General features: G+C 35.9%; 3 protein-coding genes and 3 long non-coding RNA genes across 7 annotated transcripts; 2 read left to right on the top strand and 4 right to left on the bottom strand.

Annotated features, from left to right (window-relative positions):
* Window positions 1-6,144: 6,144 nt before the first annotated feature.
* Window positions 6,145-7,496, bottom strand: LOC126696564 (uncharacterized). The gene is made up of 2 exons (XM_050393282.1): window positions 6,906-7,496; window positions 6,145-6,240 (listed from the first exon to the last, which is right to left on the bottom strand). Exons 1-2 carry the CDS (start codon window positions 7,494-7,496, stop codon window positions 6,145-6,147), a joined length of 687 nt encoding a protein of 228 aa, XP_050249239.1.
* A 2,218-nt stretch (window positions 7,497-9,714) lies between these two features.
* LOC126697412 (uncharacterized) lies at window positions 9,715-12,061 on the top strand. Its single transcript, XR_007646196.1, has 2 exons — window positions 9,715-10,902; window positions 11,710-12,061. It is a non-coding gene; the product is annotated as an uncharacterized LOC126697412 (long non-coding RNA).
* Window positions 12,062-23,196: 11,135 nt separating this feature from the next.
* Window positions 23,197-29,232, bottom strand: LOC126696563 (uncharacterized). Its single transcript, XM_050393281.1, has 5 exons — window positions 29,206-29,232; window positions 28,462-28,552; window positions 26,992-27,611; window positions 26,876-26,954; window positions 23,197-23,441 (listed from the first exon to the last, which is right to left on the bottom strand). The coding sequence occupies exons 1-5, from the start codon at window positions 29,230-29,232 to the stop codon at window positions 23,197-23,199; spliced, it is 1,062 nt and encodes a 353-aa protein (XP_050249238.1).
* Window positions 29,233-77,341: 48,109 nt separating this feature from the next.
* Window positions 77,342-115,304, bottom strand: LOC126697405 (uncharacterized). 2 transcript variants are annotated; one of them, XM_050394401.1, is made up of 3 exons: window positions 114,562-115,304; window positions 81,028-81,088; window positions 77,342-77,443 (listed from the first exon to the last, which is right to left on the bottom strand). In XM_050394401.1, the coding sequence occupies exons 1-3, from the start codon at window positions 115,140-115,142 to the stop codon at window positions 77,348-77,350; spliced, it is 738 nt and encodes a 245-aa protein (XP_050250358.1). In that variant the 5' UTR covers window positions 115,143-115,304; the 3' UTR covers window positions 77,342-77,347. The 2 variants fall into 2 exon arrangements, with proteins under 2 accessions (XP_050250358.1, XP_050250357.1); XM_050394400.1 differs by lacking the exons at window positions 77,342-77,443; window positions 81,028-81,088 and adding an exon at window positions 113,331-113,653 and having other exon boundaries at window positions 114,501-115,292.
* On the top strand, window positions 81,283-115,068 carry LOC126697415 (uncharacterized). The gene is made up of 3 exons (XR_007646199.1): window positions 81,283-81,385; window positions 82,490-82,599; window positions 114,933-115,068. It is a non-coding gene; the product is annotated as an uncharacterized LOC126697415 (long non-coding RNA).
* On the bottom strand, window positions 99,550-101,677 carry LOC126697414 (uncharacterized). The gene is made up of 2 exons (XR_007646198.1): window positions 101,549-101,677; window positions 99,550-100,956 (listed from the first exon to the last, which is right to left on the bottom strand). It is a non-coding gene; the product is annotated as an uncharacterized LOC126697414 (long non-coding RNA).
* Window positions 115,305-144,179: the final 28,875 nt, after the last annotated feature.

Genomic DNA, 144,179 nt, shown 5'->3' with positions numbered 1-144,179 from the left:
TAGAAACTTAGTAGCGTTACTGTTAGTGTATATTCAAATCAAATGTCTTGAACTCTCATTGTTAGTCCGATCTTAATATTTTTCTATTTTCTTTGTTTACTTGTTTTCCTTTCATTTGAACTTCTTTTTTTTAATTATAGAATAAATGGGTTATGTGATTCATGCCACTACTTACTCTTATTGGCTACTATCTAGGCAATAGGCTGCTAGTTTGCTATGCTTTGTGCTTTATGTACCTAGCACTCAAGGGCGTAGTTTAAATATTTTTTAGCGATTTAAAAAAAAAAAAAAAAAAGGGTCGAGTTACGGGTTAGCCGAGTCGGGTCACGGGTCAACTTGCTTTTGTTTCGAGTCAAAAAATTAGGGTTTGGGTTAGGTATTTTTTGGGTCAAGTCAAAAAACTCTAACCTATTTTGCCATGTCTCACACGCTAAAGGAAAAAGAAGAGAAGGTAGAAGCATTTTGGCCATTGGGCCTAAGAGCAATAACATCAGTTGTGTTGAATTTTTAACATTTAGAGCATTAACATCGAGTGTGCTATGTCAAATGCCAATTTCTCGCACCATAACTTCCCTTTTTCTATTTTAATATAACATTTAATATTATATAATACATCAAATGTTTTATTTTTCCATACATTACATTAAAATAATACATACAATTCATTAAAAATAATTTATAACACAAAACCCAATATCCCATGATACCACCCCACAGCATCCCACCACTACCCACAGCTCACCCCTACCAGGTCATAGCCAACCACCATCACCAAAACCCACAACCACCAGCCAAATTAAACCAACCATCACCACCAACCACCACTAACTACCTCAACCATAACTGCCAAAAGCAACCCACTACAATCCGCAACCACTGCAATCCACCAATATCAGATCGACCCAAACCACCAAAAAAGTAGAAGCCACAACTAGATTAAAATCAAAACAAGCTAGTAAGAGAGGCAGCGATTGGTGGTGGAGGTGTTTTTCAACGGTGGTGCTTGAGATCGGCGGTGTAGCTTCAAATCGGTGGTGTGGCTTTAAACATGGTTGAGATCAATGGTGCGACTTCAAAACATGGCTGAGATTGGTTCAAACCATGGCTTTGATCGATGAAGGAGGCAGAGAGAGGCAAGATGAGAGGGAAGAGAAAGAGGCAGAGTAGTAAAGAGGAGAGAGAGAGAGAGGGATTTAAAAAATAGTAAAAAATTTTACCATGTTGTAAAATATTTGAGATTTGACACCTTTTATAAAACAAGAACCAAATGCTAAAAATTTAGCATTTGGCACATATGATGCCAATACTCTTAAGCACACCACCAAAAAAAAAAAAAAAAAAATCACATTCATGATATGTGTCAATAACAAAAATAGCATTGTAGAGACCCATGAGTCATCGTTCAAAATTTTCTCTCTCTTGATGACGGTAGGGAACTTGGTGATTAATTAAGAGCAATGTTAGAGACAAAAAAATTTTCATAACGGTTATCATGATCCACCACATGGTGAATTATAAGTGGTGGAAGTATGAATTCACCATTTGACCTCCATTATTCATAGCTCGCCAAGTAGTGAGTTGTGATGAAATTTGTTAAATTTTTTGTGTTTCTTGTATTTTTCTTTAATTAATAATATTCAAACATTCTCTCACCTTAATATCTCCACCGAAACAACAAAAAAGAAAGCATAAAAAAGAATCAAAAAATAAGGAAAGAATAAATAAAAAAATATTTAATTAAAATGATAAAATAATAAAATATTTGATGTGTATTGTAAAATTGTGTGTTAAAATAAATAAAATAAAATAATGTTTTGTAATGTCAAAATAACTTTTTAATTTTTTTATTTTTTTATAACATGGCTCTGAGAAAAAGTTGAAGCAAATGGGAGCCATTCCGCCATTGCGAGAGAAACATACAGTGACACAAAGAGCTTCAGTGAATCACTCCAAAAAAATCCACCAATCAATCCCTCGTCAAGATAGTCATTTTGTTTGGATTAATGAAGTAATCTGACAGGGTTTTATGAAATAAGTGTTAATTATATGAGTAAAAATATCAAAATAAATACTGTACTTGAAAAGTTAGTGCCCAAAGTAGGGTTCTCTGTATATATATTCACAGTCGCATTGCTAAAACCTAAGCCGTCCCATCTAATCAACATAAAATCTTTACCTTTACTCCTCACAATCGGCGGCGTACGGCCAAGAATAATAGCGCCTAAAGGCAATTATGTTGTTTTGTTGTGGCCTACACAGTCATAGATCCTTGATGTAGATAGATAGATAACATTTGATTGAAAATCAAAAACCCTACCCGTCTTATTATGTCACGATCCACTGTATAAAGAAAGTGTACTGCTTTCTCTCTCATTTTCTTTGAATTGTGTGTGAATTATTGCTAGCTAGTAGCTATATCTCATATCTGCCGATTTGCTTTTGCATTTCTCGAATTTCGTTTTCCCTCAAAAGCCTTCCTCCATTCTTGTTTCATATTTCCCCAATGGGCCAAGACTGCGTTTGAATCGACTTCAAAGTGATTTCGGAAATGATTTTTCGGAAAATAGGTGTGTTTGGTTGGTCCGAAAAATTCTATTTTCCGAAAATTGAAATCCGTTGACTGAAAAAAAAAAGGCTTTGACCACGGAAATGAATTTCCGTTCCTATATTCACTTCAAATGAATTCCGAAAAAAGGGAGAGAGCGAGCGCGCGTGAGGAAGGCGAGCTCCAGTCCAGTCTGATGATTGCCGGTGAACCCAGTCGAGCTCCAGTCCGCGCCGCCGATTGCTAAGCATCGATCGCAATCTCGCCGCGTCGATCGCGATCGTGCCGTGCTTCGCGAGATCGCGATCTCGCCGCGTCGATCGCGATCGGCGCAGTGCTTCGCGAGATCGCGATCTCGCCGCGTCGATCGCGATCTCGGATCGCGATCGCGCCGTAGATCACGATCTCGCGAAGAAGGCTAGATCGCGATCGCGCCGTGGATCGCGATCTCGCGAAGAAGGCTAGATCGCGATTGACGATGCGATCGACGGTGCGGTCGTCGGACTGAATTTGTCGTCGTGGATGATTTTTTCCTGGGTTGTGGCTTGTGTTTTTCTGAATTTGTGTTTTCCTTCTTCTTTTCCAAACACCAGAAAATATTTTCCGGAAAATTTTTTGAAGTGCAACCAAACACCATGGAAACATTTTCCTTTTTCGGAAATTAGCATTTTCGGAAAATATGTATTTTCCGGAAAACGTTTTACAGCAACCAAACACAGCCCAAGTTACGCCCCCTAGAAACTTGTCATGCTTCCGTATGCAATTGAAACCAAAGGTTAAGTTCTGACTACCACCTTTTTTTTTTTTTCTTTTCATAACCTTATATGTTTTTTTAAAAAAAATAATATTTTTAACTCTATAACTTAAGAACTTAAACCTTCTTCTTCGGAATAAAAGTTTAAATAATATTATTTATAATTTTTTGAAATATATGTAGATATAAAAGTGTGTAATGTTATTTAAAAATTAAAAATAAATTGTTAAAATTATCTATCAAATAGGTCCTAAATTTTTTTAGTAATTAGGTGAGAAATTTGGGCTTTAAGGGCTGCTTGGTAAACAAGTTTAAACTACTGTTTTCAGTTTTTTAAAAATATTACACATTTTTTCATAAATTTTTTCACTCACATGTATTTTAAAAAAATACAAACAAGATTACTCAAACTCCTCTACCATATGGATCTAAAACTTCATAAATTAGAACTAAACCTTATCATTTTAAAAAGTCCAATTTAACCTCCTGACGTTTTTAAAAAAAAAAAAAATATATAAGTGATGTTAATTATGATACTATAAATTTGATATATAAATTTTATAGATTCACCAATAATTAAAAAAATTCGATCATATCCAACCATCACATACATCACATCAGTTTATTAACTTTAGGTGTCACACCTATAAAATCGAAAATAAGATCGATCTAATAAGTACAATTTTAGTCTAATTTATGTCCAATTTAGATCTTGGAACAAAGATCCAGCATCCATGGTCTTTAGAAATTGGAGCTAGAGATCTATCTTTCTGCCCTTTTTTTTTTTTTTTTTTTAATAAGAGTGAGAGGTCTAGTCTAATGCTATTGATGGTGTCTCTTACCTAATACGAAATCATGGGGTGCCCTTTTAGACTATCATGCTCATGGACATGGGAGTACGCGCGAGCTGCCTTCTTAGTATGCCAATGTTGGCTTTCCCGTGAAAGTATTTGAAATGAGTATTTCACAATTTAGATAAAATATTACCACAATTGAGTTGGTTTTGAGACTGTTTAGGGTTTTTGGGTAACTCGAGTCAATCAGTTCATTGATAACTTAGTGGAAAATCATCCTATCCACTTTAAATGGATCAATTTACATGATTTAAATTAAATATTACAATTGAGTTGGTTTGAGTTTACAACATCATCACTATTTACACAAATATTAATTGCAACACCTATCCACCTGAATTGGTTTGAGTTTACAACATCATCCTATCCACTTGGTCATTTACATTGCACATGATCCTTAAACATAAAGTCTTTTAATTTTTTTTTTGCTACCACGTACCCTTTTATATAGCAAATTTTTTCCCTAATAACTAACATCATTTTTTATCTATAAAAAACAGAAATTTATTTTTATATTTAAAACATTGATGATGTAGTAAAAACAAAGAGTAAAATCCAATATTACCCATTTATAACAAAAAATCTAAGATGAATAATAACATTATGAGAGAGAGAGTGAGATGGCTTAAGGTGTGACGAGAATCAAGATATATATTAATTTCATAACCACAGTAGTGATGCTTGCTCCACGTATACTTTCCTAATCTCTTTTTGGTTAGACAATAGAACATCGTGATCCATAATGTCTTTTGGTTAAAAACGAGAGTTTAACCCATAGTGTGTGTCTATTTATATTTATATATATATATTAATAGGTATAGTATATTTTAATATTTCACAAATTTAAAGGCATAATATATAAGGTTGACACTATAATTTGAGACCTATTGTACTAATTTTAATTGATCTACTTTCTGATATTTAAATATCATTAAATTTTTCTGAGAATATTATAGTTTAAGTGTTTTAACTAGTACTTTTTTACATTTTCAATAGAAATATCTAAAATACATATTTCTTCACTTCTACCGTTGTAATTGAGTTAACATGACGAAATTGAGTACTAAATAATAAATATACAATTTATCATTTAAGACTATGGATATATATCATGGAAATATATTCAAAATAAAGAAATTTTTTTTTTAGTAAATGAGAAAACTTTCAATTGAAATTTATATTTAATCTAATAGTAAAATTTCTTTAAAAATACATGGATTAATTTAAATGGATATTGGAATTAATTTTAAATAAAACGTGTTATAAGAAGTTTCAGGTTGACTAAAAAAAGTTACAGTATAAGTTGGTTATAAGTATTACATATTCAAATTATATATTACAAAGAAGTATAATAAATTATAATTGAGTCTTTTTTATAAATTTTTTTACAAGTGAGACTTATTTTTATGGAAAAACATGTGACAAAAAATTAGAGATAAAATGACACTTGATAAAAAATTTAAACATTTTAATTCTAAAAACACTTGATATCAAATAATAAAGAGTAGAATTACAAATCAAATAATAATAATAATAATAAGAGTAGAATTAGAAGAACACTTGGAACAAAATAATAGGAATATAATTATATAACTAAAATCTAATTTAATTTTTTAGTAAGTTACAACTTCAAAATATTTTAATTGCAAGGGGTTTTTTTCCCCTCCAGAGCCGATCTTATCGATAATTATAGTAGTATGTGTAAATTTTTTTTTTAAATGATATATTTTAGACACGATTTGAAGATGATGATCAAGATCATTCCCGAATGGCTTTCAAAACTGCATTTTTTCTTTCAAAGAAAAAATAGAGCAACATTTTTCATCAAAAGAAGTTGAGCATATAAATTGGCTAACAAACACAAGGGGGAAGAGAGAGGAGCAAGCACTTTGTCCATTACATTGCCAAACAAAATTCGACATTAAGATCATTTATGCAACAAAACAAAACTACAAAAATTTGGCAGTCCCACAGAATTCGGAAAATTGTATTTAATTCTCCATCTTGACTTCCTCCTCCAATATCGGGAGGAAAATATCGGTCAGAACACTATTCGAATGCAAAGAAGTCTTGAGCAATTTCAAACCCTAAAAATAAACCAGATGAACAAGCAAAATAGTTATTATGTATAGAGAAAAGTGACACTTTCACCAATAAGGGATTTCAGTCTGTTTGTTACGAGTGAGTGGATCAAGACGAAAGAGAGTATATACAACAATATGTTTTTAAGTAAGAATGGTAGGTTTTGAACAATTTTGCCCAAGAGTCATAGCAATATACAATATCAAAGCAACAAAAAATAAGAAATGACACACAAATCATGTGTAAGTAACAGGTAGAATTAATGATCTTTTGTTAATTAAGTTTTTCGACATCTTGAAATAATGATGCACATCAATACCAAATTTGTCTATTTCATTGATATTATTTTTTTTAGCAAATAATTTGAGATGCAAAATTGAACAAGAAAAACTCCATGCCTAATATTTTGACTGAGAAAAAATGTCAATGCTTATGCAGTTATGCCATAATTTTTTGTGATATATTAACTACTCCAAACTAGCTATGATTAAAAGACCACTAATATTGTGTCAAAAAAAAAGAAAAAAGACTACTTATATCACTGATAGTACCCTCATTCTCAGTTATAAAGAGCGTGTTATAATTTTCAACAATGGAAAGAACAAAAATTATTGCGTAAAAAGAATGGGTACTGTGATAAAAATTTAAGAAAAGAACGATTATAACATACCACATCCTTGCTCAAATTGACCACTTTTTCCTCAAGAGCCCCTATGTCCTTGATATTAAACTTGTTAAGAATAGTGCCGATAGACACAATCGAGGACAATGGTCTCACTTCTAGATCATCCATCACCATGTACGTAACCAACTCTTTCACGTACCCTCGCTGAACAGAGGAGGGTATTGATGATGTGTCAACAATTTCACCATAGGTGCTAATATAAGACCGGCACGAAGGACAGACTGCAATTTTATCATTAGACACGTACCTGTGACTTTCAATACAACACGTATATTTCCTTGGTGTTGATAATTCCACGTTTGGCAGTTGGAGAGAGTCTGAACAACCACCAGGGACGTAAACTTTGGGCTTCAGGAGAGTGTCTTTGATAAAATTTGGTTGAAGGTAAGCGTCACCAAAATTTGGAATGCTCTGGTAAATGTTTTGGAAGCTGCTTAATACTTCCTGATTAAGAAGTGGAACAAGAGTTCCGACCGGCAGGGCGAGAAAGTTAAAGAGGAAGTCGATGAATTCCTTGCCCGCTTCGGCGAAGAGAACTTTGTTACTTTTTTTGTCCATGAAAAGTTTCAGGCTCATGTTGGAGGATGCCACTGCTGTTTTAGGCTGATCAGTTTTTTTTTTTGGGAGATGAAAATACTTTCAAACTGTCTAGGCTGGCTGATTAGTTAATTAAAAAAATATGAAGTGAGCGCATTGGTAAGTGTTGGGTGCGTGGCACTTAATGGGTTCAGCCCACTTGCTTGCCACTCTTATCAAAAGCTCATTTATGAGCTTGTCTTCTCAAGCCCCATAAAATCAGCTTTTGGATTAATGCAAAGCTGATGCAAGGCGTGTCTAACACGCTGAAGAAAGAAAGAGAAGAAATAAGCAAAAGGTAAGGATCATTCGGTTAAGAGAAGCTAAAGAAAAGAAATTAGTTGAAGTAAAATCAAGATAAGTTGGCTTGACTTGATGTGAAAAGTGTGATGTGAAGGAAAGAAGTGAAGTCCAGTGTGAGGACTGGTGCAGTTCTGAAGAACGAACTGCTTGAGTGGGAGCAAGCAGAAGAAAAAGGGAAAAATAAAGAGAGTAAAAAATTTAAAAAAAAAGGTGAGAGATATACCGTGAGAAAGAGAATATTGAGTGAAAAGAAAAATAGATTTTTTTTTTGAGATTCTATGAGAATGTTTTAATATACATATTCACGTTCACTTTGCTAAAACCTAAGCTCATTTATGAGCTTGTCTTCCTCAAACCCCATAAAATCAGCTTTTGGATTAATGCAAAGCTGATGCGAGGCGTGTCTAACACGCTGAAGGAAGAAAGAAAAGAAATAAGCAAAAGGCAAGGATCATTCGGTTAAGGAAGAGCTAAAGAAAAGAAATTAGTTGAAGTAAAATCAAGATAAGTTGGCTTGACTTGATGTGAAAAGTGTGATGTGAAGGAAAGAAGTGAAGTCCAGTGTGAGAACTGGTGCAGTTCTGAAGAACTGCTTGAGTGGGAGCAAGCAGAAGAAAAAGAGAAAAATAAGGGGAGTAAAAAAAAGAAGAAAAAGTGAGAGTTATACCGTGAGAAAGAGAATATTGAGTGAAAAGCAAAATTTTTTTTTTTTTTGAGATTCTATGAGAATGTTTTAATATACATATTCACGTTCACTTTGCTAAAACCTAAGTCGTTTTATTTAGGGTTTATTTAGGCTACGTTTGGTTCAACGTAAAATATTTTGTAAATGTAAAATTTTTATTGGTGAAAATATTTTCAAGTATTTGGTGGTTTGTAAAAAATACTTTGAAAAATATTTTTAAGTGTTTTGTTGTAATCTTGAAAATACTATAGAAAACACATTTTTTACTTGATGCTCACATTTTCTCATTTCCCAAACAAATATATAATATCAAACCAAACCAAAAAATTCATCAAATCCGGTCAAATTGAAAGAAGAAGGAAGAGAGAGAGGCGAGTGGGTTCGATCTAGAGGTGACGGGTCGTTCATCGACGAGGGTCATGGTGGGTTCGATCTAGAGGTGACGGCGACGAGAAAATGGGTTCGATTTGGGTTTGACGGCGACGAGGGTCACGGTGGGTGGGTCTGAAGGATGCAACAGTGACGAGATCGGTGGGTGGGTCTAATACCGGCGACAAAATTGGTGGGTGGGTCTGATTCCGGTGACGAGATCGATTGTCTTCTTCACTTTCCCTTCTAGCTCTCTCTCTGTCTTCGGGTGTGTGCTCTCACACTCTCTCTCTTCGGGTGTGTTTTTCGGAAATGTTTTGAAGGTAAAATCAAAGTGTAAATGATTTTACGCTTCAAAGTGGCTTTTTTCCGGTCAAAGTGTATTTAATTTTCCGTTGACCGTATTTTCAATAGCTGCCAAACACATACAAGGGTGTAAAATAATTTCCTGAAAGTGTTTTCAGGCGAAACAAACGCAGTCTTAAAGAGCGTTTATTTGATTAAAAAATGAAAATAATATAATAAAATAACTTTTAAATTATAAATAATATTGTAGGGCCCAAAATTTACCTCAAAATTTGTATTTTTACAAATTTAATTAGGTCATAAACAGTATCACAAGACCTAATCAAAAATACAAAACGCTCCATAATCCTCAACCAAACGAGAAAGTATATGATGTTTCAGGAACTCCACCTCAGCATCTAGTTGGTGTTTCTAAGTCCAATAAGAAAATAACACCTGTCTAAAAATAACATGTCATCACACCCTACCTTATACACCTGAAAATACAAATATGCCCTTGAAAAATCTCAAACCCCCGCCTAAACACCCTTTTCCCGTTCAGCAAAATCAAAACTCTCTTTCTGCTCTCTGCTCTCTCTCACCACACCACCATCTACTCTCTTTCTCTCTCTCTCTCTTTCTTTCTCTGAAGTCTGAAGTTCCACAGCCACTGCTTAGCATCATCGCTGGAAAAAATTTCAAACACTCACCCTCTCTTGCTTTTCCCCTTTTTGCAAAATCAAAATTTTCATCTTTCTCCTTCCGTTTCTCTCTACACCACCACAACACACCAGCACCTCCATGGCTCTATCTTCTCTCTCTCAACTCCAAACCTTGACAGTCGCTGCCTAGCATCGCCGTCGGATATAGAGATACACTGTCGATCATCACCAGTTCTGACGAGACCGACGTTTGTCTCGTCGGAAAACGCCCAAAGCTGTCTCTTTCTCGTTGTTTCCAACCACCAACACCAGAAGTTTTCTCTGCTTCTAACACCAGACGTTGCATGAATGTTTTGTTCTCTCTCTTTTTGAATTTATTTTCTGAAATTTTATGTTTACATGTGTCTTGTTTTGTTTTGTTTTGTTTTTGTTTTTTTTTTTTTTTTTGTTTTTGGTTTTTTTTTTGTTTTTGGTTTTTTTTAAATGTTTTATAAATTGACATATACATTCATATCTAGAAAGGAAACTTCTACTGTTTGATAAAATGCTTCAGTGAAAATATTGATTAGATGATGCATTTATATGGGATTTATAAACAGAGGAATCAGAATAGCCAAAGTCTGGGAGACTAGCAATTCCGAATTAGCTAAGTTTAAGTTGTTTATGGATTAATAAAAACCATTTGTGATCAGTGTCTATCCATACCAATTTTACATGTACATTTCACTATCCATCTATCCACATATACACTCACATTTCACTAACAATACAAATCTGTCCTACAAGAATTCATAATTCTTATATTAGAAATTGTTATAAACAAGATTTTGGTGTGCATCCTGCATGCAAACTGTTAGACCAATAAATTCAATCACTACTTTCCAGAAAAGATACCTAATCTGACTTGAGTAATAAGCTCACCCAACTAGTGCAGTGACCTGCATTATTTGCTTTTTCATGGTTGGAATTTTCACAATTTGTTTCATTATTTGTAATAATTTTTTTTTCATGGTGTAGGGATGGATGTGATGCTTTTGTTCCGTTGTTTTTGCTGAAGGAATTGATTTTGATAAATAGTTTCTTCCTAAGAGTCTCCTCTAAGGTATTCAATCTATCTTTCTGTCCTTTTCCTAGTTTAAGTCTTTGGTTGAGTTATTATGAAAAATTATGATATTTTGATAATCGGTGTAAAGCTCACTTGAGTGTATGTTTGTTTATGGCTGAGGATTAGCGGCCCAGCGGGTGGCTGGCAGCAATTCTTTTTTATGACTTTATGGTAGTTAATGTTATGTTGTTTTATATATATTTGAGTCATCTTTTCATTATGTTCATTCAAATTTTTTTTTTCATAATTAGGTTCGACTAGTCATGGACTTTTCAAAAAATGCTTTTGTTGCAATTGGGGACAATGATAAGAGGGAAAATTTTGAAAATGTAACTTTGGGTGAATGTGATGAATTTAAAATTGGAATGCAAGTGAGGTTTGAAGAAGTATATTACCCTTATAAATTGTATGCTTTAAAAAGGGGATTTAGCATTTGAAAAGTGGTTAAACGAGAGAATAATGGTGTTATTAGGCAATGAGAATTTGTGTTCAAGCAAGGTTATAAAGTATCATAATTTAGATGTAAGAACGGGTTGTTGTGCTAGGATCCGGTTTGATGTAAAAGATATTTGAAGTATTTCACACTTTAATGACACACAATCCTGAATTTGCAACTCTGGAAGAAAGATGTAACTTGAGATTGGGAAGGAATGTGCTACTTGCTCATGGGAATATAATTAGCACAATGGTTAGCTCAAGTATAAAAGCAACAAAGTCTTACTTTTTATCAAAAGAACTTGGTGGTGCAAATAATGTTGGGTTCTCATTTTTTTTCCCCCTAATATTGTTCTCTCTATTTTTTAGGGCCTTGCATAAAATTCTGGACAAAAAGCTCTTTTGGATAGTATTTTGGACGTTATTCTGCACAGCTAATGGACAGCATTTTGGGATAGCATTTTCGACATTATTGCACAGTGGAGGAACATCTTAGATAGTATTTTTGACTTGCCAATTTTTTAGATAGAATAGCTGAAAATTTGGACAAGTGATTGCATAGCCAAACACTAATTATTGCTGTCATTTTGGAAAAATTTTGTAACTAATGAAATTACTCAAACATGATAGATTTTGTGTATGTTTGAGTAGCTTCTAGTTAAAGACTAATTATATGTAAATGATGAAAGTTTTTAATGCAATAGTACATCTTATTCTTTTATATTAGTTTCAATATGTGCATGGTAGTGGAATTGTAATGCTAGATTGTTGCAGGTGCTATATTGTTTAGTGCTATATTGGGATGAATGATAGCACTCATGAAGAGTTCCAATTAAGGGGATGATATAGTGAATGATAATATTTTCGTGCTAGAATATTTCTTTTTTGTTATTTTGATGATATAGTGAATGGCAAGTGCTAGACCTTTTTTGTTTTTTGTTTTTAGTTTTCTTACAAGTGATGAAGGGGATTTGTTTTTTTTTTTTTTTTTCTTTTCAAGGGAGAATTGTACAATGCTACAAGCTGCTCCACTTTTACTCAGGTCTTACAATAGTTGAGTTCACAAGTAAGAATAATTACCCCATTATTGGCAAGCCAAGAAACAAATGAATTACAACTTGGACGTGTGACCAAATCACCCATTATATATATAAATTTTTTTTTTACAATAAACCAAGCTTTATTATAAAGAACGAAATTGAAATTGTACAATCTATAGCATCCTTCATGATCACATATATCATACAATCAAGTAAGACCACAATTTACAAAACCATTCCAATTGTTAACAGAGCCCCACTTAGCAAGCTCATAAGCTACTTGATTTACATCTCTCCTAACCCAAATGAAACTTGGTCAATCTCATTTGCTAAGTCCAGCAAGTCTTCAAGTATAGTCCTTAGGCCATTGCTTATGTGTGGCTGCTCCAACACCACTATATGCTACTGAAATTTATTTTCTGACAGCCATTATAAACAAGCAAAATCTTAGACAATCTGCAAAACCAATTCAAGGTTGGTTAGTTGGTCACTTTACTCTTAATACTAAAGCAAATTAAATTAAAATTTAATGGAAAACACACACCCACAAACAATAGACAATATTGAATTTAGTTACTAGTTGACAGATTTTGCGCAGAACATGAAAGATGTGAGCACAAATGTCGATTTCTTCATCAGAGATTAGATCATGAAGAAACAAAGCACGTCCGAGATTCATATACCCAGTACTTGATAAAGGGTACAAATTGTGAAACATCACAATTGTAAGCACTCGCAGTTTCGGAGAAAGGGAGGAAACACTGATGGATTTGCCATTGGGTGAGAACTCCAAGTCTTGACCAAGACTTTGTTTGAGAAGCTCCTCATCAGGACATAGATCATCATAGACCGGTGAATGGCGAAAAATGGGTCTGTTGATGTGAAGAATTTCTGCCAGGTATGTAGGAGAGACAGAGAAGCTCTTTTGCCGAACCCAGCACTTAAGTTCATCTCCTTCCACAAGTGCGTTAGCATAAAATTCTTTAACCAACTCTTCATACACGATATCCGGATCAGAGAGAAGGTAATTCCAATCCTTGTGAGCAAAACATATCGGAATGTCAGTGTTGTGAAGTGATGGCAGATCCACAGCTCTCTCTAGTAACGGTGTGGCATGAAGAAAAAAATTCTCATATGACTGATAGGCTGAAAAGGATCTGAACTTATTGGGATCGAATCGCTGTGATGAAGAGCGAGTCACTTTCGGGAGAGGTGTGTCTTCATCAACATCAATTACGGGTTCCTTCCCTTTGGAAGAGCCTCCTTTCACAGCAGCCTTTTTGAATGGAGACATGACCAGTCTGTATTATAAATAAGGAAAATGACAGAACACAATCCAACAGACTATATCAGCAGTGGGTTAGTGAAAATGTAAGAACAATGATGAAACCCTAACAGCTGTATGAGTATGGTCCATGAGGGACATCAAAGGCCCAAATTAGAACTACACAGTATAGAGAGATCAAATATAACCACATAATCAACTGAAAAGGACCAAAACCAACACCACATCAACAAGGTACCACACAAGATCAAAATGAAACATGATAGCAATAGCAGATCAGACAAAAATTTGCTAACCCTAGCTAAGCACAAGATGAAGAACACAATCAACAAAATAAATTAGCTCAAAACCAGAATCACAGGCTACCATGGGCTAAGAAAGGACAACAATGACATCACAAAACCCATCACTAAACCCATCACAAAACCACAAGCAAAAATGAATAATCCAGAGGGAAAACCAATATATTAGGAAAATGAGAGTGCAAGACAGAGAACCATACCTGTTAGTCGACGATTTTTAGCTGAGAAGAAGCAAACAATGGAGATCGACAATGGAGGTACGGTGTGAAAGGGAAAGTGCAGAAGTAAAAGACAATGAACAGTCACAAAAATTCGAGGGAAAAACTGAAAAAGTTTAAAAACTGCTCCTGTTTCTGCAAAACACGCTATTTTCGCGACTGGATTAAGTCGCCACACAGTCGCCAGCTCAAGCCGCCAAAGCACTCAAGAAGCAAATTTTGAAAAAAATTTTCTAAGTGTTTTTCGCGACTGGAAGGTCTACTCGCGAGTGAGTCGCGAGCTGAGCCGCGAAAATCTCTGAGTGATCCTCGCGACTGGACCTTCCACTCGCGAACAAGTCGCCAAACATGACCAGCGAAGATGCGACTGAGGCTCGCGACTTGGCATACCCGCGGCTGAGCCGCCAAAACAGGGCAAAACTGTATTTTTGATATTTTCAGATTTTTCCAACAAAACACTTTCCAAAAACACCTAAAACACTCAAAAATCTTTTTGTGCTTGAATTAACAAAGATTGAGCATGTGAAAACACATTTTATGAAGTACAATCACACAAATGAATATGGCATTTATTGAACATAAACTTGTGTGTTGTGTGTGGATATCAACAATGAGATAGTCCTTTGTCTAATGTGAAGCTTCAATGATCAATTCAACCAAGGCATACACAATTAGCACTAGATCATGTGACCAATCTCAATTATAGAAATATGAATATATGACCTCCCACATAACTTGATAACATAACTTGGAGCTTTTCATTTGACTCCACTTTCTGCCATAACATTTGATCTTTTGAGGCAATCATCTCTCATTGTGAGAGGGATAGATAACATTTCTCTTTGAAGAACAGGCCTTTGGCCCTTTTTTTTTTTGAATGAAATTTCACTTTTTAAAATAAGGTCGCTTACCCTTTTTCCTAGTCAAATACTAGAATGTGCGACAGGCTTTTGCAGCTCAATATCTCTTTTCATTTGGAGATTTACATTTGGTGAGCTCTTTTTAGCAAAAAAAAATAAAAAGTGGGAAGAGATATAGACACAAGTCTATGCATGTTTCAAGATCAACATAACCATTCACTAATCATTCATGACAAGTTTGAAGATCTATTTACAACAATCACATAGATTTCCAGATTTTTCCCATAGTGATATGAGTGCATGAAAACAAGCAATGCTCGAAAATGCACAAAGCCATTAGCACAAAGGTACAAGGCAAAACGAGTTTTAAGACAAAAACTCAACAAAGTCAATCAAGCTTTTTGATTTTCAAATTCTTTATGTAATTTTTGGATTTTTGACTCAAGAAACAAAAAGAATGAATCAAACACAAACATAACCAACAGTAAACACAAAAGAACAAACAAACAAGAAACAAGTTGCAAAAAGAAATGTGTGCTCCAACACAGACAGATATAAAAGAAAATGAAGCACACAAGACACAAGAGAGTCAAGGAATTGTACCGACACCAATGGTCTTACGGAGTGATTCAAACCGTGGACCATCGAGAGGCTTGGTGAAGATATCCGCCTTTTGATTGTCGGTGTGTATGAATTCAAGACACACGACTCTTTCCTCTACCAAATCCCGAATGAAATGGTAACGTATCTCTATGTGTTTGGATTTTGAATGCTGAACAGGATTTTTGGAGAGATTGATGGCACTGGTGTTGTCACAGAAGACACACATCGTTTCTTGAGGAATTCCATAGTCATGAAGTAATTTCTTCATCCAAAGAAGCTGAGTGCAGCAACTTCCAGCAGCGATGTACTTTGCTTCTGCAGTAGATAGAGACACTGAATTCTGCTTCTTGCTCATCCACGAAACAAGATTGTTACCAAGATAAAAACAGCCGCCTGAAGTGCTTTTCCGATCGTCTACACTGCCAGCCCAGTCAGCATCCGAATACCCAGCAAGACACGCATTTGAGTCTTTTGAATACCACAGACCATAGTTTGCAGTACCATTCACATATCGAATGATTCGCTTAGCAGCAGTCAGATGAGATTCCTTCGGATTAGCTTGGTACCTGGCACAAACGCCCACACTGAAAGCAATGTCCGGTCTACTTGCTGTAAGGTAGAGCAAACTTCCTATGATGCTCCTATACAATGTAGGACTTACTTCAACTCCTGAGGAATCCACATTCAGTTTAGTGGAGGAGCTCATGGGAGTGGAAGCATGTTTTTTGGAGTCTAGGCCAAACTTCTTGACAATATTTCTGGCATACTTCTCTTGAGATACAAATATACCTTCCTTCTGTTGTTTGACTTGAAGACCCAAAAAGAATGTGAGCTCCCCCACCATGCTCATCTCAAACTCCTTCTTCATCTCCTCAGAAAATTCAGTAGCACGATCTTCGATAGTTGCTCCAAACACTATGTCATCAACATAGACTTGTGCCACAAGGAGATAATCTTCATCATTTTTGACAAATAGAGTTCGATCGGCGTACCCTCTCTTGAAACCTCTATCTAGAAGATAATGTGTAAGACGATCGTACCAGGCTCTAGGCGCTTGTTTTAAACCATACAGTGCTTTCTTCAATCTTAATACATGATCTGGAAAATGAGGATCCTCAAATCCTTTTAGTTGCTCAACAAAAACCTCTTCATTTAGATATCCATTCAGAAAAGCACACTTAACATCCATTTGATAAAGTTTGAACTTCAAAGTGCACGCAATGGACATGAGGATTCGAGTCTTGCCACCGGAGCAAATGATTCATCAAAATCCACCCCTTCTACTTGTGTGTATCCTTGAGCCACCAACCGAGACTTGTTTCGAATTATCTCTCCATCTTCATCAGTTTTGTTTTTAAAAATCCACTTTGTGCCTATAACATGAACGTTCTCAGGCCGTGGAGCAAGTTCCCACACGTCATTCCTCACAAACTGATTCAGCTCGTCATGCATTGACTCAACCCAATTCTCATCTTGAAGAGCCTCTTCAACCCTTTTTGGTTCAAACTGTGCAAGATAACAGTGATATGTTACATGATTGGCTAGCAGAACATTTCCTTTCCTGAGGCGAAGACCGTCATCAAGTGATCCTATGATATTACTTTCCGGATGATTCTTGATAATTCTTGAGGATGGCCTTTTTGAAGTGGAAACTTCATCACTACGAGAGATAGGAGGATGAACTTCTGGAGGAGTAAGAGGGCTTGAAGTTCTAGTCATCAATCTCGTTTCTCTTCTTTGGTTGATGGGAGTCGATTCTACTTCTGGTATAGGTTCTACACCTTCTATATCCAAAGCTTCTACCTCAACATCATGCTCTTCGGTGCTCGGCCCTTCTACATCATCAATCATTTCCACCTTAGGTAAGGCATCATCAATCTTGACATTTATGGATTCCATCACAGTCTTTGTTCTCTTGTTAAACACTCTATATGCTCGACTTGTAGTAGAATAGCCAAGAAAAATACCCTCATCACTTCTTGCATCAAACTTCCCAAGATTCTCTCGATCATTTAAGATATAACATTTACTTCCAAAAACCCGGAAATACTTCACTTTAGGCTTCTTCCCATTCCATATCTCATATGCAGTCTTCTTTGTACCAACTCGAAAGAAAATCCTATTGCCAATGTGACACGCGGTGTTGACAGCTTCTCCTCAAAATTTTTGAGGTATTTGCTTGTTAAGCAACATGACTCTTGCCATTTCCTGAATCACACGATTTTTCCTCTCTACCACTCCATTTTGTTGTGGAGTTTTGGGAACTGAAAACTCTCTTTTAATACCATTCTTCTCACAGAAGGACTCGAATCTTGCATTTTTAAATTCTCTCCCATGATCACTTCTAACTTTGGCTATTGGAGTCCCCTTTTCATTTTGTAGTTTCTTGCACAGAATCTCCAGCCTCTCACAAGCTTCTGATTTTTCTCTAAGGAATTCAACCCAAGTGTATCTTGAGTAGTCGTCCACAATGACCATAATGTATCTTTTTCCCCCTAGGCTTTCAGTTCTGGTGGGCCCCATCAGATCAACATGAAGTAACTCCAAACAACGAGAGGTGGCTATCACATTTACCTTGTGATGACTTGCCTTAGTTTGCTTCCCCATTTGACATGCTCCACACATGGTCTCCTTTACTTTTCCAAACTTAGGAAGTCCCTCGACAGCTTCAAGTTTGGAGATTTTTGCTACTTGTTTGAAGTTGGCATGCCCAAATCTGTGATGCCACAGCTCCAACATATCTACCCGAGCACTTCTACACGATATTGGTGCCGTGGGAACTATTCCATAACAATTATCCGTAGTCCGATTTCCTTCCAAAACCTGAATCCCCTCTTTATTGATGATCAAACATCCTTTCTTGGAGAATTGTACCAGGAAGTCGTCATCACAAATTTGAGTGATGCTCAGCAAATTCGCCTTCAGCCCTTTTATGAACAGCACATCTTTCAACAGAGGCAAACCGGGTATCTCGATGGTTCCTTTGCCTAGGACTTGAGCATGGCTTCCATCCCCAAAGGTCACATAGTCACCCACCTTTTCTTTGAGTGACTTAAACAGTGACTTATCCCCTGTCATATGGCGAGAACACCCACTATCAAGATACCACAAACATGCATTAAACACCTTTAATGAGGTATGCACAAATAGGTTCACATGTGACAGACACTCTTGACCTTCAAACACAAACTCATCATCAGGTTTCATGCTACTTTTAGATTGATTTTTCATTTTCAGATTCTCAATCATCTCACACAACATTCTATTCTTTCTTTTATATTTCTTAATCAATGATTTTGATTCAGATATGCTACTGTGTAAGACAAGATTCTGATTCTCAAGATATTTCAGCATGTGAACAAAAACTCTAGCATGTTTCTTAGTTATTAATAACTCTGCAAGATCATCAGTAAGACACCTTTCAGTCATATGCATAGAGACATTTTCACAAACACTTGAGCTACAATTCAGCATGGTATAAACAAAAACAACAACCACAACTCAGGGGTCTAGGATCACACAAATGGTAATGAAACCAAACAGCTGTGTACCCGCTCTGATACCAATTGATAGTTCAAAAACGTGTACAAGAACACTTTTGAACGTTTAGACCCCCAAAAACCAACTTAACCAACACAAGCAATATGTTAAACAACTAGTGTGCGGAAACTTAACATATGCTACAATATGAAATTGGTTAAACAACTATCTAAGCCATAACAAAATAAACCACAGCAGATAATGTAAAGGCATAGATAGAGAGGAAGGAAGATGCAAACACAGAGATAACACCCGGATGTGTTATCGAAGAGGAAACCGAAGACCTCGGCGAAAAACCTCTCCGCCGCCCTCCAAGCGGTAATCAATCCACTAGAAAATACAGTTGGGATACAAGGACAGCAATAGACCCTCCAAGCCTAATCTACCCAATGCACCTAAGCCCTCCAAGCTTCTTGCTCCAACGAGGTTGCGCCGAACCTTTTTCTTTTCTAGCTTTCCGGATTCCGTTACTACACCGTAGCATCAACCAATGAATATTGGCTCCTTCCTAACTGCTTCCCAGAACTCCAAACGTCTGTCTCACAGAGATGATAATGGTGAGAACCAGGTTTGGTATAATGCCTCTCAAGGATTTGACAATGGAGAGGAAGAGAGTGAGGGAATTTGATGAGACTCTAAGGTAGAGATTGTGGGTGAAACAATCTGGTTTTTCTTTAGGGTTTCTCTCTCAAAATTCTCTCTGGAAGCTCTCTTTCAATCGTGGGTTAAAAGGGTATTTATACTAGAGTGAAGAGGAATGCGAAACGTCAGGTTTTTCCAAAATAGGGATGGCTCGCGGCTTGACCTCGCGGCTTGACTAAGTCGCGAGTTCCAGTCGCGAGTTAACCGTATGGCCAGTTGTCCTGTTTTGTCCTGTAGTGCTCCAGCTAGCATGACTGTTCATCTTCCAGCATTCTTGGCACGTGTGCATCTTCTGGCGGGTTGAAGCCGCGAGTCCACCCGCGAGTCCCAGCCGCGACACTCTGTTTTCTTGCACACTCTTGAGCAATCTTCACACTATCTCACTCACTACCCTTACAACAATCCCACCTAAATACAGGGTTACTAAATGCTGAATTACAAGCAAATTTGGCACGGAATAAAGCCAATTAGATGGTTGAATAAATTCAACCTTACAGTAGATAACCATAAAGAGTACAATAGATCAACACCTTTCTGTGTTAGTATACAAAGTGTAATGAGTCTTACCATTTGGACCAACAAAGGCTGACTTCCCTCTTTAAGAATAATCATGCCAAAGGCACATGGTCATGGTAGCAAACAAAAAAATTTCAAACATTTTTCCTGTCCCTTCTTGTGTTCATTATACAAATTTCAATTCATACAGTGATCAACAAAAATTATGTATTTGACATGAGGACAACAAATACAATTATATATGTATAAATGTAAACCAAAGAAGCACAACAGACTTGAAGAGAAGATTGAGTGAATCTCATAGAGGTCTAATGTTAGAGATAGGGTGTTTAGGAGGCAACTCACACAATATGATTTAGTAACTGAAATAAGCAACATACAAAATAAAATCAGCAAGGTTCCATAACAGAAACTAGTGCCACATAGTGCTATAATGCAAACTAAAAGAAACAGAGTATATAAAGACAATGATAAAGATGACTGATGTTGAAATAATCCAAATGTATCTAATGAAATATACCAAATTCCTCTTTATTTATTGATAAGGCAATATAGACTATGTGCAAGTTACAAAGTACACTGCAAGCAAAATATACACATTATCTGCAAGGAACTATCGATATTAGTCTAGGCAGCTCAATCCCAAATAAGTTTATAAACATTGATAATAAAATAGGGATACAAACTAAACCAAAATACCAAACCACATCAGACCTGCCTCTTCACTAAACAAAAACACCCGTATCTTACACCATAACACCAAACCCCATCAGACCCATCTCTTTCCTAAACAAAAACACCCAAATCTCACACCACAACATACCTTACAAGGATCTATCTTTCAAGTGAGTCTTGGTTATAAAAAGTAGACCCCTTGTAAGGTGAGATTATGAAGCCAAATCAATCATCATAAAAAGATTGACCCTTATAATTTCGAGAAGAAGAAAAACATACAAATAATATGTGAAAAATACAGAAAATAAACAGAAAAGGAGAGACAAGAAAACCTTCTTGCGACTTTAGTTGTTGGAAGAGGGGAAAAAGCCTCCGTCGTCGAGGGTTGGAAGCAACGAGAAGGAGATACGATTTTGGGGTTTTCCGAAGAGACAAAGGTCAGTCTCGTTGGAATTGGTGAAGTTTGGTAGCCTAGCTCCGGCGGCGATGCTAAGTAGTGGTTGTGGAGCTTTGGAGTTGAGAGAAAGAAAGAAAGAGAGAGCAGTGAGCAGATGGTGGTACGGTGAGAGAGAGCAGAGATGGAGAGAGACTTTTGATTTTGCTAAAGGGGAAAAGGTGTTTAGGCGGGGTTTGAAAATTTTTAGAGGCATATTCGTCTTTTCAAGTGTAAAAGGTATTGTATGCTTACATGTTATTTTTAGACAAATGTCATTTTATTATTGGGCTTAGAAACACCAACCAGACGCTGATGTGGAGTTCCTTAAACATCATATTATACTTTCTCCAAGCAAACGCACGCCTAATCAACATAAAATCTTAACCTTTACTCCTTACAATCGGCAGTGTACGGCCAAGAATAAAAGTTCCTAAAGGCAATTATTTTGTGGCCTATAGACCCTTGGTATAGATAGATAGATAACATTTGATTGAAAATCAAAAACCCTACCCGTCTTATCATGTCACGGTCCACTGTATAAAGAAAGTGTACTGCTTTGTCTCTCATTTTCTTTGAATTGTGTGTGAATTATTGCTAGCTAGTAGCTATATCTTATGCCTATTTGCTTTTGCATTTCTCGAATTTCGTTTCCCCTAAAAAGCCTTCTTCCTTTCTTGTTTCATATTTCCACAATGGACCAAGTTACGCCACCTAGAAACTTGTCTTGCTTCTTTATGCAATAGGAACCAAGATTAAGTACTGGGTACCATCTTTCTTTTCATTTTTCTTTTCATAACCTTATATGTTTTTTTATAATAATATTTTTAACCCTATAATTTAAGAACTTAAATTTTTTTAATAATTAGGTGAGAAATTTTAAGTACTTAAAACTTCATAAATTAGGTGTGTATTTGGCAAAATTATTTTTGTTAATTTATTTTACTATTAAATTTATTTTTGTTACTATTTATGGATTCTATTACACTTTTTGATATTATTTATAGGTTTCACTATACTATTTCAGCTAATTTTTACTTTTGTCTACAGTATTTTTAACAAAAAATTTTTACCAACAAAATAAGCAAATACCAATCAGACCCTAAAACTAAACCTTATCATTTTAAAAAGTACAATTTAACCTCTTGACGTTTTTTTTATTTTTTTTATTTTTAAATTTATAAGTGATGTTAATTAAGATACTACAAATTTGATATATAAATTTTATAAATTCACCAATAATTAAAAAAAATTCGAACATATCCAACCATCACATACATCACATCAGATTAATAACTTTAGGTGTCACACCTATATATAAGATCGAAAATAAGATCTAACTACAATTTTAGTCTAATTTATGTTGAATTTAGAGTGTGTTTGGATAGTAATGAAAAATTAAAATTATTTTATTATTTAGTTTATTTTTACTATTATTTATGAATTTTATTGTACTTTTTGGTACTATTTATGAGTCTTGTTGTACTATTTCAACTGACTTTTACCTTTATCTATAGTACTTTACAAATAAATTTTCAATTTCAATAAAATAAGTGAAATCCAAACAGACTCTTAAATCTTGCAACAAAGATCGAGCATCCATGTTCTTTAGAAATTGGAGCTAGAGCTATCTTTCTTCCATGTTCATAGGGTGCCCTTCTAGACTATCATGCTCATGGAGTACGAGCTAATAAGATGTTGCCTTCTTAGTTCTTATATTAGATTATCATGGAAACTTAATCTTATTTTGCTGAGTCAGGTCCACGATGCACCTCGCTGAGAGTTTGAATGCTCTCATACAAATTGCCTAGGGAACCCACCATGCTATTCTTGGTCATTAGACGAATTATAGTTCCGACTGGCAGAGAAAGAAGGTTAAAAAGGAAATCAACAAAGTCCTTTCCAGCTTCTGCAAATAGGACTTTGTTTTCCTTTGTGTCAATTAGGAGCTTCAAGCTCACTTTGGAGGATGCCATTGCTAATAACACTGATTGAAATTAGTGGCTGTGCTTTTAAGAACATGTAGCTAGCTCTACATATGTTATGGCTGGAAAAAGAGTCGAAAATAGAGTATTGCTGCATGCATGCCAATGTTGGCTTTCCCGTGAAAGTATTTAATGTTTTTGCTTTTGGGGGCCAATTATGGCCATGCCTAACGGGAAAGAGTGACTGGAATTACTTAGCCAACCATTTTTTTGGAATAGTATACTACTAGCTGGAAGATGATTGTTGGTGACTCGGTGTCAGAATATTTAAGCTAACTACTCGAGATTCTAAAATTCAACCAATACACTGATAAGTGGAAAATGGTCATATCTATTTGAAATGAATATTTCACAATTTAGATAAAATATTACCACAATTGAGTTGGTTTTTACACTGTTTAGGGTTTTTAGGTAACTCGAGTCAATCAGTTCATTGATAACTTAGTGGAAAATCATCCTATCCACTTTAAATGGATCGATTTACATGATTTAAATTAAATATTACAATTGCGTTAGTTTGAGTTTAGAACATCATCACTACTTACACAAATATTAGTTGCTGCACCTATCCACTTGAATTGGTTTGAGTTTATGACATCAACCTATCCACTTGGTCATGTGCATTGCACTTGATCCTTGAACATATGTCCATTTTTTTTTATTTGTTGCTGCCACGTACCTTCTTATATAGCAAATTCTTTCCTTAGTAACTAACATTATTTTTTATCTATTAAAAAACAGAATTTTGTTTTTATATTTAAAACATTGATGACGTAGTAAAAAACAAAAGAGTAAAATCTAATATTACCCATGTATGGTCTCGATTCGGGGTCCAGGCCCAACAATTATGTGGTTCCGGCCCAATGAGCCTTAGACAATGAATTTATAGAGGGTGGGTTACAGAACTGGACCCTAACGAAGTGCGTGCTAATTAACTTTAGGCCATACAACAATCTAAAGTAGGAAAATCTCCTTCAGGTCCATTGAATATCCTGTCCGAGGAAACGTATGGGGAGTATCTCTGTCTTTAGTTCGGAGATATGTTTCTTCTCTTCTTCCTCTGTTCTAAGTTCTTCTTTTTTTCCAGTTCCCTTCTTCATGGGGACTCCCTTCTCTTATATAGCCCCCTTGAAGTCATCAGAACCTTATACCTGTTGATCATCTGGACCTTTATTTGAGTGCCCGTCCCATCGGATATTTCCCCCATCTTTCTGTGAGTTGTAGTAGCCAAGGTAACACTGTTCGCCAGTCCTTTCCATATTAATGCGGCCAGAAAAGTAGCTGCCATGCATTTAATGTGGCAGCTGTGGTCTCTCATTTGACATCCTATACTCTCTTCCCTCTCACAGGCTTGTGGGACTCATCCCTGCTACTAATACTCGTTGGAGTGATTCTTTATTGCTAGTAGTGTGTATGTTTGAGCCATATTTGGTACGTCCGAGGAGACATTTCTCCTCGGACTGCCTTTTAAACGAGTTTAGGTCCATAAGAATTAGGCCGGGAGCCCTTTTGGTGCCCACATCTTCTCCTCGGACGTGGTCGAATTTTATATAGGGCCCAAGACCCATTGTTTGATCTGGGGTCTTTACCCCTACAACCCATTTATAACAAAAAATTTAAGATGAATAATAACATTATGAGAGAGAGAGAGAGATGGCTTAAGGTGTAACAAGAATCAAGATATATATTAATTTCATAACCACACTAGTGATGCTTGCTCCACGTAAAAAAAATTTACCAGTATCCATAGACTTTCCTAATCTCTTTTGGTTAGACAATAGAACATCGACATCCATAATCTCTTTTGGTTAAAAACGAGAGTTTAACCCATAGTCTGTGTGTATATATATATATATTTGATAGGTATAGTATATTTTTAATATTTCACAAATTTAAAGGTATAATATATAAGGCTGACACAATATAATTTGAGACCTATTGTACTAATTTTAATTGATCTATTTTCTTATATTTAAATATCATTAATTTTTTTCTAAGAATATTATAGTTTAAGTGTTTAATTAGTAACATTTTCAACAGAAATATCTAAGATTCTAATATTCTCTCTTCTACTGTTGTAATTGAGTTAACATGACGAAATTGAGTACTAAATAATAAAATACAATTTATCATTGAAGACTATGCATATATATCATGGAAATATATTCAAAATGAAGATTTTTTTTTTTTTTTAAAGAAAATGAGAAACCTTTCAATTGAAATTTATATAAAACATAATAGTAAAATTTCATTAAAAAAAATGGATTAATTTAAATGGAAATTGGAATTAATTTATAAATGTTTTTGTAAGTGAGATTTATTTTTATGGAAAAACATGTGATAAAATATTAGAGATAAAATGACACTTGATACAAAATTTAAACATTTTTAATCTAAAAACACTTGATATCAAATACTAATAAGAGTAGAATTAGAAGAACACTTGGAACAAAATAATAGGAATATAATTATATAACTAAAATCTAATATAATTTTTTAGTTAGTTACAACTTAAAAATATTTTACTTGCAAGGGGTTTTTTTAACTTCCAGAGCCGATCTTATCGATAATTGTAGTAGTAAGTGTAAATTATTTTTTTTAAAATAATATATTTTAGACACGATTTGATTATGTTGATCAAGATCATTCCCGAATGGCTTTCAAAATTGCATTTTTTCTTTAGAAGAAAAAATAGAGCAACATTTTTCACCAAAAGAAGTTGAGCATATAAATTGGCTATAACAAACACAAGGTGGAGAGAGAGAAGCAAGAACATTGTCCATTACATTGCCAAACAAAATTCGACATTAAGATCATTTCTGCAACAAAACAAAACTACAAAAATTTGGCAATCCCACAGAATTCAGAAATTGATATTTAATTCTCCATCTTGACTTCCTTCTTCAACATCGGGAGGAAAACATCAGTCAGAACACTATTCGAATGCAAAGAAGTCTTGAGCAATTTCAAACCCTAAAAATAAACCAGATGAACAAGCAAAATAGTTATTATATAAAGTAAGAAAAGTGACACTTTCACAATAAGGGATTTCAGTCTGTTTGTTATGAGTGAGTGGATCAAGACGAAAGAGAGTATATACGGCAATATGTTTTTAAGTAAGAATGGTAGGTTTTGAACAATTTTGCCCAAAAGTCATAGCAATATACAATATCAAAGCAACAAAAAAGGAGAATTGACACACAAATCATGTGTACGTAACAGGTAGAATTAATGATCTTTTGTTAATTAAGTTTTTTGACATCTTGAAATAATGATGCACATCAATACCAAATTTGTCTATTCCATTGTTATTATTTTTTTTGGCAAATAATTTGAGATGCAAAATTGAACAAGAAAAACTCCATTCCTAATATTTTGACTGAGAAATAATGTCAATGCCCATGCCATAATTTTATTTTTATATCACTGTTAGTACCCTCATTCTCAATTATAAAGAGCGTGTTATAATTTTCAACAATGGAAAGAACATAATTATTACGTAAAAAGAATGGGGACTGATAAAAATTTAAGAAAAGAATGATTATAACATACCACATCCATGCTCAAATTGACAACGTTTTCCTCAAGAGACCCTATGTCCTTGACATTCAACTTGTTAAGCATAGTGCCGATAGACACAATCGAGGACAACGGTTTCACCTCTAGATCATCCATCACCATGTACGTAACCAACTCTTTCACGTACCCTCCCTCAACAGAGGAAGGTATTGATATGTCTACAATTTCACCATAGCAGCTCATTGAAGACCGGCACGAAGGACAGACTAAAATTTTATCGTTAGACACGTACTTGTGATTATTACAACACCCATAGTATTTCCTTGGTGTTGATAATTCCACGTTTGGCAATTGGAGAGAGTCTGAACAACCACGAGGGACATAAACTTTGGGCTTCAGGAGAGTGTCTTTGATAAAATTTGGTTGGAGGTAAGCATCACCAAAATTTGGAATGCTCTGGTAAATGTTTTGGAAGCTGCCCAATACTTCTCGATTAAGAAGTGGAACGAGAGTTCCGACCGGCAGGGTGAGAAAGTTAAAGAGGAAGTCGATGAATTCCTTGCCTGCTTCGGCGAAGAGAACTCGGTTACTCCTTTTGTCTATGAAGAGCTTCAAGCTCACTTTGGAAGGTGCCATAGCTGTTTGCGTTTTCACTGATTATGGAAATTTGATGTGGCTGTGTTGATAAGGGCAATGACACATCACACATGGGGAAGAGGAATGGTCAAAATAATGGAAAATTGGGTAAAGTTCATTGAGATGAATGTGTAGGAAGGCAGCAACTAGGGGTCCATGTCTTGTTCCCTTTTATTTTTGCTTGAATATAAGACACATAATATTTATTTGATCTTTAAATGTTACATGTCTTATATTTAAATCAAAATGTGAGGAAATTGAAAAATTCAATAAGAGAGGATTTTATTGCAATGCAATAGATGTAAGCTTTCTAATATGAACTATTGCTTTATTTTCCTTTTGACAAAGAGAAAAAAGTAATTCTGGTGCCATACCATTGGCCACAACTCGCCTAGCTATGTGGCGAGTTGTGGTTGGTGGAGGGTGATTGTGGGGACACCTCTTCACCAACCACAACTCGCCATATGGCGAGTTGTGGCCAGTGTTGTAACCAATGGTGTGGCATCAGAATTTTTCAAGAGAAAAAGAAGATTCCCTGATTGATTATCAACTAGAAATTAAAGAAAGGTTGCTTTTTCTTTACAAAAGTTAAAGAAATGAAGTTTTCAAAATATGAAAATCTTTTTCGTACATAATTGCTTTAGCAAACGAATCCTAGGAGAAGTTTTAAAGGAAAAAAAAGAAAAAGAAAAGCTAAGAGATAATTACAATTAGAACTTTTCATTAGTCCTCAATTCATGGCTGCATGTTGAGAGAGAGAGAGAGAGAGGGATTTAAGCTTGAAATGAAACCAGGGGAGGGCCGGACAGGAGATATTTCACACCAATGAAAGCATGACATGTGTTTAAAAAAAAAACTACGTATTACATTTTGTTGGTTGGGTCGATTTCGATGTATCAAAATCCCTGAATCCACCAATTGACTCAAACCCAAAAAAACCTGAAAATTTCACCCGATCCTGCTCAATTGATTAGGCCAAAATCGTTGATGGTCTTTCAGTTTGGGTAGAGTCATCCAGGTGGGTTTTTGGATAACCCTAGCGGTAACGTGCGTTTTAGTTTGTTAACATGGCTTAGGCTTTTCTATCAAATGTGATTAACAAAAGGTCCCAGTCGGGGCCAGATGGTATACCCCGGTCATTCTTCCAACAAATTTGGCCATGTACTGGGTCTAAAGATAAAACTTGAATTTGTGGAGACCTTTAGGAAGGCGTATAAGATACTAAAGTTGTTGTGTATTTTTTTTTTCTTTCGAGAAACTAGTATCTAGTGTTATAGTTGTTTTTTATTCAGTCTTTAATTACACACTAGTATTTAATGGTATATAATGTTTGTATAGATAATAGAATGTCAAGAAAGTATTTTAAGATATTTGACTAAAACATAATGTAATTCCACCTCCGTACTATACCATACCAAAATGTAGAAGATAGATTTAGGATTATCCTCATGTTATCACTAAATAAATTTAGTTGACTCCTATTTAATAGACAAGAGGAAGTCGATGAATATCATAAATTCATGAATATCATGAATTTCTTGTAGCCGATGAATATACTACAGCATAAAGCACTAGCTGACTCCTATTGTCTATAAACAGTTTCAGGCTTACCTTTGAAGTGGGCCAAGTGGCAGCCATCTTTTGTGATCGTCTGGAAATCATATATTTTAGCGGGACAATTGGAATGGATTCTCTATCTCAAGTGCCTTCTTTGGCTTGGTTTGTCATATTTTTATATGGAATTCAATCTGAGCAGTGCCTTAATTCCTTAGCTACCCTTTTCATTGGCACTCGTGATTCATGAACCTTGTGGCATTGGAGCGGTTAAATTAATCATTTACTGTTTACGCCAAGTTAATTTTAGTAAGCAAGAAATATAGAAATCATTCATTCTTCAACCTCTAGAATTGTCTCTGCTCCTCAATCATCTTCGACCTCTCTGTTTTTCTATCTTCTTTTAATCTTTATCCTCTTGTCTATTGAATGTCTTTGTATCATATATACATGGCAAAAATGTTTGCTGCCTTAATGGAAAATTCATTGTAATTATCTCTTAGCTTTTCTTTTTCTTCTTTTACCTTTATTTTAAAGCAATTATGTACGACATAAATTTTATATAGCTATTGTTGTAAAATCCTCTCCCACGATGAACCTTTCAATTTCTGGACATTTTTATTTTGATATAAGACTTGAATTTATATTTACGTTCAGTACATTTACAGATGGTACAAATTGAATTTGAATAATAAGAGGATAAAGATAACTAGATAAATGAAAATAAATTCTCCTAAGATTTTGCTCGAATTATCCTAATCTATCTCTTCTTTGATTTTGGAATTTGAGTATGAGTCAGTTGTGTTGGATTGTCTAGTCTATTATCCGTAACACTTTCAATGGAAAATAAATTCTCCTAAGATTTTGCTGGAATTATCTTAATCTAATTCTCCTAAAATTCTCCTAGTCAATTATCCGTAACACTTTCAATGGATTGTCTAGTTCGGTGGCTACTTGGCTTGGCTGTTATTAATAATTTTGTGAATCATTTCAGTATGTATTGACCATTGAGTCCATATCTTTATATATATATATATATATATATATATATATATATATATATATATATATATAAATTAGTTATGGGGAGATGGGAATTGAACCCTGAATATCTCAAAAAAAAAAACACAAAAAAAAAAATGTTAGTTGAGCTACAAAATTCATAATTATTTCTTTATTAGTATTCCAAGAAAATAGTGAAACCATTCCTAATACTACCTTCATCCCATATTATTGGTTTGCAGATTTGCATCGTAAAGTAACTCTTTTCACACAATATATATATATGATTTGCAATTTTTTACATCTTTGATTCCCATTACAGGTAAGGCCCCTTCGGTGACATTAGTTGTTTGTCAACTAAAACATGGACTGTTTAAAAATTGGTTGGATATAGATTTATTTTGAGGTATTAGAAAAAGTTTTTATAAGATCATACCATTTGTTAAAATTTTTTTGCCGTAAGTTGATGAAGTGAAGTGATAGACAATCACTTTCACATGAATTCAAAACTAAAAGTCAACCATTTTAAAGTTATGGTCTATGAAGCACAAGTGCGTTTACGAATTTGGGTGTGGGTGTGGGACTCGGCAATTTTTGAAAAAGTAGGATGTGGGTGCGGCGATTAAAAAATTATTAAAAATATTTTTATATAGTGAATTTAATATTTCTTATATAAAAAAATTCAAATAAAGGGTAGAGTTTATTATTAAAAAACAATTATTTATGATTTGTTTTTAATAAAATCAATATTTTTGGTAATTGTAAACAAAAACCACATTTCAAGAAGATTCCTTTACTCCTTTTCCAATTCCCAAGCCCACCCACGTGAAACAATTGACTTTACCACCTACTTAATTTATATTCTTTTGTTATATACCTTTATTCTTCTTCCTCACATGTTCTAACCATTTTTTTTTTCCCACAAGGCCACATGAAGCAGACGAATGGCACGAATCAAAAAAAAAAAAAAAGAAGGTGAATCGGCGTGTTGGACGCCATGTCGGGACAAGTCCGATGCGGGTGCGGTAACCCTGGAGCCGCACTCATGCTTTCTTGGTTATGGTAAGAGTTAAGCCATAAATTTCCTAAAGAAATCTGAAGAGAGTTGTTGGAGGGTTGGTCAAAATAATGGAACTTGGTTACTCCTTTTGTCTATGAAGAGCTTCAAGTTCACTTTGGAAGGTGCCATAGCTGTTTGCGTTTTCACTAATTATGAAAATTTGATGTGGCTGTGTTGATAAAGACAATGACACATCACACATGGGGAATGGGAATGGTCAAAATAATGGAAAATTGGGTAAAGTTCATTGAGATGAATGTGTAGGAAGGCAGCAACTAGTGGGTCTATGTCTTGTTCCCTTTTATTTTTACCTGAATGTAAGACACGTAATATTAATTTATTTGATTTTTAAATGTTACATGTCTTATATTTAAATCAAAATGCGTGGAAATTAGAAAATTCAATAAGAGAGAATTTTATTGCAATGCAATAGATGTAAGCTTTTTAATATAAACTATTGCTCTATTTTCCTTTGGACAAAGAGAAAAAGAAAATTCCCTGCTAGATCATCAACTAGAGATTAAAGAAAGGGTACGATGCTTATTGCTTTTTCTTTGCAAAAGTAAAAGAAATGAAGTTTTCAGAATATGAAAATCTTTTTCGTACATAATTGCTTTAGTAAACGAACCTTAGGAGAAGTTTTAAAGGAAATAAAAAGAAAAAGAAAAGTTAAGAGATAATTACAATTAAAACTTTGGCAAAAATGCAAAACTCACCCTCTAAGTTTCATCACTTTTCATTTCAGTCTTCTAAGTTTGAGTTTTATCATTTCAGTCCTCTAAGTTTCATTTATTCTCAATCAAGTCCTCCCTTAACAATTTGTTAAATGTTGCCGCTATCTACGTTAAAAACACCGTTTTGTCCTTTTTAAAAATTTTAATTTTAATTTATTATTTTAAGAAAATGTTAATTTAAAAAAAAAAAAAACCTAGAAAGTATACTAAGAAACGACGAACATCATTGAAGAACAAAATTGAATCCCTACCCCATACCCCAGCCCAATACTGAGAGATTGAGAAAGAGAACGAGAGATACCACAAAATCTCACCGGAATTGAAAATCATTAAACCCAGCTTTCAAAGAGATGAACTTAGCACCCAAAATTGAAAATCATGAAACCCATTTTCCAAAATGTAAATTAGTTGCTTTTAAAGAGCTGAACTAAACACCCCAAAATTGGGTTTTGAAAACAAAAGGCAAAGCAGTTCCAAATAACAAAGTGGGGAAAGAAAGAATAGTAAACCGTTACCGAATCTCTTGGTCCTCACGTTCCCACTCCTCGCTGCCGGCGCGTCGGTTTCCAAGGCCTAGGCTGGCATCGTGGGCACGGAGTTGTGGTGCGTGGCGAAGAACAACGCGGAGGATGTAGCGTTGCAGACGGCGCCGGACTGGGCTTGCGGGCCCTGCGCCGCTGACTGCAGCCCAATATAGCAAGGCAAGCCCTGTGCCGCCAACTGTAGCCCAATACAACAAGGTGGGCCCTGCGACGATGCTAGTGACATAGTGGTTACGGCGTTGTATGCGTTCAACGACTCTTCTTTGAACTCCAGTTAGTCCCAAAAACTCTCATTCTTTTTATTTTCTTTTCTTTTTTCTAATTGGGAATTTGAATGTTTGGAAGGTTATTAGATTTGATTTTTGTAAAACCTTTGTCTTTTTTTCTTTTTCTTTGTCCTGTTAACACCCAGAGATTCGGCAGCCGAGAACTCCATTGATGAATTCCAAGGAATCGGTGACGATCTTCGAGAGTGGTTTTTCATTCCGAGTAGAGTACAATGTAATATCCCTGTTTTTTAAGGGAGGGAGTTTATGATATCCGGAATTGAATTCCGGTGAGATTTTGTGGTATCTCCCGTTCTCTTTCTCAATCTCTTGGTATTAGGCTGGGGTATGGGATAGGGATTCAATTTTGTTCTACAATGATGTTCGTCATTTCTTAGTATAATTTTTGGGGTTTTTTTTTTTTTTTTTGAAATTAACGTTTTCTTAAAATAATAAATTAAAATTAAAATTTTAAAAATGACAAAACAGCGTTTTTAATGTAAATAACGGAAACATTTAACAGATTGTTAAGGGAGGACTTGATTGAGAATAAATGAAACTTAAAGGACTGAAATGACAAAACTCAAATTTAAAGGACTGAAATGAAAAGTGATGAAACTTAAAGGGTGGGATTTGCATTTTTGCCTAAAACTTTTTACTAGTCCTCAATTCATGGCTGTATGTTGAGAGAGAGAGAGAGAGAGAGAGAGAGAGAGAGAGAGAGAGAGAGAGAGAGAGAGAGAGAGAGAGGTTTGAAATGAAATGGGGGGGGGGGGGGGAGGGCCGGACAGGAGATATTTCACACCAATGAAAGCATGACATGAGTTAAAAAAAAAAAAAAACCTACTTATTACATTTTATTGGTTGGATCAATTTCGATGTATCTAAATCCCTGAACCCACCAACTGACTCAAACCCAAAAAAACCTGAAAACTTCATTTGATTCTACTCAAATGATTAGGCCAAAATTGTTGATGGCCTTTCAGTTTGGGTTAAGTCATCCAGGTGGGTTTTTGAATAACCCTAGCGGTAACATGTGTTTTAGTTTGTTAACATGGCTTAGGCTTTTCTATCAAATGTGATTAACAAAAGGTCCCAGGCGGGGCCAGATGGTATACCCCGGTTATTCTTCCAACAAATTTGGCCATGTACTGGGTCTAAAGATAAAACTTGAATTTGTGGAGACCTTAAGGCTCCATTTGGAAGTTTATAAGGGAATAGAATGATCATAAAAGAATGGAAATGAATGAAATGTATTTAAGTAAGGGAAAAGAATGGAATGGAATGTAATTAAATAACCTTGACTGGATGTTTTAAAATAAAGGAAGGGAAATGAATAAAAATGAATGGAATGTAAGTAATTTTGTTTGGGAGCAACATGGAGGGAATGGAATGGAATCATTTTATGACAATATTACTATTAGACCCATATTTTAAAATAAAGGGTTGAATATATAGGGGTATTTTGGGAGTTTTAGTAAAAAAAAAAATCATTAAATCTAATTCCATTCCCTCCCATTCGTCCCAATTTTGGGGGAATGGAAATTTGAGGTTTTAAGGGAATAGAGAAGAATGAGTGTTCCCTCCTACCCATTCCATTCCCTCTCACTTAAACTCTCAAATAAGGGAATGAGATTTCCATTTCCTCTATTAAAATTCTCAAATAAGGAAAGAGAAGAATATTCTAAAATTATTTTTTTTTTATTTCTAAAGTTGTGTATTTATTTTTTCTTTTGAGAAACTAGTATCTAGTGTTGTAGTTTTTTTATTTATTTTTTATTTTATTTTTTTTATTCAATCTTTAATTACACACTAGTATTTAATGGTATATAATGTTTGTATAGATAATAGAATGTCAAGAAAGTATTTTTAGATATTTGACTAAGATATAATTAATGTAATTCCACCACCGTACTATACCATACCAAAATGTAGAAGATAGATTTAGGATTATCCTCATGTTATCACTAAAAAAATTTAGTTGACTCCTATTTAATGGACAAGAGGAAGTCGATGAATATCATGAATTCCTTGTCAGCTTCAGCGTAAAGCACTAGCTGACTCCTATTGTCTATAAATAGTTTCAGGCTTACCTTTGAAGTGGGCCAAGTGGTAGCCATCTTTTGTGATCGTTTGGAGATCATATATTTTAGCGGGACAATTGGAATGGATTCTCTATCTCAAGTGTCTTCTTTGGCTTGGTTTGTCTCATTTTTGTATGGAATTTGTAAGGTTGAATTTTATCAACCATCTTGTTGGTTTTATTCCATTCCAAATTTGCTTGTATTTTAGCAATTAGTAACCCTGTATTTAGGTGGGAATCATGTAAGAGTAGTGTGTGAGAGAGTGTGAAAAAATACTCAAGATTGTGCAAAGAAGCAGGGACTCGCAACTGGATCTCGCGGGTAGTTCACAACTTGCAAGCCGCCAGAAGTTGCACATGTGCCAAGCATATAGAGAAGCTGAACCGTCATGTCAGTTGTAGCACTATAGGACAAAAAGTCCAGTCTGGCCATTCAGTTACCTCGCGGCTGGAACTCATGGCTCAGTCAAGTCGCGAGGCCAAGCCACCAGCCAGCTCTATTTTGAAAAACTGACTCTTCGCATTCCACTCTCACCCTAGTATATATACCCCTTATACTCACGAAATGTAGAGAGTTTCCAGAGAGAATTTTGTGAGAGAAACCCTAGAGAAAAATAAGATTGACTCATCCACAATCTTCACATTGAGACTCTTCAAATTCCTCTACTCTTCAAATTCCTCTACTCTTTTCCTTTTCATTGTTACATTCTTGAGAGGTTCTTAGCCAAATCATTTTCTCACCATACCCATATCTGTGAGAAGACTTTTTGGTGCTTTGGAAAGTAGTTAGGAAGGGACCAATTCACATTGGTTGATGCTATGGTCAGTAGCGGAATCTGGTAAGCTAAAGAAGAAATATGTTCGGCGTAACCTCGTTGGAGTAGGAGCTTGGAGGGCTCAGGTATACTGGGTAGATTAGGCTGGGAGGGTCTTCTGCTATTCATGTATCCCAACTACATTTTTTAGTGGATTATTTACCACTTGGAGGGCGGCGGAGAGGTTTTACGCCGAGGGTTTCGGTTTCCTCTTCGATAACACATCGCTGTATTGTCCTTGTGTTTGCATCTCTTTTCCCTTAATCTTTGCCATTTAATTTCTGCTGTGGATGTGATTTTATTTGGTCTAGATTGTTTATCAATTCTGTTATATGCTTATGTTCATATTCCGCATATCAATTGTTTGATAATAAGCTTGAATTGGTAATTTGTTAATTGGGGGTCTAAACGTTCATAGTGTTTTATACGCTATTTGAATATTCAATTGGTATTAGAGCGGGTGCACTTGTTGTGGTTTAAATATCTAAGTGTGATCATTGACTCCTAGTGTTTATTTGCCATAGATAGTGCTTTGTATGCCTCTATGCATGTTTTGGATGTTGATGATTGTAACATACCACGTGTTTGTGAAAATGCCTCTATGAGTGATACTTCTCATGATTGTGATGCTATGTTACATGAATCTTTGGGTGTTGTTGATATTCCAAATGACAAACTCTTGAAGAAAAAGGCTAAGAAATTTCAAAAGAATTTGAGCAAGTTATTTTGTGAAAATGATGATTTGATTGCTAAGCTCAATAAATCCAACAAATTTGTTGAGAAATATAAGAAACTTGGTGAAAATTCTCTTGAAAACTGAAAAAGTTTGAATGTTTGAATATGGACTTGGATGCTAAACTTGTTTTGTCTAACAAACTTGTTGATGAGCTAACATGTGAAAATAAATTTCTTAAGTCGCATGCCAAGTGTTTGATTGTTGAACCTATTGCTAAAAAGGATGATAATATATGTTGCAATCATGTTGTGGTACCCGATTTCGTGCATATTATGGGTTCTACCTCAAAGGACAAATTGGTATACATTCCTCCACATAAAAGAAATCAAAAGGTGGAGAGAAAGACTGTTAAGTCAAAGCCTTCATTTAGGTCTCAACTTAAGGTTTTGGATGGATCTAAGTTTGTTCCAACTTGTCACCATTATGGTGTGATTGGTCATATAAGACTTCAATGTCATAAGTTGAAGAGGGAATAAAACCATGTTGCTAGATCCCTTCCCAAAAAGCCTAGTGGACCTAAACACATTGTTTGTCACCATTGTGGTGCCTTTGGTAATCTAAGACCTCAATACTCTAAGTTTCATGTTTTTAAAAGAATCAAAAGAAAAGAGAAACTTGAGTTTCTTGGAAGCTATGCTAAAAAGGGTAAACCAGATTTGAGTAAAAATAGCATGTTGTTAAAGAAAGTATTTAATTCTCTTTACTCCTTATCTATGTGCATCTCCGGTTCTCATTCTTCCAACCCTCATCTCACTTCTCATAAGACAGTCATTCCAACTTGTCACCATTGTGGTGTGATTGGTCATATAAGACCTCAATGTCATAAGTTGAAGAGGGAACAAAACCATGTTGGTAGATCCCTTCCCAAAAAGCCTAGTGGACCTAAACACATTGTTTGTCATCGTTGTGGTGCTTTTGGTCATCTATGACCTCAACGCTCTAAGTTTCATGTTTTTAAAAGAATCAAAAGAAAAGAAAAACTTGAGCTTCTTGGAAGCTATGCTAAAAAGGATAAACTGGATTTGAGTGAAAATACCATGTTGTTAAAGAAAGTATTTAATGCTCTTAACTCCTTGTCTATGTGCATCTTCGATTCTCATTATTCCAACCCTCGTCTCACTTCTCATAAGACACTCATTCCAAACAATCGTTGTGTTTGGATGAGGAAGGGTTCCTATGGTTGAGCTTTTGCTTTTTTGGTCCTTGATCTAATTCTTTCGATTTTTGTAGGACCCTTCATGCATTAGATGCTTCATTGTCATGCATTTGTGCATCATGCATCTCTTTATATGCATTGTTTTAATTGTTTTTACATTTGATCTTTTTTTTTTTTTTTTTTAAAATTTTTTTTTTTAGTTTTGTGTGAGTAAAAATCCAAAACCACATAAAAAGTGAAAAATTAAAAAAGTTTGATCATATATGTTTGAGCACATATCACATGTGAGTTTTGCCTTGTACCTTCGTACAAATGGCTTTATGCATTTACGAGCTTAGCTTGTTCTTTATGCACTTATTTCTTTGTGGGAAAAATCTTGAAATCTATGTGTGATTGTTGTAAATCGATCTTCAAGCTTGTCATGAATGATTGGTTAATAGTCTTGATGGTTTTGATACTTGTATAGACTTGTGCCTATATATCTTCCCACACTTTTTATTGTTTTTGTTTAAAGAACTCAACAAATGTAAATCTCAAAATGAAAAGATATAATGAGCTGCAAAAGCCGTCGCACATACTAGTATTTGACTAGGAAAAAGGGAAAACGACTTGTATTGAAAATGTATGATGCCCAAAAGCCATTGTTCTTCAATTTGAAATATCAAAAATTTCAGGCATCAATCTCAAAATGAGATGTATTGATTCAAAATGATTAAATGTTATGAAATTGTAAAAAAGCCAAATGAAAAACTCCAAAGATATGTAATCATTTTCTTGTGGGAGGTCATATATGTTCATTTCTATAATTGAGATAGACCACTTGACTTAGTACTAGTTGTGTATGACTTGATTGAATTGATCATTGAAATTTCACTCTAGACTAAGGACTATTCCACATTTGATACACACACACAATACACATGCCTAATGTTTAATGAATGCCTTATTCATTTGTTCGATTGAATTTGTTTAAATGTGATGTGTGTGTGCTCAACTTTATATGGATCAATCAAAAAAGATTTTTTTTGATCATTTTATATTTTTTTGGAAGTGATTTTTATCACTCTTTGTGTTCATGTTTAGTGCTTACTTTGTTTTTCATAGTTTAAACATGTTCTGTGTTGAAAAATAGGTGTCAGAGTTTTTCGCAACTCATCTTGCGACTCACCAGTCGTGAGTTCATCTAGAAGCTTTCGCGACTCACTAGTGACTCGCGAAAATTTTTGTGACTACACTTCGCAACTTGCCCAGTCGCAAAACGCCTAGAAATTGCTTTTTAAAGAGCTTTTCGTGAGAAACCTGTTTTTAACCTCTCCCATCCTCTTTTAAACTCCTCTTTCAATATTTTTACATCAAAACTCAATCAATTTGAATGGTTTTTCATTCCATTAACATCTCTAAGGTAATTCTAAACTCTTTTATTTGATTTTGATCCTTAGATTATGTTTTGGAGAGTTTTTGTGCTCTTGGTTGGGATTTTCATCATAGGGGTTTGGAAAACTTATTTTTTGTCAAAATTTTTGTATAGGATTGATTTCTTTTGATGATTCGCTTTGGATGTTGGCCCATTGTAGGGAAAAGAACATGTATTAAGGGTGGATTTCATGTTGTTCATGCATTGTTTCACGTTGTTATTCATAGTGTGCATGCTAGGTGTTTGATAAAATGCTTCTTAGGCATTTTCTAGCTTGTTTAGACTCCGATGAGTACCAAATTTTGGGGTTTCTCATGTTTCCTCATTAGGAACATGTTTGGTTCATTGGTTGTGTATTTAACACACCTTGCTCCACATGTGCATTTTTCATGCATTGGTTATGCATTGCACATGGCCACCTCTTGCACACACATTTGCTACCCTTGTCATGTATTGGTTTATACCTTACTTCTTCATCATAACATGTCATGTTTACCTTATACTTTGTAGCATTTTGTTTTGTTTTAGGTTTGAGCTTCATTTTTTCATTCATCTTGCACCTCTCATACATCATTCTCCTTGTTCATACCTTTATCTCTTGTCATCGTTTCTCCTTGACCCTTTGTTTATTCCTAACAAAAAGGGGGAGAGTATACTCTAGAGAGTATACCGGAGAGTTTTGTCATTTCTATATGACTCTTGTGTACATCCTTAGGGGGTGAAATTCTATTTCTCATGCACATTTGTAAGGGGAGAGATATTTCATAGGGGAGATGCATTTACCAAGGGGGAGAAGACTTTGAGTTAATAAGAAAACTTTATTTTGTTTGTTTCTCTTTAAGTTTGTTTTCTTGTATTGCATCGTGTTTGTGTATTGGACATGCATACTTCCTTATGCTATTGTGCTTCATTGAATGCATGTTAGGATGATCAATTGCTTTGCTATGTGATCATTGTAGTCATTTCTATATGACTGTTTTGGTGTATGATCAAGTTGTTCACATGTTTCACATCATATTTACTTGATCGCAATTTACTTGTTACATTATACTTGTCCTTTGTTACTTGCTTTACCTTGAGGGTCTAATATGTTTTGTGCAAGTGTTTCAGGTTACAGGTATATGTGTTCCAAGTTCATCACAGCTCCTATGACTCATCAAAGGGGGAGTATTGATGTTGAAGAGCAGGAGCTGCCTATGTTTAATGTTTTGCTTATTGTTATCATATATCTTAGTTTATATTCAGTATTTTGGTTTGTACCCATGTTGCTTTTGTAAATTTTTAGGGTTTGTTTCCATGTGTTTTGTAGGCTTTTATGGTTTGTACTATGCTTATGCAGCCTTTTTGCTTTGAAGCCTAGTACTTCTAGCTAAATGTTATGCATTTTCGTTAAGTACGTACTCTCACTCTTGTGCCCTAGTAGGATCTTGTTCCTAGATGCATATACTTTCTGTATTGTGCATTGGTTGAGTGTTGGACATGCAAGTGATTTGCATTGAGCTTATTAGCTTGTATGTCCGGATGTTCATTTTAAGTGTGAATGAGCATTGTGGTCACTATTTTATAGTGATTACTTGTATGGTCAAGTCATGGTTTATTACTTTATTCCATTTTGCTTGATCGCATTGTGCTTGCCTCATATGCATTACAAGTTTTTCTACATACAATGATCATATTTTGTTGTTGTGTTTCAAGAGATACTTGGTCATATGATTCAAGAGCTACACAGATTCTAGAGTTATGTGTGAGTGAGTTTTGTTCAACTGTTCCCAACTCACATGTTAAGTCTAGAGTTTGTTTTAGGGTTTTGTCACGGAATAGCCAAAGGGGGAGATTGTAAGGTTGAATTTTATCAACCATCTTGTTGGCTTTATTCCGTACTAAATTTGGTTGTATTTTAGCAATTAGTAACCTTGTATTTAAGTGGAAATCATGTAAGGGTAGTGTGTGAAAGAGTATGATAAAATGCTCAAGATTGTGCAAAGAAGTAAGGACTCGTGATTGGATCGATCTTGCGAGTAGCTTGCGGCGTGCAAGCCGCCAGAAGTTGCACACGTGCCAAGCATGCAGAGAAACTAAACCGTCATGCCAGCTGTAGCACTACAGGACAAAAGTCCAATCTAACCATTCAGTTACCTCGCGGCTGGAACTCGCGGCTTAGTCAAGTCGCGAGGCCAAGCCGCTAGCCAACTCTGTTTTGAAAAACTGACTCTTCGCATTCCACTCTCACCTTAGTATATATACCCCTTATACCCACGAAATGTAGAGAGCTTCCAGAAAGAATTTTGAGAGAGAAACCCTAGAGAAAAACAAGATTGACTCATCCACAATCTTCACATAGAGACTCTTCAAATTTCTTTACTCTCTTCCTCTCCATTGTTACATCCTTGAGAGGTTCTTAGCCAAGTATTTTTCTCATCATACCCATATCTGTAAGAAGGCTTTTTGGTGTTTTGGAAAGCAGTTAGGAAGGGACCAATTCACATTGGTTGATGTTATGGTCAGTAGCGGAATCCGGTAAGCTAAAGAAGAAATAGGTTCGGCGTAACCTCGTTGGAGTAGGAGCTTGGAGGGCTTAGGTACATTGGGTAGATTAGGCTTGGAGGGTCTTCTGCTGTTCATATATCCCAACTACATTCTTTAGTGGATTATTTACCGCTTGGAGGGCAGTGGAGAGGTTTTATGCTGAGGGCTTCAGTTTCCTCTTCGATAACACATCGCTGTGTTGTCCTTGTGTTTGCATCTCTCTTTCCTTAATCTTTGCCATTTAATTTCTGCTGTGTATGTAATTTTATTTGGTCTAGATTGTTTATCAATTTTGTTTTATGCTTATGTTTATATTCCGCACATCAATTGTTTGATAATAAACTTGAATTGGTAATTTGTTAATTGGGGGTCTAAACGTTCATAGTGTTTTATATGCTATTTGAACATTCAAAATTCAATCTGGACAGTGCCTTAATTCTTTAGCTACCCTTTTCATTGGCACTCGTGATTCATGAACCTTGGGGAATTGGAACGGTTAAATGAATCATTTACTGTTTACGCCTAGTTAATTTTAGTAAGCAAGAAATATAGAAATCATTGATTCTTTAACCTCTAGAATTGTCTCTGCTCCTCAATCATCTTCGACCTCTCTGTTTTTCTATCTTCTTTTAATCTTTATCCTCTTGTATATTGAATGTCTTTGTATCATATATATATGGCAAAAATGTTTGCAACACCTCCCATATAAGTGCAAACCATACATCTTTGATACTCATTACCGACTGGAGAATCCTCTTCTGTGACGTACGAGTTGTTTGCTAACTCAAACATGGATATCTGTTTAAAAATGAGTTGGATATAGATTTATTCTTTTGCATTTAATCAAGTTCATCTAGGATTATCACACCGCATTTGTCATAACTGTTGCCATAATTTGATGAAGTTGTTGACTGTAAGCGGTGGACAATTACATTCACATGGTCTCTCATCACAATCAACCAATTCGAAGTTATAATAAAAGTTGTGACACAAAATGCAGATTCCTAAACTTTTTTCTTAATAAAACGAATATGAAAGAGAGTTGTTGAAAGAGGGGGAGGGGGGCCTTCAAGGAGGCGAATGAAGAGAAGGAAGAAGGGGGTGACCTTAGGATGGTCGTTGGTCACTTTGGGACCGATAGAGTAAGGCAAACAAAGTTGTGCCTTAAGGTCGTCAGGCACCCGCAAGCATCTCATTACACCGAGTAGTTGATAATTAACAGAAACTTACATATACTTATATAACATTTATGATGATACATAATGCTTCTTAACCAAGATTCCAATACAACACACACACACACAGAGCATATTGCCCTTTACATTGCCATGCACACCCGATTTGACAAACATTTAAAACACATATGCAACGAAAAAAAGAAGAAGAAAGAAATAAGAAAGAAAGATTAAAAAAAAAACATTTTGGCAAGGCATACAACTCTTGCACTTATATCTTTTCCTGGACTTCTGTTTCAACTTTCAACGTTGGGAGGAAGACATCAGTTAAAACACTCTTTGACTGTAGGGAAGCCTTGAGTAATTTCACTCCCTAGTAATAAACCACGGAAATTAATGAGCAAAAATTATTAATTACTCTTAAATTTGTGAAATACCAAATCTTTACTTGAAAGTTGAAATTGACACATTTCAAAGGTATGGAGAAGATCTTTGTTTCAAATTGACACTTTCACAATATGACATTTCTTTGTAACTTCTTTTCCCCCCTCTTTTAAGAGATGAACAAGTGACCTTAAGGGAAAGAGAGGGGATGCAATATTTTATTTCTCAATATAAAATTAGAGTTAAATGAAAGTATTTGAAATTTGAAGGGCAATTATTAGTTTACATGAATGGTAGAATGTAAAATATACATTTTAGATAAAAAATGTGGTAAATATTAGCACTTTCTCTCAAAGTGGCAAATTTTTTGCCTGCAATGTACACTTTACATGGTACTATTCATATAAATTAATAATTTTCTTTGAAAATATTGGCTACATATAGTTGTAGTAATCTACCGTACAAAGGGAAGATGAAATAAGAATTGACATACAACAAATCAATGTGCCAGCTGAAATAATTAACTTTTGATAATGAGAAAGTCTAGAATTAACTTTTTATAATACCTTCCTTTTGAGTTATGGTATAAGTCCATTTAAATCTTTTTTTTTAAAATAATTTCTATTTCATTTTATTTTAACCTATTGGCTAAAAAAAAAAAAAAAAAAATCTGAACCTATTGTTTGTTATCGTATGTTGACATCTAACTTGTGAAAATGTGACCGTAGGAGATTTCTCTGATAATTAAGTACTCCAGTTGACAGCGGACATCGTTGACGTATATGGCTGGAATATTAATGTGTACTCCCGAAGTATCATAAATGCGTACTCCCTTCTCTCACATGAATGGTGGATTCCATTAATTAAATTCATGGTGGGACTCACCATTTATATGAGAGGAGGGACTACGCATTTATAGTACTCCGGGAGTGCCTAATAATTTTCTGTACCATCCTATAAATTTTTTTCACCTTTAAAGAACAAACGTGTAAGGTTGAATTTATTCAACCATCTAATTGGCTTTATTCCGTGCCAAATTTGTTTGTATTTCAGCATTTAGTTACCCTGTATTTAGGTGGGTTTGTTGTAAGGGTAGTGAGTGAGATAGAGTGAAGTTTGCTCAAGAGTGTGCAAGAAAACAGAGACTCGCGGCTTGGCCTCGCGGGTGACTCGCTGTTGCAAGCCGCCAAACGCAGCACACATGCCAAGCATGCTGGAAGGTGAACAATCATGCTAGCTGGAGCACTACAGGACAAAACAGGACAACTGGCCAGACGGTTATCTCGCGACTGGATCTCACGACTTAGTCAAGCCGCGAGGTCAAGCTGCGACCACCCTTGTTTTGTAAATCCTAACGTTTCACATTCCTCTCCCACTTTAGTATAAATACCCCTTTTACCCACAAATGTAAGAGAGCTTCCAGAGAGAATTTTGAGAGAGAAACCCTAAAGAAAAACAAGATTGATTCACCCACAATCTATACATTAGAGTCTCTTCAAATTCCTCAACTCTCTTCCTCTTCATTGACAAATCCTTGAGAGGCATCTTACCAAACCCTGTTCTCACTATAATCATCACTGTGAGAGGGCTGTTTGGATTTCTGGGAAGCAGTTAGGAAGGAACCAATCTTCATTGGTTGATGCTACGGTCTAGTAGCGGAATCCGGGAAGCTAGAAAAGAAAAAGGTTCGGCGCAACCTCGTTGGAGCAAGAAGCTTGGAGGGCTTAGGTGCACTGGGTAGATTAGGCTTGGAGGGTCTATTGCTGTCCATGTATCCCAACTATATTTTCTAGTGGATTGTTTACCGCTTGGAGGGCGGCGGAGAGGTTTTACGCCGAGGGCTTCGGTTTCCTCTTCGATAACACATCGTGTGTTGTCTTTGTGTTTGCATCTTCCTTCCCTTCTATCTTTGCCTTTTTATTATCTACTGTGGGTTGTGATGATTAATTTGGCTTAGATAGTTTATCCAATTCTATATTGTAGCTTATGTTCATTTTCCACACAATAGTTGTTTGACATAATGCTTGAATTGGTTAAATTGTAATTTGGGGGTCTAAACGTTCAAGGGTGTTTATACACATATTTGAACTTTCAATTGGTATCAGAGCGGGTACACTCTTATTGGTTTCAATACCATTGTGTGATCCTTGACTACCTTTTGAGATGGATCGGTCTCAATCCCTAAATGCACCTCCATATTTTGATGGTAGTAATTATGCTTTTTGGAAGGTTCGCATGAGAGCTTTTCTGTGTTCTATTGATGAATCTGTTTGGGATGCTGTTGAGATTGGTTGGACCAGACCTGAGGCAGCCAAATCCACATGGGATAAGGCAACACTTGCTGCATCTAATGCTAACAGCAAAGCACTCAATGCTATTTTCTGTGGTGTGTCTCCAGATGAATTTCACAGGATTTCTCACATTACCGTTGCCAAAGAAGCATGGGAGATATTGGAAACCACCTATGAAGGCACGAAGAAAGTGAAAGACACCAAGTTGCAAATGCTGACCACTCGGTTTGAGGAGCTCAAAATGAGTGAGGATGAGTCTTTTGACTCTTTCTATGGGAAGCTAAATGAGGTGGTTGTCAGCAAGTTCAATTTGGGGGAGAAAACGGAGGATTCTAAAATTGTAAGGAAGATCCTTCGATCTTTGCCGGAAAGTTTTCGTGCTAAAGTGACAGCGATTGAAGAGAGCAAGGACCTTGATGACATCAAAGTCCAGGAGCTGGTTGGTTCTCTTCAGACTTATGAGATGTTGCTGCCCAATCAACGGAAGAGTAAATCTCTTGCTCTTAAGACCATTAATGAGAAGGTGGAAGATCAAGACTCATCGGGAGAAGATGTGGTTGACAAAGATGTTGCATACCTTGTCAAAAATTTCAGAAAATTCTTAAAATTCAAAAATAATGGCAAATTTGGTGATAAAGGAAAATTCCAAAGTTCAGGAAGGGAGAAAAAGGAATTCAAAAGGAAAGATGGAAAAGAATCCCAACCTACACAAGGTGTCACTTGTTTCGAATGTAACGGGCATGGACACTTTAAGAAGGAATGTCCGAATTATTTGAAATCGAAAGGCAAAGTGTATGCCACGACATTGAGTGACTCGGATTCATCTGACTTAGAATCTGAACAAAGCTGTGATGGAGAGGGGAACTACTCAGCTTTTATGACTATTGCACATGTTGAGTACTCAGACGAGTTGAATCTACTTGTACGAGACCTTGTAGAACATAGTGATGAAGAATCACTGGGAATTGTTGAAGAATCAGATGCTGAAGAAGATGAAAGCACAGCCAATCTTCAAGAGAATTATAACTTACTCCTGGAGAAGTCGGGTGAGTACACAAGGGTGGCCAAGGCTGCTGTGAGAAAAATGAAGAAGGCAGAGGAGGATTACAAAAGTCTCCTAATTCGATATAGGGAGGCCAAATGTGAGATAGAAATACTGAATGGTGAGCTGTTCGAAGCTTACACAAAAGTGAGATTTCTTGAGCAAGAGGTTGTGCAAGCAAATGCTAAAATAGAGAGGGTCACTACCAAGAAGCTAGATGATGTTATTTCATCTCAAAAGAGTTTTTCAGACAAATCCGGATTGGGATATACCGGAGGAAGTAGCTCATTTGGAAATGTCACTAAAGAAGTGAAGTTTGTAAAGGGTAAAGATCCAGTTGTAGTTGACCTTACTGCTGAGAAGCTCAAGATGGAGGAGAAGAAGAATGTGGAGAACCAACGGTTGTTGAATCCCCGCAATCAATCTGTGGGCCGGTCTGAATCTCGTGCCAAGTCACGCCCACGACCACAAAGAGGTCCTAGATCAACTTATGTGTGTCATCATTGCGGACTTCAAGGGCATACTCGACCAAATTGCCAAAAGCTGAGAGCAAAGAATAGTGCAACTCCTCAATGGTCACGAGGACCTAGAAATGATAGAAGAAATTGGGCAGGTGAACAATCTAGAGATCAGAATGGTGATCCCGGAATGATGAACGTGATGAAGATGATTGGTGCATTTACCAACTGCTTGGAAAGCTTCTCATGAAGGTTTGAAAGCCCTAACTCCAGTACCCAATCCTATAAGGAAATCACCCCAAATGCAAGTGACGTGTGGGTGAAAAAGGGTACTCATGCATAAGCATCACAACATGTCCATGCATTAATACTTCCTATGCTTTGTGACGATGTTTGTTTGTTTGCTTGGTGGTTTTGCTGTTGGTTGTTTGCTTGTCTACTTGTGCATACTGTTAATTTATTTCGTTTTTAATCAATTTTTTTGTGTGTCAAAAATCCAAAAATCGCATAAAAATTAGAAAATCAAAAAGTTTGATTGACATTGTTGAGTTTTTGTCTCAAAACCTGTTTTGCCTTGTACCTTTGTGCTAATGGCTTTGTGCATTTTCGAGCATTACTTGTTTCTTTGCACTCATATCACTGTGGGAGAAATCTTGAAATCTATGTGATTGTTGTAAATAAATCTTCAATCTTGTCATGAATGATTAGTGAATGGTTATGATGATCTTGAGACTTGCATAGACTTGTGTCTATATATCTTCCCACTCTTTATTTTTGTTTTTGCTAAGAAGAGCTCACCAAATGTAAATCTCCAAATGAAAAGAGATTTTGAGCTGCAAAAGCCTGTCGTACATTCTAGTATTCGACTAGGAAAAAGGGTAAGCGACTTTATATTAAAGAGAATGTTTATTCCAAAAAGCCAAAGGCTTGTTCATTAAAGTGAAATATCAAATATTACTCTCACAATGAGAGGTGATTGCCTCAAAAGATCAAAATGATCATATGTTATGATTGAAAGTGGAGTCAAATGTAAAGCTCCAAGATATGTTATCAAGTTTTGTGGGAGGTCATATATACATATTTCTATAATTGAGATGGATCACATGATTTAGTGCTAATCGTGTATGCCTTGGTTGAATTGATCATTGAAGCTTCACATTAGACTAAAGACTATCTCATTGTTGATATCCACACACAACACACAAGTTTATGTTCAATAAATGCCATATTCATTTGTGTGATTGTACTTGATGAAATGTGTTTTCACATGCTCAATCTTTGTTAATTCAAACACAAAAAGATTTTTGAGTGTTTTAGGTGTTTTTGGAAAGTATTTTGTTTAAAAAATCTCAAAATTTCAAAAATCCAGTTTTGCCTGTTTTGGTGGCTCAGTCGCGGGTAAGTCAAGTCGTGAGCCTCAGTCGCGTCTTCGTGGGTCATTTTTGGCGAATTGTTCGCGAGTGGAAGATCCAGTCGCGAGGGTTACTCAGAGATTTTCGCGGCTTAGCTAGCGACTCACTCGCGGGTAGACCTTCCAGTCACGAAAAACATTTAGAAAATTTTTTCAAACTTTTGTCTTTGAGTGTTTTAGCGGCTTGAATTGGCGACTTGTTGGCGACTCTCTTAAGTCGCGAAAAACGCGTGTTTGGCAAAAATAGGGGTAGTTTTTAAATCTTTTTCAATTTTTCCCTCGAACTTTTGTGACTGTTCATCTTCTCTCTCAACAGTCTCCTTCCCAAACACTCCGTGTACCCATTTTCAAACCTCATTGGTGTTTCATTTCTTATCCAAATCATCAAGAAAAGGTATGGGTCTTGTTTTTCCTCATCTCATTTTCCCTATTTCATGGATGTTTTTATTACCTTTTGGATTGATATTGTGTTCGTAACATTCCTCTCTTTGTGTGTTGGGTATGGCGTGTTATGTTTGTTGTTGATTTCATCTGTTTTCATGTTGAGTGGTCACATTGTGTTTTTTTTTCATTGTTCTGATATTTGCCTATTGTTGTCTCTGAAAATCTTTTGTTAAATGGGTTTGGTATTTATTTGACTTGCTCCTTTCACTTATTTGTGTGTTGGCGTTGGTTTACAGCTTTGGTTTACTGTGTTTTTATGTTATCATATCATGTGGATGTTGGCATCTTGATAGTATTCATTTAAAACAACTTCTTTTTCTGAATGTTGTGTCTCACAGCCCTGTGCTTTAATTTGGGTACGCTGATCCTTCATTTTGATATTTTTTCATGTTCATATCTTATGTGGTATGGTTTATGATATCTGTTCTTAATGTTCGTATGCTGTCTTTGTTTGCATATCATGGTCATGGTAAACTGTCTCATTGACAGTTATGTTTGAATTTGTCTCTCTTTGCCTCTTTGCGCTATCACCATTTTGCTGCACCTGTCATATTGTGCACCTTAGTATTGATGGATGTTTGGTTGGGTCTGCACTATCTTCAGTTTGTATTTATGTATTGAAATCTCTGTTTTTCACTTCTTTTTGCATCGAATCATGTTGATATTTATCTTGTGTGGTACTGTTGTTGGTTCTTTGCTGTGGGCCTATTCTCTTGCAGATGTCTCGTCGATCTTCCAGGGGTAAAGACATTGTTGCTGACGATCCAGCGACACCAGTTGCTAAAAGGACTCGACTATCATCACAGGCATCTCAAGACCCCAATGAGGAGAGGTTCAGAACTCCGCTTACCTCACACATCTACTCAAACATCTTTGACAAGTCAACTCCTATAATGGAACGGGTGGTGGAGTTTAACACCTTAGGGACCACTTTTATCCCTCGAATCTTTGAGCAACGAGATTGGGCAAACCTGTTTGGGAACTTTGATGATCCAATGGATGAACTGGTCAAAGAATGCTTCTCCAATGCAACTGATCTTGGAGCTGAACTTATTTTCTAGGTCAGCGGAAAAGAGTTTGGCATTTTCCCAAACTCCATCGCAGATCTTCTAGGCATCACTAGACCTCAGAATGTGGATCTAACTCCGTACGATGATCGAACTCCAGAGATTCAAGAAATTCTACAAATCCTAGGATCCGATCATGAAGTATCCAATACAGGAACATCCATCAGCACCGCAAAGTTTGCACCAGAACTGACCACACTGAAGTTGATCATGTTCACTAATCTCTACCCACTGTCCAACACTACATTCATCAATCTTGGGAGAGCTCTATTTCTTTGTGATCTTATTACAGGAGCCCCCATTGATATATGTGCTCTCATTTTATTACACCTTGAGGAAGACCGCGGTTCGAACTGCAGCTCGAGGAATTATTCCATTTTGTAGTCTCATCATGAAGCTCATTCTTCATGAAGGCATTGTTCCTCCTACAGATGGAAAAATGTTGACCCGTCAGTGTCCTATTTCCATGTTCACTCTTCAAGCTAGCAGAAGTCACTCCTCTAAATCACCAAGGAGTGCTCACATCTCTCCGGTTACTCCATCTGCCCCTGAGTCAGAGACACCTGCACATACCACATCTACTTCGCGTGCTGTTCCTGATGTTCCTCAAGCTAGTATTCCGCAAGCACAGATTGCTCTTCATACTGATAGAGTGGGCAGTTTACTTGAGCATATTCAGAAACGTATTGATGAGATTGTGACAATTCTCTACTCCACAAACAACCATGTTCAAATGCGTCTCGAGACTATGGAGAATCAGCTAGACACTATTCAACGAAAGTTGGACGATAGCCTTTAGCTATTCGTGCCAAAAAGGGGGAGAGCATTCAGTAAGGGGGAGAAAGTTCAAAGGGAAGTGTGCATAGTGATAGGGGGAGTACACACATACTTTTGTCATACTTTTGTTTTAAGTCTTATCCTCTAAACTTATAGGTTTATGTTTTTGGACTTTTAGTGTTTATATGGGTTTGATACACTGTGGTTTTGGTGTATTCTTGTTTCTATTCTCATAACTTACACTCTTGGTTTAATCTTTTATATATTTTGTTGATGTTATTCAGAATATATAGTGGTTTGTACCCATATGCTTTTGTAAGCTTTTTGGGTTAATGTTTTTATGCATATTTCTGTAGGCTTTATGGTTTGTACCTTGCTTAATGCAACCTTTTATGCTATGTTGATATCAGTACTTATATCTAAATGTCTTGCATTTTGATTTATGTACTGTCACTCTTGTGCCCTTGTAGGATTGTTCCTAGATGCATATACTTTGTGTATTATGCATTGGTTGAGTGTTGAGCATACAAACATCTTGCCTTGTGCTTGTTAGCTTGTATGTCCTTGTGTTCATTCCAAGTGTGAATGAGCATTGTGGTCACTACCTTGTAGTGATTACTTGGTTGATCAAGTCATGGTTTGTTTCTTAACTCCATCTTTGCTTGATCACATATTGCCTGTTTCATATGCATTTCATGATTTTCTGCTTACAATGATCATGGTGTATTGTTGTGTTTCAGGAGTATTATGTTCATATGATTCAAGTGCTTCACAGCTTTTAGAGTTAGGTGTGAGTGAGTTTTGTTCAACTGTTCCCAACTCACATGTTAAGTCTAGAGTCTGTTTTAGGGTTTTGTCACGGAATAGCCAAAGGGGGAGATTGTAAGGTTGAATTTATTCAACCATCTAATTGGCTTTATTCAGTGCCAAATTTGCTTGTATTTCAGCATTTAGTTACCCTGTATTTAGGTGGGTTTGTTGTAAGGGTAGTGAGTGAGATAGAGTGAAGTTTGCTCAAGAGTGTGCAAGAAAACAGAGACTCGCGGCTTGGCCTCGCGGGTGACTCGCGGCTGCAAGCCGCCAAACGTAGCACACGTGCCAAGCATGCCGGAAGGTGAACAGTCATGCTAGCTGGAGCACTACAGGACAAAACAGGACAACTGGCCATACGGTTATCTCACGACTGGATCTCGCGACTTAGTCAAGCCGCGAGGTCAAGCCGCGAGCCACCCCTGTTTTGTAAATCCTGACGTTTCACATTCCTCTCCCACTCCAGTATAAATACCTCTTTTACCCACAAATGTAAGAGAGCTTCCAGAGAGAATTTTGAGAGAGAAACCCTAAAGAAAAACAAGATTGATTCACCTACAATCTATACATTAGAGTCTCTTCAAATTCCTCAACTCTCTTCCTCTCCATTGACAAATCCTTGGGAGGCACCTTACCAAACCCTGTTCTCACCATAATCATCACTGTGAGAGGGCTGTTTGGATTTCTGGGAAGCAGTTAGGAAAGAATCAATCTTCATTGGTTGATGCTACGGTCTAGTAGCGGAATCCGGGAAGCTAGAAAAGAAAAAGGTTCGGCGCAACCTCGTTGGAGCAAGAAGCTTGGAGGGCTTAGGTGCACTGGGTAGATTAGGCTTGGAGGGTCTATTGCTGTCCATGTATCCCAACTATATTTTCTAGTGGATTGTTTACCGCTTGGAGGGCGGCGGAGAGGTTTTATGCCGAGGGTTTCGGTTTCCTCTTCGATAACACATCGCGTGTTGTCTTTGTATTTGCATCTTCCTTCCCTTCTATCTTTGCCTTTTTATTATCTGCTGTGGGTTGTGATGATTAATTTGGCTTAGATAGTTTATCCAATTCTATATTGTAGCTTATGTTCATTTTCCACACAATAGTTGTTTGACATAATGCTTGAATTGGTTAAGTTGTAATTTGGGGGTCTAAACGTTCAAGGGTGTTTATACACATATTTGAACTTTCAAAAAAAAAAAAAAAAAAAAACGAAACAGAGAAGTAACAGACTCATGCACACGCAGAAAGCAAAGAATAACTGACATACCTCATCCATGCCCAGTTCGACCACTTTCTCCTCAAGAGCCCCTATTTCCTTGACATCGAACTAGTTAAGCAGAGTGATACTAGAAATGGTGGACATCGGTTTTACCTCTAGATTATCCATCACCATGTATGTAACCACTCCTTTCACGTACCCTCCCTCACTGGACGAAGATCCCGTACTCACTGCGCTTGGTGGGTCTACGAAACGAATCTCGCGGGTCATAACATTCTGGCACGAAGGACAGATTGCGTTCTCATAATTAGCCACATAATCGTAACAGTATTCACATCTATAAAATTTCATGGATGTAGATGATGATGATTCAACGTTTGGCAATAGGAGAGGGACTCCAGTACCACCACCAGAGAAGTTAACTTTGGGCTTCAGGAGAGTCTCTTTGTTCAATTTTGGTTGAAGGTATGTAGTACTTAAAACTTTCAATGCTCTCGTAAATGCTCCCCAAGCTGCCCACCATTCCTTGCTTTTTGAGAAGCGGAATGAAAGTCCCAACCGGTAGGGCTAGAATGTGAAAGAGGAAGTCGATGAAATCCTTGCCCACTTCAGCAAAAAGCACTCTATGGCTTTCTGTGTCTATAAGAAGTTTTAACCTCACATTGGTTTCTTCCATGGACTCTGTCTAACCTTATTTTCTACGAAGATTTTTGGACAAACGATATGGCATCACTATGATGCAATGGACAACTTATGTACATGTTGCTTGGCGGACCATACCTAGAACTTAAGAAATCCTGAATAGTCCTATTGGTGAACCGCAGTTCAATGTCTGCCACGAAATGAGGACTTAATGGAAAGTTCATTGTAATTATCTCTTAGCTTTTCTTTTTCTTCTTTTACCTTTATTTTAAAACAATTATGTACGACATAAATTTTATGTCTGACACCTCAGTTCTTTCTTTTGTATCAGCACGTACCAATGTGAAACCTTCCTTTAGTCTCTACTCAATTCTAGTGGGGAAGCCTTTTCTTTTTTCTCTTTGTCAAAAGGCAAATAAAGCAATAATTCATATGAAAAAGCCTATATCTATTGTTGTAAAATCCTCTCCCACAATGAACCTTTCAATTTCTGCACATTTTTATTTTGATATAAGACTTTTGAATTTATATTTACGTTCAGTACATTTACAGATGGTACAAATTGAATTTGAATAATAAGAGGATAAAGATAACTAGATAAATGAAAATAAATTCTCCTAAGATTTTGCTGGAATTATCTTAATCTATCTCTTCTTTGATTTTGGAATTTGAGTATGAGTTAGTTGTGTTGGATTGTCTAGTCTATCGTCCGTAACACTTTCAATGGAAAATAATTTCTCCTAAGATTTTGCTGGAATTATCTTAATCTAATTCTCCTAGTCAATTATCCGTAACACTTTCAATGGATTGTCTAGTTCGGTGGCTACTTTCGTTTGGCTGTTATTAATAATTTAGTGAATCATTTCAGTATGTATTGACTAATGACTATTGATTCCGTATCTTTATATATGTATAATTAGTTATGGGAAGATGGGAATTGGACCTTGAATATCTCCAATAAAAACACAAAAAAATGTTAGTTAAGCTACAAAATTCCTAATTATTTATTTGTTAGTGTTCCAAGAAAATAGTGAAACCATTCCTAATACTACCTTCATCCCATATTATTGGTTTGTGGACTTGCATCGTAAAGTAACTCTTTTCACACCATATATATATCACTACAAGAAATCTGGGTTTAGGCGACGTTTGTAAAACGTCACTAAAAACCCAAAAAACGTCGCTATAGACACAAATGGTGTACAACGACGTTTTTGAGCGGTCACTATATGTCATTCTTTAGTGGCGTTCAAAAACTTTTAGTGACGTTTTATAAAATGTCACTAAATAATATAACATTTTCGTATTTAATGTAGGAAAATACATTTAGCAACGTTTATAAAACGCCGCAAATAATCACACCAATAGCAACGTTTCAAAAACGTCGCAAAAGCATTTGTCCTTTTACTTTTTAGTGACGTTTTTAAAACGTCGCAAAACTTGCTCATTATTTTTCTTTTATAATATTAAAAATCCTATGTAAACCTACTTAAAATTCAACAATAACTAACATAACCCTGCAATAAACTTGTAATAGGTCAAATATACCTCTCATCAATATTCCACAATATCAAATATCCACACGAACACATTAACCATAGATTCAATACATGTATCATCTTGAATTGAACAAAACACTTGTCTATCTACCAAAAAAAAAAAAAAAAAAACCACCTAAACTATGACAATATTGAACAAAGTACAATACTTTCAAAATAAATATGGTTGTAACAAAACACTTGTCTATCTATACCAAAAAATAAAAAAACCCACCCAAACTATGAAAATATTAAAAAAAAAGTACAACAGAAAAATTCAAAATCTACACTATAGAAAAATTGTAGAAAAAAAAAATACAAGATTTACAAATTTGTAAATAAACTTACATTGATTTAGCCTTTGGTGCTCAGGTCTTTTTGCTCAAAAATCCAAATATGAATTAGAGTTTTTTGTACAAAAATCCAACCAAAACAAGCAAACAACAAAAATTAGCACAAAAGTGCCATATCCCATTAAAGAAAAACTAAATCAAAGCAAATCCATAAGCCAAAACACAAAAACTCCATGACCCATTAAAAAAAAAATCAAATCAAAGAAAACCCATAAGCTAAAACATAAAAACTTACACTTTAAAGAAACTTAAACACCAAAAAAGAGGGAAAAGATATGGTGCTGGTAGTGGGTGGTGGCTAGAGAGGGAAGAGCTTGTAGATTGGTGGGTGGGCAATGGCTAGTGTGAAGAAGTGATAAGGGTGTGGGGGGGGGGGGGGGGGGGGAGAAAATATAGAAGGGGGAAGGGAAGTTTGTCTTAGAAAAAAAAAAAAAAAGAAAGATAAGAAAGAAAAAGGAATGAAAAAACGTGTAGGAAAAGGAGACGGAAAAAAAAAAAAAAAAGGTGGGAACTTTCTCACTCAGCCAAATTTTGAGTGGGAAAAGGACAAAAAGGAGTCCAAAAAAAAAAAAAAAAGGTGGGGACTTTCCTGCTCAGCGAAATTTTGAGTGGGAAAAGGACAAAAATTGTCTGGAAACATATAGCGACGTTTTAAAAACGTCGCTATATGTTTCCAAAAAAACGTCACTATATGTTTTCACAAAATTTTTAGACTATATGCTGGGTTGTTCTTTACTAACTATAGCGACGTTTTCTAAAAACGTCAGTATAAAGAAAAAATACGTCACTAAAACTATACTTTTTGCGTCGTTTTAAGAAACGCTACTATTGTTTTGGGTTACAACAACGTTTTTAATAAAACGTCGCGAAAGGCTCACTCTTTAGCAGCGTTTTTTAAAAACATCACAATATACTATTTATAGCGGCAAATTTAAAAACGTCGCCTAAACCCAAATTTTTTGTAGTGTATGATGTGTAATTCTTACATCTTTGATTCCCATTACCGACAGGTAAGGCCCCTTTAGTGACATAAGTTGTTTGTGAACTAAAACATGGACTGTTTAAAAATTGGTTGGATATAGATTTATCTTGAGGTACAAGAAAAAGTTTTTATAAGATCATACCATTTGTTATAATTTTTTTGCCATAATTTGACGAAGTGAAGTGATAAACAATCACTTTCACATGAACTCATAACTAAAAGTCAACCATTTTAAAGTTATGGTAAGAGTTGAGCCATAAATTTCCTAAAGAAATCTGAAGAGAGTTGTTGGAGGGTTGGGGGGACTTCAAGGAGGCAAGTGAAGAAAAGGAAGAAGGGGGTAGCCTTAGGATGGGCATTGGTCAGAGTGTAAGGTAAACAAAGTTGTATGTGCCTTAGGTCCTCAATGGAGTCACTGGCTTAGCGGCTTCTTTGGTTTGGCTGTTACTACATTTTTAGATGGAATTCACTCTAGGAAGTGCCTTCTTTAGCTACCTTTTTCATCAGCACTCAAGATTCCTAGGCATTGGGGGATTGGAACAGTAAGTAATATACTCAATTGCTACATGCATGGACTGTAACAAGACTAGTTTAGCTTGAAAATTGTTCGGTAAAAATGAAAATACATTTTATTGTTTCAAATAAATTAGTTATAATTTGGATGAGTGAGATTTGTTTGAATTAGGATAAGTTTTATTGATAAATTATAGGAATTTTATACGTATTTGTATTTATTTTGAAAAAATTAGGTCCATATCATGGACACCTATACTCCCTCAATGGAAAATCCTTTCAATTAGGCTAGTAATTAATGAGGGGGCTATGTGTAGTAATGACTTCAAGCAAATTGAGTCCATATATTTCTTGTTGCGGTCAGCGCCAAGAAGCGGAAGGATAAAGGAAAATAAGGAATCGTGGAACCATCCCGGATACTAGTAATTTTTAGTTTGCCAATCTACATCGTAAAGTAACTCTTTTTAAACCATATTTTTTTTAAAGATTAAAGACACGTGGAAACTAAATAATCTAAGGGTCAGAACATAGACACGTCAAATACAATTTTCATCAAATTATTTCTATCTCTATCTTCTTCACCCCTCTCTCCTTCTCTTTCACTGTCTCTCTTACATGAGTCACCAAACTATTGTACACACGAAGGCAAAGAAGAAGACAAAGGAGAGGAAGAAGAACTGAGATCAATCTGGTGGCTTTTTGAGTGAAATGAATCGGCCAGGATTTTTAGGCAGAGAAGAAGAAGAAGGTGGAGAAAGAGAGGAAGAAGAACTGAGATCAATTTGGTGGCTTTTTGAGTGAAACAAATCAGCCAGGATTTTTAAGCAGAGAAGAAGAAGGCGGAGAAAGAGAGGAAGAAGAACTGAGATCAATTGGCCTCTCTTTTATGTGGTTTTGATCTTCTCCACCATGATTGGGACTCTTGCTAGCTAAAGTTTTGATTTAGGCTTCTTTTTTTTTTTAATTAATTATTGTTCTCTTTTTGAAGGAAAAACAAAATCTAATTCTAGGGTTAGTGGGGGATTTAGAGCAAAATTTGTAGAAATTCCAAAGATTCTCTCCACACTTGCTAGTGCCAAGGAATTTACCTTGTAACCTGCTCCTCCTTCTTCTTCATTTGCACAGTAACTTGGTGACTCAATAAGAGAGACAGAGGAAGAGAGAGGGGCAAAGAAGAGAGAGAGAAAGAAAAATAATGCGATGAAATTGTTTAGACCCTTAGATCGTTTAGTTTCCACGTGTCTTTAATATGTGATACGCCAAGAATCTATTGGCCCCTTGTGATGAATTAATTGATTAATTAACGAAGTTTATTAATTAATCAAATTAACATGCAAAGTGCGTGGTAGCACAAACAAGCAAAGCGCGTGGTAACATAAACAAGCAAAGCGCGTGGTAGCACAAAAAAATCACCAATAACTAAAGTATGCAACGGAAAATAAATTGACACGGTGATTTGTTTGTGAATGGGGAAAACTTATACAGCAAAAACCCCATCGGGTGATTTTAAGGTCATCACTCCCGAGAATCCACTATTATCAAAACAAGCGGTTACAAGTAAAGGAATCCCAGTACCTTATACCAACCTATAGTTGAACCCTTACCCCTATACCCAATTGGACTTGTTTTGTAGTGACAATCTCTCCTTTTTAATGCATGGCTCCCAGTACGTGACTAACCAATAGATGCGCGGATCCCAGTACGCGACTTGATCACCAACTTAAGAAGGATGTTGGTTGCAAAGTTCTTTAGTTCATCACACGATGAAGATCATGAAGTTGCTTGGTCACAAAACCTTAAGGTGTAAAAACACAGTAGCTTCTTCAAAAGAAAGATGAACGAGGGCATATGTCTTCGATTCACAATATGCTTGTGAAAAACTTTTTTTTTTTACATTAAGTTGCATCATCTGTGATGGCCCTTAAAACAATCCTTATATATGTTTAGGGTTGTGAGAAAAGAAAGCCTAAACACATACTTACGGATTGGATGAAAAACAACTCTAAAAAATTGAACTTCATAAATCTCGACAGATACCCTATCTGTCGAGCAACTGTCGAGCCTCGAGTTGAAACATCTCTTTTAAACCTTGATAGATACTAGTTGTCGAGATTTAATAAACAACACTTTTTCACTTGATTATTGGACAGATTTGCATGACTTTAACACTTGAACTTGAAACCTTGTTTCTTGAAGCATTAAACACATCCTAGATCTACCCAATTACTAGTAAAATGTGTTTTTGTCAAAGGATTAGCCAATTACATAAAATGTTGACATATATTCCTAACATGAATCACATATGTCTCAACAATCTCTCCCTTTGGCAATTCGTGACAAAATCATAACAAACAAATGAACATATGAGAGAAGTCATAAATCACTAAACTCATATTCACTTGTTGAATACAATAAAATCTATCCTAACAAAAACTCTTGAAAAACTTTGCAAGAAGAGAGTTTATTGCAAGTAGACTTTGAAAACCTGTATTTCTGAAACACTTTAAACAAAATTCATTACGACATCTTAGTGTGAAACAGAAATAATAGTTTGCATACAATATATAAGAAGCATGTGCATAAAGAGAGAAAAGAAACAACACGTGTAAAGATAGGTGAAAGAACTGTAATAACAACCTCAAATGTATCTAAAATATAGAGAAAAGAAAAAGATGCATAAAGTTCTCATTACTTCCCTCAAAATATGAACACTCCCTCTAACAAAAATCTCCTATACTAACCCTCTCCCTATGAGTATGACTACTCTTATATCCAAAATTACTCCTCCTTTTTGTCACAAGTGACAAAGGGTAAGTATATCAAGTAGACATCTCATCAGCACTGGAAGAGCTGGCACCATCATCCTTAGCATCAGTATCACCATCATCGTCCTCATCCTCCGAAGCCTTTGAAGTAGGAGGAGGAGAATCAATGAAGCCACCCATGACAGCCTATCGGCATGCAATACGCTCAACACAGGTGTTCACCTGACACAACTCATCACTAAGAGTGTCGAGGTGAGCATCCATGCGCACAAGTTATGCCATGATGTCCCCGAGAGTCACATCGCCCTTAGAAGAAGAGGGAGCGGATGTGGACGGAACTGTAGAAGATGGGGGAATCGCTGTCCCAGGCCGCCTCGAACGTAGCTATGCCTCGCTCCGTTTAATGGTAGTGGCGTCTATGGCACACATGACATGAAAGTGGTTGGAAACGGGAAAGGGGACAGAAAAATGGCGTAGAATCCTTGTTATAGCTGAAGGGAAGATGAGTTTATCACGGGGGTCGCCGTATCCCTATAAGGAAAAGTATAAAATGAGAAGGAAAATCTATAGTAAGATGCTGTAAAAGGGAAAGCAAAAATCAAGCATGCGGCTTTGTAATGGAGTTATAATGAGATAAAGGATGCAAAACAAAAGTCATAACCATGTTAATAAACCTAGGACCTTTAGCAAAGGCCGAACAAGAAGTGAGTTGACGATCACCCCAATTAGAAGGATGCTCACAAAAAAAGGATATAAGCTTGTCTTTAGACATGGTCTTAAGATCACAACCAGGGTAGTCAGGATGCGCTACCCTAGGGACATGGAGCACGTTGGATACAATATCCAGAGTGACCACGATGTGAGTACCTCAAACACAAGTAACAAAGAGAGGTACTGAATAATCAAATCCATGCATGTTAGAGTAGAACTCTTGTACAAGCATGAATGGACAAGTGACCGGGACGTCACACAGTGACTCCCAACCCCTACTATGAATAATAGTGGGTAGGTTAGTGTTAGAGAAGTTCGACAAAATGACTTGGCGTTCTGAATGAATGCCTTGTCTAGAAAAGTTCTCTGAAAAGTCCTATCGGGCTTTATCATCACGGAACCAAATATGAGAGGGAAATGGATTAGAAGAAGAAGATGCCCCGGAATAAAAAGGGTTCCAGGACGAAGTAGATTTTCGTTTAGGTGCCATAAAGCAACTAATTGAGAGAGAGAGAGAGAAAAACACCAATCACAATCAATATATAAGAATATAGAGAATGTAAGGTATGTATGCATGAAAATGCATGAGCATGTGATATGTAATAGTAAAAATATCATGGGCTCAGCCCAATCCAATCCTACCAGCACACAATCATTTTAGCAGAGTAAACACACATCTAAAATGCATGAAACCGTGTTATAATGAAAATGAGATGCAATGCTTGATGATTTAAAGCCATTTTCACAAAGCCCATCCCAAAAATATCACAAAAACTCCATTAATTTTGAAAAACACCAAAGTTTATCAAAAATCCCAAAAGTTAGGTCAGAAGATATGAAATGCATGAGAAAGAGGGAGAAATCAACATACCAGATGAAGAAAAGAAGATCTTTAGGCTGAAAAACTCTTGGGAAAGAAGTTTGAAGTGAGAGAGAGAGGTTTTGGGATGTGAAGAGTCAACTGGAGTCGAGAGAGATTGAGAAAAAATGAACCTGAAATCACGCGGATCCTATATATAGAACCGCTTAAATCTCGACAAATCAAGAAGTGTCAAGAGGTGTTGAGGTTTAAACTTTGACAGATGCATCTATTGAGCAACTATCCAAAGGTGTCCACAGCCAAAAAGGCTCGATGGATCGAGGAGTTATCGAGCATTTATCGAGGAGACAGAATTTCTCGATGGATCGAGGAGCTATTGAGAAGCTATCAAGATTGTGATAAAAAGAAGCTGAAGAGCTCGATAGATAGCCTAGCTATCGAGAGGTATTGAGGAGCTATTGAGATTGCTTAAAAACAGTTTTCCAAGAAGAGAAAAACACAAACATGAATGCAATCAAACAAGCAACTCAACCAAGGATTCAATTAACATTTTAAGCTCTCAAAAACATCTCTCAACACGAAAAATGTTAAGCATAAAGATCCCAAAACACACACACACACACATACACTAAACAAGTCTAACCAATTTTATATTTCAAAAATAATTTAAGACAGTTTAGTGAGCATACATTAACATAAGTATTCCTTATGATGACCAAATCACATTGTACCTGCACATGTATCGAAAGTAGCAAAGAATATTGCGTGTTGTGTGTGAAAAATATTGCAAGATTGCATAAGTATCTACATGTTATGATAATTTGAGATATGAGAAAATCATTTTAACTCAAAAACAATCATAACTGTTTGATGGGGAGTATCACCTTCGAGGTACATTCTACAACTCCCGCATCTCCTAGAATACACGCTTGTAATCATATATAAAGCATATTTATTCTTTTTGCTTTTATTTTTCTTTGCATATTTTTCTTTTAATAAGCATATCATATATGGGCATATAGGAGAGAGAAAAGAAATACCCTATGATGTTAAGCTTTTGACATTGCACTTTTGTTTTGCCGAAGTATACAGATGTCTTTTCATGATTGGCGGGATGAGATGGTTATTTATGCTGTAGGCTCCAAAGAAGGGCTTGCTGGGCCAAACCACTATTTGGGCTCACAATTTATTTATCTGGTGGGTCTGGGTATCCTACCTTGGGTTGTCCTAGGCTAAGGGACCCAATGAGGTCACTTTTCTCACTTTCTCAATGTTATCTCCTCTCTATCTCACTCACTCTTTTCTTTCCTCAGAATTGCATCCCCCAACTATCCATTTATTTCTCCTATTTATAGCCTTTGTTAATGGGGTGATCATCATTATCTTCTCCCTTAGTGCAAAGAAAGGTCCAATGTCGATGAACTTAAGTGGATTTTTAGGTATGAGTGGTTTTGGAAATGGTTCCCACTTCAGTTAATGTGTTCGGCAGCGGAGTTTCCTAAGGTTCTGCCGGGCACTTAAATGGCGATGTGATCGGGCAATGTGACCGGGCAATGTGACCGAGCATGTACATAGTGCCTGGAAATGGTTTCCTGAGCATCCTATGAACGGGGGGTACGCAGTCCACCTTTTAAATGTCCGGACAACACTCAGTTCAGATTGGTAGTTATTCATGGGTTTGGGCCAGGGCTCTTGTTGATGTGAAGGTTGGACCTTTGGCCCATATCATTGATTCATGGTCCAAGGCCCAATATAAACTTGGGCGTTAGGTGCCGTACATATGCATTTCTCTTAGGATTTTATAGTCCTTCCTGTCAAAAAGAGTGATACGAGTGTTAAGTACAAGAGATTACTTAATCTTACTCATCACAAATACAAGCCACAAAGCTCACTTGCTTAGTTGTGCATAAAGATGCTCATCTAAGCTACAAAAGATAGAAAGTTTAGAAAACTTTGTTTTAATGGCCATCCAAGGTATACAAGTACCAATGTACACAAACACACACTATTTTTGTATTTTTTGATTTTTCATTTTTTTTTCTTATGAAAAAAAAAATAAACCAAAATTGAAAAGAAAACAAACAAAAACAAGTTAAACAAAGCAATGCATAAAACTAGACTGACTCAAAATAATAAACCAAAACACACAAGTAATGCAAAACAAAAACATGAAGGGGAGAGAGAGAATAAGTGATAGAATCACTTGGAGTCCTTTTCCTTCCACACCTTGGAGAAACCTTTCCGTTTAGCAAACCCTTGATCCGGCGATGAGGGGGAAGAATTAAAACCATTCAAATTTGAAAGGAACATGAGGGCTTCGAGAAGATCTCCAAGAGGAGCAAAAGAGGGTGAAAACTAATTCTGGTCTCCTGACGCGATCATGCTGTTGCTCTTTTGAGTGGCTAGCCACTTATAGCAATTTGGTTGAGTATGTCCAGCTGCGCTACAGTGATGACAGAAATACTATTTTTTATGTTTTGGCTTTTGAGAGCTTCCCTTCTTAGCCCTAAGGTTCTTAATCTCTTTCTTATCAAGCTTAGGGTGTGCTCCTAAGATAGATTTACCCTTGTCTACGTTCTCACTAGCTAATTCATTCTTAACATCATTGTTCTCAATTTCAACATTTTTAGCAGGAGGAACAAAAACAGTAATACTAGTAGAAGCAATACTAGGAGAAGAGAAATCATACCTTAAACCGGTTCGATCAGAAGTAGATTTCTGAAGACTAAGCATCTCATTGAGCTTAGCACTTGAAGTCCTTTCCAACTGAGCTCTAACTTGGAATAGTTCTGCCTCAAGCTTCTTGGTTTTCTTAGCCAAGAAATTATTCTCAAATCTCAGTGCTCTAATAGTCTGATTGGCTTCATCAAACTTTGTAGAGATTTCTTCTCGCTCAAGTTCCACATCGCTAAGCTTCTTGGTGGCCAACCTATACAACTTCTCATGCTTTTCTAAGACTTTGTATAACTTTGCATAAGCCGTGTGGATGTCATCTTGCTTATCCATCTTTTCAAACTTAGACTCCACCAATTCCTCTTCTTCATCCACATCTTCAACAATCCCTTCAGTAGGATTTATAGTGGTAGTGAAGGCATTTAGGATTCCATCATCCTCATTATCGAAGTCATCCTCAAGTTCAGTGTCACTCAACGTAGCAGCAAGTGCCTTGCTGTTCTTGATGGTCTTGACATAAGTAGGGCACTTTTGTTTCATATGACCGAAACCTCTTTGGTCCTGATGGAATAGTGTACTGACTGCCATCCCTAGCATCCTTTTTCCCTTTATCTTGGCTCTTGAACTGTGAAGAACTGGATTGCCTACGGTTCTTGTCGAAACCCTTCCCATTGACAATCTTCATGAACTTCTTAAATTGCCTTATGATATAGGATTTCATCTTAGAACCTTCATCGTTTGAAGACTCATCAGTGTCACTTCTCTTGGCCTTCAATGCCATACTCTTACTCTTGCTCGATTTCCCGATCCTTGTCAAACCCAACTCATAAGTTTGCAGATTGCCAACCAACTCTGTCAAAGGAATTTTGTCAATATCCTTTGATTCCTCAATCGTGGTGATCTTGGCATGGAATCTCTCGGGTAGAGATCTGAGCACTTTTCTCACAATCTTGGGTTCAGGAATGGTTTCCCCAAGATTAAAGGCTGAGTTCACTATGTCTTTGAACTTGGCATAGAACTCATCGAACGATTCATCCTCCTCCATTTTGATCTCTTCAAAGCTTGTAGTGAGCCTCTAAAGTTTTGAATCCTTGACAACCTTGGTTCGTTTATAGGTTATCTGGAGAATGGTCCATGCTTCCTTAGTAGTTTCAATAGAGGATATCTTCTTGAATTTCTCATTAGTGATTGCACTAAATAGAGCATTCAATGCTCTGCTATTGAAGTTTGCCACCTTGATCTTAGCATCATCCCAGTCGGCCGGCGCTTCCGTAGGCTCGATCCAGCCTATCTCCACAGCTTTCCACACTTTCTCATCTAAAGATTGCAAGAAAGCTCTCATGCATATTTTCCAGTATGCATAATTAGTGCCATCAAATAAAGGAGGAATAATAAGAGATTGTCCTCTATCCATGACAAACAGGGGTCAATGGATCACAGAGCAAAGATTAACCCTAATCTGAGTGTGCCTGCTTTGATACCACTTGATAGGCAAAGAATGTATTGACCCCTTGTGATGAATTAATTGATTAATTAGCCAAGTTTATTAATTAATCAAATTAACATGCAAAGTGTGTGGTAACATAAACAAATCACCAATAACCAAAGTATGCAGCGGAAAATAAATTGACATGGTGATTTGTTTACGAATGGGGAAAACCTATATGGCAAAAACCTCACTGGGTGATTTTAAGGTCATCACTCCCGAGAATCCACTATTATCAAAACAAATGGTTACAAGTAAAGGAATCCCAGTATCTTATACCAACTTACAGTTGAACCCTTACCCTAATACCTAATTGGACTTGTTCTGTAGTGACAATCTTTCCTTTTCAATGCACGGCTCCCAGTACGTGACTAACCAATAGATGCGCGGATCTCAGTACGTGACTTGATCACCAACTTGAGAAGGATGTTGGCTGCAAAGTTCTTTAGTTTATCACACGATGAAGATCATGAAGTTGCTTGATCATAAAACCCTAAGGTGTAAAAACATAGTAGCTTCTTCAAGAGAAAGATGAACTAGGGCATATGTCTTCAGTTCACAATATGCTTGTGAATTTTTATTTTTTATTTTTTTTTACATTAAGTTGCATTAACTGTGACGGCCCTTAAAACAATTCTTATTTGTTTAGAGTTGTGAGAAAAGAAAGCCTAAACACATACTTACTGATTGGATGAAAAACAGCTCTGAAAAACTGAACTTCATAAATCTCGACAGATACCCTATTTGTCGAGCAACTATTGAGCCTCAAGCTAAAACAGCTCTTTTAAACCTCGATAGATACTAGTTGTCGAGATTTAATGAACAACACTTCTTCACTTGATTCTTGGACAGACTTGCATGGCTTTAACACTTGAACTTGAAATCTTGTTTCTTGAAGCATTAAACACATCCTAGATCTACCAAATTACAAGTAAAGTGCGTTTTGTCAAAGGATTAGTCAATTACATAAAATGTTGACACTGAAACAGGAGAAGAACCGCTCCCATTTATTTATTTTTATAGAAGAGGGGAAGATATATCATATACCATAACATTAATTTGAGTATTTATTAAACCTTAACTTATGCCATTTTTTGGGATAAAAGTGAAGAGCCAACATCACTGCTAAAACAAAATTTAATCATAATTTTATTTTATATTTAAAATACGACGATGCAGTGAAATTCAACCCATTTATTCTAGTACATTGAAATAACCAAAAACTACAAACATAATAGCATCATGCTTTAAAGCTTTGATTAAATTGAGGGATCGTAGCAACATTGAAAGGAAGACATTGGTAAAAATACTCCTCGACTGCATAGAGGCCTTGAGCAATTTTACACCCTAACAATAAACCAGATAAGAGAGCCAAATAGTTAATTAACGTAATAAAAAGAAAGAGCACTTTCACAATATTTCATCACAATATTTGGCATTAGGACTTGTATAGTTACTATTAATTAAGGAAAAAGTTAATAGATGTCCTAAGGATATTGATTTAAAAAATAAGTCAAAAACTTTTTATAAGGAACCAAAAAAGCAATTGACTTATTTGACACTTTTTATTTATTTATTATTTCTATAAAAGTGGTATAAATTAAAAGTTTTTTAAAATAATTTATTAGCAAATAACTTAAGGGTGTCAGACTCATTAATTAATACCTCAATTTAATGAGCTTTTTTTGCAACAATTTTGCCCATAATGAAACTAGAACAGAAAGTAAAAAGAAGAAACAAATATAAGTCATGCGCATGAAGAAAGCAAAGTGTTTGTTTTTAGACCCCTTAAACACAACCAGATTAACCTAGTTATTTAGCTAAGTAATTAATTTAGGTAAATTATGTAGATCTAGGTCAACACATATAAATCATATCATTGACAATTGTGGAAAATAAAGAATACAATAATATGATAACCCAGGAAAACCAGACTGGTAAAAGGGAGGATTTAACCTAGCTATTCTCAAGGTAAAACTAAATCCACTATGAAATAATTGAAGTTTACACAATAGCGACTTAGACCACTAACATCCTATTGCTACTTCGAGTAGGAAACTTACTACCACGACCCCATGATAGCTCCGAGTTCACGGACTACTTCTTTCTTGGATTCCCAGCAAGTACAAGCATTCTCGCTTGTATATCTTTAAGCTCTTGAATTTGTAACTGAATTGATCACCAAGTTCTTGACATAATCTTGAATCTTGGAAACCCCAAGTATGTGTGAAGGCAACCACCTCTTGATCTCACAGAAGATTCACACACATAGCATAAAAAGCAACCTCAAAACGTGGCTAGGGTTTTTCTTTTTATATTTAAGACAAAACATAAAACCCTACATGTCAAATGGGCTTGGGCTGAGTTGGAAAATTCTGTAGAAAAACAATTTGCATGACTTTCGATCGATTGAGCTAGGCAGATTTACACAGTAAATCCTGCAGCAACTCGATTCCAACTTTACATAAAAAACATATACTTTGAGCAAATCTAAACAAGACTAAAACGTTTTGATCATGGTTTGCCAACATTACAGAATGAAATTCTAATACATTAGTTCTTAATTTCTTAGAATCTAACACAGAATGATTGACATACCACATTGCCCAAATCGACCACTTTCCTTTTTCTCCTCAATAGCCCCAACTTCGTTGACACCAATCTGATTAAGCAGAGTCATCATTGAAAATTTGGACAGGGGTTTGACCTTCAGATCATTCGTCAGTATGTACGTAGCCACTTCCACTCCAACATTTGATGGGAGTACAAGACTCAGGTTGAAGAACATGGCATTTTTACACAAAGGACAGGGATCACCACAGACGTCGGACATGTAATCATGACTTTTACACTAATAGAATTTCCTGTATTTTGATGATTGAATGTTTGTCAATTGGAGAGGAAATCTAGTACTACTAGAGAAGTACACTTTTGACCTTAGGAGACTCTTGCACTTTTGGTTTAAGGTTAGTAATACTTAAAACTGTTAATGCTGTTGTAAATGTTTCCCAAATTGCCAACCATTTCTTGTTTGAGAAGCGGAATGAAAGTTCCAACTGGAAGAATGAGAATGTTGAAGAGGAAGTCGATGAATTCCTTGCCTAGCTACTTCAGCGAAGAGCACTCGGTTACTCTTTTTGTGTATAAATAGCTTCAAGCTAACCTTAGTGTCAGCCATGTTTGGTATGTGAATGATTATAGGACTTGGAATGGATTCTCTATGTCAAGTAGCTTCTTTTCCTTGGCTGTTAGCTTTATATATGGAATTCACTTTGGGATTCTTTAGATACCCTTTTCATTGGTACTCGTGATTCATGTATTGTGTACATTTAGAAATTGGAACCGGTAAATTAATCATTTGATGCATGCATGGGACGATGGGAGGTGGGACTCTTGACTTTCTCAATGGAAAATCCTTTCAATTTTTGCTATAATTTGATGAGAGAGTTCTGAGTAGCAATAACTTCAAGCAATTGAGAAGCCAATTGGAGTTAAAACACAATCATTTTGGACTGCATTCATTCCATTTTGGTTTTATTTGGTCCATTCTATCCACTTTGGTCCTAATCGGTCCATTTAGTCTTATTCTGTCCACTACAGTCCTATTCGGTCCACTTTGATTATACTCAGTCCAATTTGGTCCATATTGGTTATATTTGGTCCATTTTGTCCACTTTGGTCATATTCGGTCTAATTTGGTCTTATTCGATTTCATTTAGTTCTATTCCATCGAATTTGGTCCTATTCAGTTCCATTTGGTTCTATTTGGTCCGCTTCGGTACATTCTATCCAATTTGGTATTATTCGATCAACATTGGTCTTATTCAGTCCATTTCAGTCCTATTCAATTCATTTTGTCCACACTGGTTCTATTCGGTCCATTCTGTCCACTTCAGTCCAATTTGGTCTTATTTGGTCCACTTAGGTCTTATTCGGTCCACTTTGGTCCTCTTTAGTCCGATTGGTAGACGTGGCAAAACGGGCGGGTTGGGTCGGGTTCGGGTCGGGTCAATCGGGTTTGCGGGTCAAACGGGTCACGGGTCAAAACGGGTTATTTTTAAAACGGGTCAATCGGGTTGCGGGTCAAACGGGTCGCGGGTTGAGTCGGGTCGTGAGTCGGGTCGAGTTGACCCGTATTTTTCAAACAATTTTTTTTTTTTTTTGGAAATAGATGCAATCTGTCAATTGTTTATGAGTTTCTTAATTGTGATTAGATTCTCACTAGTGATATTGTTACCAATTACCACTAAACACTTGAATTGATACCCAAATTTGGTGCAACTCCTGTTCCAACTTTCTAGAAACTAATCTTGGTATAATCTTCAATCTATTTAAAGTAGGAAGAGAAAATAAAGGTGGCAAGTAAAAAATAACAAACTATAATGGAGTACATAACATATTAAGTAAAAAAGAATAAGTAAATATTTTATAAAAATTACACCTCAATCTAAATCTACTCAACATTGGTAAACGTGGCAAAACGTGCGGGTCGGGTTCGGGTTCGGGTCAGGTCAATCGGGTCGCGGGTCAAAACGGGTCACGGGTCAAAACGGGTCATTTTTAAACGGGTCAATCGGGTTACGGGTCAAACGGGTTGCAGGTCAAACGGGTCGGGTCAAAACGGGTCTGACCCGTTTTGCCATGTCTACCGATTGGTCTTATTCGGTCCAATTTGGTTTTATTCAGTCCAATTTGGTTCAGTTCGGTCCAATTTGGTTCAGTTCAGTCTATTTAGTCTTATTCGGTCCACTTTGGTCCATTTGTGTTCATTTCGGTCCATTTTTGTGCACTTACATAATGGCAAAAGTTAGATTTAGATTGAGAGCACCTATTCCAAATATAAACTTATTAAAAAAATATGTAGATCTTAATCTCATATTTAAAATCTTAAGTATAACATTTATTGTTACTACGCTCTTGTTAAACCATATTAACGTAGCATCCGATCTACTTCGGTTTGACTAAATTTAAATGAAAGTCTTTCTAAACATGTAGAATATAAATACACAAATGTACTTTAGGGCAGTTTACTCATTTTATTTTACGTAATTTCTTTAAAATAAATTACATGAGGTTGATTGCACCTTCAAGCTATATATATATATATATATATATATATATATAAAATAAGAAAAATACGTGCGAAGTGTGATGCCTCAATATGATTGATTGTGTGATGTGTGTGGGTGTGTGATAAGTCTCATATTGGGTATTTACTAGGTAGATATGAGCTTTATTAATAACTACAAAGAACCTCAATTGTGACTAGTTCTTTTGAGGTATAGCGCAGATGTGGCTAGCGCTTTTCCTTGAGTCGTTACACAAAGACTTCTCAATAAAAAAGAAATCTACAACTAAAAGATTTCTCAAATGGAAAAAATTACTTTATACACTCATACATACATACATATATAAAAGTTGACGATGAGTGACCCTTTTTTTATTTAAATCAAAATGATATTCTTTAGGTGTTATTCTTTTTAATATGCATGCTCAACAATAAACATGTCTGCCTAGTTTAGAATCAATACGATGTTTCTTTAATTCTTTTGGTGTTACCCTTTTTTACTAGCTATGTATGCCATGGTTGTTTTTAGGTATTGTTGGTATGTTATCTACTTCAGTTAAAGTGTGTATTAATCAACACAAGCCATTTATTATTCTTGGGAAGTATTTTAGTTGTAGGACTGACCAAAAAATATGATTATATGAATAATTCATGGACTACTTGATTTGTTGTGTCATATTTTGATTATGTGGTTGAATGCACAAATTGCTTAGTACAATATATTTAACTTACTGTTAAATGATAGAATTTTTTTTTGTACAAGTGTAATTTTTTTTTAGGAACAAACACACACATAAAGAAGAGCAAAGGAGTTCTAAAGTTGAGGGTAAATTGAGGTTTTGATTAGTTTAGAGTAGGTATTTACAAAAATGTATTGAATGTAGACAACCAAGGACTACAAAACCACCTCAACTCATTGCCTTTGGGATATAGTTGCAAGAACATATCAAGGATAAATTATTAACATAAAAATAATTACAATGAAAAATCAATTAAAAATTGAAAGTTCAAATATGTGTATAAACACTCTTGAACGTTTAGACCCCCAATTTACAAATTAACCAATTCAAGCTTTATGTCAAACAACTAGTGTGTAGAAAATGAACATAAGCTATAAACAGAATTGGAAATCAATCTAAGCCAATTATAAATCACATCCACAGCAGAAAATAAAAGGCAAAGATAAAGGGAAGAGAGATGCAAATACAAGGACAACACACGATGTGTTATCGAAGAGGAAATCGAAACCCTCGGCGTAAAACCTCTCCGCCGCCCTCCAAGCGGTCAATAATCCACTAGAAAATGTAGTTGGGATACATGAACATCAATAGACCCTCCAAGCCTAATCTACCCAATGTACCTAAGCCCTCCAAGCTTCTTGCTCCAACGAGGTTGCGCCGAACCTTTTTCTTTTCTAGCTTATCGGATTCCACTACTAGACCATATCATCAACCAATGAAGATTGGTTCCTTCCTAACTGCTTCCCAGAAATCCAAACAGCCCTCTCACAGTGATGAATATGGTGAGAACAAGGTTTGGTAAAATGCCTCTCAAGGATTTAACAATGGAGAGGAAGAGAGTTGAGGAATTTGAAAAGACTCTAATGTATAGATTGTTGGTGAATCAATCTTGTTTTTCTTTAGGGTTTCTCTCTCAAAATTCTCTCTAGAAGCTCTCTTACATTTGTGGGTAAAAGGGGTATTTATACTGGAGTGGGAGAGGAATGTGAAACGTCAGGATTTACAAAACAGGGGTGGCTCGCGGCTTGACCTCGCGACTTGACTAAGTCGCGAGATCCAGTCGCGAGATAACCGTATGGCCAGTTGTCCTGTTTTGTCCTGTAGTGCTCCAGCTAGCATGACTGTTCACCTTCCGGCATGCTTGGCACGTGTGCTGCGTCTGGCGGCTTGCAGCTGCGAGTCACCCGTGAGGCCAAGCCGCGAGTCTCTGTTTTCTTGCACACTCTTGAGCAAATTTCACTCTATCTTACTCACTACCTTTACAACAAACCCACCTAAATACAGGATTACTAAATGCTGAAATACAAGCAAATTTGGCATGGAATAAAGCCAATTAGATGGTTGAATAAATTCAACCTTACAAAAATTAACAAATCCTTAGTAATAAAAAGTACAAGCGCATACTGCTGACGTAGTTGCACGAGAAATGTAACTAAATGATAAAAATAAAAAGTAATTACAAAGAAAAACCAACTACAGATTACCAAATCCTTCTAATAAAAGTTACCCTCTCATAGTGTGAAAGGGTTATAGACTAGTTTAATTTAGATAAAACTTTTTTTTTTCTTTTGTTAAGAAATTTAATTTAGATAAAACTTGATTTTGTGGAGACCTTTGGGAAGGGATATAGGATGTTACAAAATACTAAAGTTGTGCATTTTATTTTTTTAAGAAACTAGTATTTAATTTTGTAGTTTTTTTTATTCAATTTTTAATTACATATTAGTATACCACCACGCATTCTTGGTGCGGTGGTCACTTTACAAGTATGTGGGGTGTGGAGGGTAAAGGCCAGAGTTTAAGTCTCCAAGAGAGAGTTTTACACAGTAATATACACTTAGATTAAGTTAGAGTAAAAATTTTACCTTGTATAAAAAAAATAATAATAAATTACATACTAGTATTTAATGATATATAATGCTCAATGTATAAATAATAGAATGTTAAGAAAGAAAGTATTTTAAGAAATTTGACTAAAATATAATGTAATTTCACCACCATATTATACCATACCAAATTGTAGAAGATAGATTTAGTCCTTTATGTTACCAAATCCAAATGATTTTATTTCCATTACACCATTTATATTCCTTGCAGAACTGATTCTATTCCTCTATAATAATCATTACACTTTTATGTCGTTTATATGAAACACAATGCTGTTTAACCAATGGTCTTCCTTTCCTTCCAGTTTCAACATGGACATCATTAGGAGGTTTCTACCTCTTGTTTTACTTCCGATTTCGACAATGGGAGGAGAACGTCAGTGAGAACAGTCTTTGATAGCAAAGAAGCCTTCAGTAATTTCAAACCCTAGCAATGGCAAAGATAAAAGGATCAAAATTGGTTATTATACATTTGTATGTTACACATAGAAGAGTGACCTCAATGAGTCAACGGTAAAAACATGGTTACCCGGATATAATATCTCATTTGTTAATATGAAACCAAATTAAGTTTTTTTTTTTTTTTTTTTCCTTCCTGAATCACACACTTGCTACTTGTTAGTCTACCTAAAGAGACAATTAATTATATCATGCTTAGGAATAAGGATTCATGTAGCTAAAAATAGTATCCTCAGTTTAACCAGCTTGCTTATTTCGTAATGTTCACCAAATGGAAAGAACAGAAAGTTCAAGAACCAAAAAAAAAAAGTCATGCACAGAAAGAAAGAATGTCTGACCCACCTCATCTTTGCCCAAATGGACCACTTTCTCCTCAAAAGCCCCTATTTCCATGACCTGAAACGGCTTAAGCAGACTGCTAATAGAAAATGTGGACAATGGTTTCACCGCAAGATCATCCATCACCATGTACGTAACCACCCCTTTCACGTACACTCCCTCATTAAAGGAGGACGATTTGTTTCCAATTGATCGATCTACAAAATTAACAAGCCTATCCATATATTTCCCACACTTAAGACACAATGCGCTGCTGTTATTATAATGACCCGTTGATCTACAAAATCAGAGACAAATGCGTGACCATCAACACACCTATAGAATTTCCTACATGTTGATGATTGAACGCTTGGCAATTGGAGAGGGCCTCCAGCATTACCAGGGAAATATACTATGGGCTACATGAGAGAGAATTGGTTCACGTATGGTTGAAGGGCGGAGGCACACATAAGCTTGGGGGGGGCCTTTTGAAACCCCCATATAGTACCATATAAAAACAAACTGGCCCTGCAAAAGTACAAATTGGCCCCTCCAAAAAAATTTACATACCCAGCCCAATGTTAGCTTTAGTGGTTTTTGCTTTGAAATATGATTGTTGTTGTATGATGAATCAAAGGACCAAGGCAATTCTCATATGTTTTCTTTTATTGTGAGTCACTTATATGCATCATACCATGTTTCTTTGTATGCTCATTCCCTTTGTAATATAACCAGTTTTACAATTACAATATTTTAGTTTCTCAAGTGGACTCACCCAACAAAACTCACATTTACTACTTAAAAAATTACTAAGCTTTCAAGGTGTTGTTTCCTTTTATTTTTTCTAAGAAAAAAAGAGTGCAGTGTAAATGTGTGTTCAAATGTGAAAGTCTACTGTATAGCCGCTTTTTCTTTCTATTTTTTTATTTATAAATTTGATAAAAGTCTATTGTATTGCTTAAACTGATTACTATCATTATTTTGCTAATTCTTTAACACACACGAGTAATGACTAATATGCAAATACATAATTCGGTCCCCCAGGTTAAAAATCCTAGCTACGCCTTTGGTTGAAGATAGGTGGGACTAAAATTCTTAAAGCTCTCGTAAATGATTCCCAAGCTGCCCACCATTTCCTGATTGAGAATCGGAACGAAAGTTGCGACAGGCAGGGCAAGAATGGTGAAGAGGAAGTCGATGAATTCCTTGCCAGCTTCAGCATAAAGCACTCGGTGACTGTTATTGTCTATAAATAGTTTCAGGCTTACAGCCATGTTTGGTATATGTGAAGGGTTATGGAACTTTCAATGGATTGTCTATATTGTTTAGTGGCTTCTTTGGCTTGGCTGTTACCTTTTTTTATGGAATTCAGTCTGGGAGGTGCCTACTTTAGCTACCCTTTTCATTGGCACTCGTGATTCACGAACCTGCCTGGGCAACTGGAACGGTAAAATAATCATTTGCTGCATGCATGGACTTAGACTTTCTCAATGAAAAATCCTTTCAATTTTGGCCACAAATTAACGAGAGTTATGAGTAGTAATAACTAGTGCTCAATATTTCCGAATGTATTTAGTCTATATCTTTAATGAGAGCGCCATGACGGGAAAGAAATAGGATAAAGGATATCTTTAGAATGCTTTCATTCCATCGTCTTCAGGATTCTATTATTGTGTTGTTATCAAACAAATGAATAGTAATAAGTATTACATTACAACATCTTGTATTCCTTGTAATACTTATTCCTATGTAATTACCATTACAATCTATCAAACGTGTCCTAAATACAATTCATACATTTTTAATTTTCATTGACTAGTAAGTCTTCTCCCTTTGGTGACAGGAAAAGATCCTTTCCATTTTTAAGTAAAATAGAGAGTATTCAATTAAAGTCCATGATTTAAAATGGAGTAAATCTAAAGGTTTAGATTGTACCAATTCATTTAAAATTTAATTATGTTTAAATTTAACTATGATTAAAACATGGTTAAATAAACTAGAGTTATAAATTTCTAAATGAGTTAGCATAATCTAGATCCTAAATTTACTCTACTTTAAATCATGGCCTACAAATGGATACTATTTATTTCACTTGTAATGGAGAGGATCCATCTACATTGTTTGTCAACTCAAACATGAACATACTTGTATAAAAATGGGTTGCATATAGATTTATTTTATGGCATTTAAATAAATTCTTCTAGGATCACATCATTTGTCATAACTTGATAAAGTCATCAATTGTAAGTGGTGGACAATCACTCTTACATGAACTCATTATTCATAGTCAACAACTTCAAAATTATAATAAAAGTTGTCCCTAAAATTTTACTTAAACAAATTTTAAGAGAATTTTTAGAGGGGGATTTCGAGGAGGAAAACGAAGAGAAGGAAGAAGGCGTAGTCACTAGTCACATTGGGACTGAAAGCGTAAGGTAAACAAAGTTGTGCCTTAATTAGGTCCTCAGTCATGCGTCCTCAATCTCCTTTTTTTTGAGGAGAATCCTCAATCATCTCATCATACTATCAAGCAATTGATAATTAACAAAAGCTTACATCTATTTTTTTTTAATGATACATAATGCTTCTTAACCAAGCTTCCAACAAAACACACACACAAATAGAGAGAGAGAGCATATTGCCCTACACATTGCCACACCAGATTTGACCGACATTTAAAACATATATGCAACAAAAAAAAAAGAGAAAAAAAATTAATTTTTGGTAATGGCATAGAACTCTTGCATTTCCGTGTTACATTATGTAAGGTTGAATTTATTCAACCATCTAATTGGCTTTATTCCGTGCCAAATTTGCTTGTAATTCAGCATTTAGTAACCCTGTATTTAGGTGGGTTTGTTGTAAGGGTAGTGAGTGTGATAGAGTGAAGATTGCTCAAGAGTGTGCAAGAAAACAGAGTGTCGCGGCTGGGACTCGCGGGTGGACTCGCGGCTGCAAGCCGCCAGAAGCTGCACACGTGCCAAGCATGCTGGAAGATGAACAGTCATGCTAGCTGGAGCACTACAGGACAAAACAGGACAACTGGCCATACGGTTAACTCGCGACTGGATCTCGCGACTTGGTCAAGCCGCGAGCCACCCCTGTTTTGCAAAAACCTGACGTTTCACATTCCTCTCCACTCTAGTATAAATACCCCTTTAACCCACGATTGAAAGATAGCTTCCAGAGAGAATTTTGAGAGAGAAACCCTAAAGAAAAACCAGATTGTTTTACCCACAATCTATACCTTAGAGTCTCTTCAAATTCCCTCACTCTCTTCCTCTCCATTGTCAAAACCTTGAGAGGCATTATACCAAACCTGGTTCTCACCATTATCATCTCTGTGAGACAGTCGTTTGGAGTTCTGGGAAGCAGTTAGGAAGGAGCCAATCTTCATTGGTTGATGCTATGGTCTAGTAGCGGAATCCGGGAAGCTAGAAAAGAAAAAGGTTCGGCGCAACCTCGTTGGAGCAAGAAGCTTGGAGGGCTTAGGTGCACTGGGTAGATTAGGCTTGGAGGGTCTATTGCTGTCCTTGTATCCCAACTGTATTTTCTAGTGGATTGATTACCGCTTGGAGGGCGGCGGAGAGGTCTTCGGTTTCCTCTTCGATAACACATCGCGTGTTGTCTTTGTGTTTGCATCTTCCTTCCTCTCTATCTTTGCCTTTATATTATCTGCTGTGATTTTATTATGTTATGGCTTAGATAGTTTTTAACCTATTTCACATTATAGCATATGTTAAGTTTCCGCACACTTGTTGTTTAACATATTGCCTGTGTTGGTTAAGTTAATTTTTGGGGGTCTAAACGTTCAAAAGTGTATTGGTACACGTTTTTGAACTTTTACATTACACTTTCTATTTCAGCTTTCAACATTGGGAGGAAGACATCAGTCAAAACATTCTTTGACTGCAGAGAAGCCTTGAGCAATTTCACTCCCTAAAAACAAACCACATAAATTAATTAGAAAATTGTTGACAGGTTTGAGAAAATTCGTGCTTGATATTTTGTTGAAAACTCTTGCTTTAGAAAATTTATGTTGCTGTACAATATTGTTGTAATACAGGAAAACTCATCTGCCCAGAAAAGGGGAAAAAAAAAATTATAGCCACGTTTTAAAAACGCGGCTATAGACAGATTCTTAATAGGAATTCGGGGGTCTTAGGCCGCATTTAAAACGCGGCCCAAGGTTGGAACTTAGGCCACGTTTAAAACGCGGCCTAAGAGTCCAGTCTTGGGCCGCGGTTGAAACGTGGCCTAAGGGTGAACTCTTGGGCCGCGTTTTAAACGCAGCCCAAGGTTGGACCTTAGGCCACGGTTAAAACGCGGCTTAAAAGAGTGTTAGAGGCCCTCAACATGGAGGGTATGGCCACACTTCTTAAACGCGGCCTAAGGGTCCAGTCTTAGGCCGCGTTTAAAACGTGGCCTAAGGTCCAACCTTGGGCTGCGTTTAAAACGCAGCCCAAGACTGCACCTTCGGCCACGTTTAAAACGCGGCCTAAGACGGGACCCTTAAGCCGCGTTTTAAACGTGGCTATAGGGTCGGACCTGGGGCCGCGTTTAGAAAGTGCGGCCATAGGACCATTAGTCCTATAGTCACAGGTTTTAGGCCACATTCTGAACCGCGGCCTAAAAAAACGCGGCTATAAGCTATAGCCACGTTTTTTTGGCATATAGCCGCGTTTTTAAAACGCGGCCAGAGGACCTTTTTTTTGTAGTGACACTTAAATTTGTGAAATACCAAATCTTTACTTGAATTTGACGCATTTCAAAGGCAGATGGAGATTTTTTTCCAAAAAGAAGAAAAATGAATTACTTTCACGATATTAAATTTCTTTGTAACTTTTTTCTTTTCTTTCTCTTTTAAAAGATGAGCAAGTGACCCTAAAGAGAAAAAAGTGGGGATACAATATTTTAATTTTCATATGGAAATTAGAGTTAAATGATTGCATTTGAATTTTGAATAGAATGACTCCGTTGTAGCAATATAATATACCAAGTCGAGATGGAATGAGAATGACCCACAACACCTGTATGTATTAGCTGGAATATTTAACGACTTTTGATAATTAAGTACATGGTTAACATCGTTAAATTGCCTATTTTTTCAAAAGTTTAAATTGTTAGGAGATCGTAAATTTACTCACCTTACCACATAATTCAAACAAACATCAGATATCATGAAACATTGAAGTATATGGACTTGGATTGAGATGGATCATCGTTCAATTCCAAATTTCAGTCTCTTTCTCATATATATCTTGGTTTAGGAATTAGGACTCGAATAGCTTCAAATAATATCTCAGTTTAACGTTATTTTGCAATAAATCTCACCATAAGGAATGAACAAAAAGCGCTGATTATTACTATGTACAGTGTATATGAAAGTTCAAACACGTGTACAAAAACACTTTTGAACGTTTAGACCCCCAAAAACCAACTTAACCAACACAAGCAATATGTCAAACAACTAGTGTGCGGAAACTTAACATATGCTATAATATGAAATTGGTTAAACAACTATCTAAGCCATAACAAAAATAAAACCACGGCAGATAAAATAAGGGCAAAGATAGAGAGGAAGGAAGATGCAAACACAAAGATAACACCCGATGTGTTATCGAAGAGGAAACCGAAGACCTCGGCGAAAAACCTCTCCGCCGCCCTCCAAGCGGTAATCAATCCACTAGAAAATACAGTTGGGATACAAGGACAGCAATAGACCCTCCAAGCCTAATCTACCCAGTGCACCTAAGCCCTCCAAGCTTCTTGCTCCAACGAGGTTGCGCCGAACCTTTTTCTTTTCTAGCTTCCCGGATTCCGCTACTACACCGTAGCATCAACCAATGAAGATTGGCTCCTTCCTAACTGCTTCCCAGAACTCCAAACGACTGTCTCACAGAGATGATGATGGTGAGAACCAGGTTTGGTATAATGCCTCTCAAGGATTTGACAATGGAGAGGAAGAGAGTGAGGGAATTTGATGAGACTCTAAGGTATAGATTGTGGGTGAAACAATCTGGTTTTTCTTTAGGGTTTCTCTCTCAAAATTCTCTCTGGAAGCTCTATTTCAATCGTGGGTTAAAGGGGTATTTATACTAGAGTGGAGAGGAATGTGAAACGTCAGGTTTTGGCAAAACAGGGGTGGCTCGCGGCTTGACCTCGCGGCTTGACCAAGTCGCGAGATCCAGTCGCGAGTTAACCGTATGGCCAGTTGTCCTGTTTTGTCCTGTAGTGCTCCAGCTAGCATGACTGTTCATCTTCCAGCTAGCATGACTGTTCATCTTCCAGCATGCTTGGCACGTGTGCAGCTTCTGGCGGCTTGCAGCCGCGAGTCCACCCGCGAGTCCTAGCCGCGACACTCTGTTTTCTTGCAGACTCTTGAGCAATCTTCACTCTATCTCACTCACTACCCTTACAACAAACCCACCTAAATACAGGGTTACTAAATGCTGAATTACAAGCAAATTTGGCATGGAATAAAGCCAATTAGATGGTTGAATAAATTCAACCTTACAGTATATAAGGTAATTTTGAAATCGTGTTTTGAACATATGATTTTAAACTTTGTGTGTACAGATATATGTTAGGTTCTAAAGTTTAGGAGTTTATGTATTTAGAACTCTAATTTGTATTGTTGGCAAACCATGATCAAAACAATGTGTTTAGAAGTGTTTAAAGCTAGCTCAAAGTTGTATGTCAATGTAAAGTTAGAATCGAGTTTAAAGCAGGAAGCACTGTGGCTTTCGGCCTAGCTCGATCGATCAAATTAGGCTCGACCGATCGAAGCTCGGGCAGATCGCTTTTCTGCAGAATTTTCCAACTCAGCCCTAGTTGTTTTAAAACGTTTTTAGGGTTTCTTATTTGTCCTAAGTATAAAAGGCAAACCCTAACCACGTTTTAGTGTTGCTCATATTGCGGTTTGTGTAAATCTCTTGTGAGATCTAGAGGAGCTTTCCTTTACACAAACTTAGGGTTTTCAAGGAGGAGATATTTTCTACACCTTGCTGATCAATTCAGTTGCTGCCATTAAAGCTTAAAGAATACACAAGCGGGGGTGCTTGTAGCTAGTGGGAATCCAAGAAAGAAGGAGTCCATGGATTCGGAGTTTGCACGTGGTCGTGTCAGTAAGTTCTACTGGTTGGTAGCATTAGGAAGTTAAGTGGGGGTGCTTGTAAGTCCTTTTGTATGAACTTTGATTCTTTCAAGATAGTGGATTCAAGTTTACCTTGAGGATAGTTAGGTCAAATCCTCCTCAGGTTTTTACTGGTTTGGTTTCCTGGGTGATCATATTATTGTCTTTTTTATTTTCCGCTGCTTTGCATGATTTGATCTTTATTATTGTGATAACCTAGACTTGTTTAATTGGACTAAGTAACAACTTGACTAATTACCTAGGTTTAATAAATTGTTTAAGGGGTCTAAAAACTGTCAATATATACAACAAACATTAACTAAGAAAAAAAATAAACAAAACAGAAGTAATGGACTCTTGCACAAAAATCAAAGAATGATTGGCATACCTCATCGATGCCCAAATGGACCACTTTCTCCTCAAGAGCTCCTACATCCTTGACATTAAACCTGCTAAGCAGAGTGATACTAGAGATGGTGGACATGGGTTTCACCACTAGATCATCCATCACCATGTATGTAACCACTCCTTTCACGTATCCTCCCTCACTGGACGAAGAGCCCGCATTCGTTGCGCTTGGTGAGTGTACGAAATTTAGCTCGTGGTTCATAACATTCTTGCACGAAGGACAGATTGCGCAGTTGTCATTAGCGACATAATTGCAATTGTTACAGTCGCCGCCTAGTACAATCATTCCACCATGACGAGACCTGTTGTTTCCAGCACATTTATAAAATTTCAGAGATGTTGATTGAAAGTTTAAATAGTGTAAAAACACCCTTGAACGTTTAGACCTCTAATTTACAAATTACCAATTCAAGTTTTATATCAAACAATAAATATGCGGAACATGAACAAAAGCTAAATACAGAATTGGTAAACAATCTATGCCAATTAAAATCACATCCACAGCAGAAAATAAAAGGCAAAGATAAAGGGAAGAGAGATGCAAACACAAGGACAACGCGCGATGTGTTATCGAAGAGGAAACCGAAGCCCTCGGCGTAAAACCTCTCCGCCGCCCTCCAAGCGGTAAGTAATCCACTAGAAAATGTAGTTGGGATACATGGACAGCAATAGACTCTCCAAGCCTAATCTACCCAGTGCACCTAAGCCCTCCAAGCTTCTTGCTCCAACGAGGTTGCGCCGAACCTATTTCTTTTCTAGCTTCCCGGATTCCGCTACTTGACCATAGCATCAACCAATGTAAATTGGTTCCTTCCTAACTGCTTCCCAGAACACCAAACAGCCCTCTCACAGTAATGGATATGGTGAGAAAATGTTTTGGTAAAATGTCTCTTAAGGATTTAACAATGGAGAGGAAGAGAGTTGAGGAATTTGAAGAGTCTCTTATGTAAAGATTGTTGATGAATCAATCTTGTTTTACTCTAGGGTTTCTCTCTTAAAATTCTCTCTAGAAGTTCTCTTTCTTTTGTGGGTATAAGGGTTATTTATACTGGGGTGAGAAGGGAATGTGAAATGTCAGGTTTTTCAAAACAGGGTTGGCTCGCGGCTTGGCCTCGCGACTTGACTGAGTCGCGAGATCCAGCCGCGAGATAACAGAACGGCCAGTTGTCCTATTTTGTCCTGTAGTGCTTCAGCTAGCATAACGCTTCAACTTCTGACATGCTTGGCACGTGTGCTGCTTCTGGCGGTTCGCAGCCGTGAGTCACCCGCGAGATCCAACCGCAAGACTCTGTTTTCTTGCACACTCTTGAGCATTCAACACTCTATCTCACTCACTACCCTTACAACAAACCCACCTAAATACAGGGTTACTAATTGCTGAAATACAAGCAAATTTAGCACGGAATAAAGCCAACAAGATGGTTGAATAAATTCAACCTTAGATTGATGATGACGATTCAACGTTTGGCAATAGGAGAGGGACTCCAGTACCACCACCAAAGATGTGTACTTTGGGCTTTAGGAGAGTCTCTTTGTTCAAGTTTGGTTGAAGGTAAGTGATATTTAAATTTTCAATGCTCTCGTAAATGTTCCCCAAGCTGCCCACCATTCCTTGCTTTGTGAGAAGCGCAATGAAAGTTTCGACAGGCAGGACCAGAATGTGAAAGAGGAAGTCGATGAAGTTCTTGTCCGCTTCAGCAAAAAGCACTCTATGGCTTTCTGTGTCTATAGAAGTTTCAAACTCACATTGGTTTCTTCCATGGACTCTGTCTAACCTTATTTTTTACGAAGATTTTTGGACAAACGATATGGCATCACTATGATGCAATGGACAACTTATGTACATGTTGCTTGGCGGACCATACTTAGAACTTAAGAAATCCTGAAAAGTCCTATTGGTGAACCACAGTTCAATATCTGCCACGAAATGAGGACTTAATGGAAAGTTCATTGTAATTATCTCTTAGCTTTTCTTTTTCTTCTTTTACCTTTATTTTAAAGTAATTATGTACGACATAAATTTTATATCTGACACCTCAGTTCTTTCTTTTGTATCAGCACGTACCAATTTGAAACCTTCCCTTAGTCTCTACTCAATTCTAGTGGGGATGCCTTTTCTTTTTTCTCTTTGTCAAAAGGCAAATAAAGCAATAATTCATATGAAAAAGCCTATATCTATTGTTGTAAAATCCTCTCCCACAATGAACCTTTCAATTTCTGCAAATTTTTATTTTGATATAAGACTTTTGAATTTATATTTACGTTCAGTACATTTACAGATGGTACAAATTGAATTTGAATAATAAGAGGATAAAGATAACTAGATAAATGAAAATAAATTCTCCTAAGATTTTTCTGGAATTATCTTAATCTATCTCTTCTTTGGTTTTGGAATTTGAGTATGATTCAGTTGTGTTGGATTGTCTAGTCTATTATCCGTAACACTTTCAATGGAAAATAAATTCTCCTAAGATTTTGCTGGAATTATCTTAATCTAATTCTCCTAGTCAATTATCCGTAACACTTTCAATGGACTGTCGAGTTCGGTGGCTACTTTGGCTTGGCTGTTATTATAATGTAGTGAATCATTTCAGTATGTATTGACTTTTGAGTCCATATCTTTTTATATATATATATATGGGGAGATGGAAATTGAACCCTGAATGTCTCCAAAACAACACAAAAAAAATGTTAGTTAAGCTACAAAATTCCTAATTATTTCTTTATTCCAAGAAAATAGTGAAACCATTCCTAATACTACCTTCATCCCATATTATTGGTTTGCAGACTTGCATCGTAAAGTCACTCTTTTCACACCATATGTATATGATGTGCAATTCTTACAACTTTGATTCCCATTACCGACAGGTAAGGCCCCTTCGGTGACATAAGTTGTTTGTCAACTAAAACATGGACGGTTTAAAAATTGGTTGGATATAGATTTATTTTGAGGTATTAGAAAAAGTTTTTATAAGATCATACCATTTGTTATAATTTTTTTGCCATAAGTTAACGAAGTGAAGTGATAGACAATCACTTTCACATGAATTCATAACTAAAAGTCAACCATTTTGAAAGTTCAAATAACTGTATAAACACCCTTGAACGTTTAGACCCCCAATTTACAAATTAACCAATTCAAGCTTTATGTCAAACAACTAGTGTGCGGAAAATGAACATAAGCTATAATATGGAATTGGATAAACTATCTAAGCCAAATTAAAATCACAACCCACAGCAGATAATAAAAGGCAAAGATAAAAGGGATGGAAGGAAGATGCAAACACAAAGATAACACGCGATGTGTTATCGAAGAGGAAACCGAAGCCCTCGGCGTAAAACCTCTCCGCCGCCCTCCAAGCGGTAAACAATCCACTAGAAAATGTAGTTGGGATACAAGGACAATAGTAGACCCTCCAAGCCTAATCTACCCAGTGCATCTAAGCCCTCCAACCTTCTTGCTCCAACGAGGTTGCGCCGAACTTTTTTCTTTTCTAGCTTCTCGGATTCCTCTACTAGACCATAGCATCAACCAATGTAGATTGGTTCCTTCCTAACTGCTTCCCAGCAAACCAAACAACCCTCTCACAGAGATGATTATGGTGAGAACAAGGTTTTGGTAAAATGTCTCTCAAGGATTTGACAATGGAGAGGAAGAGAGTTGAGGAATTTGAAGAGACTCTAATGTATAGATTGTAGGTGAATCAATCTTGTTTTTCTTTAGGGTTTCTCTCTCAAAATTCTCTCTGGAAGCTCTCTTTCATTTGTGGGTAAAAGGGGTATTTATACTTGTAAGGTTGAATTTATTCAACCATCTAATTGGCTTTATTCCGTGCCAAATTTGCTTGTAATTCAGTATTTAGTAACCCTGTATTTAGGTGGGTTTGATGTAAGGGTAGTGAGTGAGATAGAGTGAAGATTGCTCAAGAGTGTGCAAGAAAACAGAGACTCGCGGCTTGGCCTCACGGGTGACTCGCGGCTGCAAGCCGCCAGACGCAGCACACGTGCCAAGCATGCTGGAAGGTGAACAGTCATGCAAGCTGGAGCACTACAGGACAAAACAGGACAACTGGCCATACGGTTATCTCGCGACTTAGTCAAGCCGCGATGTCAAGCCGCGAGCCACCCCTGTTTTGTAAAACCTGACGTTTCACATTCCTCTCCCACTCCAGTATAAATACCCCTTTTACCCATGATTGTAAGAGAGCTTCCAGAGAGAATTTTGAGAGAGAAACCCTAAAGAAAAACAAGATTGATTCACCCACAATCTATACATTAGAGTCTCTTCAAATTCCTCAACTCTCTTCCTCTCCATTGTCAAATCCTTGAGAGGCTTTATACCAAACCTGGTTCTCATCATTATCATTGTTGTGAGAGAGCTGTTTGGATTTCTGGGAAGCAGTTAGGAAGGAACCAATCTTCATTGGTTGATGCTACGGTCTAGTAGCGGAATCCGGGAAGCTAGAAAAGAAAAAGGTTCGGCGCAACCTCGTTGGAGCAAGAAGCTTGGAGGGCTTAGGTGCACTGGGTAGATTAGGCTTGGAGGGTCTATTGCTGTCCATGTATCCCAACTGTATTTTCTAGTGGATTGTTTACCGCTTGGAGGGCGGCGGAGAGGTTTTACGCTGAGGGCTTCGGTTTCCTCTTCGATAACACATCGCGTGTTGTCTTTGTGTTTGCATCTTCCTTTCTCTCTATCTTTGCCTTTTTATTATCTGCTATGGATTGAGTTTTAATTTGGCTTAGATAGTTTTTACCAATTCCATATTATAGCTTATGTTAAGTTTCTGCACACTTGTTGTTTGACATAATGCTTGAATTGGTTAAGCTGTAATTTGGGGGTCTAAACGTTCAAGGGTGTCTAATGTGAAGCTTCAATGATCAATTCAACCAAGACATACACAATTAGCACTAGATCATGTGATTCATCTCCATTATAGAAATATGTATATATGACCTCCCACAAAACTTGATAACATATCTTGGAGCTTTACATTTGACTCCACTTTCAATCATAACATTTGATCATTTTGATCTTTTGAGACAATCACCTTTCATTGTGAGAGTGATATTTGATATTTCACTTTAATGAACTAGCCTTTGGCTTTTTGAATAAACAATCACTTTAATTTTAGGTCGCTTACCCTTTTTCCTAGTCGAATACCAGAGTGTGCGACAGGCTTTTGCAGCTCAATATCTCTTTTCATTTGGAGATTTACATTTGGTGAGCTCTTTTTAGCAAAAACAAAAATAAAGAGTGGGAAGATATATAGACACAAGTCTATGCATGTCTCAAGATCATCATAACCATTCACTAATCATTCATGACAAGTTTGAAGATCTATTTACAACAATCACATAGATTTCAAGATTTCTCCCACAGTGATATGAGTGCAAAGAAACAAGCAATGCTCGAAAATCCACAAAGCCATTAGCACAAAGGTACAAGGCAAAACAAGTTTTAAGACAAAAACTCAACGATGTCAATCAAACTTTTTGATTTTCTAATTTTTATGTGATTTTTGGATTTTTGACACAAGAAGAACCAGATTGATCAAAAACAAAAGAAAAAACAAGAGTATGCACAAATAAACAAACACACAACCATCAACATAAACAACAATCAATCAAACAAACATTGTCACAAAGCATAGGAAGTATTAATGCATGGACATGTTGTAATGCTTATGCATGAGTACCCTTTTTCACCCATACGTCACTTGCGTTTGGGGTGATTTCCTTATAGGATTGGGTACGGGAGTTGGGACTCTCAAACCTTCATGAGAAGCTTTCCAAGCAGTTGGTGAAAGCACCAATCATCTTCATCACGTTCATCATTCCAGGATCACCATTTTGATCTCTCGATTGTTCACCTGCCCAATTTCTTCTATCATTTCTAGGTCCTCGTGACCTTTGAGGAGTTGCACTATTCTTTGCTCTCAACTTTTAGCAATTTGGTCGAGTATGCCCTTGAAGTCCGCAATGATGACACACATAAGTTGCTCTAGGACCTCTTTGTGGTCGTGGACGTGACTTGGCACGAGATTCAGACCTGCCCACAGATTGATTACGGGGATTCAACAACCGTTGGTTCTCCACATTCTTCTTCTCCTCCATCTTGAGCTTCTCAGCAGTAAGGTCAACTTCAACTGGATCTTTAGCCTTTACAAACTTCACTTCTTTAGTGACAGTTCCAGGTGAGCTACTTCCTCCGGTATATCCCAATCCGGATTTGTCTGAAAAACTCTTTTGAGATGAAATATTATCATCTAGCTTCTTGGTGGTGACCCTCTCTATTTTAGCATTTGCTTGCACAACCTCTTGCTCAAGAAATCTCTCTTTTGTGTAAGTTTTTGACAGCTCACCATTCAGTGTCTCTATCTCACATTTGGCCTCCCTATATCGGATTAGGAGACTTTTATAGTCCTCCTTTGCCTTCTTCATTTTTCTCACAGCAGCCTTGGCCACCCTTGTGTACTCACCCGACTTCTCCATGAGTGAGTTATAATTCTCTTGAAGATTGGCTGTGCTTTCATCTTCTTCAGCATCTGATTCTTCAACAATTCCCAGTTATTCTTCATCACTATGTTCTCCAAGGTCTCGTACAAGCAGATTCAACTCGTCTGAAGACTCAACATGAGCAATAGTCATAAAAGCTGAGTAGTTCCCCTCTCTATCACAGCTTTCTTCAGATTCTGAGTCGGATGAATGCGAGTCACTCAATGTTGTGGCATACACTTTGCCTTTCGATTTCAAATAATTCGGACATTCTTTCTTAAAGTGTCCATGCCCATTACATTCGAAACAAGTGACACCTTGTGTAGGTTGAGATTCTTTTCCATCTTTCTTTTTGAATTCCCTTTTCTCCCTTCCAGAACTTTGGTATTTTCTTTTATCATCAAATTTGAAATTTTTAACAAGGTATGCAACATCTTTGTCAACCACATCTTCTCCCGATGAGTCTTGATCTTCCACCTTCTCATTAATGGTCTTAAGAGCAAGAGATTTACTCTTCCGTTGATTGGGCAGCGACATCTCATAAGTCTGAAGAGAACCAACCAGCTCCTGGACTTTGATGTCATCAAGGTCCTTACTCTCTTCAATCGCTGTCACTTTAGCACGAAAACTTTCCGGCAATGATCGAAAGATCTTCCTTACAATTTTAGAATCCTCCGTTTTCTCCCCCAAATTGAACTTGCTGACAACCACCTCATTTAGCTTCCCATAGAAAGAGTCAAAGGACTCATCCTCACTCATTTTGAGCTCCTCAAACCGAGTGGTCAGCATTTGCAACTTGGTGTCTTTCACTTTCTTCGTGCCTTTGTAGGTGGTTTCCAATATCTCCCATGCTTCTTTGGCAACAGTAATGTGGGAGATCCTGTGAAATTCATCTGGAGACACACCATAGAAAATAGCATTGAGTGCTTTACTGTTAGCATTAGATGCAGCGAGTGCTTCCTTATCCCATGTGGATTTGGCTGCCTCAGGTCTGGTCCACCCAATCTCAACAGCATCCCAAACAGATTCATCAATTGAGCAAAGAAATGCTCTCATGCGAACCTTCCAAAAAGCATAATTACTACCATCAAAATATGGAGGTGCATTTAGGGATTGAGACCGATCCATCTCAATAGGGAGTCAGGGATCACACAATGGTAATGAAACCACTAGAAGTGTACCCGCTCTGATACCAATTGAAAGTTCAAATATGTGTGTAAACACCCTTGAGCGTTTAGACCCCCAATTTACAAATTAACCAATTCAAGCTTTATATCAAACAACTAGTGTGCGGAAAATGAACATAAGCTATAATATGGAATTGGATAAACTATCTAAACCAAATTAAAATCACAATCCACAGCAGATAATAAAAGGCAAAGATAAAAGGGAAGGAAGATGCAAACACAAAGATAACACGCGATGTGTTATCGAAGAGGAAACCGAAGCCCTCGGCGTAAAACCTCTCCGCCGCCCTCCAAGCGGTAAACAATCCACTAGAAAATGTAGTTGGGATACAAGGATAGCAATAGACCCTCCAAGCCTAATCTACCCAGTGCACCTAAGCCCTCCAAGTTTCTTGCTCCAACGAGATTGCGCCGAACCTTTTTCTTTTCTGGCTTCCCGGATTCCGCTACTAGACCATAGCATCAACCAATGTAGATTGGTTCCTTCCTAACGGCTTCCCAGCAAACCAAACAACCCTCTCACAGAGATGAATATGGTGAGAGCAAGGTTTTGGTAAAATGTCTCTCAAGGATTTGACAATGGAGAGGAAGAGAGTTGAGGAATTTGAAGAGACTCTAATGTATAGATTATAGGTGAATCAATCTTGTTTTTCTTTAGGGTTTCTCTCTCAAAATTCTCTCTGGAAGTTCTCTTTCATTTGTGGGTAAAAGGGGTATTTATACTGGAGTAAGAGAGGAATGTGAAACGTCAGGATTTACAAAATAGGGGTGGCTCGCGACTTGACCTCGCGACTTGACTGAGTTGCGAGATCTAGTCGCGAGATAACTGTATGGCCAGTTGTCCTGTTTTGTCCTGTAGTGCTCCAGCTAGCATGACTGTTCACCTTCTGGCATGCTTGGCAAGTGTGCTGCGTCTGGCGACTTACAGCTGCGAGTCACCCGCGAGGCCAAGCCGCAAGTCTCTGTTTTCTTGCACACTCTTGAGCAAACTTCACTCTATCTCACTCACTACCCTTACAACAAGCCCACCTAAATACAGGGTTACTAAATGCTGAAATACAAGCAATATTTGGCACGGAATAAAGCCAATAAAATGGTTGATTAAATTCAACCTTACACATTTTAAAGTTATGGTAAGAGATGTTGAGACATAAATTTCCTAAAGAAATCTGAAGAGAGTTGTTGGAGGGTTAGGGGGGCTTCAAGGAGGCAAGTGAAGAAAAGGAAGAAGGGGGTAGCCTTAGGATGGGCATTGGTCAGAGTGTAAGGTAAACAAAGTTGTATGTGCCTTAGGTCCTCAATGGAGTCGCTGGCTCAGTGGCTTCTTTGGTTTGGCTGTTACTACATTTTTAGATGGAATTCACTCTAGGAAGTGTCTTCTTTAGCTACCTTTTTCATCGGCACTCGAGATTCCTGGGCATTGGGGCATTGGAACAGCAAGTAATATACTCAATTGTTGCATGCATGGACTGTAACAAGACTATTTTAGCTTGAAAATTGTTCGGTAAAAATGAAAATACATTTTATTGTTTCAAATAAATTAGTTTTAATTTGGATGAGTGAGATTTGTTTGAATTAGGATAAGTTTTATTGATAAATTATAGGAATTTTATACGCATTTGTATTTATTTTGAAAAAATTAGGTCCATATCATGGACACCTATACTCTGTCAATGGAAAATCTTTTTAATTAGGCCACTAATTAATGAGGGGCTATGTGTAGTAGGGGAAATTATTGTGTACTCCCGGAATACCATAAATGTGTACTCTCTCCTCTCACATAAATGGTGGGTTCCATTAATTAAATTCATGGTGGGACCCACTATTTATGTGAGAGGAGGGAGTATGCATTTATGGTACTTCGGGAGTACCTAATAATTTTCCGTGTAGTAATGACTTCAAGCAAATGGAGTCCATATATTTCTTGCCGCCATCGGCGTTAAGAAGCGAAAGGATAAAAGGAAAATAAGGAATCGTGGAACCATCCCCGATACTAGTAATTTTAAGTTTGCCAATTTGCATCGTAAAGTAACACTTTTTAAACCACATTATTTTTTTATTCTTATTTATTAGTTTTTTTTTTTTTTTTGGGAGCGGCTCCTCTCTTGTTTCAAAGTCTTCAGTTCTCTCCTTCTTTTTTCTTTTTTTTTTTTAATTTTTATGATTAAAGACATGTGGAAACTAAATAATCCAAGGGTCAGAACATAGACACGTCAAATACAATTTTCATCTAATTATTTCTATCTCTATCTTCTTCACCCCTCTCTCCTTCTCTTCCATTGTCTCTCTTACATGAGTCACCAAACTACTGTACACACGAAGGCAAAGAAGAAGACGAAGGAGAGGAAGAAGAACTGAGATCAATCTAGTGGTTTTTTGACTTAAACGATTCGGCCAGGATTTAGGCAAAGAAGAAGAGGAAGAAGGCGGAGAAGGAGAGGAAGAAGAACTGAGATCAATTGGCCTCTCTTCTGTGTGGTTTTGATCTTCTCCACCATGATTGGGACTCTTGCTAGCTAAAGTTTTGATTTAGGCTTTAATTTTTTTTATTGTTCTCTTTTTGAAGGAAAAAAAAAAAAAAAAAAAACTACTTCTAGGGTTAGTGGGGGATTTAGAGAAAAATTTGCAAAAATTCCAATGTACAGAAATTCCAAAGATTCTCTCCACAATTGCTAGTGCCCAGGAATTTACCTTGTAACCTCCTCCTACTTCTTCTTTGTTTGCACAGTAACTTGGTGACTTAGTGAGAGAGATAGAGGAAGAGAGGGGGGCAAAGAAGAGAGAAAGAAAGAAAAATAATGCAATGAAATTGTTTAGACCCTTAGATTGTTTAGTTTCCATATGTCTTTAATTTGAAAAAAAAAAAAGAAGAGAGAGAGAGAATTGGAGACTTTGAAATAGGAGAGAAGCTGCTCCCTTTTTCTTTTAAATTTTTTTTTTTTTTAAATATAGAAGAGGAGAAGATATATCATATACCACAACATTAATTGAGTATTTATTAAACCTTAACTTATGCCATTTTTTTGGGATAAAAGTGAAGAGCCAACATCACTACTAAAACAAAATTTAATCATAATTTTATTTTGTATTTAAAAAATATGACGATGCAGTGAAATTCAACCCATTTATTCTAGTACATTGAAATAACCAAAAACTACAAACTTGATAGCATCATGCTTGAGAGCTTTGATTAAATTGAGGGATCACAGCAACATTGATGAGAAGAAGAAATTGGTAAAAACACTCTTCGATTGCATAAAGGCCTTGAGCAATTTTACACCCTAACAATAAACAAGATAAGAGAACCGAATAGTTAATTAACTTAATAAAAAAAAAGAGAACTTTCACAATATTTCATCACAATATTCGGCATTAGGACTTTTTGTAAAGATAGTTTTCCACATTTTCCAGCATTTGGTAGCACACAAAAAACTGGTCAACGGAAAACAATCTTTAGTCAACGGAAAACCCTAATAAAAATAAGGCTTATTTTCTATAGGTTGTTTTCCAAAAAATTATTTTGGAAAACAATCTCTCTTTCACGCATTGCATCTCCTATAAATATTATATTCTTTTGTAACTATAGGAAACATAATTTTTTGGTGTCTTCTCTCTCATGGTAAGTTCACTCACTTTTTCTTTTATTATATATATTTTTTATTTGAACTTCAAGCTTGATTTTTTTTTTCTTTAAGGAATTTTTGGTTTGATGGATTCCAGGCAAAAGTTACTTCTTTTCGCATATAAAAGAGACAAAAAAAAAAAAAAGAAGAAATAATGAATGAAGTAAAAGATGAAAACTTTAAACATAGTGCCTATATTTCTCTAAATTGCTTTTTATATGGGGCAATCTTTATAGTAAATTAATAATATTGTTATATAATGAATGATAATTAGGAGAGTTGCATTTGTTGGCAAATACATTATGTAGATATTATGTAGATACATTATAAATTAAGCAAATACATAATTAAGAGTAACATTGAAGACTTGTGGTTGACCATAGATAATAAATAGTGTACCAGCAAAAAGAGTAGACAATTAAAAGTTATTGACAACTAATTTTGATTGTATCTATTGTCAAAAAATTTTAGAATGAAAACCAAATTCATTCTTGATTTTTTATTTATATTAATTACATTAGTTGGTTTACCTAATGAGAAATGCTACATCTACAACATGTTTACAACAAATCACAGGTGGTTAATTGTTATTGGTTCAAATTTGAAACTAATACTAAGATTACTTTTTTGCCCTATCAATAACAACCAGTAACAACCTGCCACTTAGGATTTGTTGTAAAAATGTTGTAGACATATCATTTCTCTTACCTAATATACATATTTTAAATTATTCAAGAAATATATATATAAAAAAAAATTGCATACCAAATACCAAAAAACATTCTCAAACTCATTTTTAAGGTCGTTACCAAACACCGGAAAATGAGATAACTAGTTTTCCAGAAAATGCTCTTTGGAAAATGAACCATTTTCTAGAAAATGTTAATGTTAAAACAAACAGAAGGTAAGGAAAAAGTTAATAGATGCTCTAAGGATATTGATTTAAAAAATAATTCAAAAACTTTTTATAAGGAACAAAAAAAGCAATTGACTTCTTTTCTTTGACACTTTTTTTTTTTTTTTTTTATAATTTTTTTTCCATTGAAGTGGTATATATTAAAAGTTTCCTAAAATGATTTATTAGCAAATAAGTTAAGGATGCCGGACTCATTAATTAATACCTTAGTTTAATGAACTTATTTTGCAACAATTTTGCCCATAATGAAACTAGAACAGAAAGTAAAAAGAAAAAACAAATATAAGTCATGCGCATGAAGAAAGCAAAGAATGACTGACATACCACATTGCCTAAATCGATCACTTTCCTTTTCTCCTCAATAGCCCCAACTTCGTTGACACCAATCTGATTAAGCAGAGTCATCATCGAAAATTTGGACAGGGGTTTCACCTCCAGATCATCCGTCACTATGTACGTAGCCCTTTCCACCCCAACATTTGATGGGAGTACAAAACTCAGGTCAAAGAACATAGCATTCTTACACAATGGACAGGGATCGCCACAGACATCGGACATGTAATCATGACTTTTATACTTAATAGAATTTCCTGTATTTTGATGATTGAACGTTTGGCAATTGGAGAGGAAATCCAGTACTACTAGAGAAGTACACTTCTGGCCTCAGGAGCAGGGACGGACCCAGGTACAAGGCAAAGGGGGCCCGAGCCCCCCCTGGGCCCAAAAAAAAATTTTTTTAGCAAGTAAAATTTTTCCAAAATAAAAAAATAGGGGCTTGGGCCCCCCTGAAATTTTTGCTCTGGCCCCCCTTCCCCTAGCCCATCATCCGGCCAGCTCAGAGCAGAGCAGAGCCCATAAGGCCATAACCCATGTCAATCCACAACAAAAAAAAAAAAAAAAAAAAAAAAAAAGAAGAAAAAAAAAAGAGAAAAAATCTCAGCCTCAGCAGTCCAAAACCAAATGGAGAAGCAAAAACCAAAGCAAAAACCAAAGGAAAAAAAAGAAAAAAAAAAGAAAGGAAAGTGAGTGACCGAGAGGCGAGAGCTACGAGCGAGAGTGCGAGACGGAGAGAGACAGAGAGGCAGCGGTGTCGTCGTGACGCCGTGACGGAGAGAGACAGAGAGCGAGACGAGAGCGAGAGAGTCCCTGAGTGCGAACCCAGCTGCTTCGAGCGAGACCCACGCCGGCGAGAGCGAGACCCACGCGGGCCACGCCGCCACGCGAGACGAGATCAACTTACTGCTGCTGCCGCCGGTTGCCGTTTCCCGATCTGCCCAGCCCAGCTTCGAGCCTTCACAGAATCACAGTTCACAGAATCACAGGTATTTACTCTTTAACTCTTATCTTTTCCTTCAAATTTCAAAACCTTGTGAATCTGTGATCTGAGATTCTGAGAATCAAAGAAACTGTGCAGCTGTGCTTGTGGTGTTTGAGTGTTTCTTGTTTGTATTTTTAGTTTTTACTGATAACTGATTTGGTGATTTGGTGCTTGTGTTGTGCTGCGGCTGAAGCCACTGAACTGAACTGTGTGTTTTTTTTTTTTTTTTTTTTTTTTTTTTTTTTTTTTGTTTTGGGTTTTTGGCTTTGTGACTGTGTTTGTGGCTCTTGCTGCCTCAGTGCCTTGCATTATATAGATAAAAGAAATAGAATGATAGATAGAGTCAGATGCTTTGTTGACCAGTAGTTGGAGTGCTGGACATTAGTTGGACATAATAATAGGGAATAGGGAAAAGTGGTGTGGAGTTGCTCAAGCGACAGGGGAGAAAACAAAAAAAAAAAAAAAAAAAAAAAAAAAAAAAAAAGGTAAAGTTAAAGAAAAGTTTTTGTTAGTAGTGCTTGACTGTCTGTAGTGGGATTCATTGGATATTTGGGTTAGTGGTTCAAAATTAGGAAGATGAAGACAAGAGACAATACAAAGATACAAAAAACATAAAAGATATAAATAAAGGAAGAGACAACACAGAGACATAAATAAAGGCAGTTTAAACACAAAGATATTAAAGGCAGACAAAAGACAAAAAGAAAAAAAATAAATCATATAATATAAGAAATTATCACACAAATTTAAAAAAATAACGGTAATTCTTATATAATTTTTATTTTATTTGTAGATCATGAAAAAATCAACTACAATGCTTGATTTTTTCAAAAGAAAAGGTTCAACTTCAAATTCTTCTGAAGTTAATGTGGAATTGCCAACAACTAATGTTGCTATTCCAATTCCGGAAAATGCGGATGTTCCAATTCCGGAAAATGCGGATGTTCCAATCTCTCAAACACAATTTCAAAGAATTGACCTTGATTCTTTGGATTATGATCCCGGAACACGCAAACAAATATGGGAATATCATGTTAATCAACGTGATGAAATTCGACGGGCTTACATTAAAAAAGGTCCGCACCAACCTCCTCTAGAGACATTCAAAAAAAGTGGAAAGCAGAATCGTAGTTTTCAAGCTTCTTGGTATAGAAATAATTCAAAATGGCTTGAATATTCTCCTACAACAGATGCAGCTTATTGTCTACCCTGCTTTGTCTTTCATAATCCAAATGTGGTTGTAGGACAAAATACATTTATTGTTGGTGGATTTAGAAATTGGAAAAAGGTTGGGGGCAAAGATTGTTCTTTTCAAGTTCATATAGGAAAAGATCCTAACTCAGCTCATAGAGTTGCTGAGCAAATGTGTAAGGATTTGATGAACCAATCGCAGCATTTGCAAAGAGTAGTTGATCATTTCACTACTGAACAAATTGCAAATAATCGGTTGCAATTGAAGGCCACAATTTTTATTGTGACTTTTTGGAATGAGAAGGTTGCTGAAATAATAGAAAAAGCTCCAAAAAATGCAACCCACACATCACCTAGGATTCAAAAGGAAATTCTACATGTTTTCTCAGCTAAAGTGAAGAAGGCCATTCGGGAAGAAATTGGTGATGCAAAGTTTTGCATAATGGTTGATGAAGCTCGTGATGAGTCCATGAAAGAGCAAATGGTTGTGGTGTTTAGATATGTTGATGCAGAAGGCTTTGTGAAAGAACGCTTTTTTGGGCTTATTCATGTTGTTGACACTGCAGCTTTGACTCTAAAGAAGGGGATATATTCTTTGTTATCTCAATATTGCTTAGATATACAAAATATTCGAGGGCAAGGATATGATGGAGCAAGCAACATGCGAGGTATGTGGAATGGATTACAAGCTTTGATTTTGAATGATTGCCCATATGCTTACTATATCCATTGTTTTGCACATCGCTTACAATTGGCATTAGTAAAAGCATCAAAACAAGTTGTTCCCATTAGTCATTTTTTTCTTACATTGCTTTTTCTGATCAAAATTGTTAGTGCTTCATGCAAGCGCAATAAGCAATTGAAAGTTGCCAATGCTAATGAAATAGCACGTTTGATTGATCTTGAAGAGCTTGAGACTGGAAGTGGACTTAATCAAATTGGCACTTTACAACGACCTGGAGAAACACGTTGGAGTTCACATTTTAGATCAGTTTCTAGCTTATTAAGGATGTTTAGTTCAACTGTTGAAGTTTTACAAAATATAATTGATGGTGCAATTGATGGAGAAAATCGGGCAGAAGGAGAGTCAGCTTATGAAGGTTTAACTTCATTTGAATTTGTTTTCATCTTGCATCTTGAGAAGGAAACTATGGAGATCACTAATAAACTTTGTCAAGCTTTGCAAAGCCAATCTCAAGACATTTTAAATGCTATGCATTTAGTTTCATCTACTAAAGCACTTATCCAAAAATTTAGAGATGATGGATGGGATGGCTTACTCACCACTGTGATATCATTTTGTGAGAAGCATCGCATTGATGTCCTGGATATGAATGCTCGTTATGTTGCGAGGCGAGGTCGAGCTCGTAATCAACCAGATAACGTTACAAATGAGCATCATTATCGAGTAAATATTTTTTATGCTACAATAGATTCTCAACTACAGGAACTAAATTATCGGTTTAATGAAGATGCAATGGAGTTGCTTAGGCTTAGCTCAGCTTTAGAACCTCGAGAGGCATTAAAATCTTTCAGAATTAGTGATCTTTATTTGTTGGTAAAGAATTTCTATCCACAAGATTTCACAGATTATGACAAACAAGTGTTGGAGAAGGAGCTTTATCATTTTGAGCATAATGTAGTCCAAGATCCAGAGTTCAAAAAATTGAAAAGTTTATCTGAGTTGTCTCAATGGTTAGTGAGAATTGGAAATTCAAAACACTACAAACTTGTTTATAGAATGGTGATACTTGTGCTTACTCTTCCAGTTTCTACTGCTACTACAGAGCGAGCATTTTCAGCTATGAAACTTGTCAAAACTGAACTTCGAAACAAAATGGAAGATGACTTTTTGAATGACTCTTTGATGTTATACATTGAAAAGGATATAGCTTCGACATTTAGTTTGGATTCAATAGTAGATGATTTTGAAGATTTGAAAGAGCGTCGAGTTCCCTTTTCATAGATGATTGTATAAAGAAACAATAGTGTTTCGCATCTTTTGTTTTTGTTAGTAGATTGTATCTTAATATATTAAGAAACAATAGTGTTTCGCATATTTTGTTTTTGTTAGTAGATTGTATCTTAATATACTAAGAAACAATGATTTTTGGGTATTTGTCTTGGTTGATAATTTATTAATACTATATGGATGCGTATTTGAAAAAAAAAAAATTTGCTTATCTCTAGCCCCCCCCCCCCCCCCCCCCCGGCTTAAAATCCTGCGTTCGTCCCTGCTCAGGAGACTCCTGCACTTTTGGTTTAAGGTCAGTAATACTTAAACTGTTAATGCTGTTGTAAATGTTTCCCAAGCTGCCAACCATTTCTTGTTTGAGAAGTGGAATGAAAGTTCCAACTGGAAGAATGAGAATGTTGAAGAGGAAGTCGATGAATTCCTTGCCTAGCTACTTCAGCGAAGAGCACTCGATTACTCTTTTTGTCTATAAATAGCTTCAAGCTAACCTTAGTGTCAACCATGTTTGGTATGTGAATGATTATAGGACTTGGAATGGATTCTCTATGTCAAGTAGCTTCTTTGCCTTGGCTGTTAGCTTTATATATGGAATTTACTCTGGGATTCTTTAGATACCCTTTTCATTGGTACTCGTGATTCATGTACTGTGTACAGTTAGGAATTGGAACCGGTAAATTAATCATTGCTGCATGCATGGGATGATGGGAGATGGGACTCTTGACTTTCTCAATTGAAAATCCTTTCAATTTTCGCTAAAATTTGATGAGAGAGTTATGAGTAGCAATAACTTCAAGCAATTGAGAAGCCAATTGGAGTTAAAGCACAACCATTTTGGACCGCATTCAGTCCATTTTGGTTCTATTCGGTCCATTTTATCCACTTTGGTCCTATTCGGTCCATTCAGTCTTATTCTGTCCACTACAGTCCTATTTAGTCCACTTTGGTTATATTCGGTCTAATGTGGTCCACATTGGTCATATTCCGTCCATTTTGTCCACTTTGGTCATATTTAGTCTAATTTGGTCTTATTCTATTTCATTTAGTTCTATTCAGTCGAATTTGGTCCTATTTAGTTCCATCTGGTCTGCTTTGATCCCATTTAGTACATTCTATTAAATTTGGTCTTATTCGATCCACATTGGTCTTATTCGGTCCATTATGTCCACTTCAGTCCTATTCAATCCATTCTGTTTACTTTGGTTCTATTCAGTCCACAATGGTTCTATTCAATCCATTCTATTCACTTCAGTCCAATTTGGTCTTATTTAGTCCACTTAGGTCTTATTCGGTCCATTTTGGTTCTTTTTCAGTCCAATTTGGTTTTATTCGGTCCAATTTAGTTCAGTTTGGTCCATTCGGTCCTACTTGGTTATGTTTGGTCCATTTGGTCTTATTTAGTCCACTTTAGTCCATTTGTGTTCATTTCGGTCCATTCGGTTCATTTCAATCCATTTTTGTGCACTTACATAATGGAAAAAAGTTAGATTTAGATTGAGAGCACCTATTCCAAATATAAACTTATTAAAAAAATATATAGATCTTAATCTCATAATATCTAAAATATTAAGCATAACATTTATTGTTGCTATACCCCTATTGAACCACATTAACCTAATATCTCGGTTGTCACGCCCCAAATCCAAAAGGGTCCAAAGCATGAGAAAAACATCCCAAGGGTACTTGTAGATTTTTCCTTTTTGGCAAATCAAACAATAGGAGGTCTTTATTTTCCTTTCTTTTCCAAAGGATAAGAATATACAACCATACTAAAATCTCTATATTACAAGTTAGAGCTCTATAACACATTAATGAACAATAACCAAAAATCATGTGTCTCCACATAATACATGAATATATTACAAAAATCTGATTAAATTACACAAAGTCACAATCTTATCGAGAATAAGGACCTTAACATCAAGTCTAGGCTTAGCATGCCAAGGGCTAACAAACCTCAAGCGATCCACCTCCAATAGAATTAATTAAGGTCTCGTTGAACATAGCAAGATCAAGTCACCAACCATTTACAGCAAAAATCTCAAAATTTAACATAACACTCTAATCATCACCAAAGAAGTAAGCTCCATACCCAAGGTATAGCTAATAAATTTGAAAAACTGTTAGAAAGGGGGATGAGCTAATGCACAGTAAGTAGCATAATTAATGGGGGTGGGGTAATATGACATGACAAGAATTATTAAATAATGAAACACAAAGTTTATCAAAGTAGATACCTTGAAACTATACACTATAATCTGTGAGCACTAATAATATAATTCCAAAGTCATAAAATCTAACATACGGTAATTTATCTCAAATATATCATACTACCACATAGACCGGTCAGGGGATCCATCCATTCACAACTGGCATGATATTGTCCTATCTGGTATGCAAACTCTTGGCCCCATGGACAGCAGCCTCACCCATACCCTCAAGGTTTTTCTCTCCCCCCATGGGCAACAGAGAGAGCGCGTCAAATAGGACCTCTCTTGCATGTGGTCTCTTGGCCCCATGGGTAGCAACCTCACCCACACATAATCAAGGAACCTCTTCCCCCCATGGGCAGTAGGGAAGAACCCGTCATCCAAAGTGAAAGGGCACTGACCTAGATTTGATTCCATTGTCACAAAGACTACGAAAACCAAATCGGGTGATCACCAGGAAATCACACATGGTATGGTATTAAAACAACTCACAGGTTACATTACTTTGAAACATAGTTCATATCTAGGTAGTTTCAGAAAAACCTTAAAATTTCTAACTTCTACAAAGTTTGTAAAGTTTTCAACTTCATTCTTGTCAAGAGATTTTCTATCAATTTCCCAAATAATACAAGACAAGATAAGCATCTTTAAATTTTTCAATATACCATAAAATCAATGATTTTCTTATCAAAGATTAAATAAAAGATGCTCATTTTTCCATATCAACAATTCATGCATTTCCCCAAATGCAATACCAAATATGATGCACTTTTCATATATAATAATATATAATAGGGTCACAACACAATACTTTTAAGAAAACATATATTCATTTATAATTTTCCAAAATGTGTTTGACCCAAAAACAACATTTATAAAACATGGTTATTTTCCAAAAATCCCATTAAAAAGCTACTTACCTTGCAACCCGCAAAAGCCTAATTCTCCAAGCTCCAAAGGAGATTAGCTAGAACCTCAACAATATCAAGCAAACCTAACACAATAAGCATAAAGCTTAAAATTGTATCTAACTACAATTTAGGAATTGCCAAATAAGCACTTAATTAGGCAAGCCTAGCATTTAACCTCATCAAATAACATATTCCTCTTCCAAAGTTTCTCAACAAATTAATTCACAAGGCATAGACCCCAATTTATAAATTTAGCCCATTCAATATCATCTCCAACATCATGACTAGCTTTCATAAAATTTACACTACATCATTAAGAGACCCATGAAAGCAAAATCAAAATATCCTCCAAGACAAGAAATTTAAAACTTCAACTAACTCCAAATAAACCCAATGGCAATGGAAAAAAAAAAAAAAAAAGATTTACCAACCATCACATGTTATAACTCAAAACCCCTAAATTTTCCACCAAACATAAACCCTATGTAGTCATCATTAGCACAAATTATATACCCACTCATCAAATAATTCCACCAATACAAAACCCATATATAAAAACGCATAAATATCACTTCCAATGCTTATAAATCACATGAGTATCATTATTAAAGCTTAGATAAAAATATAACTTCAAGCAAAAATGTAAAACCCACAAAAAGATTAGAAAATTTTTACCTCAAAAAAAGGATGTGAAGGTGCTTATGGGTTCTTAAGGATTTTCCGGTGACATTGCTGAAAAATGATGGTGAGATGGTGGTTTGGAGTGAAGTCCAGTGGGAGAGTGTGGGAAATGAGTGTGTGTGTGTGTGTTTAAGTGAAGAGAAAAGAAAAAAAGAAAAGAGATGTGAGGAGTTGGTCAAAGGGATAAGGGAATGAGAGAAAATGAGTGGTGGGGGATTGTTGGGTTAGGTGGGGCACGTGTGGTCCAATAAAAAACTGACTTCCTTTTTTTTTTTTTTTTTTTTTTGGTCTGATTGACTAGGACCGGGACGTTACATCGGTCTACTTCAGTTTGACTAAATTTAAATGAAAGTCTTTCTAAACATATAGAATATAAGTACACAAATGTACTTTAGGACAGTTTACTCATTTTATTTAACGTAATTACTTTAAAATGAATTACATGAGGTTGATTATACCTTCAATATATATATATATATATATATATATAGAATAAGAAAAATACGTGCAAAGACTTCTCAATAAAAAAGAAATCTACAACTAAAAGATTTCTCAACTGGAAAAAATTTAAAAGTTACCCTCTCATAGTGTGAGAGTGTTAAATATAGGATAGTTTAATTTAGATAAAACTTTTTTTTTATTATTGAGAAACTAATTTAGATAAAACTTGATTTTGTGGAGACCTTTGGGCCGGGAAGGGATATAGGATGTTACAGAATACTAAAGTTGTTGTGTATTTTATTTTATTTTTTGAAAAACTTGTATCTAATTTTATAGTTTTTTTTTTATTCAATCTTTAATTACATACTAGTATTTAATGATATATAATGCTCAGTGTATAAATAATCTATATATATATATATATATATATAAAACTGAAACCTTTGCTGGCACCACAATTTTCCACGTCAGCACAATATTTAAAAAATAAAAAATAAATAAAAATTATAACTCCTCAAAACCCTAGCAACCTTACCCTTCTCTCAAGTTAAGAAATATAAAGCCACGGTTTCTGCAAACTCTCTCTCTCTCTCCAGACGTAGGAAGCCCTAAAGCATTCAAGATCTACAATGCACGGTATAGATTTTAGCTTATAAAGTTCAGCTTTTGTAAGGTTAGTTTTGTTTATATATTAATTAGTACTTTGTTCACCATTGAATACTCTTATAATCAATTTCCAATTCAGTGTTCAAGAATTAAACCAAAATTCTAACTGCACTATCATAAAATATTATTATTAGTATGAATTTTATGGAGTTGCGGTGTTCAAGAATTAAACCAAAATTCTTTTAAATTATCTATAATATTTTGTCCTCTGAAAATTTTGTCTCTTTGATTTTATTATATTGTGTTTCTTAAGCTATAGAGAGATTTTCTTTGGTTTCTGCAAACTCTCTCTCTCTCTAGATGTAGGAAGCCCTAAACGCACGGTATAGCATTCAAGATCTACAACTCACGGTATAGATTTTAGCTTATAAAGTTCAGCTTTTGTAAGGTTAGTTTGTTTATATATTTAGTCCTTACGCTTAGGTTTAGGTTTAGGTTTAGGTTTAGGTTTTAAGAGATTTATATATTACTACTATGTGGCTAAATTTTTCGTGACATCAGTTTTATGTTTTTAACCAAATACATCAGGAAAGCAAGAGAAGGCGCATAAATATTTAGTCCTTACGTTTAGGTTTAGGTTTAGGTTTAGGTTTAGGTTTTAAGAGATTTATATATTACTACTATGTGGCTGAATTTCCCGTGACATCAGTTTTATGTTTTTTTTTTTTTTTTTTTTTTTTTAATTTGTTTTATATAAGGTTAGTTTGTTTACATCAGTTCTTTATCTCAAAGATAAGGCTTTTATTTCTACCGCAAAAACTATTTAGGTATGTATCCCTTGCAAGCACACATGAACTTAAATTGTCTTTTAATATATGCATGCTTTATTATTTTCTAATAGTTTTCCCGTGCATCGCACGGGTTAGCGACTAGTAGAATGTTAAGAAAGAAAGTATTTTAAGAGATTTGATTAAAATATAATGTAATTTCACCACCGTATTATACCATAGCAAATTGTAGAAGATAGATTTAGTCCTTACGTTACCAAATCCAAATGATTTTATTTCCATTACACCATTTATATTCCTTGCAGTATTGATTCTATTCCTCTATAATAATCATTACACTTTTATCTCGTTTATATGAAACATAATGCTGTTTAAACCATGGTCTTCCTTTCCTTTCCAGTTTCAACATAGACATCATTAATGAGGAGGTTTCTACCTCTTGTTTTACTTTCGATTTCGACCACGGGAGGAGAACGTCAGTGAGAACAGTCTGTGATAGCATAGAAGCCTTCAGTAATTTCAAACCCTAGCAGTGGCAAAGATAAAGGATCAAAATTAGTTATTATATATTTGTATGTTACACATAGAAGTGACCTCAATGAGTCAGTGGTAAAAACATGGTTATATAATATCTCATTTTTCAATATGAAACCAAATTAAGTTTTTTTTTTTTTTTCCCTTCCTAAATCACACACTTGCTACTTGCATGTCTACCTAAAACATGGTTACCACTGACCTCAATGAGTCAGTGGTAAAAACATGGTTACCCGGATATAATATCTCATTTTTCAATATGAAACCAAATTAAGTTTTTTTTTTTTTTTTTCCTTCCTAAATCAGACACTTGCTACTTGCATGTCTACCTAAAATGAAAATTAATTATATCATGCTTAGGAATAAGGATTCGTGTAGCTACAAATATTATCCTCTGCTTGCTTATTCTGTAAAATTCACCATAACGAAAGAACAGAAAGTTAAAGAGCGAAAAAAAGAAGAAGTCATGCACAGAAAGAAAGAATGTCTGACCCACCTCATCTTTGCCCAAACCACTTTCTCCTCAAGAGCCGCTATTTCCATGACCTGAAACTGCTTAAGCAGACTGCTAATAGAAAGTTGCGACAGGCAGGGCAAGAATGGTGAAGAGGAAGTCGATGAATTCCTTGCCAGCTTCAGCATAAAGCACTCGGTGACTGTTATTGTCTATAAATAGTTTCAGGTTTACAGCCATGTTTGGTATATGTGAAGGGTTATGGAACTTTCAATGGATTGTCTATATTGTTTAGTGGCTTCTTTGGCTTGGCTGTTACCTTTTTATATGGAATTCAGTCTGAGAGGTGCCTACTTTAGCTACCCTTTGTATCGACACTCGTGATTCACGAACCTTGGGCAACTGGAACGGTAAAATAATCATTTGCTGCATGCATGGACTCATTAGACTTTCTCAATGAAGAATCCTTTCAATTTTGGCCATAAATTAACGAGAGTTATGAGTAGTAATAACTTCAAGCAAATGAGAAGCCAATTGGAGTTAGTGCACAATATTTCCGAATGTATTTAGTCTATATCTTTAATGAGAGTGCCATGAAGAGAAAGAAATAGGATAAAGGATATCTTTAAAATACTTTCATTTTATTGTTTTCAGGGTTCTATTATTGTGTTATTATCAAACAAATGAACAACAATAAGTATTACATTACAACATCGATCTTGTATTTCTTGTAATACCTATCCTTATTCCTATATAGTTACCGTTACAGTTTATGTGCAATTTATGCATCTTTAATTTCTACTTCCATTGACTAGTAAGTCTTATCCCTTTGGTGACAAGGAAAATGATCCTTTCCATTTTAAAGTAAAATAGAGAGTATTTAATTAAAGTCCATGATTTAAAATGGAGTAAATCTAAAGATTTAGATTGTATCAATTCATTTAAAATTTAATTATGGTTAAATTTAACTATGATTAAAATATGATTAAATAAACTAGAGTTATAAATTTTTAAATGAGTTGGCATAATTTAGATCTGAAATTTATTCTACTTTAAATCATGGCCTACGTTTTCTCTCTAGGCTCCTATGGAACTTTAGAGGTGAAAAATAGTTTTACCTTCAGGCAAATATTTCTCTCCGTCTCGGTGGTGGAAAAAGTCTCAGGCATCTCACCCATCATGGCCAACATGGATGAGATCGCAACTAAGTGCGCAAGTCTACGGTTGACGGAAAAAGAAGAGAGCGAGGTGGACCTGATACCACCGGTGACGGAAATGAAACGTGTTCTGGTTGGAAAATTCTGTCCAAAGCGACGTGTGAGCCTCGAATCGGTGGCATGAGTGCTGAAATCAGTGTGGCGGACTGAGAAGAACTTTGAGGTCTGCGATATGGGCGATAATAAGGTTCTTTTCCAATTTGAAGATGAGAAAGACCTTGATAGAGTTCTTTTACTCAGTCCCTGGACGTTCGACAAGTATTTGGTGCTTCTCCATAAACTTGGTGCGGGAGAGGCAGTCAACAAGGTGCAGTTCCACAAAGCGCTGTTCTGGGTTTAGATTCATGGGCTCCCTACCATGAGCCAAACCAAGGAAGCGGGTGTACGTGTAGGGAGCATTCTAGGCAAGGTTGAGAAGGTGGACGTGGAGGATAAAGGTTTTTGCCTGGGAGGTTACTTACGCATCCGAGTGACGATGGACATAACTCAGCCATTGTGTCGAGGTAGGATGGTCCGCATAGGCGGAGCTTCGCCGAGGTGGGTGGACTTTAAATACGAACGGTTACCCATCTTCTGCTACTGGTGCGGTAAGGTCGATCATGACGAACGCGACTGCATCCAATGGATTCAGAGTAAAGAAACTCTCAAGGCGGAGGATAAACAGTTCGGTGCTTGGCTGTGCGCATCATCGGATCGCCTTCAGAGACCACAGCTAGTCATTGCGTCGAAGCAGAGTAGTGTGGGACGTGAAGTCCCAACCGGTGAAGTCTCCGTCGGCGAGGGAGAAGCACAGACCGGACATGGAATAGAACTGGCAGTGGCCGACAAAGGCCAGACGCACGTGAGGGACGCCGTGGACCCCACTAGGCCTGAAACGGCAAGTACAGCTACTCTATTTCCATGTGGGAAAGAGCAGATCCCAATCAATCCGGTACGTACAAATTTTGAAGATCAGTTGAGAGAGATTGACGCTGCTATTTTCGATATTGCTACGAATCTGCAAGATTTACAATTTCCAGATCCTACACCGGATTGTGAGGAAAACAAGGAGAAAATTTCGGATGTTTCAAAATTAAATGAAAGGGATAATGAGCAGGAGAGGTCAATGGACTTTCGGGTTGGGCCCACATCTGCAATGGACAAGGTAAATATGGATGTGGACAGAGCCCTACCCACTCAAAATAATATCTTTATGGGCCAAAGCTTAAGTCAAGCCCAAGACTTATTCTCTTTTGGAACCCATAACCCAAGTCCATCATGTGAGACAAAAATGAGAAGATTAAGGAGCCTAGTTCAGAGAAAGAATAAAAAAGGTAGTAATGTGACAGGAAAGGAGAATGCATGGATAGAGGGTCGGGGTATAAATATAAGGAATGATGAGTCCACTAAGAAGGTGATGAACCTTGAAGATATTGAAGGGAGACTAAAGCGAAAGATACGTCTTCCTCTTGAGGAGATATCGATGGGAGAGGAGGCAGGGAAAAAATAGAAAATAGAAGGGGAGGTTCAGATGCTTAGCAAAATAATTGCAACACAACTGGGATCGGCGGCGGCTGCAGGACAGCCCCGTCGGGAGCAATGAGTGCCATTTGCTGGAACTGTCGGGGGCTTGGGAACCCCTGTACAGTTAAAGCTCTCCAAAAGGTGGTTTTAGAGGAAGATCCCACTCTGGTCTTCATCATTGAGACCAAGCTTGTAGTGTCAGAGATGGAAGATATCAAGAGCAAACTGGATCGGCAACAGGGTCTGGTAGTTCCTAGTATAAGGCGGGGTGGTGGTTTGGCGCTCTTATGGAGACGGTCCATGAAAATGGACGTTCAAACTTTCTCTCCTCGTCATATCGATGCTATAGTTACTGAAGAACATAATAACAGGACGTGGAGATTCACCGGTTTCTACGGCCATCCGGAAACTAGTAAAAGAGAGGATTCATGGAGACTGTTGGAAGAGTTGAGCACGAGAAGTGATCTCCCGTGGCTTTGCATGGGTGACTTTAATGAAATATTACACTTAGGAGAGAAGGTGGGAGGTACCTTACGGCCTGAAGGGCAGATGAGGAGTTTTAGGGAGGCTGTAAATCGCTGCAACCTTCGAGACATGGGTTATGTTGGATCAGACTTTACATGGAGTAGGAGACTAGGTGATCGAGGCTGGGTTAGAGAACGTCTAGACAGGGCCTTGGTATCTTCTTCCTGGGTGATAATGTTCCCGAAAGTGAGACTACACCATGTGGCGGCATCGACGTCTGACCATTGCATGCTCGTCTTGAAAGCTCCACGGGCAAGGCGAAGGAAGCATAGGAGATCTAAAATGTTCAAGTTTGAATCCATGTGGCTTAAGGATGAACAATGTGAGGAAGTGGTGTCTGAAGCTTGGGAGAGAGGGAAAAATATGGGTACACAGAATCTGTTTACGCAATGCATGGATGAATGCAAGAGATCACTTTCCTCTTGGAATAAAAATACGTTTGGACATGTGGGTCAGAAGATTTCAACACTCCAGAAAAAGCTTCAATGGTTGGAAGGGAGACGGGGTGGTCTGGTGGATATGGAGGAAGTTGAAGAAACAAGGGTGGAGCTGAATAGGATGCTAGTGGTAGAAGAAGACATGTGGCATCAACGATCAAGGAATTGTTGGTTGAAGTCAGGTGATCGTAATACTTCCGTCTTTCATGCAAAAGCCTCCAATAGACACTAGCGAAACACTATTCTCAGAATCAGGGATCCGGGAGATAATTGGCAGGAGGATGAAGGGGAGATCGGCAGAATTTTTGTGGAATATTTTGAGAACTTGTTCACATCTTCTCAACCTGTTGTGAGTGCAGAACTACTTGATGCCCTCCAAACCAAAGTGACTGATAGAATGAATGCCAGACTTTTACAAGAGTTTCAAGCCTCTGAGGTAGAGAAAGCTTTGAAACAGATGCATCCTATGAAAGCGCCTGGACCCGACGGTATGCCTCCTTTATTCTATCAGCACTTTTGGCCTACTGTAAACTTTATTGTTATACAGACTGTGTTGAATTTTCTTAACCATGGTGCAGCTCCCCCTAAATTTCATGAAACACATATTGTCCTTATACCAAAAACCAAGAACCCAGAAAGAGTGATAGATTATAGACCAATCAGTCTATGCAATGTGGCCTACAAGTTAGCTTCCAAAGCGGTGGCAAACAGGTTGAAGCTGGTGTTGCAGGATATAATATGTGAAAATCAGAGTGCTTTTGTTTCAGAAAGGCTCATGACTGATAATGTGCTTGTGGCTTATGAGATAATGAATCACATCAACAGGAAAAAGAAGGGAAAGTGCGGGGAGATGGCATTGAAGTTGGATATGAGCAAAGCCTACGATCATGTAGAATGGGGTTGCTTGAAACAAATCATGGCCAAACTGGGATTTCATGAGGACTGGATCCGCTTGATCATGAGATGTGTCTCATCAGTCACTTATGCAGTACATGTCAATGGACATGCATGTGGTCAAATTGTTCCTACACGAGGGTTGCGCCAAGGGGACCCATTGTCACCGTACTTGTTCCTAATATGTGCAGAAGGTTTATCAGCATTGCTACACAAGGCAGTTCGAAATAAGGATTTAAGGGGAGTAGCGGCATCTGCTAGGGGGCCTAGAATCTCACATCTATTTTTCGCCGATGACAGTTTAATTTTTGGGAGGGCAACAGTGAAGGAGTGCATTGAAATCCAACGGGTCATACAGGTTTATGAAGAGTCATCTGGCCAGCAATTGAATAGGAACAAGACCTCACTATTCTTTAGCCACAACACAGCCAAAGGTGTAAAGGAAACAATAAAAGCTATGTTTGGAGCACAAGTCATAAAGCCACATGAGTCTTATCTTGGGCTTCCATCCTTGGTGGGCAGGTCAAAAAGAAACACTTTCGCTTAGCTGAAACTTCGGGTGTTAAACAAGCTAGCAGGTTGGAAGGAAAAATTGCTTTCAAGTGCAAGGAAGGAAGTACTGATAAAGGCAGTTGCTCAAGCAGTCCCTTTTTATACGATGAGCTGCTTCAAGCTACCCAACACTTTATGTGATGAGCTGATGGGGATGGTTAGGCAATTTTGGTGTGGGCAAGTGAAGGATGAGAAGAAGCTAGCATGGATGAGTTGGGAGAAGATGTGTTTGCCAAAGGAAAAAGGAGGAATGGGTTTTAGGGACCTGAAACTGTTCAACCTTGCCCTACTGGCGAAGCAAGGATGGCGACTACAAACGAACACATCCTCACTCTTCTACCGTGTATATAAGGCCAAATATTTCCCTAGATGTGATTTTCTAGAGGCCAGTCTGGGGGGGTAACCATCCTTTGCTTGGAGAAGTATATCGGCAGCCCAAGACGTTGTTAAAAAGGGAATAAGATGGCAGGTGGGTAGTGGAGAAAATATTCAGGTATGGAAGGACAAATGGCTTCAACAGCCAAGCACTTATAAGGTTGTAACACCTGAAAGCACAAGTCTGCAAGTGGTGAGGGTCTGTGATTTGATTGATGGGACCAGAAAGGTATGGAAGGAAGACCTGATTCGCCAATGTTTTCTCCCTCAGGATGTTGAAGCCATCCTCAGTATCCCTTTGAGTGCTTACGGTGGGAGGGATCGCATGATATGGGTTGCAATTAAAAATGGGAAGTTTACAGTACGGAGCGCTTACAAGTTGGTCCAAGCCATACAATCTGATGGTAATACACCTGAAAGCTCTGACCCTTCTGCCTTGAAACAAACATGGAGGCGCCTCTGGGATTTGAATGTGCCAAACAAGTTCAAACATTTCACCTGGAAAGCTTGCAAGAACATTCTAGCCACCAAAGAGAACCTAAAGAAGAGAAAGATCACTACGGATTGCATCTGTGACTCATGTGGAAAGGAATCTGAATCCACTTGCCACCTTTTTTGGCTCTGTGATAAAGCCAGAGAGATATGGTCCACAAGTAAGTTGGTCTTTCCGTTTGAAATTAGTCCAAAGTGGACGTTTATGGACGTGATGTGGCAATTACAAAGGTGGACGGAATCATACCCGGGTTTGGTGGAACGGGCCATTGCAATATGTTGGGGAATATGGAAGGATAGAAATAATGCTAGACATGGTGGAAAGCGCAGAGAAGGAAAAGCCATTGTTAGGAGCTCTTTAAGGGTGTTGGATGAATTTCAGAAAGTGAACAAGCGACCCTTGGCTCCTACAAGACAGTCTCTAAATGAGATAAAATGGAGTCCTCCACTACCGGGTCACTACAAAGTAAATGTTGATGGAGCAGTATTTTCCAAAAGGAAGCAAGTGGGTATTGGAGTGATAATCTGTGACTCGGCGGGTATGGTGATTGCCGCACTCAGCCAGAAGCTTGCTCTTCCTTTAAGGGCACTGGAGATAGAGGCTAAGGCAATGGAGGTTGGGGTTCAGTTCGCTTTGGATGTCGGGGTAAGGGATGTAACGGTGGAGGGAGACTCTAAGGGTGAGTTTGGTTCAGCTTTTTGAAAAAGTGCATAATGAAAAAGTGGAATTTTCAAAAAGTGCATAATAAAAAAGTGTTTTTTCAAAAAGCTGAGTGTTTGGCTAACACTTATAAAAGTGGCAGTTTGAAAGATAAATTACCAAAAAGGACAATGTATATAAGAGAGTTTATTTCATACTTAAATCAATATTGTGAAATTATTTTTTCTCACCAATATTAGCTAATAATAACCTACCACTTTAAGATTTATTGTAAAAGTATTGTGATAATTTATACTGATTTTAATTTGAACGTACTATTATAATTATTTTTTTTCAATTTCTAAACAAATTATTTTTTTCTCACCAATATTAACTAATAATAACATACCACTTAAGATTTATTGTGAAAATATTATAAAAATATTGTAACAGTATTCCTCAATTTTAATTTCTTATTCTTTATTTTATGTTTCCCTTATTTTATTTTATTTTTTTATCCATATTTTCTTCTTCTTTTTTTCCCTCTTTTTTTCTCCTCCACACACATACCTTCATTTTTTTTTTCTTTATTTCCTTTTTTCCTCTCTTTCCCTGCCACTTCCTCCACACACGTGCCCCTACTTTTTTTTTTCTTTATTTCTTTATTTTTCCCTTCCACTCTACACAGTCCATCATATATCCAGAATGTTCCACACACTTACAAAGCCCTTTCTCATCTCTCAAGGCGGCTCAAGGTCTCTGCATCTCTTTTTTTTTTTTGTTTTTTTCTTTTGGCACTTCGAAAGCTAATGATGATGATGAAGAAGATGAAGATGATGATGATGATGAAGAAGTCTCTGCATCTCTGCATCTCTTTTTTCGTCCTTTTTCTTTATTTCCTTATTTTGTCTTTCCTTCTTTATTCTTTTTTTTTTCACACTCTAGAGAAGAAGATGATGATGATGATGATGAAGAAGATGAAGATGATTGAAACATAAGGATTTTGGGATTTTGGGTTGATTTTGAGTTGGGTTTGGGATGGGTTTTCCGGATTTGAGTTGATTTTAAGTTGTTTTTGTGTTGATTTTGAGTTATTTTTGGTTTGGTTTTGTTGATTCTGTGTTCGGAATATCAAAAGTTGAAATGGGTTTTGTTGATTGTGGGGGTAGACCGGTGAAGAAGCAAAGGAAGATGAAGAGGAAGAAGAAAAGGAAGACGAAGAAAAAAGACACAGATGAGAGATGAGGGCGTGAGAGAACTGATGGGTATTTCGGTATTTTTGCGTTTGCAACGGTAATAATACAAAACGCGCATAGCGCGTTTTCATTTATGGACCCTCAGGGGTCCATAAGCCCTTTCGCGTTTCCCCTTCATTTTTTCTCAATACTCAAAACGCAACTTTTATAAAAAAGTTGCGTTTTGGGCTTACCAAACGCATTTTTTGGTTTAGCTTTTTTCAAAACGCCCTTTTTGGGCTCAAAAAGTGGAAACAAACGGGGTCTAAGTGCATCTGCAACTCGCTTCAAGGACAGGGCGAGACGGCGTCTTCGGTGCAAAACGTTGTTGCTGGAACTATCCACCTTGCACAAGCTTTTAGAAACATGGTTTTTTCTCATACGAAAAGGCAGGCAAATGTGCCGCCCCACTTGTTGGCCCAATATGCAGCTAATATAGATAATTACGTTGCATGGCTAGAGGAGTATCCTAGTCACGTAGGACTTGCATGTAATCATGATGCTTCCCCCTTTTCAAATGATGAATAAAAGTCAAGTCTTCCTATCAAAAAAAAAAAAAAAAAAAAAAAAACCATGCCCTACAAATATACACTAATCATTTCACATGTAAATGGAGAGGATCTATGTACATTGTTTGTCAACTCAAACATGAACATGTATAAAAATGGGTTGCATATAGATTTATTTTATGACATTTAAATAAATTCTTTTAGGATCACGTCATTTGTCATAACTTGATGAAATCACCAACTATAAGTGGTGGGCAATCACTCTTACATGAACTCATCACTCATAGTCAATAATTTCAAAATTATAATAAAAGTTGTTGCATAAAAGTTGTCCCTAAAATTTTACTTAAACAAATTTTAAGAGAATTTTTAGAGGAGGGTTTCAAGGAGGAAAACGAAGAGAAGGAAGAAGGCGTAGTCACATTGGGACCGAAAGCGTAAGGTCAACAAAGTTGTGCCTTAATTAGGTCCTCAGTCATCCACAATCATCTTTTTTTTTTTTTTTTTTTTTTTTTTTTTTTTTTTTTTTTGAAGAATCCTCAATCATCTCATCATACTATCAAGCAATTGATAATTAACAAAAACTTACGTATACTTACATCTTATTTTTTTATGATACATAATGCTTCTTAACCAAGCTTCCAACAATACACACACACACAAAAATAAAGAGAGAGAGCATATTGCCCTTCACATTGCCACACCAGATTTGACCGACATTTAAAACATATATGCAACGAAAAAAACAGAAGAAAAATTAATTTTGGCAATGGCATAGAACTCTTGCACTTCCGTGTTACATTACATTACACTTTCTATTTCAACTTTCAACATTGGGAGGAAGACATCAGTCAAAACACTCTTTGACCGCAGAGAAGCATTCAGTAATTTCACTCCCTAAAAACAAACCACATAAATTAATTAGAAAAATAATAATTAATCACATTTAAATTTGTAAAATACCAAATCTTTACTTGAATTTGACACATCTCAAAGGCAGATAAAGAAGACCTTTTCCCAAAAAGAAGAAAAATGAAACTTTCACAGTATTACATTTTTTTGTAACTTGTTTCTTTTCTTCCTCTTTTAAAAGATAAGCAAGTGACCCTAAAGAGAAAAAGTGGGGATACAATATTTTAATTTCAATATGGAAATTAGAGTTAAATGATTGCATTTGAATTTTGAATAGATTGACTCCGTCGTCTTAGCAATATACTATACCAGGTCGAGATGGAGTGAGAATGATCCACAACACCTGTATGTATCAGCTGGACGATTTAACGACTTTTGATAATTAAGTACATAGTTAACATCGTTAAATTACTTATTTTTCCAAAAGTTTAAATGGTTAGAAGACCATAAATTTACTCATCTTACCGCATAATTCTAAGAAACATCAGATATTATGAAACATTGAAGTATATGGGCTTGGATTGAGATGGATCATTGATCAATTCCAAATTTCAGTCTCTTTCTCATATCTTGGTTTAGGAATTACGACTCAAATAGCTTCAACTAATAGCTTAGTTTAACGTTATTTTGCAATAAATTTCACCATAAGGAAAGAACAAAAGGCGCTGATTATTACTACGTACAGTGTGTAAAGTAATTTTGAAATCGTGTTTTGAACGTACGATTTTAAACGTTGTGTGTATGGATATATGTAACAAACATTAACTAAGAAAAAATAAACAAAACAGAAGAAATGGACTCTTGCACAAAAATAAAAGAATGATTGGCATACCTCATCGATGCCCAAATGAACCACTTTCTCCTCAAGAGCTCCTACATCCTTGACATTAAACCTGTTAAGCAGAGTGATACTAGAGATGGTGGACATGGGTTTCACCACTAGATCATCCATCACCATGTATGTAACCACTCCTTTCACGTATCCTCCCTCACTGGAGGAAGAGCCCGCATTCGTTGCGCTTGGTGGGTGTACGAAATTTAGCTCGTTGTTCATGACGTTCTTGCACGAAGGACAGATTGCGCTGTAGTCATTAGTAAAATATAAGAAACAGTTGCCGCTGTAGGAATTACAGCACCTATACCATTTCTTGGATGATGTGGAAGACGATTCAACGTTTGGCAATAGGAGAGGGATTCCAATACCACCACCAGAGATGTGTACTTTGGGCTTCAGGAGAGTCGCTTTGTTCAAGTTTGGTTGAAGGTAAGTGATATTTAAATTTTCAATGCTCTCGTAAATGTTCCCCAAGCTGCCCACCATTCCTTGCTTTGTGAGAAGCGCAATGAAAGTTCCGACGGGCAGGGCCAGAATGTGAAAGAGGAAGTCGATGAAGTTCTTGTCCGCTTCAGCAAAAAGCACTCTATGGCTTTCTGTGTCTATCAGAAGTTTCAAACTCACATTGGTTTCTTCCATGGACTTTGTTCGAAGATTATATCGGACAAACGATATGGCATCACCGTGATACAATGGACAGCTTATATATGTACATGTTGCTTGGCGGATCAACTTAAGAAATTCTGAATAGGTACTGGCTCCTATTGGGTGAAACCAGAGTGTATTGTCGGTCACGAATTGAAAGTTGTAACTGTAATTATCTCTTAGCTTTTCCTTTTCTTCTTTTACCTTTAAAACTTGGGTTCGTTTGCTAAAGCAATTATGTACAAGAAGAATTTCATAACCTCATTTCTTTTACTTTTGTAAAGAAAAAGTAATGACCACTGCACTGCATGTACCCTGTAATTTGTAACCCTTTTTTTAGGGAATTTTTGTTTTTCTCTTTGTCGAAAGGAAAGAAAGCAAAAGTTCATTTGAAAATGCTTATATGATAAGATTCTCTTCGATTGAATCTTTCAATTTTTTCACATTTTTATTTAGATTTAAGTCGTGTGTTATTTAAAAATCAAATAAATACTACATGCATGTCTCACATTTAGTTAAAGATGAAAGGGAATTGAAGGATTCTAATATAGGGAATCCTTTCCCAAATTGTGAAGCAACTTAAGTGATGTAGTGCCATGTTTGCCACATTATCAAGTTATATTTGGTGATATAATTGTTCATGTCATCAAAAATAGATTCTGATAGTTTCCATTTACCACATCAATAAATTATATCCAAATTTTATTGTAAAGAAAAAGTGAAATAAAATAAAAATCAAAAGGATTAAAGTAATAAAAAAAATTGTCACAAGACGAAAATCCAGCTTTAAAAAAAAAAAAAAAAAATTTTATCTGGAAGACAAACGAAATTGGTCATATAAAAAACCTATTTTAGTCATATAAAAAAACACATAATAGATATGGCAGCACCACTATCGAATCGAACAACTGCACCTACAATATTAACATCCCCACAACATGGTCATACTTAGACGGTCTAAGTTAGAGCTACACCACAAAACCACTTCAAGTCTAAGTCATGTTAACAAACTATACCACAGGTTACTGCTAGGGTTGTCTAAAAACCCACCTGGATGTCTCGACCCGAACCGAATGGTCATCAACGATTTTGGCCTAATTATTCGACCATAATCGGGTAAAGTTTTGAGGTTTTATAGGTTTGATCAGTCAATTGGTGGGTTCAGGGATTTTGACACATCGAAATCGACCCAACCAACAAAATGCAATATGCGGTTTTTTTTTACACAAGGCGTGCTTTAATTGGTATGAAATATCACCCCTCCCCCTTGTTTCAATTGAAACTTAACTCTCTCTCTCAAACACACGACCACAAATTGAGGACTTATGAAATGTTCTAATTGTAATTATCTCTTTGCTTTTTTTTTTTTTTTTTTTTTTTTTTTTTTTTTTTTTTTCTGTTCCCATTAAAACTTCTCCTAGGGTTCATTTGCTAAAGCAATTATGTACCAGAAGATTTCATATTCTGAAACCTCATTTCTTTTACTTTTGTAAAAAAAGAGTAGTAATCATCACATTCTCTTAATTTCTTTAACCTTGATTCGATTCTAGCGGGGAATTTTATTTTTTCTCTTTATCAAAACGAAAATAAAGCAATAGTTCATATGAAAAAAGCTTATATCTATTGTGATAAGACCCTCTCCTATTGAATTTTCCAATTTCCTCTCATTTTTATTTAGATATAAGACATGTAAAATTTAAAAATCAAATAAATATTACATGTCTCACTCACATCCAGGTAAAAATAAAAGGGAATATATAAGACATGGACGGCCCTAGTTGCTGCTTTCCTACACATTCATCTCCATGAACAATCAAGCTTTACCCAATCTCTAAAACCTCCAAAACCAACCCACTGAAACAATCCAAAGCATACACAAATCACCCCTCTCAAATCCCCAAACTGCAATGGTTCCCCTCAAAAATTCAGCCACCATACCCATAATATATAAGACCTATTCACCTATGAGAATCATAAACCCTCAGCCCATCAAAATTTCCAAATGAATTCCAAAGCAATCGCATAAACCCAAATTACGCAACTTGAGGTCCCTCAACTCCAAATCAAGTGTACACTTTGTCATTTGTCACCCCCTTCTCCTTACTTTTCTTTCCATTCAAAATCAGCTAGTGCTTCGGGGTTGGATTAGTCCTTGAGGGTTGATGGGGCACAAACTTAGGTAACATGATAACATGCCATCAAATTAAATTGTCCATATTAGGTAAATTAGTGTGTGAGCTAATTTTTATGTCAGTAAGCAAATTCCATCCAATTTTTAACAATGAGAGTAATATTGGAATCAAATACAAATGAAAAAACCTGAAATGACACCTAGACTCGACAAGATGTGGCCAAATAGTAGTCATTTTGTACACAACGAACATGAAAGTTCAAAAACGTGTACAAAAACACTTTTGAACGTTTAGACCCCCAAAAACCAATTTAATCAACACAGCAATATGTTAAACAACTAGTGTGTGGAAACTTAACATATGCTATAACATGGAATTGATTAAACAACTATCTAAGCCACAACAAAATAAACCACAGCAGATAATATAAAGGCAGAGATAGAGAGGAAGGAAGATGCAAACACAGCGATAACACCAGATATGTTATCGAAGAGGAAACCGAAGACCTCGGCGAAAAACCTCTCCGCCGCCCTCCAAGCGGTAATCAATCCACTAGAAAATACAGTTGGGATACAAGGACAGCAATAGACCCTCCAAGCCTAATCTACCCAATGCACCTAAGCCCTCCAAGCTTCTTGCTCCAACGAGGTTGCGCCGAACCTTTTTCTTTTCTAGCTTTCCGGATTCCGCTACTACACCGTAGCATCAACCAATGAATATTGGCTCCTTCCTAACTGCTTCCCAGAACTCCAAACGACTGTCTCACAGGGATGATAATGGTGAGAACCAGGTTTGGTATAAAGGCCTCTCAAGGATTTGACAATGGAGAGGAAGAGAGTGAGGGAATTTGATGAGACTCTAAGGTAGAGATTGTGGGTGAAACAATCTGGTTTTTCTTTAGGGTTTCTCTCTCAAAATTCTCTCTGGAAGCTCTCTTTCAATCGTGGGTTAAAAGGGTATTTATACTGAAGAGGAGTGGAATGCGAAACGTCAGGTTTTTCCAAAACAAGGGTGGCTCGCGGCTTGACCTCGCGGCTTGACTAAGTCGCGAGTTAACCGTATGGCCAGTTGTCCTGTTTTGTCCTGTAGTGCTCCAGCTAGCATGACTGTTCATCTTCCAGCATGCTTGGCACGTGTGCATCTTCTGGCGGGTTGAAGCCGCGAGTCCAGCCGCGAGTCCCAGCCGCGACACTCTGTTTTCTTGCACACTCTTGAGCAATCTTCACACTATCTCACTCACTACCCTTACAACAATCCCACCTAAATACAGGGTTACTAAATGCTGAATTACAAGCAAATTTGGCACGGAATAAAACCAATTAGATGGTTGAATAAATTCAACCTTACAGAACATTTTCATCTAGCTTCTAGCATATTTATCAAATCTACTAGCACCTATTCCTAAAGCTTGGTACATATACAAATCATCAAACATATAAAAATATTTTTAAAAATGAACCAACATGAATCTTCAAAAGCTACAATAATTTTCCATTTCCAACAAAAGAAAAACAAAACACAAAAGATAATTAAAGATTGAAGGAGAGAGAATTTTGAGATTAAGAGGTCGATCTCTACCAAATTTTTAAACACAATGTAAAAGAAACCACATCAATACTCCATTAACCAAGTAAGCAAGCAATACTATGAAGGAAATCAAAGAACGGACTGGATAGAAATTTTTTTTTAAAATTAAACGAGAACTTTTTATATTTCGGGACTAAGACAGATTCAAGACCAACAAATATTTTTCCAAGATATTTACCTTCTTTGGGACAAGGTGATGCATTGTTATTGTTAAGAAATGTTGTAATTTAATTTTCAATTTTGATTTTGGTGTTAAGAAAAGGATAGAGATTGTTTGATGTGTGGTCATATGAGATTTTTTTTTTTTTTTTTTTTTTTTGAGAAGATGGTCATATGGGAAATTAGGTGGCTAATGTTGACGATTCACTATGTAGTATATTGGTTTAAAAAATTAAAGCCTCAAAAATAAATTTTTTTGCACAAAATATTTATGGTTTTCAATTGAGTTGAGCTTTTATTGGTCTAATATTTTGGAGACAATTTTAGAGATAAGAAAAACAATGCACAACCCTTTTTTGTTTTTTATTATCACACAATACTATAAAATACTAAATATACTATAAATTTTATTACATAAAGAATACAAATAAATGAGTCAATAAATGTGATTGGTGGGGTTAAACTACATAATAAGTAAAAGATTTTGTAAATGGATGGCTTAAAAGTATTCGTTTAGGAAATACTTTTAGAAATATTTTATAGAAAATTAAAAAAACTAACTGATTTTTTAATAGTTTTTTATATTTTTCATAATGTGACATTTAAAATTTTCTAAAATATTTCATTATTAAATGTTCTAAAAGCACTCATTAATTGAACTCTAAAATAAAAACACAAAAAGTACAAGGAACAGAAGATCGGGTGCAGCAGCTTCCGAATGGCTCCCATTGTGTGTGTTTAAGGGTTATATGCAATGTATACGGAGATAAATCTTAAAGACTTGTCCATTTTTTTTTTTTTCTGTCACATACTCTTGTATGCAACGATTGATACATATAAATATACAAATAAACCTTTACAAAAAAAAAAAAAAAATAAAAATACAACCTCCTTCCAAACAAGCACTTATTCTTTTTTTTTTTTTTTTAATTTTTTTTTCTTTTCCTTTCTTTCAAAAGTTGTAAGCTTTTTCCATTTTTTTTGTTGTTTTTTTAATCAAGCTGTAAGCCTTCCTAGTCTTTTTTTTTTTTTTTCTTTTTTTGTGAGAAGGGTAAGCCTTCCTTCGTCTAAAAGCAAAGAAAGAAATTCTCTAAGCTTTTTCTCCAAAAAGAGGAAAAAGAAAAAGAAGAATCATCGACGAGGTTTTATCTTTCTAAACAAATTATGTAGTCTCTTTCCTTTTAAGCCTTTTAATAAGGCTAATAAGTGTAATATTAGAATTACATAAAAAGTATGGTATAATTTGTGTCACAACTCGCTTATGTAATAAGTGGTAAGTAGTAAAAGTATATCTTTACATAGATCACCATCATATTTGCTACTTACAACTTATCATATGGACAAATTGTAACATAAATTGTATTATTTTATGTGTTTCTAACATTAATAAGCTAATAAAGCTGGTGCACAATAAATGATGGTCACAAACATTTTCACAAGTTTAGATAGTACAGGAAAGCTTTCGCGCCAGAGAAGTGGGAGCAGGGCCACTAAAACAACAGTAATGTTTCACGCACCATAAAGAGAAAAGAGAAAAGTTAAAGAGCACAACTTTCAATGTGATAATGGTGTGTGTTAAGTCCTGACGCATCTTTCTTTGAATGGAAATTATGTATAGAAAATATTTATAAAAAATTTATTATAATTTATTATATTTTTTATAAAAATAGTTTATTGGTAAATTTTTTAAGGGTATTTGGTAATAGAGCAAAATTTAGGTACAGTATTTACATATTGTTCTTTAGGTTCTTCTTCTTAAAATTCTATCGTGTGAATTTTTTTTTTTCATAGAATAGAAGTGTATTTTTTAGTTAAGTTGCCACATGGTTGATTCTTAAGAAGGAAATTTAAAAAATAGCACCTAAGGTACTATACTTAAGTTTTGCCCTTGTAAATAAGACTCTTGTTTGAATAATAAAAAGGGAAATGTTAACCAGTACCGCACGGTGCTTGTTAAAAGGATTGTCAAAAGTGGAAAAAAAATAGCAAAAAATTATTAAAAGGGTTGTCAAAAAGAATAAAAATTTATTAAAAATTTGTTAATTTTTTATGACAAAAAGTTGCACAAAAGTGGTTGTTAACGGGCACCGTAAGGTGCCTGTTAACACCACCCTAATAAAAAAGTACCACATTTTAACAAATTAAGTCCAAAATTCATCTACATTATGTCATGCAAAGTTGTGTAAAAAAAAAAAAAAAAATACATAATTGTTGTAGTAACTATGTAAATTGATACTAACATTATTCATTATGCATTTAATTTTTTAATTTTTTTTCTTTTTATATGTCAAAAACGAAAGAAAAAAGTGAATATTGATTATTGTATGTGAAGAAATTAAGAGTGACAACTAAAAAAATTGATATTTTAAGTAAATCTTATGTAAAATAAATAATCAGATAAAGAACATTTTGAAAAGTGAATAAAAATTTAAAAATAAAAAGTGTATTTTTATACTAAAATAGACCCAAAATAAATTGCACAAAATGATACGGAATGCTCTAATTCCTTTGAATTAGTATTGAGCAGATAATTGTGACAAACTATCATTGTGAAAGTTGGCAATTAAACAAATCACAAATTAGTTGCTGAAAGAATAAAACACATACAATATAAGTATAAAAGCATATGACAAATAAAATATTTTTGAAAAGTCTAAATTGTTTTCAGCCTCAAATGGGGAGTCTTTTGGGTTAATATTGCAAAATCTGAACTTAATTTGCGTTATAGGAATTGTTGAAAGTTATTTGGGATTTTGAGGAGAGAGACTGAATTTCGGTATCACCATTGCCGAAATTCAACCAAAAGTATGAGAGAGAAGAAGAAGAAGGTGGTGAGAGAAAATGTTGAATTTCGGCAACGTGGATACCGAAATTCCTCTGCCCAATTCTGCTGCCCGAGTCCTGTCTCCTGTGTGCCCGAGTGTGGAGTGCTCTAAAAAAAAAAAGGCAATTGCAGCAATGCCATTGCCGAAATAGGGAAAAAAAAGAAATTTTTTTTTTGGTAATTGTGGCAATGGCATTGCCGAATATGGGAAAAAAAATGTGGTTCCGAAATCTAGGGAGAGTAAAAAAAAAAAAAAAGTGTTACGTTAACAATATTTTCACAATAAATCACATGTGATTAGTTATTATTAGTTTAAATTTGAATTTAACACTGAGATTATTTTTTTAATCCAACAATAACAACCTGGCACTTAAAATTTGTTGTAAAAATTGTGTGCATGTATCATTTCTTAAAAAAAAGGTGGAATGGATTTGTGGGAAAAAAAAAAAAAATTTGTGACAAACTAATTGTGGCAATGCCATTGCCGAAATAGGGAGAAATTTTTTTTTTTTGTGACAACCTAATTGTGGCAATGCCATTGCCGAAATAGGGGAATAAATTTTTTTTTTAGCAATTATGGCAATGGCATTGCCGAAAATGGGGGAAAAAAAAAAGTGGTTCCGAAATCTCTGGAAGAGTAAAAAAAAAAAGGTGTTATGTTCACAATATTTTTATAACATTTTCACAATAAATCACATGTAATTAGTTATTATTAGTTAAAAAAAAATTTGTGACAAACTAATTGTGGCAATAGTGACAGTTTTTAGACCCCTTAAACAATTGATTAAACCTAGGTAATTAGCCAAGTTGTTACTTAGTCCAATTAAACAAGTCTAGGTTATCACAATAATAAAGATCAAATCATGCAAAGCAGCGGAAAATAAATAACACACGATATGATCACCCAGGAAACCAAACCGGTAAAAACCTGGGGAGGATTTGACCTAGCTATCCTCAAGGTAAACTTGAATCCACTATCTGAAAGAATCGAAGTTCATACAAAAGGACTTACAAGCACCCCCGCTCGACTTCCTAATGCTACCAACCAGTAGAACTTACTGACACGACCACGTGCAAGCTCCGAATCCACGGACTCCTTCTTTCTTTGGATTCCCACCAGCTACAAGTACCCCCGCTTGTGTATTCTTTAAGCTTTAATGGCAGCAACTGTTTTGATCATCAAGGTGTAGAGAATATCTCCTCCTTGAAAATCCTAAGTTTGTGTAAAGGAAAGCTCCTCTAGATCTCACAAAAAATTTACACAAACCGCAAATATGAGCAACCTTAGAGAACTCTTGGGTACAAAACCCTAGATCTATAAAAGAGGCACAAGATGCACTCTAATCTCTCTAAACGGCACACAAAAAACGTTCTAGGGTTTCCCTTATATATAGGAAAGTTTTACTTGAACCCTAATACGTTTAAGTAGAGTTTGGGCTGAACTGGAACTCTGCAGAAAAATAAATCTGCACGTGGTTCGATCGATCGAGTCTAATTTTCAATCGATCGAGCCTTGCAGATTTAGTCCAATAAATTCTGCAATCACTCGATTCCAATTTTACAAATAAACATACTTTGAGCAAGCCTAAACCTAGACTCTATGTTTTGATCATGGTTTGCCAACATAATACAAATTGAAGTTCTAATACATTAGTTCCTAATTTCTTAGAACCTAACAATCTCCCCCTTTGGCAATCCGTGACAAAACACATCACAAACATGAAATGCTCAAAGTTACAAATAGCCCAAAAACAATTCAACCTAACTACTATCTATCAGTTGCAAGTGTAGACAGCAGCACAACTGAATCAACCTGTATATTTCCTGAAACACTCAACAAACGCATAAACGCATGTGTGACAGAAAAATAAAAACAGTAAATCAACAAATATGCAATCTAACTCTCCCCCTAAGTTAGATACATCAAAAACAATGTTAACTCCCCCTAAACAAAACAAACAGGATTCCCACATTTCAGATTCCCACATTTCATTTATTTCTCCCCCTTTTTGTCACGTATTGACAAAGATAACTCAAACAAAGAGTAACAAAGGTCAAGAGAAAATAGACAAACAATTCAACTCTATAGAAAATAGAGACAACTCCCCCTACGAAGAGCAACAACTCCCCCTATGAACAACAAGGTTTAAAAAACAAGCTTCTCCCCCTATAAAAATAGGAAAAACAAAACAAGTTTTGAAAAAAATAGTTTTAGGGAAAAATAAAGGGGGTGGGGATAAAAAAAAAGACACAAATCAAGTTTTTAAAAAAAACTAAGTTGAGGATACACATGAAGAAAAAATATTCTCTCTTTCAGTAAAATGCAAACATGGCACTATGTGACCCATAAACAGTTGCATGAGTGAAAATATTTGCACATTGATTATCCATCATATTTCTTGAAAAAATATTTTCTACAGTTCACACATAAAAATAGCATATACTAGAAAGTACAAAACTCAAAAATTAATCAATCAATTTTTAAATCAAGTTGAGTACCTAATTTAGCAAAGTGTATGCATGTTATGTGTGAAAACAATGAGAGATATGACTGCAAAACTGCACGATGGATACAAAAAAATCAATGCAATACATGTGAATCCTAAACATAAATGATGCATGGAAAAATCAAATTTTTGAAAAACAGAGCAATTTAATGCAGAAACTCCTCAAAGCACAATATTTCATGAATGAAATGCATGAGTATGAGATTAAAAGTTTTTCAAAAACACTTGAATTCAACCCAAATTTTTCAAAAACAAGTTTTTCAATCAATTTGTCCTCAAGACTCAAGCATTAAGCATATTTTGCATCAAAATCAAGGAACTATAATCTTGGATGGCCACAACAAGATCACACACAATATAATGTACCAAGTTTAGCAAAGAGTAACTCGTGTAGTGTGTGCAACTAGCAAAAACTTGAGATACATGTAAGGTGATATGTGAATAGCAATCAATCACAAAGCCTACAAAATTCATCACCTAGAATTTAAAAGAGACTATCACCTAAAGAGTTACATCATATAACTCCCACATCTCCTAGAAAACAAGCTTGCAATCATGTAAGTTTCTTGATTTTCCTCATAATATACATACCAATTTTAATTATGTGAATTGGCATCAAGCCTAATAGTACACACCAATTTTAAGCATTAAGCAATTAAACCGAGGCTACACCTTATGTTCTTTTTGTGCATGTGCTACACTTTCTCGAGCACAAAATCTTATGATATGCACTAAGGTGTTCATGATTGGCTAGTGAACAGTGGTGAGATGGTTATTTATGCCTTTCTCAAAAGGATCAAGTCCAACAGTCAAATAACATGTGACTTCAAGATTAAGACAAAGTGATAAACACCATAAATATCTTTCCCACACAACATGCACTACAAAGCTTCAACTAGTCAAGTGCAATAAGTAAGCTTATCAAAGGTAAACAAGGTACATAAACTTGTTATGTAAAGATAATATGGCCAATCCTTGATTATAAATCCAAGATGTGAAATACAAAACACAAAAATCTTTTTGGTTTTAAAACTATATGACCAAAAACAAAAAAAGCACATATTATGCTAAATGAACAATGCAAATGCAATGCATGACAGTGCTTAACTAACCTATAGAAGGTACACAAATAAGAAATATCAATTTCTTAATTAACCCTTGAGTACATGTACAAATTAGTACATACTCACACAAAATCAGAAATAGCTTAGCACTTATATAACACATACTATTCAAGTTTCTCCACAATGTCAAGCATGTTCTAAATCAAGAGAGATATCATAATTCATGAAATCCTCAAGAAAAATAAAACAAGACACAAAATAAAATATTTGTCTTTTTGAAATTTTTCAATGTTTTTGGATTTTTTTATTAAATAAAAAACATTCTTAAAAAAAAACAAAACAACCAAAAACAGAAACAAGACATGTCCACAAACAATTGAAAGAATTAAATCAGGGACAAGTCAGCAACACTCACCTTAGAGAATCTTTTCTCACCCATCTAGCACGAGTCTTCGGCTTTGTAGGTGAAAATCCATGAGAAGCAGAGTGTATTTGAGGAATTACACCAATATTCTGAGAAAGACTAAAATCCTGCAAATTCCTTTCACAAGCCAACAAGCTCAAATTTTTCAAAAGAATATGAAACAATTTATATGGACTTATGGCAGGAGAAATATCATCACAAATTCTAGACTGAAACATAGAATGTTTAAATTTCAGTTTATGACAATTAGGATGAATGTGACCATGGACACCACAAAAGTGGCAGACAGGAACAAATTTAGGAACATCAGTATTCCTAACAGCAAATCTAGTCTCAGATTTTGGTTTTTGCCTCAACAAAGAACAATTTGGTCTAATATGACCAACAACACCACAAAGGTGACAAGTAGGCACAAAAACAGATTTATTATGCTCTCTAACAGTAGGTTTAGACTTAGATTTAGAAGTTTCAACGTCAACATCAGAACTTTTACCTTTGTCTAACCTAGCACAATAAGCCTTTTCTTTATTATTCCTCTTAAAAGGAGGGATATAAACTTTCTCAGCTTTAGGTTTAAGAGAGACAGAAACACTTCTGTTATCAACAGCAGACTTGGTACAAGTCAAATTTTCAATTTTAGCTTTAGATTCAACTAACTCTTGTTCCAAGCTTTTCATCTTCTCATCTTGAGAGGAAATTTGATTTCTCAAAAATTCATTCTTTTTATTAGATTCATCTAATCTAACAATCAATTCCTCTTTTTCAAGATTAGCCAATTTTAACTCTTCCTTGAATTTCTTAGCAATTTTCATAGATTTCAATAATTCCTTACGAAGAGTTTCACAGGCATCAATAAAATCAACAGAAGCATGAGTAGAAACATGATCAGAAAGACACTTCAAATTATCCATGACAACAGGGGTCAAGGATCAGCTCTTAGATCAAAAGATCTAAAACAACAGAGCTACCCGCTTTGATACCACTTGTTGGTTTTTAGACCCCTTAAACAATTGATTAAACCTAGGTAATTAGCCAAGTTGTTACTTAGTCCAATTAAACAAGTCTAGGTTATCACAATAATAAAGATCAAATCATGCAAAGCAGCGGAAAATAAATAACACACGATATGATCACCTAGGAAACCAAACCGGTAAAAACCTGGGGAGGATTTGACCTAACTATCCTCAAGGTAAATTTGAATCCACTATCTGAAAGAATTGAAGTTCATACAAAAGAACTTACAAGCACCCCCGCTCGACTTCCTAATGCTACCAACCAGTAGAACTTACTGACATGACCACGTGCAAACTCTGAATCCACGGACTCCTTTTTTCTTTGGATTCCCACCAGCTACAAGCACCCCCGCTTGTGTATTCTTTAAACTTTAATGGCAGCAACTGTTTTGATAATCAAGGTGTAGAGAATATCTCCTCCTTGAAAACCCTAAGTTTGTGTAAAGGAAAGCTCCTCTAGATCTCACAAGAGATTTACACAAACCGCAAATATGAGCAACCTTAGAGAACTCTTGGGTACAAAACCCTAGATCTATAAAAGAGGCACAAGATGCACTCTAATCTCTCTAAACGGCACACAAAAAACGTTCTAGGGTTTCCCTTATATATAGGAGAGTTTTACTTGAACCCTAATACGTTTAAGTAGAGTTTGGGCTGAACTGGAACTCTGCAGAAAAATAAATCTGCATGTGGTTCGATCGATCGAGTCTAATTTTCGATCGATCGAGCCTTTCAGATTTAGTTCAATAAATTCTGCAATTACTCGATTCTAATTTTACAAATAAACATACTTTGAGCAAGCCTAAACCTAGACTCTATGTTTTGATCATGGTTTGCCAACATAATACAAATTGAAATTCTAATACATTAGTTCCTAATTTCTTAGAACCTAACAAATGGCATTGCCGAAATAGATAAAAAAAAAAACTTGTGGCAAACTAATTGTGGCAATGCCATTGCCGAAATAGGAAAAAAAAAAATTTTGTGGCAAACTAATTGTGGCAATGCCATTGCCGAAATAGGGAGAAAAAAAAAATCGGTGACAACCTAATTGTGGCAATGGCATTGCCGAAAATGGGGAAAAAAAAAGTGGTTCCAAAATCTGGAGAAGAGTAAAAAAAAAAGTGTCATGTCCACAATATTTTCACAATAAATTCACATGTGATTAGTTATTATTAGTTAAAAAAATGTTGTGACAAACTAATTGTGGCAATGGCATTGCCGAAATAGGAAAAAAAAAAAAACTTGTGGCAAACTAATTGTGGCAATGCCATTGCCGAAATAGGGAGAAAAAAAAATCGGTGACAACCTAATTGTGGCAATGCCATTGCCGAAATAGGGGAATAAAAAAAAAAATTTAGCAATTGTGGCAATGGCATTGCCGAAAATGGGGAAAAAAAAAAAGTGCTTCCGAAATCTGGAGAAGAGTAAAAAAAAAAGTGTCATGTCCACAATATTTTTACAACATTTTCACAATAAATCACATGTGATTAGTTATTATTAGTTAAAAAAATGTTGTGACAAACTAATTGTGGCAATGGCATTGCCGAAATAGGAAAAAAAAATTGTTTCAAACTAATTGTGGCAATGGCATTGCCGAAATAGAGAAAAAAAAATTGTGACAAACTAATTGTGGCAATGCCATTGCCGAAATAGGGAGGGAAAAAAAATTGTGACAAACTAATTGTGGCAATGGTATTGCCGAAATAGGGAGAAAAAAAAAATTTGTGACAACTAATTGTGGCAATGCCATTGCCGAAATAGGGGAATAAATTTTTTTTTTAGCAATTGTGGCAATGGGATTGCCGAAATAGGGGGGAAAAAATTTTCCCCTATTTCGGCAATGCCATTGCCGAAAATGTGAGGAAAAAAAAAAAAGAATTGTGGCAATGGGATTGCCGAAATAGGGGGGAAAATTTTTTCCCCTCTTTCGGCAATTCCATTGCCGAAAATGTGAGGAAAAAAAAAAGAATTGTGGCAATGGGATTGCCGAAATAGGGGGGAAAATATTTTCCCCTATTTCGGCAATGCCATTGCCGAAAATGTGAGGAAAAAAAAAAAAAAAAGAGAATTGTGGGCAATGGTATTGCCGAAATAGGCGAAAATTTTTTTTTTGGGTAATTGTGGCAATGGTATTGCCGAAATAGATGAAATTTTTTTTTTTGGGTAATTGTGGCAATGCCATTGCCGAAAATGGGAAGGGGAATAATGGAATGGAATTGTGGCAATGCCATTGCCGAAATAGGTGAAATTTTTTTTTTTAAAAAGGTGGTTGTCGAAATCTGGGGAGGAATTTCAAAAAAAAAAGTGTTACGCTCACAATATTTTTACAATATTTTCACAATAAATCACAGGTAATTTGTTATTATTAGTTCAAATTTGAATTTATCACTGAGATTACTTTTTTTTATTCCCCTATTTCGGCAATGGCATTGCCACAATTAGTTGTCACAAATTTTTTTTTCTCCATATTTCGGCAATGCCATTGCCACAATTAGTTTGTCGCAATTTTTTTTCCCTCCTTATTTCGGCAATGGCATTGCCACAATTAGTTTGTCACAATTTTTTTTTTCTCTATTTCGGCAATGCCATTGCCACAATTAGTTTGTCACAATGTCAGTTTTTAGACCCCTTAAAACACAATTGTATTAACCCTACGTAATTAGCCAAGTTGTTACTTAGTCCAATTAAACAAGTCTAGGTTATCACAATATAAAAGATCAAATCATGCAAAGCAGCGGAAAATAAATAACACACGATATGATCACCCAGGAAACCAAACCAGTAAAAACCTGGGGAGGATTTGACCTAGCTATCCTCAAGGTAAACTTGAATCCACTATCAGAAAGAATCGAAGTTCATACAAAAGGACTTACAAGCACCCCCGCTCGACTTTCTAATGCTACCAACTAGTAGAACTTACTGACACGACCACGTGCAAGCTCCGAATCCACGGACTCCTTCTTTCTTTGGATTCCCACCAGCTACAAGCACCCCCGCTTGTGTATTCTTTAAACTTTAATGGCAGCAACTGTTTTGATCATCAAGGTTTAGAGAATATCTCCTCCTTGAAAACTCTAAGTTTGTGTAAAGGAAAACTCCTCTAGATCTCACAAGAGATTTATACAAACCGCAATATGAGCAGCCTTTAGAGAGCCTTTGGGTACAAAACCCTAAATACAAAAAGAGGCACAAGAGGCACTCTAATCTCTCTAAAACTGCTCATAAAAAGTTCTAGGGTTTCTCTTATATATAGGAGAGTTTTACTTGAACCTTAATATGTTTAAATAGAGTTTGGGCTAAACTGGAACTCTGCAGAAAAATAAATCTGCACGTGGTTCGATCGATCGAGTCTAATTTTCGATCGATCAAGTCTAATTTTCGATCGATCGAGCCTTGCAGATTTAGTCCAATAAATTCTGCAATCACTCGATTCCAATTTTACAAATAAACATACTTTGAGCAAGCCTAAACGTAGACTCTATGTTTTGATCATGGTTTGCCAACATAATACAAATTGAAGTTCTAATACATTAATTCCTAATTTCTTAGAACCTAACAATCTCCCCCTTTGGCAATCCGTGACAAAACACATCACACACATGAAATGCTCAAAGTTACAAATAGCCCAAAAACAATTCAACCTAACTACTATCTATTAGTTGCAAGTGTAGACAGCAGCATGACTGAATCAACCTGTACATTTCCTGAAACACTAAACAAAACGCATAAACGCATGTGTGACAGAAAAACAAAAACAGTAAATCAACAATTATGCAATCTAATTCTCCCCCTAAGTTAGATACATCAAAAACAATGTTAACTCAATGTTAACTCCCCCTAAACAGAACATTTGTATTTTCCACACATTTCATCTAAATCTCTCCCCCTTTTTGTCACACATTGACAAAGACAACTCAAACAAAGAGTTGACAGAAAACATACGCAACAGAGTAAGAGAAAATAGAGAAAGAAGGGAACACAAAACAATTCAACTCTATAGGAAATAGAGACAACTCTCCCTATGAACGACAAAGGTTAAAAACAAGCTTCTCCCCCTATAAAAATAGGAAAAACAAAACAAGTTTTGGGAAAAACAGTTTTAGGGAAAAATAAAGGAGGTGGGGATAAAAAAAAACACAAACCAAGTTTGAAAAAAAAACTAAGTTGAGGATACACATAAAGAAAAAATATTCTCTCTTTCAATAAAATGCAAACATGGCACTATGTGACCCATAAACAGTTGCATGAGTAGAGAAAATATTTGCACATTGATTCTCCATCATATCTCTTAAAAAAAATATTTTCTACAGTTCACACATAAAAAAGGCATATACTAGAAAGTACATAGCTCAAAAATTAATCAATCAATTTTTTGATCAAGTTGAGTACCCAATGTAGCAAAGTGTATGCATGTTATGTGTGAAAACAATGAGAGATATGACTGCAAAACTGCAAGATGGATACAAAAAATCAATGCAATACATGTGAATCCTAAACATAAATGATGCATGGAAAAATCAAATTTTTGAAAAACAGAGCAATTTAATGCAGAAACTCCTCAAAGCACAATATTTCATGAATAAAATGCATGAGTATGAGAGTAAAAGTTTTTCAAAAACACTAGAGTTTAACTCAGATCTTCCAAAAACAAGTTTTTCAACCAATTTGTCTCCAAAACTCAAACAGTAAAGACAATTTGCATCAAAATCCAGGAACTTTAATCTTGGATGGCCACAACAAGATCACACATAATATAATGTACCAAGTTTAGCAATGAGTAACTTGTGTAGTGTGTGCAACTAGCAAAAGCTTGAGATATATGTGAGGTGATATGTGAATAGCAATCAATCACAAAGTCTACAAAATTCATCACATAGAATTTAAAAGAGACTATCACCTAAAGAGTTACATCATATAACTCCCACATCTCCTAGATCATAAGCTTGCAATCATGTAAGTTTCTTGATTTGCCTCATAATATACACACCAATTTTAATTATGTGATTTGGCATCAAGCCTAATAGTACACACCAATTTTGATTTTAAGAATTAAGCAATTTAACCCGAGGCTTCACCTTATGTTCTTTTTGTGCATGTGCTACACTTTCTCGAGCACAAAATCTTATGATATGCACTAAGGTGTTCATGATTGGCTAGTGAACAGTGGTGAGATGGTTATTTATGTCTTTCTCTAAAAGTTCAAGTCCAACATTTAAAAACAAGTGACTTCAAGATTAAGACATAGTAATCAAAAACCATACATATCTTTCCCACACAACATGCACTACAAATCTTCAACAAGTAAAGTGCAATAAATAAGCTCATCAAAGCTAAACAAGGTACATAAACTTGTTATGTAAAGATAATATGGCCAATCCTTAATTATAAATCCAAGATGTGAAATACAAAATACAAAAATCTTTTTGGTTAAAAAAAATTTATGACAAAAAAAAAACACATTATGCTAAATGAACAATACAAATGCAATGCATGACAGTGCTTAACTAAGCTATAGAGGGTACACAAACAAGAAATATCAATTTCTTAATTAACCCTTGAGTACATGTACAAACTAGTACATACTCACATAAGATCAAAAATAGCTTTCAAGTTTCTCCACAATGTCAAGCATGTTCTAAATCAAGAGAGATATCATAATTCATGTAATCCTCAAAACAAATAAAACAAGACACAAAATAAAATATTTTTGTCTTTTTGAAAATTTTCAATGTTTTTGGATTTTTTTTTTAATAAAAACCAATCTAAAAAACAAAACAACCAAAAACAAAAACAAAACATGTCCATAAACAATTGAAAGAATTAAATCAGGGACAAGTTAACAACACTCATCTTGGAGAATCTTTTTTCACCCATATAGCACGAGTCTTCGGCTTTGTAGGTGAAAATCCATGTGAAGCAGAGTGTATATGAGGGATTACACCAATCTTCTGAGAAAGACTAAAATCCTGCAAATTCCTTTCATAAGCCAACAAGCTTAAATTTTTCAAAATAATATGAAACAATTTATATGGACTTATGGCAGGAGAAATATCATCACAAATCCTAGACTGAAACATAGAATGCTTAAATTTCAGTTTATGACAATTAGGACGAATGTGACCGGAGACACCACAAAAGTGACAAACAGGAACAAATTTAGGAACATCAGTATTCCTAACAACAAATCTAGTCTCAGATTTTGGTTTTTGCCTCAACAAAGAACAATTTGGACTAATATAACCAACAACACCACAAAGGTGACAGGTAGGCACAAAAACAGATTTATTGTGCTCTCTAACAGTAGGTTTAGACTTAGGTTTAAAAACTTCAGCGTCTACATCAGAACTTTTACCTTTGTCTAACCTAGCAAAACAAGCCTTTTCTTTATTATTCCTCTTAAAAGGAGGGATATAAACTTTTTCAGTTTTAGGCTTAAGAGAAACAGAAACACTTTTGTTATCAACAACAAACTTGGTACAAGTCAAATTTTGAATTTTAGCTTTAGATTCAACTAACTCTTGTTCCAAGCTTTTCATCTTCTCATCTTGAGAGGAAATTTGATTTCTCAAAAATTCATTCTTTTTATTAGATTCATCTAATCTAACAACCAATTCCTCTTTTTCAAGATTAGCCAATTTTAACTCTTCCTTGAATTTCTTAGCAATTTTCATAGATTTCAATAATTCCTTACGAAGAGTTTCACAGGTATCAATAAAATCAACGGAAGCATGAGCAGAAACATGATCAGAAAGACACTTCAAATTATCCATGACAACAGGGGTCAAGGATCAGCTCTTAGATCAAAAGATCTAAAACAAAAGAGTAACCCGCTCTGATACCACTTGATAGTTTTTAGACCCCTTAATACACAATTGTATTAACCCTAGGTAATTAGCCAAGTTGTTACTTAGTCCAATTAAACAAGTCTAGGTTATCACAATATAAAAGATCAAATCATGCAAAGCAGCGGAAAATAAATAACACACGATATGATCACCCAGGAAACCAAACCGGTAAAAACCTGGGGAGGATTTGACCTAGCTATCCTCAAGGTAAACTTGAATCCACTATCAGAAAGAATCGAAGTTCATACAAAAGGACTTACAAGCACCCCCGCTCGACTTCCTAATGCTACCAACCAGTAGAACTTACTGACACGACCACGTGCAAGCTCCGAATCCACGGACTCCTTCTTTCTTTGGATTCCCACTAGCTACAAGCATCCCCGCTTGTGTATTCTTTAAGCTTTAATGGCAGCAACTGTTTTGATCATCAAGGTTTAGAGAATATCTCCTCCTTGAAAACCCTAAGTTTGTGTAAAGGAAAACTCCTCTAGATCTCACAAGAGATTTACACAAACCGCAATATGAGCAGCCTTTAGAGAGCCTTTGGGTACAAAACCCTAAATACAAAAAGAGGCACAAGAGGCACTCTAATCTCTCTAAAACTGCTCAAAAAACGTTCTAGGGTTTCCCTTATATATAGGAGAGTTTTACTTGAACCTTAATACGTTTAAATAGAGTTTGGACTGAACTGGAACTCTGCAGAAAAATAAATCTGCACGTGGTTCGATTGATCGAGTCTAATTTTCGATCGATCGAGCCTTGCAGATTTAGTCCAATAAATTCTGCAATCACTCGATTCCAATTTTACAAATAAACATACTTTGAGCAAGCCTAAACCTAGACTCTATGTTTTGATCATGGTTTGCCAACATATTACAAATTGAAGTTCTAATACATTAATTCCTAATTTCTTAGAACCTAACACACAACATTTTTTTAACTAATAATAACTAATCACATGTGATTTATTGTGAAAATGTTGTAAAAATATTGTGGACATGACACTTTTTTTTTTACTCTTCTCCAGATTTCGGAACCACTTTTTTTTTTCCCCATTTTTGGCAATGCCATTGCCACAATTGCTTATTTTTTTTTTATTCCCCTATTTCGGCAATGGCATTGCCACAATTAGGTTGTCACCGAATTTTTTTTTCTCCCTATTTTGGCAATGGCATTGCCACAATTAGTTTGCCACAAATTTTTTTTTCCCTATTTCGGCAATGCCATTGCCACAATTAGTTTGTCACAAATTTTTTTTTTAACTAATAATAACTAATTACATGTGATTTATTGTGAAAATATTGTAAAAATATTGTGGACATGACACCTTTTTTTCTTTTACTCTTCCAGAGATTTCGGAACCACTTTTTTTTTTTCCCCCATTTTCGGCAATGCCATTGCCATAATTGCTAATTTTTTTTTTATTCCCCTATTTCGGCAATGGCATATTGCCACAATTAGGTTGTCACAATTTTTTTTTTCTCCCTATTTCGGCAATGGCATTGCCACAATTAGTTTGTCACAAATTTTTTTTTTTTCCCCACAAATCCATTCCACTTTTTTTTTAAGAAATGATACATGCACACAATTTTTACAACAAATTTTAAGTGCTAGGTTGTTATTGTTGGATTAAAAAAATAATCTCAGTGTTAAATTCAAATTTGAACTAATAATAACTAATCACATGTGATTTATTGTGAAAATATTGTTAACGTAACATTTTTTTTTTTTTTACTCTCCCCAGATTTCGGAACCACATTTTTTTTTTCCCATTTTCGGCAATGCCATTGCCACAATTACCAAAAAAAAAAATTTCTTTTTTTTCCTTATTTCGGCAATGGCATTGCCGCAATTGCCTTTTTTTTTTGGGAGCACTCCACACTCGGGCACACAGGAGACAGGACTCGGGCAGCAGAATTGGGCAGAGGAATTTCGGTATCCACGTTACCGAAATTCAACATTTTCTCTCACCACCTTTTTCTTCTTCTCTCTCATACTTTTGGCTGAATTTCGGCAATGGTGATACAGAAATTTAGTCTCTCTCCTCAAAATCCCAAATAACTTTCAACAGTTCCTATAACGCAAATTAAGTTCAGATTTTGCAATATTAACCCAAAAGACTCTCAAATGGGCGATTTTTATATTTTATATATATAAAAAAAATAAATAACAATATTCATAACTTTTCAAAGTCTTCAATCTGTGGCCGACAGTGAACTGTGGTTCATCAGGAGACTGTGACTTTCCAAGCAACATGTACTAATTTACATGAGAGCTATGAGGTGTATCGTTTGTCCCAAAAACTTCTGAAAAAAAAAGAAAAGAAAAAAGAAAAAAAAAAGAAAGGATAGCTAGAGAGAGTCCATGGAAGAAACCAATGTGAGTTTGAAACTTCTGATAGACAGAGAAAGCCAAAGAGTGCTTTTTGCTGAAGCAGGCAAGGAATTCATCGATTTCCTCTTTCACAGTCTGGCCCTACCCATCGGAACTTTCGTTCCGCTTTTCGAAAAGCAAGGAATACAGGGCAGCTTCGGCAATATTTACGAGAGCATTGAAAATTTAGGCAGTATTTACCTTCAACCAGGCGTGAGCAAAGACACTCTCCTAAAGCCCAAAGTAAACATCTCTGGTGGTGGTACTGGACTCCCTCTTCTATTGTAAAACATTGAATCATCATCGACATTCATGAAATTGTATAGTTGTTCTTGAAAAAGACGCGCCTGTGACTCATATCTGGCTTATGACTTAAGCGCAATCTGTCCTCGTGCGGAAATGTTATGAACCACGAGAAAAATATGGTAGACCCACCAACTCCAAGCGCAACGAAAACGAGTTCCTCCAGTACTGAGAGAGGGTACGCGAAAGAGCTGGTTACATTCATAGTGATGGATGATCTAGTGGTGAAACCCATGTCAACCATCTCTACTAGCACTCTGCTTAACAAGTTCAATGTCCAGGAATTTGGGGCTCTTGAGGAGAAAGTTGTCAATTTGGGCATGGATGAGGTATGTTATGTGATCACTGATCATTCTTTTGCTTTCTGTGCATTTTAGTCCATTACTTTTAGTTTCTGACGTTTCATTATGGTGAAAGTTACTGCAAAATAAGATGCTTAAACTGAGATAGTAGTTGTTCTATTATAGAGTCCTAATTTCTAAACAATGATATTCGTATAAGAAAGAGACGAAATTTTTGGAATTGATCGCTGATCCGTCTCAATCCCAAGTTTATGTACCTCAATATTTCATTATGTCTGCCTCCAACAACTTAAATTTTCGTAGGTCACTAATTCTCATTTCAAATGCTTTCATTTAACTCTAATCTCATATTGTAAAATAAAATATTGCATCCCCCTCTCATTCCCCTTAATGTCACTTGTTATTAGTCTTTGAAAAGGGGATAACAAAACAAAAAACTGACATACCGTGTGAGTGTCATTTCTCTTATTTTGGAAAATGATCTTTCTCCGTCTGCCTTTGAAACGTGTTAATTTCAAAATAAAGATTTCGGTATTTCCCTATTCTAAGTGTAATTAATCATTATTTTGCTAGCTCATTGATTTATGTGGTCTGTTGCTAGGGAGCGAAGATATTGAAGACTTCTCTATACTCAAAGACCGTTCTAACTGATGTCTTCCTCCCGTAAGTCAAATATGAGACATGCACGGTATATATGAAAACAAGGGCGTAACCTTTATTTTGAAAAAAACAAGTGCGTAACATAAATATATGCTCATTCCTCTCAAAAAATAGTGGATCCCATTATTTATAAAAATAAATAAATAAATAAATAGTGGATTTTATTAATTAAATTCATGATAGGATTTGCAATTCATGTAAGAGGAAGAAGTATGCATTTATAATAATCTTAGAGTATTCAATAATTTTCTGCTCAAGAGTATTGCTAAAATGTTGATTTTTCATTGCAAATATGTTTTAAATGTTGGTCAAATCTGATTTGGCAATGTTAAGAGTAATATGCTCACTCTTTTCTCTCTCCCATTTTGTTAAATGAGTAATGATACAGTTACAAACTATTTAAAAATGTTAATGTGGTCAATCTCTTATTAGTTTTCATATAGGTCCACTATTAATATCACTTTTTCATTTATTAATAATCATTTACCACATCAGCTATTTGTAAAATAGTTTGTATATCTAGTATTATTCTTGTTTTATTGGAGGCTTTAGTTGAGCACCATTATGTTTATGTTTCATCAAAATGAGATTCAAATATGTTAGGGTGCATTTGCTAATACTATTGGGGTTTCTTTTTTCAAAACAACGCGAAAACAATTTTTTAAAAAGTGTACTAAAAACATGTGTTTAGAGTATTTATAATGAAAACGTTAGTTTCGGGTAATTATCAACCACTTTGTATGGTCGAGTTATGATGACCTCAACAATGAGTTGCTTAAGGATGACTGAGGGGCTACAGCACAACTTGTTTTCTTTACCCCCGATCAGTCCCAACGTGACCAATGGCCATCCTAAAGGTTACCTCTTCTTCCCTCGCCTCATTGAAGCCCCCTCCGTCCAACAACACCCATCAACAGTGGTCTTTGTGGATTCTCTACCATCATTCGATCTGAATGTCATCTTATCCCGTGACACCGTTTGGCTAATTCTTTTGCAGTTAATCTTTTGCAAACTCAGGAACCACTTTTCTTTATCTTTTTTAAAAGAATAAGTAATCTGCACCCGTTTGTAACCTTTCTTTAATCTTTAGTCAATTCTAAAGAGGTAAAAAAATGCATTTAGTTAAAAGCAATAGTCTATATGAAAAAGCTTTATCTATTTTGTGTTTTTTTAGAATAGACTCTTTTTTTTTTTTTTTTTGGGGGGGGGGGGGGGGGGGGGGGGGGTCTAAATGCCAAAAAAAAAAAACCTCCCCTGTTTGGGTCAATTACAAAAACATCATTCGAAGTTCCAATTCTTCATTACAACTCTTTGAGATTTCAATATTTGCCAAAACTTTTGTTAGCTTTTATAGATGGAAAAATCACGAGCGTATCATATAACTATGAGTGTGAATCAAATGATGCATCTTTTTAATATTATAATGTGATTTTCCATTCATAAAAGCTAATGAAGTACGTTTCAAAGGTCCATTTCGTTGATAAGGAAACCTGAAGGACTTATAAACCTCAAAAGTTGTTTTTGCAACTGACCTTGCAACTGACCCAAACTCAAGGAAATGTTTTTACATTTTGACTTTTTTTAATTTAATTTTTTTAGTCAATTGAGTAAAATATGTTTTTGGTCGGGTACATTCATGGTAATTTCAAATTTTCAACCTGTCTTTGTACATTTATTTTGGTTATATATATATATACACACACACACACATACTAGCCTATGAGTACACGCTCACGGGCATGCTCAGAGACTCTTTTATTTTTTTGGATAAAGGTTAATAATTTGCTTCTATCATAATTTAGATTTTTTTTTTTCAAACAAATAAAAAGGATAAACTTTAGAAAAAAGAGATAGCCCGTAATTTGAATTCAAAATGAAACTTGTTATTTGACATTTATAATCATATTTCTAAATGAAATTACTATTCATTAATGAGGATATTTTTAACCACAAAAAGTCCAGTTGAAAGAAGAGAATTCTCTCTTTATATATATATATATAATCTACTTCTGATTTTAATGTTTTCTTTTCTGTTAAAATTTGGATAGAATTTATTAATGTCATAAATGGAATTTATTGGACCCCTAATTTTGATGACATGGACAATTATATCACCAAATTTAACTGGATAATGAGGCAAATATAGAACCACATCACTTAAATTGCATCATAATTTTCTGTTCTATTCTCAATTCTTTCCTCCCTCTCATGCCTGACCAACACCCAACACTATCGGTTGCACCATCGGTCATACTGCCACTCCCCACCCATCAAAGAACCGCTAACCATGCAACAAAATTGTGGTAGCTAAAGAGAGAGTGAATCAATGTTAGCTCAAGCCATCCTAAACCACAGTTCTATAGCAAATTGATCCCCAACTTTATGACCCTAGTCCTACACACATTGAAACAAGAAAAAATATCTTCTCACAGGAAAAAGAATAATTCAAACTAAAATTATATGTGAGCTAATTTCAATGGCACGTAAGTAACTTCCATAAAAATTTCAACAATAAGAGTAACATTTAAATCAAATACAAATTAGGACTAAAGTGATTTCTAGCCTTGACAAGACGTGACCAAATAGTAGTCATCGGATAAAATTTAGATATTGTACATTAAGTGCACTACATTAAATGCTTTAATTAAAACCCTTGATTGCATTGAAAAAATGTTTGAATTCAATGAGAATCTAATACTTCACTTACCTAAGTTTTAGGTTATCATAAGCCTCCAATATATATGTCAAATTTGCCAGCACCGATCCCTAAAGCTTGGTACAAACACAAATCTTTGAAGATAAAAAAATCTTTTGAAAAAAACAAAAAAAACAACAAGAATCATCGAAAGCTACAATAATTTTCCATTTCCAACAAAAGAAAAACAAAACATAAAAATATAATTAGAGATTGATCCAGGGAGAATTTTGATCTTTTACATCAGATTGAGAAGTCGATCTCTGTAAAAATTTAAAGACCATTTGAAAAAAACCACATCAATACTCCCATTAACCAAGTAAGCAAGCGGTATAAAGGAAAATAAAGAATGAACTTGATTCATATTTTTTTGATAAAAGATAACTTTTTTAAATTTAAGAACTAAAACAGATTCTAGACCAGCTAATATTTTTCCAAGAAAAGAAAGACCTAGAGGGTCAAGAAAGCAACACCAGATTTAACTGACATTTAAAATGACAACGTTATGGCAATCCTACACAACTCTTGCACCTTGAAATTAACTCTCTACGTTGACTTCTCGTTCCAACTTCGGGAGGAAGACATCAGTCAAGACACTCTTCGACTGCAGAGAAGCCTTGAGCAATTTCACACCCTAACCAAAAAAAAAAAAAAAAAAAAAAAAAAAAAAGAAAAAAAGAAAAAAAAGAAAAAAGAAAAAAGAAGATAGCAAATAATGACCAACATACCTCTTCCATGCCCAGTTCGACAACTTTCTCCTCAAGATCCCCTAATTGTTTGACATTAAACTTGTTAAGCAATGTGATATTAGAAATGGTGGACATGGGTTTCACCTCCAGATCATCCATTATCATGTATGTAACCACCCCTTTCACATACCCTCCCCCACTAGAGACCGTATTATCAGCCGTTGGTGGGTCAACAAAACTTACATCGCGGGTCATAGAACCCTGGCACGAAGGACATAATGCACTACCGTCATCAGCCACATATCCATAACAGTTGTTGTTTTGGAGTCTAGAACACCTATAGAATTTCCTGGATGTCGATGATGATTCAATGTCGGGCAATAGGAGAGGGACCTACCAGTACCACCAGAGATGTGAACTTTGTGCTTCAAGAGAGTCTCTTTGTTCACGTTTGGTTGAAGGTAAGTAGTACTTACATTTTCAATGCTATCATAAATGTTTCCAAAGCTACCCACCATTCCCAAAGCTGCTTTTTCTAGAAGCTTATGATAAGCTATGCACTGAATTTATAAAATCTGAAAAGACTTTTTATCTTTGTAGAAAAGAGTTTAATGAGGTAAAAACTGAAAAAACCTGATCTGTTAGTCAAATTAAATGAGACTACAAGGTTAGTTAATGTCGGACCGTGTGCCTTACCGATCCATCCAACGACCAATTGGTGAAGGATGAGGGGGCACAAATCTTTTATAGCATTCGATCGCAGGCCAAGCCCATTGGTATTAGAGCGAATTGTGAAAACCCTCACAATCCCTCTCTCACAATGCGGCTCCAACGACTCGAACCTATAACTTGGCTCTGATACCACTTGATAGGCCAAAAACGCATTAACCCTTGTGATAAATTAACCAATTAATTTAGCCAAGTGAATTAATTAAGTTAATTACATGCAAAGTGTGTGGTAGCACAAACAAATCACCAAATAACTAAATATGCAGCGGAAAATAAATTTGACATGGTGATTTGTTTATGAATGGGGAAAACCAACACGGCAAAAACCCAACCGAGTGATTTTAAGGTCACCACTCCCGAGAATCCACTATTATCAAAACAAGTGGTTACGAATAAAGGAATCTCAGTACCTTATACCAACTTACAGTTGAACCCTTACCCCAATACCCAATTGGACTTATTCTGTAATGACAATCTCTCTTTGTAATACATGGCTCCCAGTACGTGACTAACCAATTGCGCGAATCCCAATACGCGACTTCAATCACTAACTAGAGAAGGTTGTTGGCTACAAAGTTCTTCAATTCATCACACGATGAAGATCGAGAAGATGCTTGGTCACAAAACCCTACGGTGTACAAATACAGCAGCTTCTTCACAAGAAAGATGAACTAGGACAAATTCTGTCTCCGGTCACAATTTGCTTGAACAAACTTTGCTCAACACTTGTGCAACTTGTGTCATCTTTTAAGGCCGTTAAAATAATCCTTTTATATGTTTAGGGTTGTGAGAAAATAAAGCTCAAACATATAACCACGGATTGAATGAAAAACAGTCCTTAAAAACTGAATTTCATAAACCTCGACAGATACCCTATCTGTCGAGCTACTGTCGAGCCACGGGTTTCAACAGCTCTACAGGTCTCAATAGATAGCTAGCTGTCGAGTTTTAATGAACAACACTTTTCACACTTGAATCTTGGATAGACTTGCATGCCTTCAACACTTGAACTTGAAACAAGGTTTCTTGAAGTATTAAACACATCCTAGATCTACCCAAATACAAGTAAAGTGCATTTTGTCAAAGGATTAGTCAATTACATAAAATAGTGACATATATTCCTAACAAGTGAATCACATATGTCCTAACAAGTGAATCACATATGTCCTAACAGTTGAGACTTTTGTTGTGGAGAACACCTCATTAGAAGAGAAGGTCAAGAATCTCAACATTGAGCTTAGTCAAGCTAAAACTCAAATAAAGAGGATGTCTAGTGTAAAGCTTGATGAGGTTTTAAGTACTCAAAAGCCTAGTTCTAATAACATTGGCTTAGGATATGTTATTTCCTCCAGCCCCTCCTCTTCCACGGCTTCTGGATTTAAGATTGTCTTTGTGCCCCAATCTGAGAAATGTGATAAAGGAATGAAATCCATAACTGATCTATATAATTCTAAATCCTTTGTTGGACCTCACTCTAGGAAGTTTAGTAGTCCTAAAACTACTCATATTTGTCACCATTGTGGTGTTTATGGACACATTTGTCCTAATCACTTTAAGTTGTATCCTCAAAAGCAAGTGTCCAAACGGTCACAGGTTTCCTCTCAAGGAACTACACCTTTGTTTGGAGAGTTATTGAAAGTTTTGAGCTTTTTAACTCAATTTTAGAAGAATTCTAATTCTTCTATGTCCTTTAGTAGACATACTCGGACACGTGCATTTTCATCTTCACGACCAAAGACTCGTGCTGTGTGGGTGATAAAGAAACCTAAGACTTAATTGTCTTTTCTGTTATCCTCTACTTTAATTCTTTCTATTTAAAGTAAGACTCTCTTTGCTTGATTTCTTATATACTTTTGGAATCATGCTTTCATGAATCTGCATCTATCTTCATTCTTTCATGTTGTTTATCTGTTTTTGTTGGTTTGTTTGTTTTTTTTTTTTTTTTTTTTTTTTTTTTTCAAAATAAAAAGAGAAAAAAAAAAAAATACAAAAACAGTGTGTGTTTGTGTACATTGGTACTTGTGTACCTTGGATGGCCATTGAAACAAAATTTTCAAAACTTTGTGATAGGCCAAAAACAAATTGACCCCTTGTGATAAATTAACCATTGTTATGGATACCGTTCCGTGCCGGCCGGAATGGCCGGAAAATTTTGTACCGGCAAACAAACTGGAACGGCAAGCCCCTCTATTCCACCTCGGGTAAGATTTCGGCCTGTTCCGGTGTGTTTCGGCAGTTCCGGGCTGTTTCGGTTAATTTCGTCCGAAATAAAAAATTCGGCCGGTATGAGTTTGTTGCACAGAAAGTTGAACTTGGGAGTCTTGGATCTTCATAACAGACCAAAATCGATCCCATCGTTCCTTTCCACAAATACACTGTAGTCTTTTGCTTCATAAGATGAGTTGTATAGGAATAACAGTATCAAAACTAGAGGAATGTTGTGGCTCACGCAGTCATGCTTAACAAATCTGGATATCCATGAGAGAGAGAGAGAGAGAGAGGAGAATACAGAAGAGAGAAAAGACTTGAGAGAAAAACTGAGATAAGTTGCGTGTGAGAGTTAAAAAATAAAAAGAAAGATGAAAGTCATGAAAAGGTAAGATAGTGTGTCAGTTTTAACGTGTAGATCTCATAAAAGATGGGATAGAAATATAGAATTCAAAAGTGAGTAGTGTAAATATCAAAGAGTTAGATACAGTAGACGTGTGTGAATGAGAGAGAA

Source organism: Quercus robur, chromosome 8, assembly GCF_932294415.1.
Source record: "Quercus robur chromosome 8, dhQueRobu3.1, whole genome shotgun sequence".
NCBI classification, from domain to species: domain Eukaryota; kingdom Viridiplantae; phylum Streptophyta; class Magnoliopsida; order Fagales; family Fagaceae; genus Quercus; species Quercus robur.
This window is presented reverse-complemented; position numbering and strand designations above follow the sequence as displayed.

Excerpts from the sequence above, each read along its gene's own strand:
- LOC126696564 (XM_050393282.1), bottom strand. The coding sequence starts at position 7,496 with ATGAGCCTGAAACTTTTCATGGACAAAAAAAGTAACAAAGTTCTCTTC. Across the intron at positions 6,241-6,905 it reads TCAATTTGAGCAAGGATGTG|GGTTTGAAATTGCTCAAGAC; the intron begins GTATGTTATAAT and ends GTTTATTTTTAG.
- LOC126697405 (XM_050394401.1), bottom strand. The coding sequence starts at position 115,142 with ATGGAAGAAACCAATGTGAGTTTGAAACTTCTGATAGACACAGAAAGC. Across the intron at positions 81,089-114,561 it reads AGTATCACTCTGCTTAACAG|GTTTAATGTCAAGGATGTAG; the intron begins GTTTAATGTCAA and ends TCTGCTTAGCAG. Across the intron at positions 77,444-81,027 it reads TCCATTTGGGCATCGATGAG|GGAGTGAAATTGCTCAAGGC; the intron begins GTATGCCAATCA and ends GTTTGTTTTTAG.
- LOC126696563 (XM_050393281.1), bottom strand. The coding sequence starts at position 29,232 with ATGGCTGCCACTTGGCCCACTTCAAAG. Across the intron at positions 27,612-28,461 it reads ATCGACCCAACCAACAAAAT|TGAAAACGCAAACAGCTATG; the intron begins GTAATACGTAGT and ends TTCCATAATCAG. Across the intron at positions 23,442-26,875 it reads CTTTATAATTGAGAATGAGG|TGTTATTAGCAATGGCATCC; the intron begins GTACTAACAGTG and ends AATTTCAATCAG.